The 137,571-nt window shown below is 49.5% G+C and overlaps 3 protein-coding genes across 8 annotated transcripts; 1 reads left to right on the top strand and 2 right to left on the bottom strand.

Moving 5' to 3' along the window:
- The first annotated feature begins 24,721 nt into the window (after positions 1–24,721).
- Positions 24,722–37,956, top strand: LOC130030404 (syntenin-2-like). Its single transcript, XM_056121673.1, has 11 exons — positions 24,722–24,819; positions 27,047–27,118; positions 28,369–28,438; positions 30,600–30,694; positions 31,427–31,447; positions 33,299–33,307; positions 34,992–35,126; positions 35,687–35,862; positions 35,956–36,127; positions 37,375–37,466; positions 37,806–37,956. The coding sequence occupies exons 2-11, from the start codon at positions 27,065–27,067 to the stop codon at positions 37,858–37,860; spliced, it is 879 nt and encodes a 292-aa protein (XP_055977648.1). The 5' UTR covers positions 24,722–24,819; positions 27,047–27,064; the 3' UTR covers positions 37,861–37,956.
- Positions 37,957–42,351: 4,395 nt separating this feature from the next.
- On the bottom strand, positions 42,352–90,163 carry LOC130030403 (syntaphilin-like). 6 transcript variants are annotated; one of them, XM_056121669.1, is made up of 7 exons: positions 90,039–90,163; positions 89,704–89,814; positions 54,361–54,388; positions 52,994–53,090; positions 52,398–52,604; positions 48,244–48,393; positions 42,352–43,553 (listed from the first exon to the last, which is right to left on the bottom strand). In XM_056121669.1, the coding sequence occupies exons 4-7, from the start codon at positions 53,041–53,043 to the stop codon at positions 42,374–42,376; spliced, it is 1,587 nt and encodes a 528-aa protein (XP_055977644.1). In that variant the 5' UTR covers positions 53,044–53,090; positions 54,361–54,388; positions 89,704–89,814; positions 90,039–90,163; the 3' UTR covers positions 42,352–42,373. The 6 variants fall into 6 exon arrangements, with proteins under 6 accessions (XP_055977644.1, XP_055977647.1, XP_055977643.1 ...); XM_056121672.1 differs by having other exon boundaries at positions 52,398–52,505; XM_056121668.1 differs by lacking the exon at positions 54,361–54,388.
- Positions 90,164–96,256: 6,093 nt separating this feature from the next.
- On the bottom strand, positions 96,257–123,485 carry LOC130030312 (double-strand-break repair protein rad21-like protein 1). Its single transcript, XM_056121557.1, has 12 exons — positions 123,342–123,485; positions 122,454–122,583; positions 121,693–121,786; positions 119,105–119,211; positions 114,462–114,632; positions 112,353–112,448; positions 110,619–110,726; positions 109,159–109,385; positions 108,840–108,939; positions 107,253–107,377; positions 100,482–100,559; positions 96,257–96,445 (listed from the first exon to the last, which is right to left on the bottom strand). The coding sequence occupies exons 1-12, from the start codon at positions 123,483–123,485 to the stop codon at positions 96,257–96,259; spliced, it is 1,569 nt and encodes a 522-aa protein (XP_055977532.1).
- Positions 123,486–137,571: the final 14,086 nt, after the last annotated feature.

Raw genomic sequence — 137,571 nt, 5'->3', positions numbered from 1 at the left:
GTAGAGCCACGGAGAGAGCTCTGAAGACCCTACACGAGGCCTTTCATAGGGTCGCTGGCACTTCTCGGCCCTCTGAGCACCACCAGGTGTGTCTCTGGTTGGCCCTTAGCATCACCAGGTCCAGCTACCGAAACTGTCAGGCCTGCACCCCCTAGTGTGGCCATAAGATGTTTAATGGTTTTCTAAATACATCCTTTAATTAATGTAGTAATGTTTCAGGTTTGTATCGCTACCCGAAGTTCTTTTGTCTTGTGTTTTAGGCCACACCTGGCTGTGCTCGGTGCTGACAACTGGCAGGGCTCAGGGACCTTCTAGGGTACCAGGGAGTGAACCTGGGTTGGCCACATGCAGGGCAGACATGCTGTCCACTGTCCTGTCCCTCTGGCCCCCTTTACCCAGAGGTGTCATTAACATTGCCACACCAAGGAGATGGGCAGCTCAGAGGGCTGGAACATGCTGCACGGGCATCGTTGCTGCCTCGTTCCCATCCCTGGCGCTGCATGGCCCCTCAGCACTGCTGGCTGCAGCCCTCATGGGAGCACACGGCGGGAGGCTTGGGACCCAGCACGCCACAGCCTGAGCAGCACCACCCCATCCCCAGGCTCGGAACTGAGCCTCTGGTGCGGGGACCCCAGAAAGGTCTTGTTTTTTGTTTCCTTTTGCTCACACCCAGCTGTGCTCAGGGCTTACTCCTGGCTCTGCACTCAGGAATCAGGAACCATATGGCAATTCCTGGCAGGGTTTAGGGGACATATGGGGTGTTGGGGATAGAACCCAAGTCTGTCACATGCAAGGCAAGTGCTCTGCCCACTCTACTTTCCCTCCAGCCCCCAAATAAAAGATTTTGATGGTGAACCACCAACATGTCCGCCTCCAGGACACTCATTTCTTTTAGACGACATTTCAGGATAAAGGGCAGCATCACTGTACGTATCATTGAAGTGCAGTATTTTACTCCGATGCCCGTGATGCAGAGTAGTGGCATCATCTTGAAGAGCCTCTTGGCCTTTTCCTGTCAGCCCCATCCCGCCTTCAGGTAGAGGTTTTAATTTAGATTATTACTTTTTACCATAGTGTTGCTTGTTCTAAAAGTTGGTTAAGTAAATTTCTACACCAGGTCTTCTTGCCAGCTCTAGATAGGGCCTTCTCTTCCTGGGGAATTTGTTCTCATTGAACCTAAAGGTTCTGAGAGTAGTGTAGATTTGGGCCAGAACCAGGACCTCTCTCACTCCCCGAAAGTGTCCACGTCCTGTTCCCTGGGCTCTGAATGGCATCCTTTATGCAGCAGAGTGGGATGTCATACATTGTAAATACATGTCCTGGTGGCATGCCCACTCCCTAATCCTGTGGGCAGAGCTGGAGGCCTTACCCGAGACTGAAGAAACTGCTGCTAACTTTGAGGATGGGGCAGGAACTTTGAGCTAGGGAACAGGTGGGAGAGACCTTGACATGAATTCTAGGACCTCCAGAAGGAACCAGCCCTGCGCGCAATTAGTGTTTGTCCATGGAGAGACTGATTTTGGTCTGTCAGCTTTCCTAACTGGAACCTGATCAGACAGTTGGCCAATCATCACATACCAAAACCGAGCCCCACGCATGTCCCAGAGCAGGAAAATGGGCTAGTTCCAAAAGAAATGGAAAACTTCCAGAAGCCCCCACAAACACCCACTTTCCCTCCTATTTGGCGGCCAGAACTGAATCTGGGATATTCACGTGCTCCCACCACCCGCCACCTTCCACCCGGGATTGGGTAAGGCCCCAGACTGCCCTGAAATCCAGAGCCTTGCAGTGAAATGAGGGTTCTTTTAGGAAGGAACTGCTTTCTATTTTTTTTTTGGAGGGGGTCACACCTGGCGATGCACAGGGGTTACTCCTGGCTCTACACCCAGGAGTTACTCCTGGCGGTGCTCAGGGGACCATATATGATGCTGGGAATCGAACCCGGGTCAGCCGCGTGCAAGGCAAACGCCCTACCTGCTGTGCTATCTCTCCAGCCCCAAGGAACTGCTTTCTATGGCTGTGCATATTTCTGTTTATTTTTGAGGAGCATGATGGTTATATTCACCGCCCTAGGTCCTGGACAATTCATTTGTAATTCTGCTTCTGGCCTTCTGTTAAGGTTTAGACCCCAAATTGACCCCCATTTGAGATTTCTCCATTTGTTGAAAGGATTTGGGGTGGGGACCGCGTATTCAAGGGGTGGTCAGAGCAACTAGATGAGCTTCAATATTCTTCCACTTCTCCAGCTTTAATTCTTTGCGGGGAGGGAGACCCGAGCTCTGCTCAGGGCTTTTTCCTGGATCTGTGTTTGAAGATTAGGGAACCATGTGGGATTCGGGGGCGGGGTTGGACGCCAGGGGGCCACATCAAGGCAAGCACCTCACCTCCCGATTTGCCTCTCCAGCACCCACAGTTCTAATTATTGGGAATTGAATGACTGACAAGTGGGGACTTTAGGGCTCAGACTGAGGTCTGTGAACTTCAACTTCCTCTTGGGTAAACCCCTGACCCTAAGCAGGAGGGAAAGGGGAGACCAGAGATGGGTCCACGTCCACAGGTGAGTAAGGCCCCCGCCAGCTGCAGGCCAGTTTGAGTGAGCCACCTGGGTGTTCTGCCCTACTGAGCCCACCGGTGCCCCGAGGCACAGAAACATCTCACAGGTGAGAGGGGCTGGAGAGAGAGAGAGAATAGTGGGTAGGGCACCTGCCTTGCATATCGCCAACCCAGGTTCAGTTTCTTGTGTGCTGTACAGTCCCCCAGGCCCTGTCAGGGAGTAATCCCTGAGCACAGAGACAGGAGTAAGCTCTGAGCAACACCAGGTGTGGTCTCCAGAAAGAATCCAAAGCTAACTGTTAAGGATTTTACATTGTGGCACTTTCGGACAGTTTAATACCCCCACCTACCCCACCACACATGCACACACACTCCACAGACAAGTGGTCTGGGTTCCAGGGTGAGAGAAGATACTCCGATCGTCTCTAACATCCCAACAATGGAAGTTGCATAGTACCACTGCTGCTCCAGCCGTCCCGTGTGTCACTGGTCAGGACCAGTCACAAAGCCAGCCCCAACACGAAAGGTCCAAGAAATCGACTCCTGCTCCCCGGCTGGGAAGAATGGCGTTGGGGAGCCTGGTGACCACAGGGAGGGGACCCTGACCAGAACACTGCTTCACCTTGTCTATAAAGCCTTTCCTCTGTCCTTGCTGGGCAGTGTGGCTCAGGAGTTTTATTCTAGACCAGTAGTTATTGTCCCTAAGGACAAGGACATTGCTGCATTGTCTTATTAGAGTTTTGTAATTGTTGTTGTTTACTTTATCAACCAAAATGATTTATTTTCTGAAACCACATTGTAGCACAGTCTGGTATAAGGTTCAAATTAGGATCATTAATAGTAGGGCATTTGCCTTGCACACGACTGGCCCGGCTGAGCTGGGTTCGATTCCTCCGCCCCTGTCAGAGAGCCCGGCAAGCTACCGAGAGTATCTCACCCGCACGGCAAAGCCTGGCAAGCTACCCATGACATATTTAGTATGCAAACACAGTAACAAGTCTCAAAATGGAGGCGTTACTGGGCCCGCTGGAGCAAATCGATGAACAATGGGAGGACAGAGCTACAGTGCAACAGTAAAGAGTGGGAACGGTCAGTGCGTTGGTTTTTAATAAGTTAAACTTTTAAAACAAGTAGTGGCTTGTATATGTGTGTGCCTACCTGTTCGTTTTCCTATTTAATACAATGTAGAAAGAAGAAAATGAGAAAAACCAACTCTGCAAATTATCATAGCTTTACTTTTCAAGAAAATCATTGCATTATTTAAAAATCATCTTTAGATATGCCCTCATATAACAGTTGAGAGCATTTTTCTACACAGAAACAGCAAATGCTCAGTGATACTATATGACTTTTCCTGTCTCTTTCATCTCATGCTATGTCTGTCATTTTATTTTATTTTTAATTTTATTTCTTAAATTTAATTTTTATAAAATTGTTCACATAGGATTTTTTTTTTACTGATTCACCGTGAGGTGCAGTAACAACTTTCATATGTGAGCTTCAATTATAGAGTCATCAAACACCCATCCCTTCACAGTGCACGTTTTCTACCACCAAAGTTCCCAGTATCCCTATCCCCAATTCCACACCTCCCCCTGCCTATGTGACAGACAGTTTGCACAATTCTCTCTTTAGTTACCTTCTATATTTCGAGACCAGCCCACCACCACTCATACCTATTGAAAAGGCAATGCTAGACAATGTTTTTTGTATTGCTTGTTATGGATACAATATAATGTGTGGCCACAAGAGCGGCTGCATGCTCTAGGAATTCTAAAATTTTAATAATTAAGGTCTGAAGAGATTGCAGCAGCAAGTTGCTCGGGTCCGAGAGCTTAAGTAGACTTTGGCAGGATGTGGCATCATCTCAAGAGACCCATGGGGGGGGGTTGGCGGGGGGGGGGGGAGAAGAGCACACTCCTCCCCTGTCCTGTGAGGCCTGGCGTTTGCCACCAACACTCGTACCTAGAGCTTGTCCCTGACTTATAGAAAATGGAGGCTGCTGGGGCTCCTAGAAGGCAGGGGGAGGGGCGGCACCTACCCCGTCTGGAGCAGCCCAGTGAAAACGGCCTGTTGCAAAGTCCAGGGCCATCCCTGCAGCAAGTTGCTCAGGTCTGAGATTCATTTGTGTGCCCCACAAAAAAAGTTTCATTGTTTTAAGAAGAATGTTTTCTTTATGTGGAATCACTTTTATTGTCTAAAATTTTTTATTCTCCTGGGGGACCACATCTGGAGGTGCTCAGGGCTTACTCAATTCTGTATTCAGGGATCACTCCTGGCAGGGTTCAGGGGACGTATGGGGTGCTAGGGACTGAACCAAGTTGGCTGCGTGCAAGGCAAACGCCCTACCCACTGTACTATCTCTTTGGCCCCTCTCTGAAATTTTACAGGATCTATTTATGTCTGGCCTGATGAGTCTATAATGTGACCGGGTCTAATATGAGCGTTTATCTTCCCTCCTACCTCATGCTGGATATAAGCCTAGCGCCAGCGCATTTTTATTCAGAAATAATTCCTGAATGCAGAATGTACTTCTGTTTGGAAGGTGGTTTTGTTTGTTTGTTTGGTGGGTTGAGTTGGTTTTTTTTTTTTTTTTAACCTTTTACTTCCGATAGCTGTCTTTTCCACAGATACATTTTTCTCACAAAACAGAAGAGTGGTGTTATTTTACATTTCTACCACTCCTCTTAATGCCTGGCTCAATAGGAGACAGCTGAATTCTCACATCAACTCCAGCATTCCATCTGTTGCGATATGTTGTTTTGGTTGAAGTACATGAAGAAATTCTGTCTAAGCACATTTTTTAAAAAGAACTTGTGCCTGAACAGATAGGAAAGGAAGCAGTCTAACTAGGGACCTGGTCCCATTATTTATCTTAGAACTTGACTGCATTGGGAACTCTTCAGTTCTCTTTTCTGTTTGGTTTTGCTTCTCAGGGGTTATTCCTTGCCTGGTGCTGAGAGACTTTGCGGTGCTAAGAACTGAATGCAGGGGCTGGAGTGATACAGCAGAAATGGCATTTGCCTTGCTGACCCAGGTTTGATCATCAGCATCACATATGGTCCCCTAAGCACTGCTAGAAATAATTCCTGAATGCAGAACCAGGAGCATTGCTGGATGATACCCGGCGAGGGGTCGGCGGGGGGGGGGGGGGGGGGGGAGACTTGAATCCAGCACATACAAAGCACATGCTCAGTCCTTCAAACCATCTCATCAGCCCTGGATTGCATATATTTCAATCTTGCTTGATCGAAGATAATTCGCTTTGTTTTCCTATATGAAACCCTGGATCACTTCATTAGCAGCTCTGGCTATAGAATTTTGTGAAGAGACCCGTGATAGAAATCATGTAGGGACTTTGTAAAGAGAAGTAGCCAAGAGAAAAACCGGCTCTTAGCTGGTCTGAGAATAGCCATCACAACGTCAATCTGCCGTTCAGAGTAACAAACTTCCACTAGGGAAAAGAGTGCCTGGAATGGATGGAGACAGACTTCAGAGACCCGAGGATGTGGATGGGAATGTTGAGTGAGATTCCTAACTCATCACCAAACACCAGATACTCCAGGGCCAGAGAGATAATCTACTGGGGAGGGTACTTGCCTTGCACATGACCCACTCAAGTTTGACCCCCGGGCACTGCCAGGTGTGATCCCTGCGCACAGGGCCAGGAATAAGCCCTGAGCACCAACAAACATCAACTGTCTCATCAGCCCTGGATTACATCAGACACTCCACATAAAGGGGTGCTGAACAGTAGCCAGCCACTCACAAAATAAACAAGAGGTCTCTGCTATTGCTAACATGTAAGGCATAGCAAGATGCAGTCAAGATGACAGACATCTAAAATCAACTTTTTTTTTTTATGTGCTTTGGGCATGTGAGTAGGAATTATAAGATGGTACAGGTCAATTTGGGTTTTTAAAAAATCCTTGGGGGCTGGAGTGATAGCGCAGCGGGTAGGGCGTTTGCCTTGCATGGGTTCAATTCCCAGCATCCCATATGGTCCCCAGATCACTGCCAGGAGTAATTCCTGAGTGTAGAACCAGAAGTAAACTCTAAACATTGTTGGGTGTGACCCAAAAAGCAAAAAAATATATATATATATATCTCCATTCCTTGAAATCTTGAAATGAGTTTTTAGGGGTCAAGCTTTTCCCTCCTTGAATCTACAGGCAGAAGCTTTGAAAACAAACACAGCAGTGCAGGAGGCAGAAGTAACCGGGCCACTGGCTTTGAGGGTTTCTGAGGCAAGAGTAGAGGAAGGCAACGATCCCAATGAAAGCATTGAGGGGCAGGAGATGGCACTGGCCTTGCATAAAGCTGATTGCAGTTTGATTCCCAGCAACGCATAAGGTCCCCTGACAACTGTCGGGTGATCCCCGAGGACTGCTGTGTGTGGCCCCCAGAACAAAAAAGAGCCAGAGTGATAGTACAGTGGGTAGGGCATTTGCCATGCACGCGGCCGACCTAGGTTCGATCTCTGACATCCCATATGGTCCCCCGAGCACCGCCAAGAGTAATTCCTGAGTTCAGAGCCAGGAGGAACCCCTGAACATTGTTGGGTGTGACCCAAAAAGCAAAAAAAGAAAGAAAAGAAAAGTTTCCCAAATGAAAGCAGAGGACAGAGTGTGGCAGAACTCAGCAACAAGCGGGCAGGAACTGCTAATACACCCCCTGGAATGAACCTCCCAGATGCTCTGGGTCACAGTGGCAGACTTCATCCTGACAGGGTACATTCTTGGTCACTTTCTCTATCTGAAACTCAAACAGATGAGTCTAGGACCCAGAGCCACAGTACGGTGGGCAGGGCACCTGCCTTGCACGTGGCTGACCCAGGTTCGTTCCCAGTATCCCATATGTTTCCCCGATCACTGCCAGGACTGATTCCTGAGCACAGAGCCAAGAGTAAGCTCTGAGCATCACTGGGTGTGGCTCACAACCAAACAAGCACTGGTGACCAGCAAGCCCACAGCATGGGGTCAATTGATGATGGAACCACGGTTGTGCCTAAGTTCCTAACAGGGATCTCACCTAGCCCCTGCCACACGCATCACTGCCCTGCTCACAGCATGGAAGCAGGGGTATGGCCGGCGGGCCACAGGGGACCCCACTCAGGAAGGCCTTTCTAGCACAGAAACGGGGCACCACGTGCTCAGGCTCCCCCTCCCCACCACGGTGGCACCTCACTTTGAGTGTCCTCTTGCTTTTCACCCAGAAGAGCTGAGCAGTGCTCGCCTTGCATGCAGCTGACCTCGGTACAGTCCCCCGTACCCCATAGGGTCCCCCGAGCACCACCAGGAGGGATCCCTGAGTGCAGAAGCAGGAGTGAGCCATGAGCACCGCCGAGTGTGACCCCCAAACAAAGATCCAAGTGGATCCCCAGTTTTGTCAGCTCTGCCTCCAAGTCTCCATCCTGGTGCATCTGCAGGGGTGTCACCGCCCTCCCCCCACACACTCACCGTCCAAGGGGCCCCTGCAGGAGGGTGCCCCAGTTGGAATGAGCTACCAGCTGGGGTGCGTCTGCCCACATCAGGATCCCCACGGCTGCAGTGGTCTGAGCCAGGACATGGCTGAGCTGCACCAGGGCCACCTTGTCCTCCCCCAGCCCCAGAGGAACCGGAAGTCCAGCCGTACGCCCACGCCTCACACCGACCCCAGCACAGCCCTAGCTCACCCCACACTCCACTGAGCCCTGGACTGAAGCATTCTAAGATGGGCTGGCGCTGTCCCTTCCTTTGCAAACAGGAGCTGGATGTCCAGCTGTGATTCTCATTGGCTTGCTGTTATTTTTGCACCTTTTATCCCTCAAAGGATGTGGATCCAGCCTGGGTTTTAAATAGAAGCATTTATTTCCAGTTAAGATTTTGTCTTTTGGGGCCAGAGCGATAGTTCAGTGGGGAGGGCGTTTGCCTTGTACCCAGCCGACCCCGTTTCGATTCCCAGCATCCCATATAGTCCCCTGAGTTCCGCCAGGGGTAATATCTGAGAGCAGAGTCAGGCGTGACCCTTGTGCATTGCCAGGTGTGACCCCAAAAGCAAAAAATATATATATATATATATATATTGTTTTTCAGGGTTGGATCGATAGTACAGTGGGAAGGGAGTTCGCCTTGCATTCAGTGGACCTGGGTTTGACCCTGACATCCCATACGGTCCCCTGAGCACCACCAGGAGTAATTCCTGAGTGCAGAGCCAGGAGTAACACCTGACCATCACTGGGTGTGACCCAGAAAGTATCACTCAGACCCCTCATGGCAGTTTTATTATTTTTTACTGAATCACCATGAGATATACAGTTACAAAGCTGTTGATGCTTGGGTTTCAGTCATACAATGTTCTATCACCCATCCCTCCACCAGTGTACGTTTCCCACCACCAAAGTCCCTGGTATCCCTCCTGCCACCCCCTTCCCCCTGGCAGTTTTCAAGGACACACCTGATTTGCTTCTTTCATGAAAAATTTGTTAGAGGGACCAGAGCAATAGTACAGCGGAGGAGGGTGTTTGCCTTGCACACAGCTGACCCGGGTTCAATCCCTGACATCCCATATGGTCCCCCAAGCACCGCCAGGAGTAATTTCTGAGTGCAGAGCCAAGATTAACCTCTGAGGGGCTGGAGCAATAGCACAGCGGGTAGGGCATTTGCCTTGCACCTGGCCAACCTGGGTTCAGTTTCCAGCATCCCATATGGTCCCCTGAGCACCGCCAGGGGTAATTCCTGAGTGCAGAGCCAGGAGTAAACCCTGTGCATTGCCGGGTGTGACCCCAAAAGCAAAAAAAAAAAAGATTAACCTCTGAGCATTGCTGGATGTGACCCAAAAAAGAAAAAATGTTTTAGATACAATATTTTTATATTTCTGCAATTGATGTCATAATTCACATGAATCCACTCAAAGTAAAGAAGAGATTGTTTTGATTACAAGCAGTGGTTATGGCTGGAGAGATAAGATAGCACCTCCACGCCTGCTTTACATGGAGACCCACATGGTCCCCTGAGCAGAGAGCAGGGGGTAAATTCCAATATCTCATGGGGGGAGGGAGGGAGGGAGGAGGGAAGGAGGGAAGGGAGGGAAGTAGGGAGGGAAGGGAGGGAGGGAGGGAGGAAGGAAGGAAGAGAAGGAAGGAAGGAAGGAAGGAAGGAAGGAAGGAAGGAAGGAGGAAAGGGAGGGAGGGAGGAAAGAGGGAAGGTGGGCAGAAGGGAAGGAAGGAAGGAGGGAGAAAAGGTAGAAAGAAGACCCACTTCAAGCTGCTTACATGAAAGAGCTTTTCCTGGCCTCTCTGATACATTTCCTGAAGGAATTGTATTTAGAGATAGCCCCCTGCCTCCTTTGGGTTTTGTTTTGTTTTCTTTTCTTTTCAATGCACATATTCTGGGGCTCAGGCATGGGAGGCATTCACTTTGTCACTGAGCCACAGTCCTGGCCACGAGGTTTTATTCAGAGACTCTTCTGTTTGGGTGGAGGAGCCCAGCATCCACCAGCTTTCCCCTAAGGCCACCTTTGTTATTACCAGTTTAAGGACTTTAATGGACGGTGGGGGGGGGGGGGAGGGGCACAAAGCCAGGTCCCTCAGCTGCTGGAATATGGAAAGGAATATGAGGTACGGGGAGGGCAGGGCTTTAGTATAGCAATTTATATAGCAGTTTGGCAACAGGGAAGCAAAGAGGCTACAGCTGTCCTCGAAAGAATTGAAAAGGAAAAGGAGGAGAAAGAATTGTATGTGATTGGTGTGTGTGTGTTGTGTGTGTGTGTGTATGAGAGAGAGAGAGAGAGAGAGAGAGAGAGAGAGAGAGAGAGAGAGAGAGAGAGATGGTTAAGCTACGATGATTAAGCTCGGAGAACCTGGATGGTCCAGGTTCACTTACTTTCACCCGTTACTTCCCATGCCTCAGTTGCTGCATCTTTGAGTTGGGGCTAGTGATGAAGGCACATTCCGAGAGACACACGTGGGGCCCCGAGAACTGGAACTCAGGACCGACCATGGACCTACAGGATTGCCCTGCATCTCATGCTTTGCCTCCTCCCTTTTAGCTCCCTGTCTCGTGACACACCAGATCTTCTCGTTCCTGTTGCTGCTTTGCGGGCGTGGGGAGGCTTAGAAGCCCCCATCATTGGCAGGCGGCTCCCCCTCAAGCAGGTTGAAATAGTGACCCCCCCAAAGACAGCTCAGGGACACAGCGGTGTGTCCCATTCTTCGAGGCACCCCTCCCCCCAGTGCGCAGCCCCTCTTTCTAACCCTGCTCTACAGCCCGCTGGGGACGCAGCCCCTCTCTCACCATTGGTTTTCCCCCTGACCCCGAGCAGTCGTGCTCACTCTCCAGAGAGGACATGGCTCTCGGAGTGAAGGCTGATCCCCTCTCTCACGCGGAGACGTCACAGCCCCCAAGGACACAGCTGCTCCCCCTGCCCAGACACCAGTGATCCAGGCCGCCTGGCAGATATCCCCCAGAGGCAGAGGTCAGAGGTCACTTCCCCCCTCTCCGCCTCTGCCTGACCCTGTGTGATTAGGAGGAGGGGGTGACTAGCCCGGACCCACACAGTGTGAGCAGTGAGCTTCGTCCCCTTCAGTGGGGGTAATTGCCAGCAGGACCCTCTCCGTCAGCCCTGGCCACTGCCAGTCTTCGAGAGGGTGGCCGAGGCGGAGGGAGGTGAGTGGACAGCTCAGCCCCCAGTGCTGGGTGGATGGGGGCCCGGGAGAGCACGGCCTCAAGCAGGTCTCTCACACGAAAGACCAGGGGGGAGCTGAGACCAGGCGGCTCTCTGCCTCTGGCCCCCGGGGCCTGGCACTGGCCCTGGAGTCACCACGTGCTGGCCCTGCTCTTCTTACCTGCCTCCCCTCCCTCTTCCTGGGGACCAAGGCTGCAGGGGCTTCAGGCTGCTTGCATGCCTGTTTGCTGGGGGCTGCACTTTTCCATGCTGGTGCTCACACATGTGGCTGCAGGGCACTGGAGTGTGCATGTGTGTGCGCACACACATATACCACACACACTTCACACATATACACTACACACACGACACACATATATTCCACACATATATACCACAAATACACACACCACATACATACACACCACTGCACTGCACTGTCCTCCCGTTGTTCATCGATTTGCTCAAGTGAGCCCAGTAACATCTCCATTGTTAGACTCGTTGTTACTGTGTTTGGCATGTCGAATACGTCACGGGTAGCTTGCCGGTCTTTGCCATGCAGGCGAAATACTCTTGGTAGCTTGCCAGGCTCTCAAGAGGGACAGAGGAATTGAACCCAGCTCGGCCGGGCCGGCCGCTTGCAAGGCAAACGCCCTACTACTGTGCTATCGCTCTATCCCATACACAACACACACATAAACATACACATCACATATACATACATACACATACACACACCACACATACGCATACACATACACACCACACATGCACACACACACATAACACATATCCACATACACATACTGCACACACACATATATACCACACACATAGACACATAGACACACATTCATACCTGCACATACACACACTGTACACACATATACATATACCACACATATACACATATACACATGTACACACATCATACACACATATACTATACACATACACACAACACACACATACATGCACACACCACACAGACATGCACAGACACTCAGACACACACTACACACACATGCACACACATACACATATGCACAGACACACACATTTTGCTCTGCCCCTGGGACCCACAGCAGGGCTTCTTGACTGCTGCTGCCAAGCCCCCTTTGCTGGTCTAGGTCAGCCCCAGCTTACCAGTCATTTGCCCCCAAGGCGCATGGCCCCGGTCCTGGTCCCTAGCCCCAGTGCAGACCTTTGGAGAAAACCCATCTGTCAGGTTTCCAGAGAGAGCCCCAAAGCCCTCCTGAGCGTGTCTGCGTCCACTGTCTCCCCCCTTCCGAGACAGGCTCATAGTCCAGGTGTCGGGGTGTATGTGGGGGGGAGGGGGGCCTGAGGGATGATTCCGCTGTGAAACCACCTGGCTGGGTTCTCTGACCCCCCACCCTGGAGGCTGTAAGCACCCCCGACCCCAATGGGCTCTAGTGAGTTTCCTTGTTGGCCACAGAACCTACGGCCAGCAGCTTTGGGCTGTGACCACAAATCCTCGGATCCTGCTGCGACCACAAATCCTCGAGGCTGCTGTTTCTTCTCGGGCGCTCCTCTGAGCTGACCGCCCCCACCCTCACTCTCCCGGTGTTTAGGTGCTGTTCCCGTACCTCTTAGGGAACTGGGAACCACGGCCAGCCAGCGCTGACTAGACTGGAACCATTAGAATAGCCCCATGTTGCATTATTGCCTTACTCAAGTGGGGAAAACAAAAGCCACCTCTCTTCCAACAGGGCTGCAGACGGAACCCCAGACACTCCTGACTTCCCTTTACAAAAAAGTCCCGGGAGTGCCCCGGGGCCTCCCTTGATGCAAGAGCTTCCATTGCAAGGGGTTCAGACCCAGGTCAAAGACGTCATACGTGTTCTTTAGGTCCCCGGAATGCCTCTGAACCTTGGTTTCTTTCCCTGTCACTCCGCCCCACAGGCATTTTCTTTATTTCTTTTGGTTTGGGGGCCACACCTGGAGGTAGGCAGGGGGTGTTCCTGACTCTGCTCAGGAGGGACCCCTGGTGGTGAGCTGGGGCCTGGCCACCTGTGGTGCACCCTTACCGGAGAGCTCCCACCCGCCCCTGCCACTCCCTGTCCCAAGGGCGGGCATTTTTCTCTGTGTTAGAGTTAAAAGGAAGTCTGGGGTGGGAATCTCTTTGCTCTGTGCCTCGCAGCGTAGACGTGAAGAGGACCCTGGCTCTTGTACCAGGTGCGTCAGAGTCCTATGGAGAGCTAAGTCAAGCACAGGGGAGAGGTCACGTGTGGCAAGGCAGGGTGGGCTGCGGGCATCTGCAGTTAACAAGTAGCCCCTGTCCAGCTCCATCACTAACCCCCGCCCCCCAGTCCCCTTCCCCCACCCCCCACAGCATGAGCCTGTGACCACTGTACTGGACACAGTTAACTCTGAGGGGCTCAGGACCATGGACGGAGTCTCCAGCCATTAGCTTCTCTTTCTGGAAGGTTTACTAATTCTTCCTGGACTTCACTGGGAAAGGGAGCAGGGGGTTTCTGCATATTCTTTCTTCAGTCACATCCAGGAGAAACAGATTTGCTTTCCTCATTCAAATAATGCAATATATATATATATAAAAAAAGGCCCTCCCGTTGATCGTCGATTTGCTCGAGCGGGCCCAGTAACGTCTCCATTGGAGACTTTGTTGTTACTGTGTCTGGCATATCGAATACTCTCGGTAGCTTGCCAGGTTCTCCGAGAGGGGCGGAGGAATCGAACTCAGGTCAGCCATGTTGGCCGCTTGTAAGGCGAACGCCCTACCCGCCGCTGTGTTATCGCTCCAGCCCATATATATATTTACCTTATATATATATATATATATATATTTCTTTTTGGGTCACACCTGGTGATGCTCAGGGTCTACTCCTGGCTCTGCACTCAGGAATTACTCCTGGCGGTCCTCGAGTACCATATAGGATGCTGGGAATTGAACCTGGGTCAGCTGCGTGAAAGGCAAATGCCTTACCCGCTGTACTGTTGCTCCGGCTCCAGCTCTTTTAAGGCAGATCCTTCTCCCTGCTCCAGGCGTGTTATGTGAGCACTGGATCTGTGCTGACAAACACAGAGTGAATCCATTTTCCCCATCTTCCAGGTGAGGAAACTGAGGTCCAGGGAGACAAAGTAGCTTACCCAGGGTTCCACGTTTGAGCTGATACTGAGCCCAGGTAGGTTGGATTGCAGACTCCATCCTCGAAACTGGTCCACGTTCAGATCACTTTGAGGGAGGTTGGTGTAGGAGTTTTCACTTCCAGGTCAGGGGTTGAGGCTCAGGGTATAATGAAGTGGAGGGGGTGAGAGTGAAGTGTGCGGTCAGGCCTGCCTCATTATGGGGCCGGACCCCATATCGGGCTGAGAAGAGACTATGACAGTTTGAGGCAGGGGTGATAACCAGCATGCAGCAACTCAGCACTCAGGGCTCTCTCTCCCTCCCACTGTGACCCACGGGAGTTCCCAGCAACCCAGTCCCTTTCTTTGTCCGGAGAGTGCACTTCTATTTTCATTTGTGTTTCTGCAGTTTGCAGCCCGACTTCGAGAAGTCAGAGTCTTGATTTGTTGAGCACGGGCGCTTGGCAGGATGGACTCATGAATTAACTCAGCTCCGGGATCGGTTTGTCCCCGGGCCAAGCCGGCGATACGAGGGGCGAGGAGATTGTCACACAATCTCCCACCACAGACGCGGGACCTGGCACGTTGTCCTCAGAGGGACTTGGCAGCTTGCAAAGCATTGCAGGTCCCACGCCCCCACCCACCACATGTGACGGAGCCAGCAAGTGTCCCTGTCACTGACTCAGAGTCTAGGGGCGTGTGTGAGGGGGCACTGGCTTGCTCATTCATTCAGAATGCACTTAGTAACCCTGTCGTCTGCCAAGTTCGGGGCCGGGCCCTGAGAATCACTTCCTTCTCCTCACCCATCCCCCAGGCTTCCTTCCTAATGATTTACCCATTCTCGATGCCAGATTTCACTGGGCGGGGCAAGCCCAGTTGTCAGCAGCTGCCTGTGACGTTGAGATTTGGAGCATCTGGGCTGGGCCGGAAGGGGTCTCCAGGGCGCCCTCAGGGGTCTGAGCACCAGCTGCAGGGCAACACCCACATCTGGGCTTAGACAAAAGGCTGCATGAAGTTGTAAACAGACAGAAATAGGGGACTGAAGAGACGACAAAGCGGGTCAGGGGGCACTTGCCTTGCATGTGGCCCATCTGGGTTTGACCCCTGGCACTGCACACAGTCCCCCTCGGAAGGAGTGATCCGTGAACTCAGAGCCAGGAATAAGCTCCGAGTCCTATGGCACAACCCTCCCACTCACCCCCAAGTAATAACCACCCTGCAGAAATGTGTCTTTGTTGGGGTCCAACGCATCCTTGCAAATCGCCGTTGAGAACCTCTTTTATTTATTTATTTTTTTTGCTTTTTTGGGTCACACCCAGCAATGCTCAGGGGTCACTCCTGGCTCTGCACTCAGGAATCACTCCTGGCGGTGCTTGGGGGAGCATATGGGATACTAGGGATCGAACCCAGGTCGGCCACATGCAAGACAAACGCCCTACCATCTGTGCTATCACTCCGGCCCATGTGAACCTCTTTATGAAGCGCTTCTCTCTGGTCAGAGCCATCTCAGGGACTGGGGAACTCCAGATGCCAGGGAGGGGGAAGTCACAGGGATGGAGAGTCAGCCAGGGCCTCTAAGATGGCGCAGGTGGGGTGAGGCTGCCCACTGGACCCTGAGCAGCAGCCTGGCCAAGCACAAGCGGCGGGGTGGAGGGACCTGGCCAGGCCTGGGCAGGGGTGTCGGAAGGGGAGCAAGTATCTGGAAAGGGACCAAGGGGCTGGTGTGGCCCGGAGCCACTCTGTTGTCCTGGCCCTGAGGCAGGGGGGAGCTCTAAAGCCTGAGTCAGGGTGCGCCCCTGAGACATCTCTGGGGGTGCAGAAACAAGAGGGGAGATGGGATGTCTACAGTCTCATTGCCTGGAGAGCGATTACCGGCCTCCAGCAGGGGGTGGTCCCAGATCTGTCCCGACCCTTGGGACTTCCCTTTCTCTTCTCTCGAGCCAGGTCTGTCACTGGTGTCCCTTGTATGTGAGGGGCCTCTGGGTTCAACCAAGGTCTCTTTTCTTGGAGCAGAGCGGGGGGAGGGGGTGGGTAGGAGGTGGGGTGGAGTTTGGGGCCACACCCAGTGGTGCTCTGGGATCAGCCTGGAGGTGAGGGTGGGGGAATCATATGATGCCAGGGATGTGACCAGGCCCGGCTGGACTGTCGCTCCAACCTACTCACAAGTTCTTTGGCCTTGAAGGCTGGGCTTCAGGCAGGTCACCCCATAGGGCTCAACCCCTGCTTTGGGCCCACAGGGCTCACCCTGGGGTGTTTGTGTCGCAGAGGACATGGCTGGGAGCCATTTTTTGCTCAATGCTGGGGGACAGTCTTCACTGCTCACCCCTGCCTCACAGGAAAGGTCAGCGCAGCCAAGGGGTACTCAGTAGGAAGTGCTCTTCTGACCTTCTCTTGTCCAGCTTTGTTCCCGGTGTAGGGTGCTTGGTTGTGGAACCCCTTAGAGACCTGCAGGTGCTCTGTCACTGGAGTCTGGCCCCTAGACCAGCCTTTCCCACAGTGGGCAATGCAACCCCACTCTGGGCGCCATTAGAAAAACCCAGGGCGTCAGCAGTAGCCTTGGCCATGTAGGAGCGGGCAGATTGCGGAATGATTTTTTTTCCCTTTTGGGTCTCACCCATCGATGCTCAGGGATTATTCCTGGCTCATGCACTCAGGAATTACCCCTGGCGGTGCTCGGGGGACCATATGGGATGCTGGGAATCGAACCCGGGTCGGCCGCGTGCAAGGCAAAATGCCCTACTTGCTGTGCTATCGCTCCAGCTCCATGATTTTTTAAAATTATTATTATTTTATTTTTAGTGTTTGAGCCAAGCTGGTGGTGCTCAGGACTGACTCTGGTGTGCTGTGCTCACTCCCTCCCGGTTACGATCGGTGTCCTAACAGTGCTCAGGAGACCACAGGTGGCGCCTGGGATCAAACTAGGTTTGGTATCATGCAAAGCAAGTGCCCTGAACGGTTTTCTTTCTAGAAAGGGGGTGGGCCTGTGTCCTGGGCAAATGCAGCTCTGCCTGGGCTCTGCCTGGCGCAGAAGCTGTGTGGGCAACCCTGAGACTCACCCCACCCTAGGGTGTCACTGCTCGGGGATCTCCCACTCACGGGTTTCGGGTCTCTTCCTAGTCACCAAACCAGGAACCAAAACTAACAGGAAGTAGACTAACTTCCTTCTCTATCCCTATTTAATTCTTAAGAATAAATAAAGGAAGGGGCTGGAGAGATAGCACAGTGGGTAGGGCGTTTGCCTTGCACGCGGCCAACCCGGGTTCGATTCCCAGCATCCCGTATGGTCCCCTGAGCACCGCCAGGAGTAACCCCTGTGCATCGCCAGGTGTGACCCAAAAAGAAAAAGAGAATAAATGAAAAGTAATACATCAGTTTTCTCAAAATGAAGACACGAATATGCTGTGAGGGCCAGAGAGATAGCACAGTGGGTAGGGCGCTTGCCTCGCACACAGTCAACCCGGATTTGATCCTCGGAATCCCATATGGTCCCCTCGCACCACCAGGAGTAATACCTGATTGCAGAGCCAGGAATGACCCCTGAACACTGCCAGGTGTGACCTAAAAACAAAACTAAGTGCTATGAAAGAGCCCCTTCCACTCCAGCACAGCCTCCTGGCTGCCCTTCCCAGAGACAACCAATCCAGTCGTCCCTGAAAAAACAAATAGAATTTGCTTCCACTTCCAAACATCATATTCAAAGAAGTGACTAGCTTCAAAACCTCACCACCTTGGTGCAGATGTGAAAGTAAAACCCAAACCTGCCCTCACTCCCACTACCCAGGTTTTCAGTGTTTTTTTTTTTGACTATATTTTTGGTTTCTGGTTCACTCTCCAGCAATGCTCAAGGAACCGTGCTTTCCCAGGGAGCGAACCCGGGCCCCCTTCATGCCAAGCATGCGCTCCAGCCCTCTGAGCCATCTTCCCTGGCCCTATTTATTTATTTTTTGCTTTTTGGGTCACACCGGCGATGCTCAGGGGTCACTCATGGCTCTGCACTCAGGAATTACTCCTGGCGGTGCTCGGGGGTCCATATGGGATGCTGGGAATTGAAACCGGGTTGGCCGTGTGCAAGGCAAACGCCTTACCCGCTGTGCTATCACTCCAGCCCCAAAGTTTGTTTGTTTGTTTGTTTGAACTATTGATTGATACTCTCAGTAGCTTGCCGGGCTCTCCGAGAGGGACAGAGGAATCGAACCCAGGTCAGCCGCATGCAAGGCAAATGCCCTACCCGCTGTGCTATCATCGCTCCAGCCTTGGCCCGATTTTTTTAAGATGCCCAGCCGGGCTGTGTTTGGTGCAAATTCCTGTCTCAATGATTGTTAACAAAAACCAAGCTCAGAATCCCAAGAGGAGTTTTCCAGTATCTCCCCTGGCCTGGGAACCTTCCCCTCCCCCCTGGCTCTTCCTTCAGTGAGCTTCATGAGGGCTTGTGAGCAGCCGCAGTCCTGACTGAGCCAGGCCCAAGTGCTCGGCTCAGAATTTCAAAATTTCTGCATTTTCCTGAGATGACGATGACAGGCTGTGGCACTTTGTGCCCGCCTTGTTTCTTGTCATCCTGGTTTTTGGGGCAGTGCTCAGGGCTTACTTCTGTCTCTGTGCTTCTGGATCACTCCTGGAGGGGGGCGGCAGGGGATTGGGGGACCATAGAGGGTGCCTGGGATCAAATCCGAGTCGGCTGCATGCAAGGCAAACACCCTACCTGCTGCTGTACCATCTCTCTTGGCTCCCTTCTTGTTTATTTTCCATAACACATTCCTGGAAGAGGAGAGGTGGGGTCCCGAGGCATGACCATCTTTTTTTTTTTAATTTTATTAGTGAAGCACCATGAGGTACAGTTGTAGATTTACAAATCTTTGTGCTTGGGTTTCGGTCATACAATGATCAAATACCCATCCCTCCACCAGTGCCCATTTTCCACCACCATGGATAATATCCCCACCCCCACCCCCATGGCCATCTTTTAAGACTCCGAGCACCCACCAGACTGCCCGTGAGGTCAGGAGGAGCGGGCATCCAACCTGTCTGGTTTCCTCAAGGTCCTGCTTGGCTTCCCATGCACACTCCTGGTCCCGCTTCCACACTCCATCACAGCCGCGGCTCTGTGTGGGCCAGTCACCTGCTAAACAGGTCTCGGGGCCGAGGCTGGGCCAGCCCCATGAGTCAGCTGAGCGAGCGGCGCGCCCCATTCCAGGCTCAGGTGCTGGCCAGCATGAACACAGGGCCGCGACATGACAAAGGTCGAAATCTCCCGGGAGGAGCAGACACTGCAGCGGGAGGACGAGGAGCAGTCGCAGCACCTGGCCAGCAGGTAAGAGCTGGGGGCCTTCGGGGCTGGTGGCAGGGCGGGGAAGCTAACACTGGTCCCTCCTGCCAAGCCTGGACACTTCTGGGGATTCTCCGGTGGTTCCTTTCCCAGGTCTTTGCCCCAGGAAGCAAGGCGCAAACTGGGCTTTCCTCTTCTGTCCCCAGCCCTTAGCCACTGGTCATCTTCATCTGGACATCAGGAAGGTCGCAGGCTCCTGACAGCCCGGGATAGTGCTGGAGGAAAGGGGACCCACACGCTGCTCTGTACTGCGTGGGGGGGAGGAGGAGGAGGAGGAAGTGGAGGAGGAGAAGGAAGAAGAGGAGGAGGAGAAGGAGGAGGAGGAGGAGGAGGAGGAGGAGGAGGAGGAGAGGAGGAGGAGGAGGAGAAGGAGGAGGGAGAGTGTAGAGGGGTTAAGGCACTTGCCTTGCATGCAGCCAAACCCAGTTGGAGCCGTGGAACTCTGGAGGGTTCCCCGAGCACTCCCAGGAGTGATTCCTGAACAGTCAGGAGTAAGCCCTTGAGCACTACTGGGTATGGGCGCCTTCCCCCCCCCAAAAAAAAAAAAATAAGACCTTGACCCCTCATTTAGAGCTCTGGAACATCCACACAGAGGGTATAACTGAGATGGACATCAGGGCCAGGGCGCGCCCCACCCAGCAGTGTCATAAAATGGGGCAGGTGGTAAGGAAAGGCCGCTGCACACTGGCCGCACCTCACGGTCTACACAGCAGCTGCTTCTAAACCAGCATTTTTTTTTTTTATTATTAGTGAAACACCATGAGGTACAGTTGTAGATTTACAATTTTTTGTCCTTGGGTTTCGATTATACAATGATCAAATACTCATCCCTCCACCAGTGCCCATTTTCTACCACCATGGATAATATTCCTCCCACCCCCATCCCTCCCATCCCACCCTGCCGCTGTGGCAGGGCAATTCCTTGTGTTCTCTCTCTCCTTTTGGGTGTTGTGGTCTGCAAAAGAGGCTTTGAGTGGCAAACATGTTCAGTCCATAGTCTACTTTCGACATGCATCTCCCCTCCTGGGTTTTTTTTCTTTTGGGGTCACACCTGGCGATGCACAGGGGTTACTCCTGGCTCATGCACTTAGGAATCACTCCTGGCGGTGCTCGGGGGACCATATGGGATGCTGGGAATCAAACCCATGATGGCCGTGTGCAAGGCAAAGACCCTACCCGTTGTGCTATTGCTCTAGCCCCATAAGCCAGCGGCTTTTCCTGCCAGGCCACAGGCAGACAGAGGCTGAGCATCACTTGCCCCCCAAGTCCATCTCTTCTCCCCTGGGTACAATCCGCAGCACTTCCAGTGCTCTCTGCTTCGGCACCATCTCCCCACAGCGGCTAAGCCAGCACCCCCGGTGGGAAGTGCTGGCACATGAAACCCCGTCCATGTCACTGTGCTGGTTCTGCCGTCTCCAGTGGCTTCAAACTCATGGCAGGGCAGGTCCCTGTGCCCTGGGTACGCCAGACCCTGTTCCTGCTGCTCCAGCCTCCTCTCCTGAAATTCCCCCGAGCCACCGACTTCAGTCTCAAAGGACACAGCTGACACGCATCTCAGGGACACAGTCACTTCAGGGACACAGTCTCTCTGGACACATTTGATGCGCACATCAGGGACACAGTCACCTCAGGAACATGTCTCACTGGGCATAGCTGACACGCACCTCAGGGACACAGCCTCACTGGACACAGCTGACACCTTCCTCAACGTTAGGTCTTACCCTTCTGACAGGTCACAGGTCACCCCCGCCTTTCTCTTCCCTCCATCCCGCAACACCTCCCACCCTCACACAAGCAGGCACATTCATTGAAAGCACCACCACTCAGGACAACCTTCCCTGTGTTCACCACCTAATGATGAGAACAATCCTGGGGCTGAACACTCAGTCAATACAATGAACGAATAAAGAATTACTAAGGATGGTAACTGAGGGACTATGTCAAAGGCTTTCTGGACATATCTCTTTCTTTCTTTTGCCTTTTTGGACCACATCCAGTGGTGCTCAGGGCTTACGGCTGGCTCTGTGCTCAGGGATCACTCCTGGTTTAGCTCAAGGAACCATATGGCGTGCCAGGGATCGAACCCATGTCAACAGTCTGCAAGGCAAACACCTTACCGGCTGTACTATCTTTCTGCACTTCCCCTCCCCTGCACATGTCTTATCTTTGAAGATCTTTTCATCACTGTAACTGTGACGCGGGCATCATTACTCATCATGTGAAGCAAACAATCACGAGCCAAAGGGATTTCCCAGGCTTGCACTCAGTCAGAGCAGCCTGAAGCCAGCCCCGCCGCCTTCCCTGAGCACGTGTGCGGCTCTACTGGAGCCAACAGAACAGCCTCTGAGAGGAAGGGGGTCCAGCCGGTGGCCTAGCAACGGCCCCGTCGTTTCTGACTTCCTGACTCCCCATCTCTGGGCTAATTTGGCCTCCCAGGAGCTGTTCCTCTGACGCTACCCACGCTCACCTCCCGCCCACTGTCTTCTGAAGGCTAGATGAGTTGTCCACAGGAATGAGTGGGAGCCCCAGAGCTTCAGCTCTTTGGAACAAAGCATGTTCCTCAGGCGTGTTCTCATTTCAAGTCCAAAGATGGGGGCTGTGGACAGACCCCACCCTCCCCTTCCAGCACGGCTGAGCTCAAAAGACTGAATGCTGGCTTGTCGTGGGCATGATTTTTCATGTCAAAAAGTAGAGCAGTTCAGGATGGAAATTCTGGAAAGAGCAGTGGGAGAGGAAAATTCCTCCCGGGGAGAGGGCTCTTTTCCTTTCAAAAGCTCTGATTAATTTCAGGAAGCCATTAGCACACCCACCTGAGCAAACCTTCCACTGCCAGACTGCCAGGGGGTGCCTCTCAGCCAGGCAATGAGTTCTCTCTCCCTTTCCAAGCCTACAGAACTTTTTCTTCACTCTGTTTCTGCCCTTCCATTCCTGTAAAGAATCTGGATGTTCAGGCTGGAATGATAGTCCAGTGGGGAGGGCACTTGCCTTGCATGTAACTGATCCGAGTTTGGTCCCTGGCATCCCATATGGTTTTCGAAGCACTGCCAAGAATAATTCCTAAGAGCATTGGCTGATGATTCCTGAGCATTGCTGGGTGTGGCTCCCAAAACAAAAATAGAAGAAACTGAATGCCTGTTATGTGCCAGGCATTGAGCTTAGCATGGAGGATTCAGAAATCCATGACACCCCGCTCAGAGAGGGAGGCAGCAAACAGATAGAGCACTGGAACTCCAACCAGGGACTGCACAGCTGCTCACATAGGGGATTGATGATACTGGAATGGGTGTCGAGGTGAATGAGATTCTGAGATCTAAGGAAGGGGAGATCTACCTAACTGTGCTTGTGTGTGGGCTGGGGAGGATTTGGAGAGTTTAGGATTGAAGAGGAATTTGACAGCTGAAGGAGTAAATGGCATTCACGAGAGGGAATAGCTCCAGACTGTGAACTCTCAGGGGGAGTTTTTAAAGAACACTAAGTAGTCTGGAATGAATGAAATGCAGGATGAATGGGGGGGAAGAATCAGGAGGTGAGATTGGAGATAAGAACAAGAGTCAGGTGGTGAAGATTTGAACCCATGGTCTAAGAGCTTGGTATGGTCTAAGCTTCAAGGGGGAGAGGCAGTGCTGCAGCTAAGTCCCAGATTTCTGTCTCAGACCATAAGGAGTTGTAGGGATGTAGATCTCATGGGGCCCCTGGTGGGTGACCAAAACTGGGGGTGGGTAGGAAATGAATTTAAATGATTGGCAGTAACTAGCGAGGATCTACAGGTGGACTCCCCTCCCCTCCAGCCAGGAGGGAGGTCGTCCTGTTGCCCTAGCTTTTTGTCCTGAATCCACAGACCCTTCTGCCTGATCCAAAACATGCAGGGATTTGGGTACGGAATGACAGGCTGGCAGGTCAAAGTCTTGCACGTGACCAACCTGGGCTTGATCCCTGGCACCATATGGCGTCCCCTTGGTTCCGCCAGGAGTGATCTTTGAACATCACCACCGGGTGTGTCCCCCACACGAAAAAGGTCAAATGGTTCGAACTTGCGATAGGAAGTCGTGACCTGCTTGGCCCCCACAAATCCCCGCTCTGGGGCTCCAGCCAGGTTGCGGTGAGAGCTGGGTGGGGCGGCGCCTTCCCCACTAGCGGGACCCAAGGCCCTTCCGACCTCAGCAGTCATGGGCAGGTGGCCATGGGCCCTCCCAGCTCCCGAGGTCCAGGATCTTACTAACTAATCTCACTAACAGAATCTCCCTCTTTCCGAGGCCGTTTAAGCATCCTTGGGGGCTCGAGGGCGTGGGGGAGGCCACGTGTGTGGCTCGCCCCTTCGCAGCCGAGTTTGCTCCCCCTGTTCATCTCCAGCGCAGGAAAACAGGCAATGCGAAGCCTGACCCCGAGTTCCCATCCCTTAGCTCTGAAGCCTTAACAGGATTTTATTTTCTTTCTTGGGAGGGGATGGGAGGATTCTGGCGCCGGTTAGAGGTGCCTGGAGAAAGCGGGAGGCCGGTGCGGCTCCAGGCAGCCCCGGCCGGTCCGTCACGACCCACGCCGCATGGGGGCCGCCATCTTTCCCCCCCGCGGAGCATCCTGGGAACGGCCCGGAGCCCCGCGCATGCGCTCTGGGCGCCACTGCGCGCTCTGCACGCCACAGCGCACCCTAGCGGACCCGCGGGGACCCTGCGCGGGCACCAACGCCCAGAGAGACCCACGGACACGTGGCTTCCAGCAGGGTTCGGTGGGCGGGAGTGGGCGCCGTGGAAAAGCTCCGCGACAGAGGGGAATGACAGATTGGGGAACTGAGGTTTGGGATGAAGAACAGGCCCTGGGACCCACGCGACTTGCCCCCACGCCCCGGTGCAGGGAATTTCAGCTCACCAGCAAGTGGACAGCTAGGTGTCCAGAGGAGGGTTCCCCAGCAGCGGTTCCTGGGGAGAGCGGCTGTCCGTGTTATAAAGCAGTGAAAGGGTTTTTAATCAAAGAAGGTGCATCTGGCCTTGTAAAAGCACAGACTGGATTGTTCCCCAGTCGCGCCCTTCGTTGTGCCGAACTTAAAAGAGCACATTTGGGTCTAGTGCAAGACGAGATGGAGCAGCACTTTGCCAACACGTTGCACTGGGCACCCTGAGTCAAAGGCTGCTCGGGGACCCAGGTGTGGATTCTCGGAGGACGCATCCCCGTGCACACACACCGGGTGTTCCGTGACGCAGGTGCTGAGAAGGACGGACAGCGATTTTTCCAAACGCTGAACAAAACAAAGTGTGACTTCCCCTTCCCAACCCGAGAGGCGGGTGGAGGGCTGGGCCACACCCGGCTCTGCTCTGGGGCTGTTCCTGGCTCAGGGCTTACTCCTGTGCTCAGGAGTGACCCCTGGCGGTGCTCCTGGGATTTTAACTAGGGATTGGTCAAGGCACCCTGTACTCAAGTCCGAGATGCATTTCCGAATATTACACTGTATATTAGAATGGGAAATAATCCACCGGATTTTTATTTTTAAAAAACAGGATAAAAGGCCAGAGTGATAGTACGGCTGGTAGGGCCCTTGCCTTCCACGCAGCAGACCTGGGGTCCATCCCTGGAACCCCGTATTAGTGCCCTGAGCTCTGCCAGGTGTGATGCCTGAGTGCAGAACCAGGAGTGCCCTGACCACTGCCCAGTGTGGCCCCAAATAATAACAACAACAACAACAATAATAATAATAATAGCAATAATAAAAATAGGAAATAAACACAGACAGGGCAGTACATCAGAAAGCACGCAGGTCAGCAGTCAGCTTTTTTTTTTTTTTTTTTTTGCTTTTTGGGTCATACCCAGCGATGCTCAGGGGTCATTCCTGGCTCTGCACTCAGGACTCACTCCTGGCGGTGCTTGGGGGACCATATGGGATACCGGGGATTGAACCCAGGTCGGTCGCGTGCAAGGCAAATACCCACTGTGCTATCGCTCCGGCCCCCAGCTTACTTTTTATTTATTTTATTTTTTTGGCTTTGGGGTCACACCTGGTGATGTTCAGGGGTGAATCCTGGCTCTGTGCTCAGGAATCACTTCTGGTGAGCTTGGGGGATCATATGGGGTGCAGAGGATCAAACCTGGGGTGGTCGCACGCAAGGCAAATGCCCTACCTGCTGTGCTATCACTCTGGCTCTGGGAGGTCTGTATGCTAGGATGAGCTGAGGTCTAGGTCTGAGCTCTCTGTTTCCTAACTCCCCGCAGAGTTCTTCATCTGTTTCATGCCATCCAGACATGTCCATGCGCTTGGTTCCTTGAAAACGCTGATGTTTCAGTCAGGTCATTTTGCCAGCATCCACGTGCCCGAGGGCAGCCATACTCTCTCAGCATTACATCAACAATGCACTTTGGTGGTGGGGAGGCATATTTTGGCAAACAGGACACCGTCCCTGACCTTGTGAAGTGGGATCCAGTGTGAGAAAGCACATTTTATGTTTTTTTCACTTAAAAAAATTTTTTTGGCTTTCTGGGTCACACCTAGCGATGCTCAGGGGTTACTCCTGGCTCATGCACTCAGGAATTACTCCTGGGGGTGCTCAGGGAACCATATGGGATGCTGGGGATTGAATCCGGGTCATCCACGTGCAAGGCAAAAGCCCTCCTGCTGTGCTGTTGCTCCAAACCCCACCCTTAATTTTATTAGTGATGTTTTATTTAAACCATTAATTTTTGGTTTTGCAATTTGGCTGCATCTGGCCATGCTCAGGGGTTGCTCCTGGCTCTACATTCAGAGATTACTCCTAGTGGTGCTCCGGGGACCACACGGGATGCCTGGGATCAAACCCAGGGGGGCCTTGTGCCAGGCAAGCACCCCACCCCACTGAATTATGGCTCGGGTCCCTCATTCAAATGTTTAAAGAAAACTTGATTTGAATGAAAACATCAATCATGTACACTGAGCAATGACTGGCAGCAGAAGCAGTAAAAGTCACCAACACCCATGGTCAAAGGTGGGGCAACTCCCAGAGCCTGTGAAAAACAACCGCACAACCGAAAACGTGGCATTCCATTTGAAAGCCCACAGTCCAGAGGAGGAAGCTGTGTGGAGCGGAGTGGCCAGCGAGCCCTACACAGGCCAGAGACCCTGACCCGCCAGTAGGCTGTGAATGAAGGAGACAGAGTGTCTGCTGGCAGGCGGCCGGCTCCTTATCCTGAATTGCGAAGAGGCCTGGGAATTCCTGCCCACAGTCAACAAGTGGTGTGGGTGGGACCCAGAGAAGGTGTAATCAGGCCAGGGCCAGCCACAGAGAAAAGGTGGACAAGGCCGATGCAGACCTGCAGTGTGGAACCCAGAGGAAGGATGGGGCGGGGGGCTCTAACACCTTTCTGTGATCTTTCTCCTGAGGTTCAGAGTGGCACACGGGGACAGGAGGTGGCCCCTCTGCTTCCTCTTGGCACTCACCTCTCCTTACCCCCTGTGCCCCTTAGGCATCCTGAGGAGCAGCCATGGCTGTGTTGTACCCATCTCTGGAGGATCTGAAGGTGGACCAGGCCATCCAGGTAAGCCTCCAGGCCGGGGTAACTAAGGGAGCCCAGTCTTGAAAGGAGCTGGGGGTGGAGTGCCGCCCTGGGCCATCAGCTTCCCCCCATCATAACCTATCCCCCTGCCCTTGAACAAGGTATCCAGACGCTAAGCCATGGGATGGAGAAAGCCAGGCTCACTCTGCCCAGGGGACTGAGAGTCCCCACGGGGTAGGGCGGTTTGCAGAGTGAACCCTTGGTCCTGGTGCTCAGCCTGCTTAGTCCCCTAAAATCCCTTTCTCCTTCCACCCACCAGTGGCCTCAGTGGGTTCTGAGAATTTAGGACTTTATCCACCTGAGAACTTAGTTGTGAGGTTACCAGTCCATGTGCTGCCTCTCTCGATTATGAAATCGACTCTGACATTCGGTGGGTTATGGCCTATGTACAAACTGCCCCTCAGGAGTATAAACATCATGGGGCTGGAGTGATGGTACAGTGGGGAGAGCATTTGCCTTGTACGCGGCCAACCCAGATTCAATCCCACCACACCTCATATGGTCTCCTGAGCACCTCCAGGAGTATTTCCTGAGTGTAGAGCCAGGAGAAACTCCTGTGCAACGTTAGGTGCTGGATGTGTCACAAAAAAAAAAAAAAGAAAAAGTGTGGACATTAAATTGGAGAGACAGTAGAGGGGCCTTGCATGAGGTTTGACTCCCCGCAAGTGCTCAGGAGGGTTACTCCTGAGCAGAGTCAGCATTAGTCCCTGAGCACAGCTGGGTATGGCCCAAGATCCCCTGCCTTCCCTACAAAGGAATATGGACATCTGCAGAGGCCATATATATATTTTTTATTTTATTGGGGTCACACCCGGAGATGCACAGGGGTTACTCCTGGCTCTGCACTCAGGAATTACCCCTGATGGTGCTCAAGGGACCATATGGGATGCTGGGAATTGAACCCGGGTTGACCTCATGCAAGGCAAACGCCCTACCTGCTGTGCTATCACTCCAGCCCCCCCCATATTTGTTTATTTTTAATTAATTAAATTTAATTATTATTGAGGTAAAGGCCATAGTTTACAACAGTGTGAACGTTTTTGCTTGAGGTGTACAAAGTTATTCCACCACCAAAACACCCAACCCCCTCCACCAGGGTCTCTACTAGAGGTCACGTGTAAATATGACCTCGAAGTCTCATGGACAGCTCCCATTCAGTCCCACTCCCCACCTCCGGGACCCCCAGGCTCCAAGGGTCCCACAGTCCTGACCTTCATGCCCATCTTTCCTAGGCCCAGGCCAGAGCCAAGCCCCCGACTCCTGCCCTGCTGATCCAGGGAACAGCTACTTTCCAGGCTCCAGGTGAGTAGGGGGTGGGGTGCTCTGACCTTGGCCCTGAGGGGCCACCCTGGAGGGCTCTGGGACTCCGGGGCCACGAGGAGGCAACTCCCATCCCACTTCCATCCAAAGCCTGGCTGATTTGGTGGGGTCCTCTCTCCCCCCAGGTCCAAGCTGTCCCCCCTCCCTCTCTGCCTAATCCCCATGCCTGTCTGGTACCAGCACAGAGGGTCCCTCTCTGATGTCAGTGGTGGGCGCTGGTCCACATCCGTATGCCAACCCCTTTCGGGAGACCCCAGCTCCTGTGACCCCAGGATCAGAATGTCACGCCCACCTGCCAGGCTCCCTGCCAGGCTGAGAGTGGAGGACAGCTGAGGAGTGCCAGGGAGCTCCTGTCACAGAAAGAAGGGGCCAGAACCCCACGGATCTGTCTGCTCAATGGGCTGAGGCCACAGGTGTGTCTCACGCTGCAGAGCTCGTGGTCTGGCTGAAGGTGGTGGCTGGTGATGTCTCTCCTGGCCTCCCCCCCCTCGCACCCTCACACGCCCGGAAGTGGGGTGCAGGGAGACAGTGTGCATTCCGTGTCTTTCCCGTAAGGACGCAGGTTCTATAAGCCCAGAGCCCCACCCCGAGGGTCTCATGTAACCTAAATGACCTTCTCAGAGGCCCCACCTCCAAGTTTATGGGGTTGAGGGTTTCGCTAACTTGGTTGTTTTTAGTGGGGGCCATACCCAGCGATACCCAGGGGTCACTCCTGGCTCTGTACTCAGGAATCAGTCCTGGTGGTGCTCAGGGGACCCGATGGGATTCTGGGAATCAAACCTGGGTTGGCCGCATGTAAGGTGAGCGTCCTTCCCGCTGTACTATCACCCTGTACTATCACTCCAGCCTTCACCAATTTTGGGAAAATCTGAACATTTATTCCATGACCCCCCTCTCTCTGCCAGTCAGCCTTGTTGGGACTTAGATGGTCTCTTGAGAGGATCCCAGTTGTAGGGCATGAATTGGGGATCGAGGGTTCAGACCCTGAGGACACAGCCTGTTTCCTACCCGTCTCAGGGCTGCCTCGTGGCTGCCGACGTGTACGTGTGTGTGTGTGTGTGGGGGGGGGGTGTTCATACACATTCCACTCCACCCTTAGGGACCCACTGAGCTGAGTGACCACCAACCACCCTGACTTGACCCCCCCATCTTTGAGGTCCCCCAAGATGGCCTTAGAGTGGTTGGGGAAATCTTGACACAGGCCCTAGGGGAGCAAACCACCCTCTATCCTTGCCACTGTGTTTTCGTTTCGCAGTCCTGGGGTGAAACCTGCGGAGAGCACACATGCTCGGGGCCGCAGTGCCAGTGTCAGTCACCCGTAGTCTCACCTGAACCCCAGAGTGTGTGTGTGTGGGGAGGGGACTCGGTATCCCCAGAAAGCTGTGGAGAAAGGCAACCCCCTTACCTGGGACTCAGACTTTTTTCTTTCTCCTGGGGTGTCCCAGGCCCTGCTCAGGCCAGGGTCCCCAACACAGAGAAATGGTTGTGGACACCGAGAAACGGTTCTGCCCGATGCAGACGGGGCGGAAACCCATGAGTTCCCTCACTGGTACTTCGCTCACCAGTGTGGGCCTGGCGGCTCGTGCTTGGGCCTGGCGGAGCTGGGGGCTTGCAGGGTGCAGTGTGGGGGGCCAGAGGCTCTAGAGATCAGGGCATGCCACTTTGTGACTTGTCTCTGTGGCCATCCCTCTCCTCTCCTCACTCAGCAGTGCTGGGGGTGCGGGGGCTGACAGGCTCAGACACCCCGGACGTCTCTGTGGCCCCCACCTTCTTTTTTTTCTTTTTGGGTCACACCTGGCGATGCTCAGGGGTTACTCGAGGCTCTGCACTCAGGAATTACTCATGGCGGTGCTCTGGGGACCATGTGGGATGCTGGGAATCGAATCCCAGTTGGTCACGTGCAAGGCAAATGCCCTACCCACTGTGCTATTGCTCCAGCCCTGCCCCCCACCTTCTAAGGCGAGGGCCCACCTCACCATCGAGGGCCACTGGGGGAGAAGCGTAGCTTACTCGGGGGCATGCTGTGTTCCTGGCAATAAATGGACGTAGTCCCGGTTCCTCACAAAAATGAGCCAACGCCTGAGCACCGGAGGATGTGGCCGAGCCCGTGAGTAACAGCCTCCTCTTTCTTCGCTCCCATCAGTTCTCTACCCAAACCTGGCAGAACTGGAAAATTATATGGGTCTTTCCCTCACCAGCCAAGAAGTCCAGCAGAACCTGCTTCAGACTCCAGATGGTGCCAGTGTACGTATTGGTCTCCTGGCTGACAGCTCACGGATTGTTCTGGTTTTCCTCCGTCTTGGTCTGTCGGTTTCAATAGACCTGAATCATTTCTTTCCTGGGCATCTCCATGGCTGTTTTTTTTATTGATGCTTTTCATTTTGGTGCATATTTCCCTCCCTCCCTCCCTCCCTCCTTCCCTCCTTCCATCCCTCCTTCCATCCTTCCATCCTTCCCTCCCTCCCTCTGTCCCTCCCTCTTCCTTCCTTCCTGGGTCCAGCCTGGGTCTCTCAGATACACAGCATGTTCCGCAGTCCTCCGAGCCATCTTCCTGCCTTTGACACTTTTCTTCTGGAAATTCCATTAAACATGGGGTGGGGTTCACGGTTTTTCCCTAGACTTTGAGACTTTGAGGTTGAAGTGTCACTGCCTGCCCTTTGACCTTTAGCTGCCTGGCAATGGAGGGTGTGAGACCCAGCTTGAGCCTGAAGGTTCTCACAAGGGCTGGCTGTTTGTCACCCATCTCAGGTCCCCACATGACCCAGCAATGCTTTCTGCCCTCCTTACTTTGGGGAGCGAAATAAACCTCTCACCAAATACTCACACGTGGACCATGTGCCCCCCCCCCCCCCCCCGGGCCCCTTCTAGTGAGCCCCTCTGTGTGCATCTGTCAGCATCCTGGTCTCCAGCCTCTCTCCCTGAGCAGAGGTTGCAAAGGGTCGCTGTCGATCTTGCCAAAACAGCAAAGAGGATTCTGTGAGCGTGTCGAGGGTGGAGGCTGGAGAGGAGTGGGTGATGTTCTGGGCTGTTTCTCCAGAACGATCCCCTTGATAGTCAGGTTGTGAGGCCCAAACATGAAGTAAAGAAGGTGCTGCTGTAATCCAGTGTCAACACTGTTTATAAGTTGGTTTATAGATTGGTTAAATCTATCGATAGAATCCGTCTTTGCTCCAAAAAGTAAGGGCATCAGTGCATTCAGCCTATGGGGTTACAGAAGGTAGGGCATTTGCCTTGAACGTGGCTGACCCAGGTTTGATCCCCGGCATCCCATATGGTCCCCCAGAGCAACACCAGTAGTGATCCTTAAGCACAGAGCCAGGAGTAAGTCCCAAGCACCACTGGGTGTGTCTCCAGAACAAACAAACAAACAAAACCAAATAAATCAACAAAAGCCCCAACAAAAACATACGATTGAGTCCTTTGGACTCTCTCTCTGGTGCTGGCTTGGTTTTTAAAGTCAGGTTCGAGAGCTGTTTATTTGCGAGCTCTTTGTGGGCGGTGTTTTTGCCAATATCTCTTCCCAGTGTTAAGGAAAGTTGTACACTTCGGTGAGGCCCATTGGTTAGTGTTTCTCTTTTCTGGCGCATACTTTGGTATAAGGCTTTCATCAAGCCCTAGGTCCTGAAGAATTTCCCGTAATTTTCTCCTAAAACAGTTGTCATTTCAAGTTTACATTGAACTTTATAATCTTGTGTGAATAAATTTTTGTAAAAGGTATGAGGTTTAGGTTATAATTTAGGTTTAGGTTTAGATTAGTCCTGCCTGTGGATGTTCAACCATTTGTTGAAGAGATTCTTTAGTCTCCACCGGGTTGTTCTTGCTCTTCTATTTTTTTTTTTTAACCACACCATGATGCTCAGGGCTTACTCCTGTCTCTGCACTCAGGGATCACTCCTAGAGGGGCTCAGGGAGACCATAGAGAGTGCTGGGGATCAAACTTGGGTTGGCTGCATTCAACTCCAAGTGCTCTACCCACTGTGCTATACTCCAGCCCCTGTGCTTGCCTGCCTTCCTTTCTTTCTTTCTTTCTTTCTTTCTTTCTTTCTTTCTTTCTTTCCTTCCTTCCTTCCTTCCTTCTTTCTTTCTTTCTTTCTTTCTTTCTCTCTCTTTCTTTCTTTCTTTCTTTCTTTCTTTCTTTCTCTCTTTCTTTCTATATTTCTTTCTCTTTCTTTCTTTCTTTCTTTCTTTCTTTCTTTCTTTCTTTCCCTCCCTCCCTCCCTCCCTCCCTCTCTCTCTCTTCTTTCTTTCTTTCTTTCTTTCTTTCTTTCTTTCTTTCTTTCTTTCTTTCTTTCTTTCCTTATTGAATCACCATGAAATAGTTACAAGCTTTCATGTGTGAGTTACAATCACACAATGGTCAAACACCCATCCCTCCACCAGTGCACATTCCCCACCACCAATCTTCCCAGTATACTTCCACCTTTCCCACCCTCCCCCTGCCTCCATGGCAGACAATTTTGTCCATACTCTATACTTTTGGGCATTATGGTTTGCAGTACAGATACTGAGAGGCTATCATGTTTGGTCTTTAATCTACTTTCAACACACATCTCCCGTCCCAACCAATCCCTCCAACCATCATTTTCTTATTGATCCCTTTTCTATTCCAGCTGCCTTCTCTCCCAGCTCATAAGGCAGGCTTCCAACTATGGAGCAATCTTCCTGGCCCTTGTGTCTACTGTCCTTGGGAGTCAGTCCCATGTTATGTTATTTTATACTTCACAAATGAGTAGTCCTTCTATATCTCTGTCTATCTATGTCCCTCTCTTTCTGACTCATTTCACTTAGCACGATACTCTCCATGACTATCCACTTATAAGTGCTTGCTTTTCTTATAGAGAGCAGGGGCCTGTTTGTGTGAGGCTGTTTCAGCATTTTCCGTTCTGATGTGGGTCTGCCATCCATCCAGAGGGCTGCCAATACCACATTGTCTTGATTCTGTCCTTTATCATGAATCTCAGAATGTTGTAGAATGATTGCTCTCACTTGCCTCTTTGTTGTCAGAATTGCTTTATTTATTCTAGCTCTTTTTTTTCTTCACATAAAGTTTAGATTAACCTTGCTTGTATCTATAAATCATCTTGTAGAGATTTTAATAAAAAATTGACATGTTAGTATATCAATTTGGGGACAATTGACACATTGACTTTGCTTTTTCTCTTCTTTTCTTTTTGATTTGGTTTTGGGGCCACACCAGGTCATGCTCAGGGCTTACTGCTGGCTCTGTGCTCAGGGATCCCTCCTGATAGGCTCATGAGACCATCTTAAGTGTTGGGGATAGAACCCAGGCCAGCAGCATGTGAAGCGAGCACTTTGCCATCTGGGCCATGTCTCGAGTCTCCACTCTACTTTTTAAATTGAAGAGTATAAATGACCTCTTCAATAATTTAGATCTTTAAATGATCTTTTACCAGTGCCTTGTCATTTTTACACGTATATACATATAAAACATCCTACATTTGTTGAAGAGATTCTTTTGTCTCTGCTGAGTTGTTCTTGCTCTTTTATTATGATTATTATTTTGCTACATTAATTTATTTCAATAGAATCAACAACTTAATTTTGGGGGGTCTTAAATAATTTTGTTGGTTTATTTTTTTGTCTTGTTTTGGTTTTGGAAGAAAATAGTTTGTAGTTTCCTTGGAATTTTCTAGTATACTGTCATATCATTTGTAAGTAGAAAAAATTCCTGCTCCTTTTTCTACCTGCATGACTTTCATTTCCTTTTTTGTTTTTATTTTAATTTATTTTTGGGCCACCCCCAGGGATGTTTAGGGGTTCCTCCTGGCTCTGCACTCAGAAATTACTCCTGGCAGTGCTCAGGGGACCATATGGGATGCCGGGGATAGTACCCTACCTGTTGTATTGTCGCTCTGGTCCCTATTTCCTTTTCTTATAGTTAGTGCTTCCCATGCGTGTTTAACAGGAGTGATTCATATGGACCTCCTTGCTTTCTTCCTGCTTATTCATTTTTATTCTTTTCTTTTCTTTTCTTTTCTTTTTTCTTTTTGGGTCACACCTGGCAATGCTCAAGGGTTACTCCTGGCTTTGCACTCAGGAATCACTCCTGGCAGTGCTCAGGAGACCATATGGGATGCTGGGAATTGAACCCGGGTCGGCCGTGTGCAAGGCAAACACCCTACCCGCTGTGCTATTGCTCCAGCCCCACATTTTTCTTTTTTTCTTCATTTATTTTTCAGACAAAAAAATCAAACTTTCTCCCCATGGCTCACTGTGAGCTAAGATTTTTTTCTCCTGATTTTTAAGTGGATACCAAAGGGGTCTGTCTCCTTCACACATCGCTTTGCCTGGGGAAATGAGGGTACCTCCCCTCAGCCCCCTTCATTTTCCTCCAGGTTCTCTTTCAGGCACTTTGGCTCTGTCGCCCCCTAGTGGCCGCAGGGAGCCACCTCTCCTCTCACTGGGTGGAGAAGTGTGTGGTCTTGGGCTGGGTCACTCCAGGGGACCACTCCGTCCTCCTTTCCCACCTCAGGGCTTAGCTGAACCTCTTGATTCTCTGCAGATGGCGGCCCAGGGCCTGATGGTAGCGCCGGTGTCAGGGAATAGTTTGGGCGTGCGGCGAGCAGAGATCAAGCCGGGGGTGCGCGAGATCCACCTGTGCAAGGATGAGAGGGGCAAGACGGGGCTGCGACTGCAGCCCATCGACCAGGTAGGGCTTGGGGGTGAGGGTGGGGGGAGGGGGGCCCCTCGGAGACCTGGCAGGTCCTGGCTAGCACCGCCCGCACCCCTGGACTGCCCAGGAGCCCTGACCCCTAGCCCAAACCCGTATCACCCAACACTATGCGAAGGTCCGTCCCAACCCTCAAGCCCGGCTCCTGACCTCAGGTGCTAGCGCTGTCCTCCGGGCCCAGCTGGGACCTGCCCCTGACCCTCTTGGGCTCGTGTGACTCCAAGTCTCCCCGTTGCTTGTTGTCCCCGAGGTCACAGGGCTTCCAGGCATTGGATGTAGAGAGCGGAAGTTGGGGTATGGGTTGACCCACTGCCCGCCCCGATGCAGCCAGCGTTTAGGGGTACAGCCAAGGTCGAGGTCTTGATTCACTGGCTTCCCAGCCCCTGGGCCCGGAGTGTTTGCTCCCGGGGAAAGCTGGGCAACTCGGAGCCAGGCAGAGCTGCTGTTTTTCTGTAGGGACTGGGGGCAGCGGGAGGCCAGCCACGGTGTGGACACGGGGTGCAGGCAGGGCGTTGACTGCCATGTCCGGCTTCCCACAGGGCCTCTTCGTGCAGCTGGTCCAGGCCAACTCACCCGCGGCCCTGGTGGGGCTGCGCTTTGGGGACCAGATCCTGCAGATCGATGGGCGTGACTGTGCTGGGTGGAGCAAGGACAAAGCCCACCGGGCCATAAAGAAGGCATCCGCTGAGAAGATCGTCATGGTCGTCCGCGACAGGTGAGCAACCGGCCCCTGTGGCAGTGGCGGGTGGGGGGGGAGTGGGTCCCCAGTCATATCCCAGGCCCACTCACACAGTCCCCGTTCTGCCAGGCCCTTCCAGCGGACGGTCACCACGCACAGGGACAGCACCGGCCACCTGGGCTTCGTCATCAAGAAGGGGAAGGTGTGCTCGGTGGTGAAGGGCAGCTCGGCCGCCCGCAACGGGCTCCTCACCAACCACTACCTCTGCGAGGTGAACGGGCAGAACGTCATCGGGATGAAGGTAGCATCTGCAGCCTCCCTGCACACAGAATCAGGGTCTGGGGGGGGCGGGGCCCAGGGTAGAGAAATGTTCGTGTGTGTGGCCACCGCCCCTTCCCAGCCTCCTTTTGCCCCCCCCCCCCCCCTCGTGCGCCTGTGCAGCGAGGGCTGGGGACAGAGCAAAGGGATGCAGAGCTGGAGTGGGCAGGTGTGAAGTGCTCGGGAGATGCCCGGGAGATTCATGGGGGCTTTAGCGAGGCAGGTTCTGGCCCCAGAGGCCAGGAGGAGCAGCTGGAGGACCGGTTCTAGAGGATGCTCAGGACAGCCTTGGGTGGGGAGGGGGGTGTAGCTGCTGTTGGAGGTGGTTCCCTCTCCTCTGGGTACCACATTTTTTTGGGGGGGAGGGCTGGAGCTTAGGGTTACTCCTGGCTCTGTGCTCAGAGATCTTTCCTGATGCTGCTCAGGGCACCACCTGAGGTGCCGGGATTGAGCCTGGCTTGGCGCATGCAAGGCCAGTGCCCTACCTGCTGTACTGTCGCTCCAGCCCTCAGCTCCTTCCTGCTGCACCCCCGTCCCCTTGCTGGGTGCCAGGCACAAAGCTCTAGAGAGGCCCCACAATCCTTAGCCCTCGGGGGACAGCCATGCCTCTGAGCAGCTGCTCTCCGGGGCAGGAGTGAGGTCAGGGCACACTATGCTGCAGCCTTCATGGACATGACCATGGGGGGAGGGGGGCTCCTTCCCAGGAGGCCACCGGTTCCTTTTTCTGGTGGCGGCTGTTGGCACTTCCTGCCAAGCAGTGTCCGAGGACCGTGCTTGTCCCAATGCTGTGAGCCTGGAGCTTGATCATCCCTCCCAGGGCCCGTCTAGCGCCTCAGATGGTTGAGGCATTGTCTAGCACCACTTCTCCTGTTTCAGCCCAGGTCCGAGCAAGAGCCGTGGACCAGGCCGGGGTTCTCTGGGTCTCTAGGTCTCAAGGGCCAGGGGCCCTCTGCCATGGCCATCACGCCTGGTTCACACCCACTCTTCCAAGCCTTGGTTCCCCGTTTCCCTGCGGGCTGTCGGGTCAGCAGGATGGAAACTGAGGCCTTCTGCTCAGGCTGGCCGGGGGAGGATGCTGCACCCTCAGCCTGCGGCTCTTCCCTTGGTGCTTTGCAGCCAGAGCTGGGTGTGGGCATGGTGCCACGGCGGGGTGACCTCGCCCTGGAGCTGGGGTCAGGGCTCAGGGTCATCCCAGCCTTCACGGTGACACCTCACTTGTCTCCTCTGCAGGACAAAGAGATTACAGAGGTTTTGGCTGCCACGGGGCAGGTCGTGACCCTGACCATCATCCCCACTGTCATCTATGAGCACATGGTCAAAAGGTGAGCGTCCCTCCCTGGTGCGTCCCTCAGTACCCGCCCCCTTCGGGCCCCTTCATGCTCGCCCTCTGTGCCCCTCCATGTGTGCCCCTCCATGCCCTTCTCTTCACACCCCTTCACACCTTTCCATGTCCCCCCCGAGCCCCTCCATTCCCCCTTTCCCTCCACACTTCACACCACTCCCTTCCCTCTTTCATACCCTCCTATCCTCCTCCTCCACCTCCTCTTCTTCCTCCTCTTCCTCCTCCTCTCCCTCCCTCCCTCACTCCCCTTCCCCTTCCTCAGCAGTGGGGAGCCCGGGCAGCCCTGCGCTCAGTATTCAGTTTCCTCTTGTTCTCCCAGGCTGTCGCCGACCCTGCTGCAGCACACCATGGACCGCTCTGTCCCTGACGTCTGAGCCCCCCGAAGGACAGCGTGCTGGGAGCCGGGGCTCGACCTGCTGGACTCAACAGGCCGCGGGGTCCTGGCCGGAGTCGGGTCAGGCTGCGGCCATGCTCTGAGCCACAGCCATAGCCACACTTGAACCATAACCACACTCCAGCCACAGCCACGCTGCAGCTGCAGCCGCAGTCACACTGTGGGCGCAGCCCCTCCCTGGCAAGAGTTTGCCTCAGCCAGAAAAACAGCTCCATTTCCAAAGAACAGAAATAGAGTCTCGTGAAACGTTTTCCCTTTCTCCTTTCCTCTTTCTTCGCATGCGCTTCCAACCCTTCACTTCTTTCGAATAAGGAGAAGCGACTTGAAGGGCACAGAAGCCCTTTCTCAGAGCAGTGGAAGGTTCTGGGTCCTCGCTCCCAGGACCAGGGCTGGGGTGGCCCTGCCCTTCACTGAGTGAATCTGGAGGCCAGTGGGGCGCAGGGCGGGCAGCAGGACAGCAGGGGCCGAGCAGCCCTGGTAGCTTTGGGCTGGGGTTGGCAGAAGTTTTGGCGCCTGCCCTGCCCCTCATCTCACTCCGGCTTGCTCCTGTGCCTGTGGTGAATGGAATGGGGGTACGCTCACAGGGCTGGTGGGCTGGCCTGGGGGTGCCAGCGGTGGTGTGTGTCGTCTCGCAGCCCCTCTGCTCTGGGCAAATTTTCAGGCTTCCCGACCTTGGAAAAATCTCGGAGGGTCCCTTTGCCCAGAGTGAACCTTTGGACACTGTCCAGAGTGTGTGGACACATGAGTACATGTTTGTATGCATATGCGTATGTTTACTTATGTGATTGCATGTGTGTATATGTGAGTAAATGTGCATATGAGTGTGAGTATATGAATGTGTTTCTATCTGCATTTGAGTGCATGTGTATGTGTGTGTGTCTGTATGTTTATATGTGTGAATGTAAGTCAGTGCATGTGTGTATGTTTGAGTACATGTATGTGTGTGTGAGTGTATTTGTATATTTGTGTGTGTTGCATGAGTTTGAGTGTATATGAATGTGTTTGTGTGTGAGTGTGTGTGAATGTATGAATATGTATGTGTGTGATCATGGTATCTCCCCTGCCAGGCCCCTCCCGGAGAGCCCGGCAAGCTACCGAGAGTATCTTGCCCGCACGGCAGAGCCTGGCAAGCTCCCCGTGGCGTATTCCATATGCCAAACACAGTAACAACAAGTCTCAAAATGGAGACTTTACTGGGCCCGCTCGAGCAAATCAATGAACAAAGAGAGGACAGTGTGACAGTGACAGTGTATGTGTGAGAGTATATGTCTATTTGTGAGAATATATTTGTGTGCGTGCATGTTCATAATATACACGTGTGTGTGAATGTGTAGATGAATGTGTGCTTGTGTGAGTGTATGTATATTTATGTGAGTTGCTGTTATGAGTGAGTTCCTGTGTGAATGTTTGTGTGAATGTATGCATATTTGTGTATGTGTGTATGTGTGTCTGTTGTATGAATGTGTGTTTGTATGTATATTTGTGTGAGTTCATGTGTATGAGTCCATATGTGTCTGTGTGTGTGTGTTCGTGCGTGTGTGAGCCGCCCTTTCCTGCCCTCAGAAAGAAGACACAACCAGAGCAGGTGTTTCCATGCTTTAATTCAGAGCCGAGCGCCGTGGGTACAACTCTGGCTGAACAAAAGGACGAAGGAGACAGAAGTGAAGACCCCCCCACCTCCCCTCGCCTGTATCCCCTGAATTCTCTGTCAAGGGGATGGTCTAAGATGAGTGCACTGTGACCCGTTTGTGGGGTCCCACAGGTCAGAGAGGGGGGTGTGAGTTCTGGGGGCTTTTGCTTGAGAACCCTGACAAGGCCCCCCTTCAAGGCGCTGTCACATGGACCCTGCCCAGTGCCAGCGGCCACTGGGAAGGGCAGTGGGTGAAAAGCTGTCTTCCCCCTGGGGAGATATTTGGAATAAACCCGGCGGGAGCCTGGTGTGCCCCTCTCCACCTCACTCCTGCCGCAGCCTGGCGCTAGGCATGTAGGCTGACTGAGGCCGGGCCGCGGAGAACAAGCTCCCCTGGCTGCCGGCCCCGGGGAAGCGGAGGTCCAGAAGACGGTTCCTGGGAATGGGGTTCCTTTGGAGCCCATCAGCTCGGGGCCCGAGGCTGGGGGCGAGGGGGCAGGCCCCAAGGCTTCTGTTCCTGAAGCTGAGGGCAGGACGTGAGGTCCCGGCTGGCAGGAGGAGGTCCGAGGCAGGAGGGCGAGGGACGCTTTGGAGGCTGAGCAGTAGCAGGGACCTTGGGCCTGGCCTGGCCTCCAGCCCCCGAGTGTGGGCCCTGCAGTGGCAGGGCTGAAGCCTGAGCCAGCAGGCGCTGTGCCCCCACCCGGCCAGGCTGCACCTTTTGCATAGATGCGGAAAGGAGAACACGCACAGACACGCACAGACTCACGCAGACGCAGACACACACAGGAGCCCTGGGTCACGGGCGGAAGGGGCTGGGAGCCGTCTCCACTGGCAAGAGAAAAAAACCTGCTGGGGGCCCCCTACCCCGGGCACTCTGGGCAAGGGGGGCTGGGGCCAGCATAGAGCCCCGCCTCAGACCCTCGCCTCGACCCCCCGACCCCGCTCCAGGCCCCTGGACCTGCAGCAGTGACTGCTCCGTCCACAGTAAGAACACCAACCACGGCCACCAAAGCACAGGCCACAGCAGGAAGGCCACAGAGTAAGACGCCGGCAGGACTGTGGGGGGGGGGGGGGGAGTAGGAGCAGGGCGATGGTCACACAGCTCGATGATGATGACGACGACGACATTCCCGAGGTGAAAGACAGAGATTCCACGTTGCCAAAGAGAGCCGCACGTTTATTTCCTCGGCAAAGCTTAGTTTCTGAGTCGACACCACGCAGCGGCGGGAGAGCAAGCCCAGGACGCCGGGCCAGGCCAGGGCTGGGTTTTTGGAATGGGCTGGGCACAGAGCCCCCCTTCACAGCACAACCAGGTCCCGGGGGTCCCCCCCAGCTAGGCGGGTTTGGCCGGTCCTGGGGTGGAAGGGGGGATGTTTTGCGAAGGATGGCTGGCTGGTGTGCAGTCAGGACCAAGGCGGGGGCGGCTTTGGAGGCATGAAGCTCGAGGTGGAGGGGGCGTGTGCTCCGTGGCCGGGCTGGCCGCTGGCTCTCTGGGGACATGCGGGTGCCCCCCACCCAGTTGAGCTGCGGGCATGGGAGGGGTGGCGCAGCGGGGTGGTGCGGGGTGGGGGGGGTATCGTGAGCAAGCAACCTCGGCAGAGAAACACAGTCGCCTGAGGCCTGAGGAGGGAGACGCTCAAGATGGGCCGAACCTCTGGACAGCAGCCGGGAACCGGGACAGTGGGGGATGGCTTGGGGCTCCCAGGGTCAAGGCGACGCGTCCGTGTCGGCAGCTTGGAGGGGGGAGCTCCCGCCGACCACGCGCCCCAGGTCTCCCACGCGGCTTCACCCGGAAGGAGCAGTTCGGCTCCAATCCCCACTTCACAGGAGTGCCCCGTCTCCTGCCCCCGCAGACAGACAGGCCTGAAGTCGAGGAGCTTTCATCCTGGCCGGCAGGCAGCCTCCCGACGGGGGCACCCTGGGATGTGGGAGCAACAAGCCCCCGTAGGGAACTGAGTGCAAAGTGGATGTCTGACCTGAGGCCCCACCCCCTGGCCCCCAGCCCAAGAAATGTGGGGTGTGCTCTGGGGGGGGGGAGCTGGGAGGGGTCTGGCGTTTCTAGCAAGCAGAGCACTGCTGAGTCCAGCTGTGGGGACCCCCCGCCTCCCTCCTCCCAGTCGGGCTCAGCTCCCCAGAGGAGGAAGCGATGTGCCCAGGAGGCCAGCAACGGCCCTGGGGGTGGAGGTGGGGGGGACAGACGAGAGACAAACACGAAATCCTCCAAGCCTCCGCCTCATCCTGCCCTTTCCTCCAGCCTGTGGCCCAACTGCACCTCGGGACCCCGAAGTGGGGAGCCCCAGCCGGCCCAAACCCTGCTGAAAAAAAAATGAAAAGCTTGGGGTCGGGGAGGACTTGTGCCTGCCTCCATCTGAGGGGTAATACTGGCCCCGAGACCTGGGCTGGACAGGGGGCGGCTTGGGCGAGAAGGTGGGGTGTGAGGGTGGGGACCGGGGCTCCTCCGGGCCAACCTCCTGGGCTTAGGGGACCCACGAGCTCCGCTGGGGGCAGGGCGGGCAGGGCTGGGGTCTGGCCACCCTCTTGGGGCCACGTGTCCCACCAGGGTGCCTTCCCCGCCTCCGCGCTGGTCCCTTCTCTCTGGGGGCTGCCTGCCTGACCCCTATGTCCTGCCCCACCACGTGGTTACCGCCTGGAAAAAAAAATTAAAAGAAAAAAAAAGAACAGCTCCCAGAGCCCCAGACTCAAATAAAAACCCGCCTCTGCCCCCCAGGGAAGGCGGGAGAGAAAGAAACGCCCCTACAATCAGTGGTCGGGCCTGGAGCTGCCGCGGGGCGGGGCGGGGCGGGGTGGCGTGGGTGGGGGGATAGGGGGGTAGCAGGGTAGAGGGGTAGAGGGGTGGGGCCCCTCAGAGCTGGGAGCCGCCCGGGGGCCCCAGCGAGCGGCAGCTGATCCTGCGGATGGAGTGCAAGGCCACGGTGCAGCAGCCCCGCAGAAGGGAGCTGATGTTGTAGATGGGCTGGTCCTGGCGGCGCTGCGAGCGGCACAGCCAGGCCACGGTGGGCACGGCGGGCACCACCACCGCCAGCAGATCCACGATGTAGTGGCGGCTCCAGTAGCTCCTGGGCTCCTTCTCGGCCGCGCCCGCCTCCGCCGCCGCCGCCGCCGCCTCCTCGTCGTCGGGGCACGCCACGCTCACGGACGGGCCGGGGTTGGGCGCGGCGCCGGGCCGGAGCGCCGTGGGCCCCTGGGTGATGATGGGCTGCATGGGGTCCTCACCCACGGTCACCACCACGGTGGAGTTGGCGTCCCTGGGCCCCGGGCCGCGCGGCTCCGCCTTGGGGCACCGGTCCCCGGCCTCGGCGGCGGCGGGGTCCGCACCGCACGCCTGCGCCTTGGCCACCTTCTCCAGGAGGGCGTCCAGGTCGGGCTGGCAGGGCATGAAGTCCGTCTGGCTGGCGCGCTCCTGCATGCAGCTGACCTGCACCCCGGCCTCCATGGCGCACAGGAGCTTCTCGTAGGCGCTGCTGGCGGGGAAGCGGGGGCCCAGGCTGAAGGAGCCGTGCAGCGAGGCCTCGTCCGGCCCGCAGTCCACGCCCGAGGACACCAGGCTGCTGGCCTCCAGGCCGTCCGTGCGGCTCAGCGTGTCCTCGGTGGTGCCGAAGCCGCTGTCGGGGCCGTCCTCGCCGGGGACCCCCGGGCGGTCGCCGCACACGGCCGGGTCGCTCAGCTTGGTGTAGGTGGAGCTGCGGGTGAGCGAGCGGGCCGGGGAGCCCCCCGCGGACTCCCCGGCCCCGCTGCTGCCGCCGCCGTCCTCCTTGGCCGCCCCGTCCTGGGCCACCTCCATGCTGTGCAGCAGCGTCTCCAGCTTCTTGTTCTGGATGTTGATGTCCACGAAGTACTTCTGCAGCCCCTTGTCCTTGTCCAGCAGGTTGTTCTTGACGGTGTCGATGACCTGCTTGAGCTGCCGGATCTCCTTGCGCGCCTCCTTCAGGGCCAGCTGGGCCTCCACGCGGTGGCACTCCTCCTCCACCCAGTCCTCCTGCATGCGCGACAGCTGCGCCTTCAGGTCGCCGATCTCCGTGTCCCTGCAAGCACACGGACGCCCGCGCGGCTCACACCCACAGCCCGACCCTCCTGCCTTCTCTGTAGTGAAGGGGACGAGAGGGGCCCGGGCGCAGGGGGAGTGAGGACGTCTCAGCCAGGTGGAGAGAAAGGCCAGCCACAGGGAGGCCAGGGCCACCCCCTTTCCCAGCCAGGACCCAACACGCAGGAGACCACTGGCATCTAAGCCCACTTCCTAGCGTGTGAGAACTCTCTATGTACAGATGCCGCTGGCACCAAAACCCTGATGCCTCTGTTTAAGGCTTGGGAGGAGAGTTCAGGCGTTGGTGAAGGTGCTGAGCTGGCTTGGCTGATCTGGGTTCGATCCCCAGCATCAAATATTGTTTCTTGGTTCCTTCCAGGAGTGAGTCCTGAGCAAAGCCAGCACTAAGTCTTGAGTACCGCTGGGTGACCTCCCACACACAAAAAAAAGTTTTAGTATTTTTTGAGGGGAAGGCCACATCAGGTGGTACTCAGGGCTTACTCCTGGCTCTGTGCTCAGGGATCACTCCTGGCAGGGCTTGGAGGCCCATCAGGGGTGCCAGGGATCCAACCCAGGTTGGCTGTGTGCAAGGAACTGTGCTAATAGAAGTTCCTTGGTTTTAGATATACTGTCAAACACTGTCCTCCCGTTGTTCATTGATTTGCTCGAGCAGGCCCAGTAACATCTCCATTTTGAGACTTATTGTTACTGTGTTTGGCATATTGAATACGTCATGGGTAGTTTGCCAGGCTTTGCTGTGCAGGCGAGATACTCTTGGTAGCTTGCCGGGTTCTCCGAGAGGGGCAGAGGAATCGAATCCAGCTCGGCCAGGCTGGCTGCTCGCTATATATATCTGCTATATATATATATATATATATATATATATTCGAACCCTGCTCGGCTGGCCTGGCTGTGTGCAAGGCAAATGCCCTACCACTGTAGGGCTATCCAGTATATAAATATATATGTATATATATGTATATGTATATATATATGTGTATGTATATATATATATATATATTCTTTTGGGTCACACCCAGCGATGCACAGGGGTTACTCCTGGCTCTGCATTCAGGAATTTCTCCTATTGGTGCCCAGGGGACCATATGGGATGCTGGGAATTGAACCCAGGGTCGGCTGCGTGAAAGGAAATGCCCTACCTTCTGTGCTATGGATCCAGCCCCTCTTGGTCATTTTTGAGAAGCTCCTCAGTGGTGCTGGGAGTTGTATCAGGGCCCTGGCATGTGTGTGAACCCTTTGAGCTCCTCCCCCCTGGCCCAGGATGAGTGATTTTAAGAGAAGGAACTGCACCATCTACTTAGAGCGAAGGCCTTTGTGTCACCCAGGTCTCTGGTGGTGGGACAGGCTGGCTCTCCAAGGAAGCACAATGGGAGAAGGGACACCCCGGGAAGTGGGGGCCACAGACACGCAAGCACCGAATGGGAGCAGCTCCTGGCCGACGGCAGGTTCTCAGGCTGCCAGCAGTGTGACAGTATGACACAGAAAGCACTGACCCTGCTCCCGTAGGACAGACCGGTAGGAGACCAGGAGTGGAGGAGAAGGCAGCTCTGACAGGGCGTCCTGCCCAGACCGCAGCCAAGCGGACAGATGGTGCCTGGGGCTGCCCGGGAAGGGAAGCGGAAGGTGGGCCGTCTGCTTCCGCAGGTGCAAAGGGCTGAGTGGATCTGGGGCATCCCAGAGGAGGGGATGGAAGGTGGAAGAAGAAGTCCCAGGGCTGGAGCAATAGCACAGCAGGCAGGGCGTTTGCCTTGCACGCGGCCGACCCAGGTTTGATTCCTGGCATTCCATATGTTCCCCCGAGCACTGCCAGGAGTAATTCCTGAGTGCAGAGTCAAAAGTAACCCCTGTGCATGGCCGGGTGTGACCCAAAAAGAAAAAAAAAGAAAAAAGAAATCCCAGTTCTACAGACCAAGAGGTTCAGCCACCTGCAGTCTCCTGTATTCAACACCCAACTGGGATGGGCTGCTGGCAGAGCTCTGGTGAAGGGGACGTGGTGGGACATTCTGTAGGTGTCCTGCCTGGTGAGTCCACACGGACACACCCACAGAGACAGACGAGCAACAGTGGCCAGGGACAGAAGAGGTGGGGGCCAGGGGGGCTGTGATTGCTACTGGGCATGGAATTTCTTTTTCGAGTGATGAAAATAGGATTAGATAATCACATGAATATGCTTAGAAGCATATTGTACTCTTTTATCTGTTTATTTTTTGGCTTTTTGGGACACATCCCGCGATGCTAGGACACACCTAGCAATGCTCAGGAGTTATTCCTGGCTCTGCACTCAGGAATCACTCCTGCCAGTGCTTGGGATGACGGAGATCAAACCTGGGTGGGCGGCATGCAAGGCAAATGCCCTACACACTGTCCTATCACTCTGGCCCCGGAATTGTACCTTTAAACAGGCGAACTGTGTAGCATGAGAATTCCTCTCAAAAAACTGGTCCTGTGTGGGGCCAGAGTATAGTACAGCAGGTATGTGTTTGCCTTGTGCGTGACCAATCTGCATTTCATCCCTGGTACCCTTTATGGTCCCCCAGGCCTGTCAGGAGTGATTCCTGACCACAAGCCCTAAACGCTGCTGCATATGGCCCGCAAACAAACAACAACAACAAAACAAACCAACAAACAAAAAACCCCACACCTGTTAGTGTTTTGGGTTTTGTTTTGGATGTACGTGTGTGTGTGTGTGTGTGTGTGTGTGTGTTTGGGGGGGGCTAGGTGGCAGTTAGTGGGCCTGTGGAAGGTTTTCAGGGAACTGAATACATCCCTAGTCCTGTCACAGAATTTTCTGGATCTACTTTATTTTATTTATTTTTATTGAACCACAATTGGTTGTTCTCAGGGGTTACTCCCTGCTTTGAACTCAGGGTGGCGATCAGCATTTCATACCCTGCAGTAGGTAGATCAAACCTGCCCTCACCACCCCTGCACGCAGAATAAGAGCTCGGCCATGGAGAGATCCTCCAGCATGCCCCTATTATAGTTATGTTTGTTGATTGTTTTATTTTTGGGGTCACTTCTGACAGTGCTCAGGGCTGACTCCTGACTCTGTGCTCTGGGATCACCCTGGAAGTTCTCAGGAGAACATGTGGGTTGCTGGGGAGACATGCAAGGCAAGTGTCCTACCTGCTGTCCTTTCTCCAATCCTGTTACTGGTTTAAAAAATAAAAATGAGGGGCTGGAGAGATAGTACAGAGGAGGGAGCACTTGCCTTACACAGGCTCAATATCCGGCATCCCATATGGCACCCTGAGCACTGCTAGGAGTGATTCCTGAGTGCAGAGCCAGGAGTGACCCTGAACACTGCCAGGTATGGCCCCAAACCCAAAACTAAAACAAAACCCCCTTATAGAAACTTTGGTACATCTACACAGTGGAATACTATGCAACTGTCAGAAAAGATGAAATCATGAAATTTGCATATAAGTGGATGGACATGGAGAGTAACATGCTAAGTGAAATGAGTCAGAAAGAGAGGGACAGACATAGAATGACTGCACTCATTTGTGGAATAAAAAGTAACATAATAGGAGACTAACACCTAAGGATAGTAGAGATAAGAGTCAAGAGGATGGCTCCATGGCTTGGAAGCTGATGTCATATGCTGGGCGAAAAGGCAGCTGGAATGGAGAAGGGACCACGAAGTAAATGATGGTTGGAGGGCTCACTTGGGATGGTACATGGGTGCTGAAAACAGACTATGGACCAAACATTATGGCTGCTTAGTACCTGTACTGCAAACCATAACACCCTGAAGGAGAGAGAGAGTAAGAGAGAATGTGCCTGCCACAGAGGCAGGGTGGGGGTGGGAAGGGGTGGGAGTGGAGGGAGGGATAGATACTGGGAACATTGGTGGTGGAGAATGGGCACAGGTGGAGGGATGGGTACTCGAACATTGTTTGATTAAAACGTAATCATGCAACTTCATAAGTCTGTAACTGAATCTCACAGTGATTCATTAAAAATAATCTTTTTAAAAAAAGAATGGAAAAAAACCCCACTAATACCCCCAAATGAATGAAAAAGTAGCTGGGGGGGGAGGGGGTCTTCCCAGCTGCCGAGGGCATTCCCCCCTCCAGTGCCCCCAGCCCGGCACACAGCCAGCTGAGCATATGAATGGACACAGTCCATGACAGTTTCCTCAGAAGACAGAGCAGCCAGACCAGATAGGGTGAAACCAGGAGGGTGAGCGGTGACCCGCATGGCCCAGGATTGGGCTTAGCTGGGCCCCTGGGAACGGGGGCCAGGCAGGAGCCTGGAGAAAAGGGTCCCTGATTCCAGGTCGTCTATTAGTGCTGGTGGATGAAAGCTTCAAGGCCCCCCCACCAGTGACCTGGGGTGACCCTCTGGGAGTAAGCAAAGAAAGAAAGAAAGACCAAAGGGGTGTCGCCCCCTAGTGGGACAGGGGAGCGGGGACGAGTGCCCCTGGATCTCTAACGCCTTCCTTGAAAGGGCCCAGGGGGACAAGAGAGGACGCATGGGTGGACCGACAGCTCCCATCAGCCACCGTGTGCAGGGACCCAGGGGCTGGGTGCTTTGGGAAAAAAGGGGTCTGACTGGGCTTCCCTGGGCAGGAGAGAGCAGCTCTGGGTTTGGATGTGACCCAAGACACCCCTTCCACCCACAGTGGGTGGCTGGGAGTTCCCGGCCCGGCCCTGGCCACCACTCACCGGTCCTGGAGCCGGTCCTGTGTGTCCTTGAGCCGGGCCCGCAGGTGTCGGATGCAGACTTCCTTCTGCTGCAGCGGCGTGAGGTACTGCTCAGGTGCTGGCGGCTTGATGCCATGGTTGTCGCTGCAGAGCATGTACTTCATGGAGCGCCTGCAAGGGGGCAGGGGCCGGTGGGAGGGAGCCAACGGGGGCTGGGCCAGCCTTGCAGGCTCTGGGCCTCCCGGAGGACACGGGCTGAACTAAGCAGCCCTTCTCGTGGCCACCAGACAGCTCTGGGCTGAGCTGCTTCCGCCACAGTGCCATGTGTGGCCCTGTACACTCCAGTGCTTCGGAGTTTATTTCGCAGCAGGACCCTGAAGTTAGGGGTGTGGGACACGCTATAGGGTCTGCACACAGGCTCTTGACCAATGCCGGGAATCCAGGCCCAGAGCTGCTCCCGGAGCGGAGGAATGCGGGCTCCCTGCAGTGGGCTCCCTTCCCCCACCCCAAAGTCCCCCTGTCTGTGGGCTGCGCCCTGTGGTCCCCACTCTGACTGTGCCCACAGCCCCATACCCCACCCTTATGGGCACGCAAGTAGGCGGGGGCTGGAGCACTTGTAGGACATGTCCACGGTCAGTGTGGACCCCCATCCTCTGTACCTCCCTGTGCCCTCTGGATGAGGACGCCAGCCCATGCCCATGTCTGCACGTGCACGCGCACACACATACACACACACACACGCACACACTTACACACATGTGCATATACACGTGCGAACACACGTGCACACCCGCGTGCACACCCGCACGCACACACGTGCCCACACATGTGTGCATACACACATAGGTACACACACATACACATACACATGCATGTGTGCACTCTCGGGCACACATGAGATAAGGTCCTCCCAGGCACCCAAACAAAAACGAGGGTTGAAGAGAAAGTATGGGGTGAAGGCATTTGCAGCCAATCCCAGTTCATCACTGAAACCACATGTGACTCGTCCCTGGAGCAGCGCCCCCAGGAGTGACCCCCTGGGCACAGAGCCAGGAGTAAGCCCTGAGCATTGCTGGATGTGCCCCCTAAACCCAAAAACACCAACCAACCAGAAAAACAGCAACACTAAAAAAAATAGTAATGTTTTTCCTCCTCACTTCCAAGTGAAGAAATCAGGATAAAACTAGCAACAGCAGAAGATCAGAGAGGCAGTAACTGTTTCAGCTTTTCTCCAGTGCCCGGAACAGCATTGCCCACACATGCTAGTAAATGCCTGGTTCTGTGTGTGTGCATGCGTGTGTTTATAGCTGTGATCTAAAACTGAGAAGGAAAACAGACAACTCAAGTCTCCTGCCTCTCCGTGGCCTGAGTCACTGTCTGCAGTGAGGCCTTCAGGGGCCCCAGAGCTGGGGGCCTGAGGTGGTGGATGTGGTGCTAGAAGCCCCCTCCAGGGCTCAGTGGACAGTCTGAAGGTCGGGACCATCCCGTCTCAAACACTGTGAGCAAAAGGTGTGAAAGTAACCAACCCGCACTGGCTCTCCTGTAGGCCCCTGGCTCTGGGTGGGGCCAAGCCAGGGCAACCGGGTGAGGGAACTGCACATGCGTGCTACCTGTCATGTGTGTCCCAGCAGGCCAAGGGTTGCGGGTGTAGACAACAATGCTTGCCGGTGTAGACAGCAACACCTTGCAGAGTTGGGTTGTTAGGGAAATAAGACTCAGAGTGGGGAAGTGACTGAACCCAAAGCCCATGCACTCTTGCCCCTCAGCTTGGATTTCGACCCTGGGGGATGACGATGGGGTGCTACCTCCCAGCCCTGACTTCATGATCTTGGGGTCCCCCATCACCTCTTTCCCTGTTGCCTGTGATGCCTCCTGCTTTTCTCCTCTAGCTGCCTTCCTGTAACACATGCCATTATTCCCATCCACCACTGCACCCCGGGCCACTTTCAAGGCAATCTTTTGGCTCATGGTTCCGGTCACTGCCCTGGGCTCCATGCCGCTGGGCTGGTGCCTGTGGTCATCTCATACATGGGAGCCAAGGCTCGGAGGGATGTGCCTGGCTCCAGGTCGCATGGTCAGTGAAGGTGAGAGTTACGCCAGTGATAAGGGAGTCCCACAGAAATGGACAGTCACACAGTGATGGACAGTCACACAGAGATGGACATTCCTAAGAGATGGACAGTCACAGTGATGGACAGTAACAAAGAGATGGATAGCCACACAGAGATGGGCAGTCTTACAGAGATGAAGAGTCACACAGAGATGGAAGTCACACAGTGATGGACAGTTTCACAGAACGGACAGTCACACAGAGATGGATGATCACACAGTGATGGACAGTCACACAGTGATGGACAAGTCTCAAAGTGTTGAACATTTCCACAGAGATGAACAGTCAGAGTTAGACAGTCACACAGATGGACAGTCACAGACTGATGGACAGTCCCACAGAGATGAACAGTCACACAGAGACAATCACAGAATGAAGGACATTCACAGAGACAGATGGTCACACAGATATAAATAGTCCCACAGAGATGGATGGTCCAACAGAGAAGAAGAGTCACACAGAGATGGATGGTCACACAGACAGTCACAAGTGATGGACAAGTCTCACAGTGTTGAACAGTTCTCCAGAGATAGACAGTCAGAGTTAGACAGTCACACAGTGATGGACAGTCACAGAGTGAAGAACAGCCACAGAGACAGATGGTCACACAGAGATGGATGGTTCCACAAAGACAAACAGTCCCACAGAGACGGATGGTCCAACAGAGAAGGACAGTCACACAGAAATGAATGGTCACACAGAGACAGTCACACAGTGATGGATAGTCACACAGCGGTGGACAGTCACACAGTGATGGACAAGTCTCACAGTGTTGAACAGTTCCACAGAGATGGACAGTCAAACTTAGACAGTCACACAGAGATGGACAGTCAGAGTGAAGGACAGTCACAGAGACAGACGGTCACACAGAGACAGACAGTCACACAGAGATGGATGGTCACACAGAGACAGTCACACAGTGATGGACAGTCACACAGTGATGGATAGTCATACAGTGATGGACAGTCACAAAGAGATGGAGAGTCACACAGTGATGGATAGTCTCACAGAGATGGATAGTCACACAGTGATGGATAGTCTCACAGAGATGGACAGTCACACAGTGATGGACAAGTCTCACAGTGTTGAACAGTTCCACAGAGATGGACAGTCAAAGTTAGACAGTCACACAGAGATGGACAGTCAGAGTGAAGGACAGTCACAGAGACAGACGGTCGCACAGAGACAGACAGTCACACAGAGATGGATGGTCACACAGAGACAGTCACACAGTGATGGACAGTCACACAGTGATGGATAGTCATACAGTGATGGATAGTCATACAGAGATGGACAGTCACACAGTGATGGATAGTCTCACAGAGATGGACAGTCACACAGAGATGGACAGTCACACAGTGATGGACAAGTCTCACAGTGTTGAACAGTTCCACAGAGATGGACAGTCAAATTTAGACAGTCACACAGAGATGGACAGTCAGAGTGAAGGACAGTCACAGAGACAGACAGTTTCACAGAGACACACAATCACACAGAGATGGATGGTCACACAGAGACAGTCACACAGTGATGGACAGTCAAAAAGAGATGGACAGTCACACAGTGAAGGACAGTCACAGAGACAGACGGTCACACAGAGACACACAGTCACACAGAGATGGATGGTCACACAGAGACAGTCACACAGTGAAGGACAGTCACAGAGACAGACGGTCACACAGAGACAGTCAGTCACACAGTGATGGACAGCCACACAGAGACAGTCACACTGTGATGGACAGTCAGGGAGACAGATGGTCCCACAGAGACAGACAGTCACACAGTGATGGACAGTCACAAAGAGATGGACAGTCACACAGTGAAGGACAGTCACAGAGACAGATGGTCACACAGAGACAGTCAGTCACACAGTGATGGACAGCCACACAGATACAGTCACACTGTGATGGACAGTCATGGAGACAGATGGTCCCACAGAGACAGTCACACAGTGATGGACGGTCACACAGTGACGGGAGAGTCCCAGCGGTGCAGCGAGTGCCCCTTGTGGGTGAGCGTCCCCAGTGGGGGCGGGGTCCCTGCCCCGGGCTTCGGCAGCCATTACCTGGGCGTGGGGCTGCCGTCGCTGCCCTTGCAGGAGCCCGAGTTGCTGCTGCTGCTGAGCGTGGAGGCCCCGCAGGCGTCCCGCACGCTCACAGGTGGGGACGTGCGCCTGGAGGCGGGAAGAAGAGGCAGGTGGTCGCTCTGGCTGGTGGACAGCTGCGGGCACTGGGCAAACACCGCCAGGCCACTACGGCCCCAAGGGCCCCCACTTGGGGTCACCGCCGGGGAGAGAAGCAGAGGGGGAGGGGGGTGCACAGACAGGGGTGACAGAACAGACAGTGCGATCAAGATGGAAACCAGAAGACAGCTCACAGGGGCACCTGCTCCCAGGGGGCCTCATTACTTGGGTGCCCACAGCCCAGAGGGAGGGGTCCTGCACAGACTGAGACAGGAGTGGAAGGGGGGACACGCAGGGTGAAACTCGGGGGTTCCAGGAAGCCTGGGACCCTCCACTCACGCCGGGTGCAGCTAGAGCGTTGGTGACCCCAGATCTGAGGGTCTTGGTCTCACAGAACCATCACAGAACCGGGCTTGGCACGGCCAGGAGGGGGCCGCTGCTCACCCCCCGAGAGACGGGGCCGGGAGAAGGACACTCACCTGCGGGGCGCGGCGGGCGTCCGTCTGCTGCTCGGGAGGGACATGGCCATGAGGCTGCGGGTCCGGGTGAGGGGCGGGATGGACGGAGTCCCAGGGGCTGAGGAGAGAGGGTGGGTTGGGGGGGCCGCGGGCAGGGCCGGCCCTGGCCACGTCATCCTCTCGCCGGTGCCCGGCATGGCTTCTCCTTGGCAGGACCCCCGGGCCCAGCGCCTTCTCCGGAAAACTGAGCAGGGTCCCGACGCCCGGCTGAGAGTGGCCGGGTCAGAGTCCCGGGGTGTCCTCACGCACACCCGGCCCTGTGGCGCCGCCGGGGGCTGGGGGCTGAGGGTCCAGCTCGCTCACTGTGGTGCCCACAGCGCCCTCGGACCCTGACACTCGAACTCCCACCCGCGCGGCAGGGGCTGCAGGCTGGAGGAGTCCTGCAGCAGAACCAGGAACCCCAGATTGGGCTGGGCTAAGTCTCGACGTCACCTTCCCGGGGTGCCCGCTGGTGCGTGGTTTCAGGGGGGCTTCCCGTCTACAGGGGAGACAAGACAGAGCGACACAGCAGCACACGTGTAGAGAGACACACAGGAACGCTCGCACATGACCCGGCGCCATGTTCCTGCCATGCCACGAGGCGCTGCGAAGCGCTCAGCGGGTGTGCTTGGCAGTGGGTCCCGCCCAGGCCATGCAGCTGCCCCGGCACCCCTTCCCCCTGCACCCCCATGCAGCAGACAGGCACGCCGAGCACCCCACAAATGCACGTGCTCATTCTGCATGCACCAGGCCAGGGCTCAGGCGGAGGAGCAGCAACACGTGTGTGTGTGTGTGTGTGTGTGTGTGTGTGTGTGTGTGTGTGTGTGTGTGTGTAGGCAGCTGGTGGGGGGGGCAGAGGAAGTGAGATTCTCTGCAGGCACTGTCAGGCCAGGGCTCAGGCAGAGGAGCAGCCATGTGTGTGTGCGCGCGCGCGCGCTGTAGGTGAGGGAGGGGCAGGATTCTCCCCTAGGCCCAGAGAAGTGAGGCTTTCTGTAGGCACTGTCCAGCTGGGGTCCTCCTATCTAGGGGACGGGCAGTCACACTGTCAGGGTCCTGCCTGGAGTCCCTAGGAACTACAGGGTTTCTTTAAGGGGGTGGGGGTCTCATGCAGGGCTGGGGGCTGTCCGGGGAAGCAGCCTGCCCTGGGCATCAGCTCAGAGCTCCCGGGGTACCAGGTGGAGGGGCTGGTGTGTTTCAGGGATCCTCATGCCCCTTTCCGTGCTCAGAACATACACGCAGGACAGTGACTGGGTTATGAGACTCAGCAGAAGCCCAGAGTGTCCCCATGCTGGGAAGGGAGTGTCCCCGAGCCCCGCTCCATGCCAGCCGGGTGCCAAGCACGTACGTACATTACGCCATGGACGCCTCCCAACAACCCTATGAGGAAGTGCTGAGATTAGTCCCTGGACTGTGAGGGGCCCAAGCTCCTGCCCCCCCATAGCAGCCACACCACCCGCCAACGGGCTGGATCTCATCCCTGGAGTCCCCCAGCCGTGTCAGGGCTGCCCGGGAGCCCAGTGTCCCCGGCCAGCTGCCCGCTGCCTCCTCAGCAGACAAAGGTGCTGCTCAGGTGGCCTGTTTCCTGGCGGTGACACAGAACCCGGCTGGTCCCCTGGAGGGCCCAGACACTGCCAGCATTGTCTGCCCGGGGGTGTCGGGTGCTGGGCGCAGGAGTCACCGACACCACATTGGTCATCCGAGCTGCCTGCCCTGGGGTAGTGACATGTCCACCCAGCAGGCGCTGGAGTGCGGGCAGGACCGCTGGAACTCGAGGGTAAACCCTTGGGGTGGGGAGGCACCCGGGGGCAAGGACAAGGGGACAAGTCTCTCTGTCAGGGAGGCCACCAAGGGCTCATGGCTCCTGGGCACAGAAGGGCCTTGGCCAGGAGCAGCTATGGGAGGGCAATGGGGGTGGGGGTCGAGACTGTCCTTTCTCTACCAAGGGGATACAAGCACCTGTCATTGGCTGTCGTTCTCCTGGACAGCCAGGGGACGCTGAGCATTTCTTTCTTTTTCTTTCTTTCTTTCTTTCTTTCTTTCTTTCTTTCTTTTTCTTTCTTTCTTTCTTTTTTTGCTTTTTGGGTCACACCCGGTGATGCACAGGGCTTACTCCTGGCTCATGCACTCAGGAATTACTCCTAGTGGTGCTCAGGGGACCACATGGGATGCTGGGAATCGAATCTAGGTCCGCCACTGTGCTAGGCAAACGCCCTACCTGCTGTGCTATCACTCCAGCCCCCAATGCTGAGCATTTCATGTGGGTCTTGGACCATCATTTCCAAAGTCAGCTCTTCCAGGCTGACTGTGGAAAGGATGGAGGTCAGCTGAAGGTCGTCTGATGGTCAGACAGCTTTGAGCCTCCCAGGCCCTCCCAACACCCCCCACCTCTGGGGAGGAGGCAGAGAAGACTCTGCCTTCGTTTGTTTTATTTTGGGGTCACACCCGGCAATGCTCCGGGGTTACTTTTGGGCCCTGCACTCGGGAATTACTCCTGGCGGTGCCCAGGGGACCATTTGAGGTCCTGGGATGGAACTTGGGTCAGCCACATGCGAGGCCAGCACCCTCCCCGGCGTGCTCTTGCTCCGGCTGCCCTCAGCAGGGGCCTCGGAGCCCGGCCGGGCGCGGGTTGCGGGTTGCTAAGAGCGAGGCGAGTCCAGGTGGAGTTGGAGGCTGGGTCCTGGGAGGCAGCCACGGCGGCTCTGCCTCGGGGCCGTCTGCCACGGGGCACAAGGAGGCCTTTGTGACTCCGCCACAGTGACTACCTTGCTTGGCAACCCCGCGCCTCCTCCTCCAGCCCCCTCTTCCTTCCTCTCTGGCTGCGGCTGCGGGGTGGCGAGGGGGTTGGCATTCCTACTCGGGGACGAAGCCAAGCGTCTCCCGGGAGGCTGGGCCCAGCCATTCATCCGGGATGGAGGTGGAAGCAGCACTTCCCCTGCTGGGACGGGACCTTTCAGGCATGGGGGGTCCCTCCAGGGAGGACGGAAGCCGCCCAGGCCCCCAGGGAACCCCCTCGCAGGATCCCCATCAGCGGCCTCCATGGGTGCCCGGGCTCTGCAGCTCCACCCCCGCCCAGGCCCCGGGGAGGAGGATGGTTGCCATGGTGCCTGCTACCGTTGGCTGCTGGGCCCCGCAGTCCCGTGGGCCTGTCTCCAGGAGGCCAGAGGCGGCCACTTGGAATGGGAGGTGGAGAGGAAGCATAGCACTGTGAGGAGATGGGGAGAGACTCCTGCCACCGCAGCCCAAAGCCGGCCTCACCCCACAGGGGGGCACCCGCCACGAGATCTATCCCTCACACTCAGCACCTCCCGAGCACTGAGAGAGGAGCCCAGGAGTGTGGCACCCGTGGGTGTCAGGCGAACATGATAACCACTACACTACGGAAACTGGCACCCGTGGGTGAAGGGCTGAGACCGAGTGTCCTTGGTGGTGGGATATGTGTCCCTTACAGGCCCTGGGGTGGAACTCAGGACATGCAGCACGTGCTGAGCCCAGTGCCCTCCCATGCTGAACTCTGAAAACTGGGCACCATCAAAGCGAGCTATTTGGGGTTTTTGTTCTGTTTGGGGGCCACACCCAGAAGGGTTCACTCCTGGCTCTGTGCCTCAGTACTGGGGCTTTCTGGCCAGTACTGGGGCTTTCTGGATGATCTCTCTGGCCCCATGGGTAGTGCTTCAGACGCGATCATGGCCACACAATGAGGTTTCAAGAACAGAAACACATTCAGAGTGCAAAGTGGTCTCAGAAGGCTGGGGGCAGCATCTTTAAATGAACTTTAAGGGGCCCAAGAGGTTTACACTGTCTGAGGCACGTGCTTTGGGTGTGACCCGGAGAACCGCTGGGTGTAGACCCTAGGGCCACACAGCATCTCCTTGACCCCAGTGGCCAAGAACTATTGGGAGGGGCTGCAGGCCTCCAGTGCACACTTAGCACTGGGTTTTGAAGGATGAGTAGGAGGTCACTAGGCACGAGCTCACTTGAGGGAAGGGGAAGCCTGGACAGAGGCTGTGAGTCACTGACTCCCATGTCCCGGAAAACCAGGGGTCCTGGTGAAGCAGAGGCCCAGTGTGGAGGCGGGAGCGGGGCTGGACCCCACAGCCACACACACAGGCCACAAGGTGCCAGAGAAAGGCCTGAGAAGGGGCAGCGACACACTTGGCTCTGGGCATGTGCATGCCCGGGAGTCCGGCTGGGGAGGGACAGGAGACAAGAAGGGCTCCGAGGGGCCCAGCTGAGAAGCAGGAAGTCAGGGTGACAGCAGGAGTGCCAGAAATTTCCCCAACACTCCTCCGAGACCCCCAATGAAGTGAAAGTCAGAGTCGAACTCCATCCTCTCATCGCCCCCATGCAACCTCATGCAACTGCTCTGGGCGGCCTGTGGACCCCCGAGGCTACTCCCTCCCCAGCATGGCCCCTGTGGCTGTGGCCCGCTGCACTCAGATCAACAGAACTCAGGGAAACCCAGTCCTGGGGAATCGCCTGAAATCAAAAGCAGACAACGCACAGCAGGAAGGCAGCGGCCGGGAGAGAGGCAGGCTCCACTCGGGCTGAGGGGCAGGTCTCGGAGATGCTTCTGGAGCAACGTCCTCAAAGGCTACTAAGACTGTGGGAGAGATCATTAGGCTTCCAGCCCTATCCATGACTAGAAACCCGAGTTTCCTGTTCTATTCCTGTAAAATGAGAAAGCCACATTCTGTGTGTTTGCTTTTGTTTGGGGATCACACCAGGCAGTGCTCAGAGCTTTCTCCTGACTCTGTGCTCAGGGATCACTCCTGGCAGTGCTCAGGGGACTCTATGGTGCTCCGGGTGTTGAACCTAGGTCGGCCACCTGCAAGTCTAGCGCCCTCCCCGCTGTCCTATGGTTCTTGCCCCAGGAAGCTACATTCTTTTTTTTTCTTTATTGGGTCACACCCGGTGATGCACAGGGGTTACTCCTGGCTCTCCACTCAGGAGTTACTCCTGGCGGTGCTCAGGGGACCATATGGGATGCTGGGAATTCAACCTGGGTCAGCCGTGTGCAAAGCAAATGCCCTACCCACTGTGCTATCACTCCAGCCCCAAGCTGCACTCTTCAGACACTGACATTTCCACCCACAGGGCAGATGCCAGGTCTGAGGGTCAATCTAATACTGTGGCTCTGTGAATGATATTTTTTTTTTAACCAAGAGTTTGTCATCGATATAAGAAAAAAGTGATCCTGAAATGCAAGGGAACAGAACAGCGTGTGTCTGGTGACTCAGCCTCCGACAGCTGTGGAAATGCAGAGCCTTGGTCCCCCCCCCCCCCCCCGCCCCTCCACCAAGCAGCACCAGGAGGGGCTCTGTCCGCCAGGGCGACACTAGAAGGCAAGCGTTTGCCCTCACACGTGAGACCAGCCGACAGCCCAGGACGGTCCCTCGGGACTAGTGCCTGGGGCCACACTGCCTTGGAAAAAGGGGAAGAGACAGGATGGAACCCACTTCCGGTGTCCTGCCCCAGCCGCCCTCAGAGCTGGAGCCAGATGGGATGCTCCCCACCGCCCCCCGCCACTGTCACTGCCTCACTCTCTCACCCCCTCACTGTCACCCCCCACTGTTACCCCTGTCTGTCACCCCCTCACTGTCATTCCCTACTGTCACCCCCCACTCTGTCACCCCTCCCCCTGTCACCGCCTCCTCGTCTGAGCTTACCTAGCAGGTGTATGGTCAGTGGCAAGCGGGGCAGAGCCTGGGCTGGGAACTGCATGCCTGACTCCAATGGTCAGGTCTTAGCAATGTCCATATTCCCCTTTACTGAGTTCAAAAGACCAGTCAAGAAAGGAAGAATAGGGGCTACAGCGATAGCCCAGCAGGTAGGGCATTAGTCTTGCATGCGGCCAACCCGGGTTTGATTCCCAGCATCCCATATGGTTCCCCGAGCACCACCAGGAGTGATTCCTGCGTGAAGAGCCAAGAGGAACCACTGTGCATCGCTGGATGTGACCCAAAAAGCAAAAAATAGAAAAAAAAAAAGAAAAAAGAAAATAAGAATAAGGGAGAAGATTTTTTTTTTGAGGGAGAGTTATTGGGTTGGGGGCTACAAGTGATCCCTGGCGAGCTCAAGGATCACTCCTGGCAGGGCTTAGGGCTACCTTATTTGTAGCTGGGGATCAAGCTCAGATTGGTCAATACGCCAGGTAAGTGCTTTAACTCCTGTACTGTCTCTCCAGCCCCAAGTAGGAGCTTGTCGAGGAAAAAAGTCACAGTAGGGGAGAGATAGAAACTGACCCACCAGGGTGGTGTGTGTGTGTGTGTGTGTGTGTGTGTGTGTGTGTGTGTGTGTGTATGATGGCGGGCCGGTGAGACACCTAGAGATGCCCAGGGGTTACTCCTGGCTCTGCACTCAAGAATTAGTACTCTGGATACAGCTTGGGGAACCATATAGGATGCCAGGGATCGAACCTGGGTTGGCAGCCTGCAAGGCACGCACCCTATCTGCTGTACTATTTTTATGGCTCCAGCCCTGACCAGAGTTTAAAGCTAGCTCACAATGACACTGATTTTATAACGCATAGATGTGGAACATGCTGACTTTAACACAGAGACACGGAGGCCTGGGCCCTGAGCACAGATGGGGCATCCCAGGCTCAAAAGGCTGAGTCGGTGCTGAACCCAGGGCTGCGGGTGCCAAACACAAAGGCGTCCTGGGTGGGGGAGGGGGTGGGCAGAGCCGTTCTCTAGGGGGAAGATCTTCCAACGAAAGCCGCCAGGAGCCTGACTGCACGGGCTCTGCAGCAGGCAGGGTTGGAACCTGTCCATGGGGGAATCTGCAAGGAAGGTTCCTGAAATAGCCGGGCAGGTCTGCAGCCTGGGCTTGCTCATGGGGAACTTGAAGGGCCCGTGGACTGCAAGGACCGAAGGGTGAAGGGCCAGTGTGTGTGTGTGTGTGTGTGTGCGGGGACATCCCGCCTGCTAGGACAGACGGCTCTCTCTAGGGGTTGAGCTCCCCACCCACGTTCAGCCCGGAGAGCCGCTGTCTTCCTGGGACTCCACACAAGCGCCCGTCATCCTCCCTCCTCCGCCCCCCCAGCAGCTCCTGATGACTGAGTCCAACTGTCGCATTTCCCAAGCAGAAATCTGCGGGCTCGCCCAGGGCCCCTGCGTGAGTCGGAGGAGCAGGAGGCTGACGGTGGGTAGCCGCTTGCTTCCCGCCCGCCACAGCTTCTGTGGTCTCATGCGTCTTCTGGGGGCTCCTCGAAGCTCAGCCTGGGGACACGCGCTTAGCTCACGCCCGGGAGCCCTGTCCTTCTCCCTCTCTCTTCCCAGGCCCACCCATCCTCAGCGGCCGGCTTCCCTGTCATCCAGCCCTGTCCAGCTGACTTCAGACCACGGTCCCTGTCAAGCTGTGCTTTGCCACCTCCCCAGAGACCCAGAGCCTCTGACAGGAGAGGGTGGGGAGTCAGTGGGCCGGACCCCCAGAGCCGTCCTTTTCTGGAGAACACGCCCCACCCCTTAGCTGAGCTCTTGAGAAAGCGTTGAAAGGGATGTTCAGCAAACATATAGGTTTTATTTTTAAACTGCTTTGTCTCAGAATGAGTTTCCCCCACTGCTGAGAGGCTGACTTAACTGAGCAGACAGGAATCATGGCTTTGGGCTCAGATGTGTCTGATTTTCTGTTTTTGTTTGTTTGTTTGTTTTTGTTTTGTTTTGGCACACCTGGCTCAGGGATCACTCCTGGAGGGACCTGGGGGAAATCATGTGGGGTGTCTAGGATCGAACCTGGGATGCCCGTGTGCGAGGTAAGTGCCTTTTCTGCCGGACTATGGCTCTGGCCCTGAATGTCTCATTTTTCATTCTAAACTCCACCACCTAATTTACTTCACTCCTTTGAGACTCAGTCTCCTCATTTGTAAAATGGGACACTGTAACATGGTTACAACTGTTGGGCCCAGGGTGGAAAGGGGGAGGGATGGCGGGGGTTTGGGGGGGTTGGGGAGGGTGGAGGGGGGTGTGGGGTCATGATTAGCAACCCTGAGTGCTAAATGCCCCCTAATAGAGAGGATCCTGCACTGGGAAGGTGTTCTATAAACAGAAGTCATCACGGACCTTAGCAAAATATACACGTTAGTCTGATTCTTCCAGTGTCACTGTTACTGTCACTGCCCTCCCGCTGTTCATCGATTTGCTCGAGCGGGCCCAGTAACATCTCCATTGTGACACTTGTTACTGTGTTTGGCATATCGAATACATCACGGGTAGCTTGTCAGGCTTTGCCGTGCAGGTGAGATACTCTCAGTAATTTGCCCGGCTCCCCGAGAGGGGCGGAGGAATCGAACCTGGTTTGGCCGCGTGCAAGGCAAACGCCCTACCCGCTGTGTTATCGCTACAGCCCGATTCTTACTGTGATTACTATTATATTGCATTTTCTTCCAGTCCCCAGTTTTTATCTAAAAGAACTAAATAGTTTGAACTGCAAGGACCTTGACTACAGAATCACTTATACCTACTTAGGTCTGAGCGCAAACGCCCGCCCGCCCCCACTTCCATCAATGAAGCCTCCCGTCACCTCCCAGACAGGAGTTAATGGGAGAGATCAGGGCCGCTTCCCTCCCCATCAGCATCTTCAAACCAACATGTTCTCAGCAGGAGCTCTGGATCTGAGTGTTCCTGCTCCCTGCTCCCACACACCATGGTCCTTCCTGGTTGCAGTAGCCTTCTCAGCCCCAAGACCTCTAATAGCGACCAAACAGAAACTTCTTACTGTTTTTTACTTTTTCTGGGTCACATCGGCGATGCTCAGGAATTACTCCTGGCAGTGCTCAGGGGACCATATGGAATGCTGGGGATCAAACCTGCATTGGCTGCATACAAGGCCAATGCCCTACCCTCTGTACTGTTGCTCCAGCCCTGAGACAGAACCTTCTAGAATGTGAACCATTACGAGGCAGCTACTGTGAACATCTCCAATGGGCAAATTTGAAACAGACGCTGACGCGCTTGCTCTGCTTGATGTAAACCTCCCAACCTCCCTTCCCGGCCCCCTTCCTGACGCCGCCACCCCTCCAGCCTTAACTGTCACATTCCACACTCGTGAGCATGTGCCAATCTCGCACCTTATCTGCCCCCTCGAGTTTCTGCCCCACGGCCACATTGTCGTGAACCTTCCATTTATTTATTTATTTATTTTTGGCTTTTTGGGTGACACCTGGTGATGCACAGGGGTTACTCCTGGCTCTGCATTCAGGAATTATCCCCTGGTGGTGCTCAGGGGACCACATGGGATACTGGGAATTGAACCTGGGTCGGTTGCATGCAAGGCAAATGCCCTACCCGCTGTGCTATTGCTCCAGTCCCACCTTCCCTTTTATTTAAATACCCCCCCACCCACCCACAACTCCCCACTATCCTCCTGAGCTTTATTTTCTCCACTATCCGTAGTAGCATCAAAGGTACTGAGGCAGGCATTCATTTTGCTTCTTGTCTGGAGAAAAGCACCAGGAAAGTAAAGATAATGGTTCTGTTCATCTTTGACTCAGTTCCAGATGTCTGGCTAGCACGGGCCACTCTGGACACTATCTGGCCAATGACAGTGTGATTCCAGAACAGCCAGGGCTGGCATGAGCATCAAGCTAGGCCAGCAAGGCATCAATCACAGCTCTGTGCCTCTGTTTTTGTGTTTGGGTCACTCCTAGTGGTGCTCAGGGCTTTCTCGGTCTTGCTCTGGGCCTGGGGACCAGATGAGATGCTGGGGACTGGACGTGGGTTGGCCACGCAGAAGGAACGTGCCCTTCTGCATCTTTCTCTCTGACTATTATCCTTTTTTTAAAATTTTATTTATTTTATTTTTTTAAAATTTATTTATTTATTGAATCACTGTGGGAAAGGTTACGAAGCTTTCAGGTTTAGGTCTCAGTCATGCAAATATCAAACACATTTCCCTTTACCAATACTTATTTTTTACCATGAAGAACCCCAATAAGACCCCACCCCCCACCCCTCCCAGTCCCTGTGAGGCAGATGAATTCTAGTTAACACTCTATCTGCTTTGATTAGATTCATTGTTTCATTAAAAGATTCACCACTATTATTTAGAGTTTACCCCCCCCCCCCACCATCAGACATGCTGAAAAAGCATTGTGAAGTGATTTGCTTTCTACAGCTGGGTTCAAGAATTAAATGTTGGTTTTGGATTTCTGCTATTTTACTTATTGACGCTGGAAGTATTTCTACTGAAAGTCAGATAGTTAAGAAATTGGTTTCTGTGCTCTGGAGTCGTGGCCGTGCTGGAGAGCCGCTCGTGGGGGGCAACTGGTGGCCTCGGTAGGGCGTGAAGGGCGGACGGAAACGCCCTGCTTCCCATGAGGTTTTAGTCGCCCCCACATCCCCGGCTCATACCTGCTGTCCACAAGGCTCCCATGCGGCCGCCATCTTTCTTTCCAGGGAGGAAAGGGCGAATGGGGCAACACCCTTTCCCCTCCGGACAGACATGATGGCCTGGATTAACGCATAGTCCTTTCACTTTTCTGCTCCAAGCTGCTGGGTTCTGCATTAAGTCCTTGTGCTTCTGGGGCCGTGGCTGTGCTGGAGAGCCGCTCGCGGGGGGCAAATGGTGACCTCGGTAGGGCGTGAAGGACGGACCGGAACGCCCCCCTTCCCATGAGGTTTTTGACTATCATTCTTATGATACACTGTGTCCTGCGTAGCTAGATGAGAATCTCTCCTACTAGGTGTGAGCCAGGAGGGTTCTATTCATCTCTGAAGTCTCACTGTCCAATGGGAACTGGAAAGGAAAACTCTTCATGGCTTTCTTCATGGGTGGGATACTGGGGCAATGTGACCAGGGGGCAATGGTGGTGGGACTGGTGTTGGGACGGTCAGTGCCCGAAACCACTTATTGTGAGCAACTTTGTCAATGACAGTGTTTAAATAAAGTCAGAAAAAATTTAAAAATTGTAAAAAATGAGTTCAACAAAAAAATCAAGAGATTTATTTCCCACTGTGGAGAAACCTGTGTTCTCCCTTGAACACGTGTCTTTCTGTGTCTCTGCTTGCTCATGCTTTCAAGTTCCTGTTGTCTCAGAAATATGTATTTCTGGGGCTGGAGCAGGTAGGGCATTTGTCTTGCACACAGCCGACCTGGGTTCAATCCCTGACATTCCATATGGTCCCCTGAGCACTGCCAGGAGTAATTCCTGAGTGCAGAGTCAGGAGTAACCCCGCATGTATTTCTTTCCTTTACCCTGTTCGTATCTTTCCAAGTTTTGTTCAATAAAGACTATCTTGCTTCACTAAAAAGCAAATAAATAAATAAATAAAAATAAAAAAAAATCCAACCCCAAACCAGAGACCCCACCCCACAGTTCTTGGGTGCCCAGGCAACTCCTTGCAGAACTCACCCTGTTCTGGTCACTGGCACTTGGGCTGGTGGGACTCGGGGACCCTCAGAGTCTGACCTAGCATCTGGCCTAGCTGTGCTTGGGGACTATCAGGCGACACCCAGAGATACTCTGAGGGCCACTAGCATGACAGCCAGGGGTTCTGGGGGCTCCGTGGTGCTGGGGTCCAATTACAGGCCTGACACACACTCAGCCTCATCGCTACCAACCATCGATCAGTCGCCCCAGCCTCTTGAGAGAAAAAGGGTGACAGCGCTGGCATCGACCAACACCTCACCCTGCACAGACCCGGGGGCACCCATTGAGGCTCTCAATTCTCCCTCCCATCCCCCATAGGTTGGAGGTGTCCTACTCAGGCTCTGGAAGCCAGTGAACTGGCTCGAGGAAAAGTGGCAAGTCAGGGGCCATGCCAAGAGAGGAGCTCCCAACATTCTGGCGTGCAGAATGCCCAGAGCGTGGCCAGTGAACCCGACACCTGCTGAAAGGCTCAGAGAGTGGTTGAGAAATAGAGAAAGCAAAGACAGTGCCATGACAGGCTCATAAAGAAGCCAGAAGAAGCTAGGACTAGGTTTCGGTTCCAGAATTCCTGGAACTGAATACAGATTCCTGGAATTGAGTCATGATTTTCGTAGGTAGGAAAGCCCCTCTATGTAACCCTTATATAACCCTTAGGTAACTCTGACTTATAACTAATCAGCTAAGTGTACTTAGCAGTGAAAAGCCCCTCAGAATTTGGCCAAAAGGGTGGTCTGTAGAAAGTCCCTTGTTATATAATGCTATGGAACAAAAGCCCCTCACTTTTGAGACTCGGGGCCGCTCCTTCTGAGAAGGCTGCCACTGTGTCAGTGAGCTGGACGAGGGCCCTAGCTTGAGCTAGCCAATAAAGACCCTTTGCTTATTGCACCACAATTTGTCTTCGTGTGATTTCTCTGGGGAGATCTCGGCCCAGTTTAACATTTTGGGGGCTTGCCTGGGATCATTCGTTCTGGAGGACTCACCCAAACACAGGGCACTTGAGGTGCACCAATTTCTGTTTTAATGTGGTAAAGAGCAGACGACCAACAGCCACCCCTAGGGCTCTTGGGGTCGGCTTTGGAAGGTCACTGCTTGCTGAAGCTTACTCAAAACCCCCAAATCAATTCTCCAAATCTCTGGAGCTTCTGGGGACCCGTGCAGGGTGGGACAATCAAGGGGCTGCCTGATGTGCACCCTCAAGGTCAGCTTCTCCCCAACGGGCCCCATCAGGGCCTCACAGTGCCCTGTCTTGGTTTCTGTGCTTTCTTGTAGGTGATTTTCTTTAAAAAAAAGAGTTTTGGGGTTGGGAAAGTTGGGGTCAGGCCTGGAGGTGCTCAGTGGCTACTCTGGGACTTTTAGGGATCACTCCTGGCTGTACTTGGTGGACCATATGCAGTGCTGGGAGTGGACCAGAGTTGGCCACATGTAAGGCAAATGCCTTAACCCCTGTACTGTCTCCAGCCCTTTCTGTTGGTAACTTTGAGGATTAGGAGGGTCCTATGAGGGGTGCTAAAGTGGTAACCCGGGGTTGCCCCATGCAGGAGGCTGTGATGTGCCAGAGAGGAGAGAGGAAGTGCTTCCATCAGATATGAATGATGGTGCTGCTGGCCTGAGGTCAACGCAAACAAATCAATAATATCCACCCACAAAGGTCTTTAACCAGAAACACATGCAAAGCAAGGATTTGTATTGACGGGCTGAAATGCTGTGTAGACAGAGGCTCCTGGGAACCGAGCCTCGATGTTCCCGAGTAAGGAGCATCCCCTTCCACAGCACAAATATGGACACGAGCGGTCTGGCTGTGTGTGTACAACATGGGTGTGCGTGGGCCACAGGGCTGCGTGTGGCTCCAGCACCAATAGCTGCCATCAGCATCAGCGCAGGTCCCGGGGTCTACTGGCCTTCTCCCAGGACTAAGTGTCAGAGTGCAGCTGGCCACAGACTCCTGGGTTCAAATCCCAGCACAAAGGGAGCTGGGAGCCCTCAGGACCAATTTCCTTGTAAGTGCGGTTAATCATTGTCAGGGTGACCGGATGAAGCTCTGCAGCCAAGTTGCCACGCATCAAGCCTGGCACACCCATAGCTGGGCAGTGGGCCGAGCCTTTTAAGGCTGATGTATTTACCTAGGGAGTGTAAGGAACCCCAGAGAGTCAAACCAGGATCTCCTCCTCCTCCTCCTCCTGCTCCTGCTCCTTCTCCTCTTCCTCCTCCTCCTCCTCCTCCTCCTCCAGCTCCTCCTCCTCTCTCTCTTCCTCTTCCTTCTCCTCCTGTACCTCCTTCTCCTCCTGCTCCTGCTTCTCCTCCTACTTCTCTTCCTCCTTCTCCTGTGGCTCTTTCTCCTGCTCCTTCTGCTGCTGCTGCTCCTCCTCCTCCTCCTCCTCCTCTTTCTCCTCCTCCTCCTTCTCCTCGTCCTCTTCCTCCTCCTGCTCCTCCGCATCCTCCTCCTCTCTCCCCTTCCTCCTCCTCCTCCTTTTCCTCCTCCTGCATCTCATCTTTCCTGGGGCTGTCTCCAGCAGCTTTCGGGGAACAAGAGGTCCTGGCACCAGAAGGTCAGAGCCAGAAGCTGCCCAGAAGCAAGTAACTGCAGAGATCCCAAACTACAGTCTGGAGCATGCCTGCCAGCCAGGGTTCTTTGACTTGCCTGTGTTTACATTTTAATTTCAGACAATGGGTTTCATAACAAAAATAATTATTGTAGGCTGGAGAGACAGTGTATGTGGCTGGGGTCAATCCTGACACCCCATATGGTCCCCCGAGCCACACCAGGAGTAATCCCTGAGCATAGCTCGGGGGTGGCTCCCAAACAAACAAAACCAAATAACTAATAAAAGGCAGTCTAAAGAATATGGTGGAATTGACAATTTAAGTAAAATATTAATTTGGGCCCATGATGGGTCTCATTCTCCTAACCCTGAAAGAGCCTTGAATATGGCACGTTTTAAAAAATCTCAGGGCTAGGACGAAGGAGACGTTACTGGGGCCTGCTCGAGGCAATTGACAAACAACAGGATAGCAGTGATCGTGATTAATTTGGGCTGGGGACCTAACTCTGCAGTAGAGCACTTGCCTTGCGTATGTGAAGCCATGAGTTCAATCCCTGCACAAAACACACACACACAGACAGACACAGACACACAGACAGACACACAAGAACACACACAGACACACATACACACAAACACAGACACAAACAGACACAACACAGACACATAAACACACAGACACACATAGATACACACAGACACAGACGCAAACACACACACAGACACACACAAATACATCCAGACACATCTATCACTATCACTATCACTATCCTCCCATTGCTCATCGATTTGCTCCAGTGGGCCCAGTAACACTGTGAAACTTGTTACTGTGTTTGGCATATCGAATACGTCATGGGTAGCTTGCCAGGCTTTGCCATGTGGGCGAGATACTTATGGTAGCTTGCTGGGCTCTCCGAGAGGGGCGGAGGAATGAACTTGGGTCGGCCACACAGATACACAAATATACATAAACACACACATAGACACACATAGGCACACAGGCACACGCAAACATAGACACATACACAGACACACATAGACATACATACAGACACACAGACACACCGACACAAACACACAGAGACACACATAAGACATACACACAGACACACATATGCACACACTGAAAGGGGACTGGGCAATAGTTACAACACAGGCTTAGAATGTTCCCAACCTTGGCACCACATGGCTTCCCAAGCATCACCAGGCATCACCAGGCATCCCCAGGCACTGCCCCTGAGGCCCTCAGGCATTGCTGAGTGAGACCATATGGCCACTGGACAGGCTGGGCAGGAGGTCCCTGATGGTCCCCAGCACCTCAGGGTCCAAGCAGTACCCCATCCTTGGGCCTCTCATCGAACCCCTGAGCTCTGCTTGGGAGGCCCCTAATCTCGTTAACCATCACCCAGGTTTCTGTTTCCTGCTTGTCTTCCTTCAGTGCACGGAAAGACGTGACAGCACTGTCTGCTTCCTGCCCAGCGCCTGGCGAGGCTGAGTGCGGCTCCCACCACCTGCCCTCGCTCTCTCCTTGCTCTGCTCTGCTCACGCTGCAGGCTGGGACCTCTGTCCCATCTCACAGACCGAGGAATTGAGGCTGGGCTCAGGAGCAAGGCCCATCTGTGCTCCCTGGGAAAGCCTTGGGGGAGCTGGGACCTGGCCGCGAGGCAGACAGCTCTGAGTCCAGGGTGCTGGGATACCGAGGGGGAGCACGGTGGGAGCAGGGACCCGGGTACATGAGTCCGGGCTGCCGGCCCAGACAGGTAGAGCTGGGGTCCCCGGCGTGGGCTGCACGCAAAGCTCCTCTCCCCTCCACTGGCAGCCAGAAGCAACTGCAGAGGCTGGGACCCAGCTCTCGGGTGTTGCCTGGTCCACCTTTCCCAGAGCCAGGGAGACCTTCCTAGGCTGGGCCCAGGGGTAGCGCAGGCAACAGGGGCTGTCCCAGGCTGGATTCAGCCAGCAAACCTCGCACCCTGGAGAGGCGTGGCCGCAAGCTTCAGCTTCCTCAGCAGCAAACTGGCCCTTCTGTCCCTGCAGAGACGGAACCAGATACTGTGGGGACAGCACTTGGATCCACCGGCCGATGGGCTCGCTTCTTTCCCTTCTTTTAGAAACAAGAGTCTGATTGATCCCCAGAAGATGGACATGGACCAGACCAAGCTCCCTTAACTCCGGCTGACTTTTCAAAGTTAAATACAGGAAATTCGTGAAAGCAGACATTTTATTATAGCTATAAAAGTAACACACACCTTTAAAAAAAAAAAACAACCACCCAATTTGGAAAAACCAAAGATCATTGTGATTGTTGCTCCTAGATTTTTTTCTAAGTATAAACAATTCTTTTTTTTTAATGGGGGAGGTTGTTATTTTTGTACTTATTTATTATTTATTTATTGGGGTGGGGACTGCTAGTGCTCAGGGCTCACTCCTGGCTCTGCACTCAGAAATCACTCCTGGCAGGATTTGGGGGACCCTATGCGGTGCTGGGGATCAAATCTAGGTCAGCTAAGTGCAACTCCTTAAAATTTTATTATTATTATTATTATTATTATTATTTTTGTTTGTTTGCTTGTTTTTTGGGGCTATGTCCAGCAATGCTCAGGGGTTAGTCCTGGCTCTGCACTCAGGAATTACTTCTGATGGTGCTCAGGGGACCATATGGGATGCCTGGGATCAAATCAAGATTGGCCATGTGCAAGGCAAATACTTATTCTGCTGTACTATCTCAGCCCACAAGGTAACTCCTTACCTGTTTTACTATTTCTCCAGCCTCAAGGTTGCTATTTTTGATGTAATTATAACCATGGTATGTGTAGTTGTAGGTATATACAAACACAAGTATCATATATTCTGTCACTGTCACTGTCCTCCCATTGTTCATCGATTTGCTCGAGCGGGCCCAGTAACATCTCCATTGGAGACTTTGTTGTTACTGTGTTTGGCATATCAAATACATCACGGCTAGCTTGCCAGGTTCTGCCGTGTGGGCGAGATACTCTCTGTAGCTTGCTGGGCTCTCCAAGAGGGGCGGAGGAATCGAACTCGGGTCGGCCATGTTGGCTGCGTGCAAGGCAAACGCCCTACCGCTGTGCTATCACTCCATATCTTCTATCTTTTTGAAATTTAACATGGTTTCAGAGTTACCCAAGTTATAGCACTTTCTTTTAAAAATGTATTCAGGGTAGAGGGGTTGCATGATATTTTATTTCATGAGTCCCCTATGGCTAATCTAACTTCCCATCTCCAAGGGACAAGTCAGACTCTCTCCAAAATCATGCTAGGAAAGACATCTGTGCATAACTGTACTTTGATTTACTGCTGCAGCAGAGAGGTCCAGAGGGGGATGGACCCAATCAATAGCTTCCCTGCCACATGTTTTCCTAGAGGCTGGGCTGACCTCCGCAGCTGACATCACACATGCCCGTCACCTGGTTTTCCCACTGGACAAGACCGCTGGCAGTGAGCCTGGCCTCCTCAAAAGCTAGGTGTTCAAGCCTGAACACAGGACTTAGTGTCTCTTTGGCCCTGCGATTAGTAGCTTATGTGGTGAGGAAGGAAACAAAGGTGGGAGAAGCCTAGCCCCACCCCACTATTGAACGAGCCTTTAAAGCCCCACCTCCTGCCCATGGCCACTCTGACCAGGTCAATATTGATCAAGCATCTGTGTTTTGCTGGGCCTGTCTCTGGAGTCCCAGGCACTGACGGGCAAGCTGAGCACAGGAAAGGGAGTCTCCAGAAAGCTAGAGGCAGCTTTGAGCAAGGGTTCTGAAAAGCAAGTGCAGTCCTGCCTATGGAAGAACATTCCAGATTCAGCACAGGGGTCAACCCAACAGAGGTGAACAGAGCCAGAGCTCGCCATGTTGGGGACAGCTGGTCCATCCCAGTGAGGAAGGTTTTCAGTCTACAGGAAATGAGTTCTGGGCAGCGGAACAAGGCCAGGTCCAGATTTGCTCTGTTTTCGTTTTGTTCATTTGTTTACTTGACAGTGCTCAGGGCTTACTTCCTAACTCTGTGCTCAGGGATCACTCCTAGAGGGCTTGAGGGACCATATGGGGTGCCAGGGATCGAATCTGGGTTGATCACATAAGGTAAGTGCCCTACCTGCTATACTATACCATTCTAGCCCCCAAGATCCAGATTTGAGAGGAAAATCACATTCTTTATTTTTTGGTTTTTGTTTTCAGGACACACCCAGCAATACTCTTGGCTGTGTGCTTAGGAATTTCTCCTGCCAAGTACTCAGGGGACCATATGGGGTGCTGGGGATCAAACCCAGGTCAACTACATGCAAGGCAAGCAGCCTACACACTGTACTATGGCTCAGCCACAAACCACATATGGGATGCAGTTTAAGAGGTAGAACACATGACTCCCAAGTTCCATCCCTGGCCCTGCAGGGTACCCTGAGCACGGCTGGAGGTGACCCCTATCTGATAAAAATCTTACAATGAATGTGACTGAGGATAACCCTGGACCAGCTGTGCAGAGAATGGACTGGAAATACATGACGTTGAAAGAGCTAAGATGGGAGAACAGACAGACAGACATATATATGGATAGACAGACAGTCAGACAGACAGACATGCATGCAGAGATGACTTCAAGAGAAACTGAGGAGGATGAATTAGGAGCCTGAGGTGGAAGGAGAGTGGGACAGAGAACTCTGACAACTGGCCAAGCCCCTGGGTAGACTGTGGGTGATGGACCCCAATCTCTGCCCACCAGAGACCCAGACCCAGCTGCCCCCTTTCATCAGAGAACCCCATTTGTTCAGCCGTGGCCAGAGACCCAGCTGACGGCCTGCAGGAGCCTCCGTGGCCTGGCAATGTCAGCTCGTGTGTTGTGAGCAGCAATGCAGGGACTGGAGGGGTCCATTTGCTCGCTCAACTCACGAGGCCCCTGAGACACGTGGGCAGTGGCCTCCAGTGCTCCCGGCCCTCCCAGCAGGCGGGAACAGGACTGCAGGCAGGATGAAGGCCCGGGAACTCCTAACAAGAGTTGACAGCCTGCCAGATGGCTGGAAGTCCCAAGAACCCACTATCTGCCCAGGGGCGAGGAGAAGGGGTCCGAGAACCCCTGTCACCTGTCCCTGGGTGCAGCAGAGAGGACACTGAGTACCCCACCCCTGCCTCTGCCCTGACCCCTCTGGAATTTTTTTTCCTTTTTTTGGGGTCACACCCAGCGATGCTCAGGGGTCACTCCTGGCTCTGCACTCAGGAATTACTCCTGGCAGTGCTCGGGGGACACTATGGGATACCGGGAATCAAACCCGGGTCAGCTGTGTGCAAGGCAAACGCCCTACCTGCTGTGCTATTGCTCCAGCCCCTCTCTGGAATTCTTGATTTCACTGTCTCCCCATCTACCAAAGGCTGACGGCAGCCCTGCTGCCCAGAACCAGGCTCCTCTGCCTCCTGAGTTAGCCTCATCCCATTCCCACCTGCCGCGGCTCCCGCCGCCGGCATCTCCTCCTCCAAGCTCTGTCCAAGAGCCGGGATGATGTGCAGCTTCCTGGGACCCAGGCTCAGGGACTCCCATCTGGCTCTGCTGCACTAGTTCAGACAACTCCTACACCAAGAGGCCCCTGGCCGTCAACACACATCTCTACTGGGAGCACTGGCTCGTAGCTCTGGGGTCTCTGGGCCTTTGCACACACACATTTCTCTGAGGTGGTGTAGGCACCATGGGGGAGCTAAGAAAGGCCCTGAGGAAAGTGGTCACAGCACCCTCAACCAGGCCCCATGCCACACAGCACCCAGCAGGAAAGGTTGTCTAGCACTGCCCCCAGCCCACCCTGTGTGACGGCCTCCTTAATGAACACAGGCTCCCCACCCCCCCGGCCCCCAGAGGCCTTCTCAGGCTGCAGACACCCCAGCACACTGCTCGCCCGAGAACTTTGCCACCACTCGCACCCATGAAAGGCACCGCTGGACTGCTGCAGAAAGTCCCCAACTCAGCCCGCATCGCAGCAGCAAAGGCATCTGGGCTGCCCCTCAGTGGGGCTCGCTCTGTCTCAAGACCAAGGTCCGTGGAGGTTCTGACATGATCCTGCAGGCTTCCGTTTGGACAGTCTAAGGCTGTGGAGACCCGTGAGCTTCAAGGACTGTTAGATGATGTCCCGCGTTTCTAGACGGCGATCGGCAGAAGCAAGTTCAGAAGTAGGTGCCTCAGGAGGCCTGTGGGCCTACCTGTCTGCCTGTCTGTCTGTCTGTCTCTCTCATCTACACATATGCACACACATGTGCACTCTGAGTCTGACACCCCAAGAGGCTCGCAGGGGCAGGACACTGGCAGAAAATGTTCACAAAATAAGGCTTATGGGGCGGCTGGGAAAATTGGAGACAGTGGTGGAGGGAAGGTGTATTGGTGGTGGGATTGGTGTTGGAATATTGAATCATCGTGAACAATAAACTACAGTGTTTATATAAAGTGCAATGGGGGGGAATTTTACATATATAGGCTTTACCTATTCAGTGTAAATTCCAAAATATATTAATATAGAATCACTTTAAAAGTTTTTACAATGACAAGTGAGATATAATTATTACCATAATGAAATCCAAGTATAAAATTTAATGTAATATACTTTAGAGTTCAGAGTTAAAAACTTATATATATAAATGATAATAGGCATTTTATTATATTGTATTAACTGGTCTTAATGTTCCTATTTACATAGGTCAAAACCATATAGTAATCACAAATTGGCTCTTATTTATTTATTTATTTATTTATTTTGCTTTTTAGGTCACACCCAGCGATGCTCAGGGGTTACTCTTGACTTTGCACTCAGGAATCACTCCTGGCGGTGCTCGGAGAATCATATGGGATGCTGGGAATTGAACCTGGGTCGGCCGCATGCAAGGCAAACGCCCTGCCTGCTGTGCTATTGCTCCAGCCCCTCTTATTTATTTTCTGATCATTCTATTTGCTATTAAAAAAAGAGTTCCATTGGAATATGTAGTATAAAGTAAATCTGTTATGTGCCTAAGGGGGCAGGTTGGGATTGGGAGCAAAACTGGGGATATTGGTGGAGGGAAGGTCACACTGGTGGTGTTGGAGCACTAAATGCTTGAAACAACTAGTATAATGAACAGCGTTGTAAATCATGTGTTTTTTTAAAAAATTGATTAAGAAAATGAAACTGTTCTCAAAATAGAAATTGGACAAAGAATCCAGCCTCTATCCAGAACTTGCATAACTTCATCAGACAACAACCAAATGGTCCAATACTTAAAAAAGGACAAAATATCTGAACAGACACTTCCCTAAGGAAGATCATGGGTGCCAAAGACGCTGAAGGAAGGACACTCAGCATCATGAGTCAGGAGGAAAATGCAAATCAAAGCTCTAAGGAGATCCCACTCCAAACCTATAGAAGGGCAAGTAGGAAAAGGCCGGCTGGACCAAAGGTTGGTGAGGATGAGACAGGAGTAGACCCTTTGCCCACGGCTCCTGGGAGTGCAATGGGATGGCCAGCCACTCTGGGAACAGGGGCAGGTTCTGAAAATTGAGTGTTTACGAAAGGACCCGAGCATTATACTTTACCCCCTAGTATTCACCCTGGAGTGAAGGGAAGTACAAGCTGTATAAAGATTTCTGCACACACAAGTCTTCATAGCGGCTCTTACTCTAAAGTAAAGCCCCAAATGTCCATCAACAGACGAATGCATCAATGACTTATGATTTATCTTTCCATATCATGAACTTTACCTCACAAAAAGAAAACAGAAACACGATTGATAGATAAAAGGCTGGAGAGACAGTACAATCAGTAAGCCACTTGCACATGGTGAACCCGGGTTCAATCCCCGTACCGTCTATAGTCCTCTGAGCATTGCTAGGAGTGATCCCTGAGCACAGAGTCAGGAGGAAGCCCTGAGCACTGGTGGATGAGGCTCCCACCCCAACAAATGATGATCCCTATAACAACATGAATCTCAAAATAATTGAGCTGAAGGAAAGACGTCAGACACCGTCCCCCAGCCCCAAAGGATAGACTATATTGGTTCCATTTATTTAAAAAGTCTGGAAAAATGGAAAGTAAAGTAGCATGACAGAGCATTGTCACTCTGGTGGTTGCCTAGGAATGAGGGGGCTGGGGAGGAAGGAATCACCAAAGGGCAGGAGGAAGCTTGGCGGGCTGGGGGAGGTGTTCATTATCTTATTCATCGTCACAGTTTCACAAGTTACAAACGATGCCCACTTGAACAAACTGTGCATTGTACATGGTTGTGCAGCTTGCTGGGCAGGAATAAAGCTGGATGAAGAAGGGGACAGGGCAGGGGAAACAGGAGAAGGGGCGGCAGTAAACAAACAGGGGGGCTCTTCCTTAGGGAGACACACACAGATGTACAGACTGACACATCTCATGTACATGTCAAACATGAAGCTGCCATGTAGTGTCTCAGCCGTTTTCAGTGTTTGTGAAACAGTTGTCCCCTCCCCATCTCCCTTCCTGCCTGTGGCCCTCCCTGTCAATCGGCCTGCCCCCCAGTCTCAGGCCCTGCCTACCCCATCCCTCACCTGTGGCTCCCTCAACATTTCCTGGGACGCCTGACAGAGAAATGTGACTCTGGAGCGGTCTCAGCAGTCTCAGGGCCCAGGGCTCCATCTACGAGGGATACAGAGGCACCGTGTGACCAGTGCACCCTTTGTCCCTAGCACCTCTGTGTGCTGGCTCGCGCTGGGCCCTGGGGAAATCACACACAGCTCTGGCCCCCGGAGGCCCATTCCATCAGCCATGATTCAGGCTTCTTCAAATTCAACCTCAACACTCGCCACGTGGCCCAAACACCTCGCCGGCTGCCCCTCACAGGCTCCGTGAGAGCTCTGACTTCTGCCCTGGAAGTGCTCAGGGGTAACTCCTGGCTCTGCACTCAGGAAGCCCTGTGGGATGCCCGGGGATCGAACCCAGGCCAACTGTGTGCAAGGCAAACGCCTTCCCTGCTGTGTTATCGCTCCAGCCCCCCCCCCCCCCCCGCAGAGTTCTCTTTTATCTGTGCTACACAGACATCGAAGTCAACCCCCAACTGATTTCTAATAACTGACTCATGAGAGCTGAGTCAAGCCTTCACAGAACACAGAAATTGAAGGCAGGAAGGAATCAGAAGGTTACAGAGTCCGACTTTCATTTGACGGAAGTTCTATTTCTCTGAACGGTTCCTGTTCTGCGGTCACCCAGCCCGGGATGAAGAGAGCTCGCTGGTAATTGAATGGACATTGCTTTCTTTCCCTTCGCTATCATTCGGTTCTTTCTAACTGCAGATGGAAGGGTGCTGGCATTGATTAAGCACCTACTGGGTGGTGATAATATGAGATTTACTCGGGGTGGGGGCAGGCAGGGGGCTCACAAGCAGTGCTCAGAGGATCCTGGGGTCTTCCTGTTCTTATTTGTCCCAACTGTGGGCCGATAGATCAGTGTTTGAACCTGGTGATGCCACACTTGGCCCCAGCAGTGCGGGGGCGGCTACAGCCATCCCGGTGGTATTTGGGGACCAGGAAGTGCTGAGGATCAAACTCAGGGCCTCGCGCCTCTGGGGTATGCATCCCTGCCCGCAGAGTTCTCTCCCCACTTGCCCACTTATGGGATTACTGTCACTATCACTGTCCTCCCATTGTTCATCAATTTGCTCGAGCGGGCCCAGTAACGTCTCCATAGAAGACTTTGTTGTTACTGTGTTTGGCATATCGAATTCATCATGGGTAGCTTGCCAGGCTCTGCCGTGCGGGCAAGATACTCTCGGTAGCTTGTTGGGCTCTCCGAGAGGGGCAGAGGAATCGAACTCGGGTCGGCCATGTTGGCTGCGTGCAAGGCAAACGCCCTACCACTGTGCTATGAATTCTCACACCAGTTTTGCTCTGGTGAGACCAGGATTAGGATTAGGATGTTCATTTTTATCATCAAGGAGATGAAGGGTCAGGGGAATGCAGAAACTTGCTCATCAGTTACAGTCACAGAATAGGGTGGGGGTGGGGGTGGGGGTGGGGATAGGATGGCAGCTCACGTGCGTCCCACTGTCCTCAGAGAGCAGACGGGGAACTGACACGGTCGAGGCTAGACTCCTGGTCTCCTTCACACGGAGGCCCACCCATAGGGATGCCTCACCGCATTTATCTCCTGTTGTTTATCTCCTCACCAGCTTCCAGGCTGAGAGCCCCCCTCGCTGGGCGAGGAGCCCCCACCACCCTGGGGTGAGGGTAGACACAGGCTCTCGGGAAGGAAGCCCCAAGTTTTCGGGAAGGAGTTGACTCACGAGCTGCTCAACTCTGTCCGGGCCCCGAGCAGAGACATGAGGCTGATCTGCAGGGCTGGGGCTGGTGGGTGGAGGATTTGGGGCTGCTCAGAGCTTTATTTATTTATTTTTCCTTTTTGGGGGGGTCACACCCATCAATGCTCAGGGGTTACTCGGGCTCTGCACTCAGGAATCACTCCTGGTGGTGCTTAGGGGACCATATGGGACGCCGGGGATTGAACTCGGGTTGGACGCATGCAAGGCAAACGCCTTACCTGCTGTACTATCGCTCCAGCCTATGCTTAGAGCCTTGTGTGGTGACAGAGGGAAGGCGCTGGGGGCCCTGGAAGAGGGTCCCCGGGGGCCCGTGACAGATGGCAGTTCTGTCGGGCCTGGAGACAGGGAAGTCGTGGCAGGGAGATGCAGGAAAGGGGCAGAGGAGACTGCGGTGGAAAGGACAGTCCTGGAGGAGCTGCTGCCTGGGCGTGGGGCGCCGAGGGACATCTATGAACCAGCCCCGCACCCGAGAGCCCCCCTGGGGGCCGGTGCGGGTGGTGGTGGAAGGAAACGCTGTGTAGGCCAGTGAACCAGTGAGAGAGGGGACCAGGAGCAATAGGAGACTGGGGGCTGGGGGAGCATGAGCCCCAGGGGGAGCTGGGGAATGAGCCGCACATGACAGCTGAGGAGAGCCCCCATGCCTCAGTCTCCTCCCCATCACCCGTCACCACGGGCAGGGCTAGGCTGCAGGCCCATGCGCCCCTGTGCCAGCGTGCCAGGGGGCCACTGTCACCCACCCAGAAGAGAGTCGGGACTCGGAGGGGCAGAGGAGCCGCTGAGGGTGCTGGAGAGGAGGAATCCTTCTGGGGAGCCTTCCTGCCCATCCTTCCTTGGTGGACACCAGCACGGACCAGGGGGGGGTCAGAGGTCACATGAGGGGTCAGAGGTCACATAAGGGGCTGGGCTAGCAAGTGGCAGAACCTGAGGAGAGACAGGGCGACTCTGGATCCAGTGCTCACTGCCAGAGAGAGGCCTGGGGCCGCTTCCGTGAGGGAGCTGCCCCCCTTACCCCCTGCCTGTAACCCATCCCCTTCCCTCTGCTCTGAGTACCAGCCCTGAGAAGGAGGCTCTCTCCAAAGCCACCGACTGCCCAGGGCCTGGGACTCCCTGTAAAGGTGATGTCCAGCATCTCAGAGAACTGAGATGACCTCCGCTGAGGGCACCAGCCTCAGAGCCCAGCCAGATGGCTGGGTCCACTGCCTCAGGACTTGCTCTTGTTCCTCTGCCAACCCTTTCCATGCTGCTTTAATTCTTCCTCCTCCTCCAGGAAGCCTTCCCAGGTAGACCCAGCCATGAATATCACCATCTGCGACTAGTTCTCTCCTAGAATTTCACACCCATCCCCAAATCCATCCCACTACAAGAGTTCGATGTAGAACACTCAAGGCAGAGATGAGGAGGAACTTTCCAAATGCACTGCTGTGGTGCTCTATGATTTTCTACTCTAGAATGTTCTATCCTGGGCTGAATCAAAATTTACAAGTGCTGATCGGAGGATCTGTGCTCAGAGCTTGTGGAGTGTGGGAGGTCTCCTGTGTGCCTTAAAGCATCTGCAGACAAAGAGCTTTAGCTGTGAAGGTTGCTAATCTGGCAGGATTATTACCTGGGCCCACCACTCCATGGTTCTACAGCTGGCCTATTCCCTCCTGGCCCAGCTTCCTAGGGTATGACATTCACTAGACAGCACTGAACCTCGCCTGTTGGAAGTGGCAGTTTTCTTTTCTATCTTTCTTTGTCCTTCCTTCCTTCCTTCCTTCTTTCCTTCCTTCCTTCCTTCCTTCCTTCCTTCCTTCCCTCCCTCCCTCCCTCCCTCCTTCTCTTCCTTCCTTCCCTTCCTTCCCTCCCTCCCTCCCTCCCTCCCTCCCTCCCTTCCTCCCTTCCTTCTTCCTTTTTCTTTCTTCCTTCTTCCTTTCTTTATTTCCCAGGGAGGTCATACCCAGCAATGCTCAGGGCTTACTCATGGCTCTGCACACAGGAATTAATTACTCCTGATTGCACTTCGAGGACCATAAGGGGTGCTGGGGATTGAACCCAGGTCAGCTGCATGCAAGGCAAGCGCCCTACTCATTGAATGATCTCTGCAACCCTTTCTTTTCTTTTTGCCTTGCTTTGGGGCCACACCCAGCTGTACGCAGGGCTGACTCCTAGCAGGGCTCTGGGAACCTTTTGTGGTGCTGAGGATCAAACTTGGACTGGCTGTGTGCAAGACAAGCACCTCGCAAGCTATCCTATCCCTGCAGCCCGTTTCCTTGCGCTATTCATAAATCATTCATTAATCACCGATTTAGATGCCTTGTGGCTTAGAAGAAGGAGTGCAGCTTCACATCACACACACCAGCAATGAGACAATGACACAGCTCCAGAGCCACTGTGGAGCTTCGGGCAAACCACTTCCCCTCTCTGGGCTCCACGTCCTACTCAGACAACGAGGCTCACATATGCTCAGTGGGCCTGGGCTGGGATGCTGCTGCCTCTTTTCTCTGTCCCCATCTGTGCTTTAGCCTTTCTCCTGGATAGGCCCGGTTTTACTGAGCTCAACAATGTTTTTCCGAACATCACCAGAACGGCCAGAATGCCAGTGCTTGAGATGACAAATCATTGCCTCCAGCCTCCAGAACAGGTCCCCCAGTGGCTCGTACCTCACAAGGGAGCACAGACCGTCCAGTGGCAGCTGCCGGGAGTAGCTCAGCGTGCCTTGCCCTCCACTTGGCTCTGACTTCTTTAATTTTTTGTTTTTATGGGCTGGAGCAATAGCACAGCAGGTAGGGCATTTGCCTTGCACGTGGCCGACCCAGGTTCCATTCCTCTGTCCCTCTCAAAGAGTCCGGCAAGCTACTGAGAGTATCCCGCCCACATGGCAGAGCCTGGCAAGCTCGCCATGGCGTATTTGATATGCCAGAAACAGTAACAACAAGTCTCACAATGGAGACGTTACTGGTGCCCACTGGAGCAAAGCGATGAACAACCGGAGGACAGTGCTACAGTGCTACAGTGCTATCAGGCTAACAAGTTCCCAGAAGGTAGGAACCCTGCCGTGGGGTCCTGACCTGAGAGCTGGCTGACCGTACATGGGTGGGAATGCACGGATGGAAATTCGTTCCTGCATTCCCCCACGGGGCCCAGGATGAAGCCTGACCACTAGTAGGTGCTTGATGAATATTTGATTAACCGGACCACAGACACGTAAAACTGTTCTCAGCGGCTGCTGTCTGAACCCCAGCGGGGTTTCTCCTGGCGAAGGAGAGGGCCCTTCTGGGAGGAAACTTCAGCCTTTCTTCACCGTCACAGCCCACTGCTCTTTCTGCAGAGACCGTGCAGCCGAACTGCTTGTGGGAGGCCGGCTTGCCATGCAGGCCGATTCCCAGGCCCCCCTGCAGGTGGCTGGGTCTCAGGGAGGCCGGCGGAGCTGGAGAGAAGGGGCCCCGGCCCTCCCGCAGGGGAACTGCCAGAAGCTTCTCACGCCTGGCTCTCAAGGGCGGCTCCTGTGCCAGCCTCCCAGGCCATCAGCCAAGCTCCCTCTACGGAGGCTGCCGACCAGGCTTCCCGAGCCGCCGTGGCAGGGACGCCGGGTGAACGCCAGCCTCAGAGGCACAGAGCAGATTGGCGGCCTCGCTCCCTGCAGACAGCAGAAGGGCCGAGAGGGACCGAGGCACCATCGGAGTCTTGGAAGCTGAGGATCCAGGAGCTGAAAGCCACCTGAGGCAGGCCGAGCTCCCTTCCTACGGACAAGGTGCACCTTGCCCAGGCCTGGCCTTCCAGCCCTGTGCCCTTCTCTACCCTCACCCTCAGCAGACGGCTGCTGAACGCAATGTGTGGGGCACCTAGAGTGGCATTGTCAGGGGACGTAGACTGATGACCCGTCACAGACACGTTCTAATATATGCATTAATGATGGTCACCGGGGATGGGAGCAATAGTACAGCAGGTAGGGTGTTTGCCTGGCATGTGGTAGACTCGGGTTCGATCCCAGGGATCCCATATGGTCCCCTGAGCACCACCAGGGGTGATTCCTGGGTGCAGGGCCAGGAGTAATCCCCGAGCATGGCTAAGTGAGGCCCGAAAACAAAACAAACAAAATAAATAAAAATAGCACACCCCCTCGCCCCCCAAAACCCTGGGGCTGGAGATGACGGCTAAGGTTCAGGCCTAGAGTATGCCTGACTTGGGCTTCATCACCAGCGACACAAGGTCCCTGGAGTATCTCCGGGTGCTGCTCTGGAGACCTCTCGAGCATTGCTGGGGTGGCCTGAGTGTTTTCTGGCTCCCCAGGGCCCAAGCAGGGTGCAGGCCCAAGTACCGGAATTGACCCGCTGGCCCAGGTGGCCAAGAGCCCCCTGAGCACTGCTTGGGAGCTGCCCCCCACCCCACTGGCCATGTCTGAAGCAGTCAGAGCTGTTACAAAGAGACTCCCAGATAGCTGTCACAGAAATCAGAGGCTCTGACAATGCTAGAACATTCTTTTTTTTCTTTTCCTTTTTTTTGGGGGGGTCACACCCGGCGATGCACAGGCGTTACTCCTGGCTCTGCACTCAAGAATTACTCCTGGCGGTGCTCAGGGGGCCAGATGGGATGCTGGGAATCGAACCCTGGTCGGCCGCGTGCAAGGGAAACACCCTACCTGCTGTACTATCGCTCCAGCCCCTCTAGAACATTCTTGTGTGGTGGGAATGGCAGGAGCAGGCTGGAACTGCTGCTTTTAAGCAAACACTTTGCAACTTGCTGTCACCCCCAAATACCCATTACTTAAAAAAAAAATCTCTGTAGACAGCCCAGACTGAGGTTCCCTGCTTTTCACACTGTTCAATTATGGCATCCAGAGTTCTGAATAACCTAATGAGGTAAACAGTGTCATTGCTGTTTTCCAGATTAAGGAACCAGCTGCTCCCAGAGAAACTCAGCTAGGATGTGAACCCAAGAATCCTGATGCCAGGGCCAGAGGACACCAGTCTATGATGGAAAGGGCGAAATAAAGATGCTTAACGCAGTAACACTGTAGCACTGTCCTCTAGTTGTTCATTGATTTGCCGGAGTGGGCACCAGTAACATCTCCATTGTGAGACTTGTTGTTACTTTTTTTTTTTTTTGCTTTTTGGGTCACACCCGGCGATGCACAGGGGTTACTCCTGGCTCATGCACTCAGGAATTGCTCCTGGCGGTGCTCGGGGGACCATATGGGATGCTGGGAATCGAACCTGTGTTGGCCATGTTGGCTGCGTGCAAGGCAAACGCCCTACCCTCTGTGCTATTGCTCCAGCCCCAAGTTGTTACTGTTTTTGGCAGATCAAATATGCCACGGGGAGCTTGTCAGGCTCTGCTGTGAGGGTGGGATACTCTCGGTAGCTTGCCAGGCGCTCCCAGAGGGATGGAGGAATCAAACCCGGGTCAGCTGCATGCAAGGTAAATGCCCTACCCTCTGTGCTATCACTCCAGCCCTGACGCAGTAGGTTTTGTAAAAAAGTAAAATGTATTCTATTAGAAGGAGTGCCTTTAAAAAAATCTGTTTGCATAGAACCCCCCCTCCTTTTTTTTTATCACACCCAGCAATGCACAGGGGTTACTCCTGGCTCATGCACTCAGGAATAACTCCTGGCTGTGCTGGGGGGACCATATGGGATGCTGGGAATCGAACCCGGGTCGGCTGAGTGCAAGGCAAATGTGCTATCGCTCCGGGCCCCGTATAGAAGCATGTTATTTGGGGGTTAGTATTAAAATGCTCTTCCTCTCACTCTGAACAGAAATGGTAAGTGGAACTCTCTACTTGAGAGTCATTTACATGATCTCATCTAGCCAAATAAAATGTTGATGAACCCAGCATACATTTCCAAAGGTAGTGATGGTTGGGAACTGAAGCCCGCAAATCCCTGCTGTGCGGGCCAGCCTGCCTGTCTTCGAAAGTCAGCATACTTCTAATATCTCTCATGGCTCAGGAAAACAAAGCAAAAACCAAAACCATCTCCACCAAACAAATAACAAAAATCCCAACATCTCCGATTTGCCTCCTTCCTTCAAAGCAGCGGTTTCCGAGCTGAGTCTTCCCCATGCCCTCACCCTCCCTCCAGCCCACGAAGCATTTGTTCCAGCCTCTCGTGAACAAACCATCCACTTGTCTGAACCCCATCCACTAGTTTGTTTTCTTTTTGTTTGGGGGCCACATCCGGCGATGCTCAGGGCTTACTCCTGCCTCTGCACTCAGGAATCACTCCTGGTGGACTTGGGGGACCATATGGGATGCTGGGTGTGGAACCCAGGTCAGCTGTGTGCAAGGCAAGTGCAATACCCACTGTACTATCTCTCTCTTCAGTGCCACCCCCTAACCCCATCAACTCTTTTTATTTATTTTTTGATTAGTGAAACACCATGAGGTACAGTTGTAGATTTACAGATTTTTGTGCTTGGGTTTCCGTTATACAATGATTGAGTACTCATCCCTCCACCAGAGCCCATTCTCTACCACCAATGATCCCAGTAACCTTCCCACTCCCCCCCCCCCCCCCCCATCCCACCACACCCCTGTGGCAGGGCATTCCCTTTTGTTCTTTCTCTCCTTTTGGGTGCTGTGGAGTGCAAAAGAGGCATTGAGTGGCAATCATGTTTGGTCTATAGTCTACTTTCAGCATGCTTCTCCCATCCTGGGAGGATCCTCCCGACACCCTTTATTTGGTGCTCCCTTCTCTATCTGAGCTGCCTTCTCCGCCAGCATGTGCAGCTGGCCTCCAAGCCATGGAGTGAACCTCCTGGTACTTATCTTGGTTATTCTTGGGTGTTAGTCTCCCAATTTGTTACTTTATATTCCCCAGATGAATGCAATCCCCACCAACTCTTATCCCCCCCCTAAAGTGGAGACAACACTGAGGAAAGAGTTGCTGAATCAGTAGCTAATCAGAACTTTACTAGCTCAATTCAGAGCCCTACTCAGGCTGATTTTCCAAGCAAGGGCCTGGGCCCAGGCCGCCCGGGGAGCTGGCAGCCGGAGGGGAGCTCCCCAGTGTCCTGGCTTCCTGGGGCTGGTTCTTTCCACTGCGCCAGGCTGCTTCCAGACACTCCCTTCGGGCTGGCTCAGTACCTCAATTCAGAGGCCAGTGCTGAGCATGTGACAAACACTTCATAAATATCTGTCCATTCAGAGGTGCGAAGCAGCCTGGGGGACACGCGCCTCCTCCCCCCCTCCCGTCCCCAGGTCCCTCAGCTCTCGCACTTAGCGCCCCAACAAACCCTCCCTCAGTGTGAGCAAGCGGCACAGTAAATGAAGAAAAGGCCCCTCAGGCCTCTGGTGACCTGGATCTAGAATGACCCCATGCGGCTAAGCAAAATAATCCATATAGGCCAGAGTTGTGATCCCAGCTTTGCTGAGTAATCTTGGGTAAATGCCGCCACCTCTCCCGAGGCTGGGTGTTCCAGATGGGCGGGCTGCTGAGAATAATAGGAGGAAGGATTCCCTAGGTCGATGGAGGGGTGTATTTGACAAGCTTTCTGAAAAGAATTTCAGAGATGCCGCTAAGGAGAGGCAAGTTTCAGGTGCACCTGGGACAAATGGAGACTTCTGGTGAAACTGCCATCAAGTGAGCTCAAGTGATCCCTTGGACCCTTGGTCATTTTTTGGGACTGTGTGCTTCAAAGTCAAAAAGTCTTTAGAATTCTTTAGAATGGTTCTAAGTGAGGGAGAATTCTTTTTTTTGGGGGGGGGGAGGGGGTGTCACACCTGGCAATGCACAGGGGTTACTCCTGCCTCTGCACTCAGGAATTACTCCTGGCAGTAATTGGGAGACCATATGGGATATCGGGGATCGAACCCGGGTCTGCCGTGTGCAAGGCAAACACCCTACCAGCTATACTATTGCTCCGGCCCCGAGGGAGAATTCTTATACACAAACACAAGTCAGAAAATAAGGTGCACAAAGAGTGGCCTTCCTACCCGCCCCTCCCCCTCAGGATTTCTTTCTATGCCTCATTAAGTCCCCCAGTTGCTGCACCTAGCCCTCAAGTTCCCCTGCATGTTAAGATATGCCTCCTGCAGGCAGAGGGCGGCTCTCTCAAACCAGAGATCCCCTTTCACTCTTTCCTGTATCCCAAACCCTTAGCCCAGGGCCTGACCAACACACAAGACACCAAATAAGAGAAACATTTAGTGAGACGAGCAATAGTCTCTGATCCTCGGGGATGCGGTGGTATTTGGAACTCCAAGAGCTAGCAGATGCATCCGCTCTGTATCTGGGATGGGAACGGATTTACCCAAAGTAACACTTGCAGGGAGAGCTCAGACTAAAAGCAGCCCACTGACTCCCCAAACGATGCCACCCAGTAAACCTTCTCAGGTTCTCCAACAGATTCGCCATGTGCTTCTGGGCTTGAGCCTGACCCAGGCTTTCTTACATGTAAAATGAATAACATGGTAGTGCCTTGGGAACAGAGAACTAGTACAAGGGCTAAGGTGCTTGTCTTGTATCCCGCCACGTCTGGCTCGAATTCCTGGCGCTCCCTGTGGCTCCCCAAGCTCCACTCAGGTCAGTCCTGCGCACAGCGCCAGGTGCGGTCCAACCCCCAATCGCCTAAGTAATGGCAATGGCCCGAGGAGTAAATATTCAAACCTCTATAAAGCAGGGTGTTCCCCTATTTGTGAAAGCACGCAGGAAGAATGTTGATCTTTCTGGCGCATCCGTCCTTCTAGCTCAGGGACAGAACCCTCCCTCAGCAAGCAGAGCCCCCAGCGACAGGAAGACTTTTCAGGGCTGCTGTCCACAGTTTTCAGTCCTGCCAGTCCCCTGCAGTGCAGTCTTAGGGGGGAAACATCTTGTCCTGAGTCCTCCGCGGTGGTTCTTCCTCCAATCCCCTCTGCGTGCACGAGAACCGCCCCCGCCCCTCATAGTCCTGCGAGCAGGATGTTGGGACTCAGCACAGCCCAGGGCAAGAACACTCCATCCCACCAGAGGACAGACACACAGTCCTGCCACTCCAGCAGGGCAGCCTCAGGCAAGGCCATCTCTAAGTCTCAGTCTCCTCTTTAAAATAGGCATCATATGCCCAGGGCTGAGCTACGTCACGGGCTGGTGCTTCATAAACGAAACGAAGGAAAATAATAATGACCTCATTTTCGCTTAACAAAATCCATGTGACCAGAGGTCCAAATCGAGGAGAGACAGGACAAGGCTAAATGCCTCCTCGCTTGTGGCTGACCCTGGGTTTGATCCCTGGCACCACACAGGGTCTCCTGAGCACCCGCTGAGCACTGCTGGATGTGGCCCCCAAGTCAAGGAGCAAAGGAAGAAAGCCAAAAGGTTAGAACCACAAGAGGCCGCAGGGATCGTGCACTTCAGGCCTGGGCTTCAGAGCAGAGAGCCCAGAGGCGGGAGGCGGCGGCAGGATGGACCTAGGTCACACCGTGAGTTGCTGGTACGAGGAGACCTGACATGGCTATTTTGCAGGGAGGCCTGTCCAGTAGAGCTTAGCCTGCCCTGATGTTTTAGGGTCACTGAAGCTATACCTGGTGGTGCTGGATAGCGGGACACAGCGCGTCCCCTGCAAGGCCTGCACTCCCCCTCTCCAGCCCCCGGGCCTGGGCCTCTTGATTTTTCTACTGCTCCTCTATTTTGGCCCATTGGGTTTTTCCTTCTTTTTTTTTCTTTTTGGGTCACACCCAGCGATCCACAGGGGTCACTCCTGGCTCTGCACTCAGGAATCACCCCTGGCAGTGCTCAGGGGACCATACAGGATGCCGGGAATCAAACCCGGGTTGGCCGTGTGCAAGGCAAACGCCCTACCCTCTGTGCTCCACCCCGGGTTTTTCCTTCTTCCCCGGCCCCCCAACACAGCAAGTGCCTGGACTCCCTCCCTCCCCAGGCCCCCCTCCTTTCCATTCATCTCTCACCCACCAGCACCAGCTGTGTGCGCATGCCACCACCACTCCCATCTCATCTTGCCCCTTCACACATGACCAGGGGAGGGGGGGGACGGCTGGGGGCCACAGGCCATATCCCCTCACCATAGTACTAGTAACTGTGATAACGATGGTCACCAACGGGGCCGGAGAGAGATAGCACAGAGGGTAGGGCGCTTGTGGCTGACCCAGGTTCGATCCCCAACATCCCATATAGTCCCCCGAGCCCTCCAGGAGTGATTCCTGAGTGCAGGGTCAGGAATAACCCCTGAACATTGTCGGGTGTGGCCCCCCAAAAAAACCCAAAAAACAAATAAAGGTAACCAACAACACATACAGGGCCCTGTGGTGATTTTCCTGACACCGCTGGTGCATTTCCAGCTTCCTCCCTCATCTATCTGAGTTAGAGACAACATTTCCTCAAACTTCTTTGTTTTAAGGGACGGTGGGCGGGCGGGGGGGGGGGGGGTGTCACACCCATACATGCTCAGGGCTTATTCCTGGCTCCGTGTTCAGGGATCACTCCTGGCTGGGGTGCTGGACACTAACCTCAGGTGAGCTGTCCGCTGTGCTATGCCTCTGGCCCTCCTCCTCAGACTGATTTGATGCAACACTGACTAAGCCCAGCCACGGGCTAGTGGTGAGAGGCGCAGAGAGGAAACACTCAGGGCTCTGCTGGGAGGAGCGTCTCGTGCGTGGAACAGGGGCCCAGGGCGGTTATGGCCACAATCTCTTTTGGCCCAGCTGTACAGCAGCGAAGCGTCCTGCCCTTCCCCGTGGGGAGTCTCCATCACACTGTCTGAGGCCAACTCTGGCCATGGAATAAACTGGAGCAAGAAAGGGTGGACGAGGGGGCTAGAGTGATAGAACAGCGGGTAGGGCGGCCCACCCGGGTTCGATTCCCAGTATCCCATATGGTCCCCCAAGCACCGCCAGGAGAAATTCCTGAGTGCAGAGCCAGAAGTAACCTGTGCATTGCTGGGTTTGACGCCCCTTCTCCCCCCCCCCAAAAAAAAAGAAAAAGCAAAGAAAGGGTGGACAAGAGGCTGCAAATGACAGCAGGAGAGAAGGTAAATAGACAATACGGACATGAAAAGTGGTCTGTCTGGTTTCAAGGAGACTTCAGGGAGAGGAGGGGCGTGCAGGGGGTCTGTGTGAGATCAGAACCCTCGGGGCCCCATAGCGTCCTACCACACCCCCCACCCTGCCTTAGGGACTCTGCCTCTGCTGCCAGGATTTTCCAAAGCCCAGCTGGGTTACCCATGCCCCCGCGGGCCTGTCAGCTGCCAGAGAGATGTTTCAGCCTTTGCAGTGGGAACATCTGCACTGCCTGGATGCTTCCTAGGCCTTTAGCCGGGCGGCCCAACACACTCTTAAGGGACCAGCCAGAGGCACGAGAGGGAGAGAGGGAGGAAGGAGGGTCCCAGCGTCCCTGGCTCCCCCCACCCCCAAGCCCCCAACAACACGCTTTGTGCACAGACACGGCTTCTCTGTCCATCTCACCGAATCCTCACCAGAGCCCCCGGAGACCCCCACGGATCCCAGACTGAGGAATGAGGGAACTGAAACGTGGGAAGCCACTGCACAGAGGTGACCCTAGTGATGGGGGACTGGGATGCCACGGTAGGACAGACTGGTGCCACCAGAGTCACTGCACCCACAAGGTCACTGTTTCGAGAACTTCCGGGTCCAAACCCCTTCTTTCCCAGCCCCAAAGCTTAAGTTCTGAGCTTCTTTAGGAGGTGCGGGTGGGTGAGGGTTCCACCCCACCAGGAAGAGCCAGTCACGAACGAAAAGTGAACTGACCAAGAAGCAATTCAACACCTGCATTTGACAGACGAACGGACACCCACACGGGAAAGAACTAAGATGGATACATGTGGTCTACGGGGACGCAAAGGCCCTGGGGACCACACTCGGGGCCCTTCCCTCCACTCCACCCCAGCAGATGGGCAGAAGGGCAGAGGGTGGCAGAGCCCTCAGCGTAAGGGCTGATGACGGGTTGGCAGATTGTTCCAAAGAGCCGGGCTCCCTCCCGGCTGAAGGGCGAGGGAAAAAATCCCCTGGTCCCTGTGAGGGAGACTGAGGCCAGGCCTCCCTCCACCCGGGCTCCTGGACCTCGTTTCCAGTTCTCCTGCGGGGCCTTGCTGCTTCTCCACCGGGGGACAAGGTGAGGAATCAAGCACTGGCACTTGACCTTGGGGTGGTTACGGGGTTCCCTCCTCCTGCCACCCCCAAGTACCCTTGCTCCTCCCCCCAAGAAGGGGCGGAACTGTTTGCTAAATACCCGACGACGCGGCAGACAGACGCGAGTGGGGGTGGTCCTTAAGACCCTCCCCGTCGCCCACCTTAGGCGTCTTCCCAGCTGCAATGGGCATCATCCGTCTAACGAGCGCATTTCCCGAGGGGTGGGGGCGGGGGGCGCAGGATACCGGGTGCAGGGAATGAAGGGAGGGTAAGATGAGTCACAGTTAACCCCTCCTCGGCCGGGGCCCACTGGAGGATTCTACCGCAGCGAGCAGTCTCCCGCCGCCCCCCTCCGCCCGCCCCCCTCTGCGGTGCGGCTCCGTGGGGGAGACTGGGGGGTTGGGGGAGCCCCCCGCCCGTCTGCTCCGCGGCCTCCTCACCTGCGTCCACGCGCCCGCCCTCCGCAGCCCCGCCGGCTCGCAGCGCTCCAGCCCCGCTTGGCGCAGCGCCTCTGCAGTCGCCGCTGCAGCTGCCCGGCCTGGATCAGCGACCTGCGGCGGCGGGGGAAGGAAAAAAATTAACTGGGGTTGGGAAAAAAAAATTGAGATTTTTTTTTTTTAGAGAAGACGCGCGGGGCCGCGCGGGCGGTCGCGCCCGGGGCCGCAGGGGGCGGCTGCGGGCGGGGCGCGGGGTCCCCGGCGCGTGCAGGGCGCGGCCCCTCCACCTCCCCGCGCGGGGCGCCGGGGCGCGGCGGGGCCCGGCTCGGGGGCATCACCTGCGGCCGCGTCCATGGCTCCGGCCGCCCTGCCGGGGCCGCCGAGCAGCGCTCCCGAGGCGCTGCTGCAGGCGGCTCGCGGGGTGCGCGCCCGGGCTGGGGCTGCCGGGAGGGCGGGGCGCAGGCTGACGGGGTGCCGGGGCGCAGCCAGTCGGCGGCTCGCGGGCAGCTGCGTAAGCGGCCCGGCCTCACTTTGCTTCTTAAAGAGATAGTTGGCACCCGGCTCCAGGGGGCGCTGGCGGGGGCCTCTCGTACCCACGCGCGGGGGGCCCCCGACTCACAGCGCGGCGGGCGCGCGCCAGGGCGTGGCGGGGAGCGCGTGGCTCCCACGACAGGCAGGGGCACCCTGGGCCCGTCTCTTGCCTTTTTCTTTTTGGGTCACACCCGGCGATGCTCAGGGCTTACTCCTGGCTCCACACTCAGGAATCACTCCTGGCGGTGCTCGGGGGACCATATGGGATGCCGAGGATGGAACCCGGGTGCAAGGCAACGCCCTCCCCGCTGTACTATCGTTCCGGTCCCCGTGTCTCTTACCTTTCTGGGCTCCAGCTTTCTCCTTTGTAACAAGGGGTGATGGTTTCAGCTTCACCTGGAATTTTTTTTTTTAATTTTAAATTTATTATTTATTTTGGTCTGGGGACCACACCCGGACACTGTGTGTATCAGAGCTTACTCCTGGTCTTGCGCTCAGGGCTCACTCCTGGTGGGCCCGGGTCAGTGGGGCGGGGCAAGTGCCTGGGACTGAACCTCTGACTGTGCTCTGGGCTGTCTCCTGGCTGTGTCCTCAGAGGTCATCCTTGGAGGTTCTCGTGGAACCATAAAAGGTGCCCTGGGACCAGTTGGAATGGCAGGGTGTGTGCGAGGTAAGAACCTTAGCCCTGTACTATCTCTCTGGCCATCTAGCAGGACTTTTTGGAGGTTGGGGCCCCACCAGGCTGTGCTCAGGGTTTACTCCTGCCTTTGTGCTCAGTAATCACTCCTGGTGGTGTTCAGTTCACCCTACACGATGCCTGGGAACAAACCGGGGGTAGGCAATGTGCAAGGCAAGTGCCTTAACAGTACCAGGACTTTTAATTTTATTAAAAATTTTAAAATTGAGATTCTGTGGTTTACAATACTGTTAATTATGGTTTCTCAGGCACATAATTCTACACCCATCACTGGTGTACCCATCTCTGTCCTCTCAATAACCCCAATGTTCCTCCCCCACCACCAAGGTTGTGTGAATCAGTTCTGCTATGCTACCTTTTAGCCCTTGGTTGCTACTTTGCTGTATATCTCTGAGTTCCACATATGAGAGATCTTTATGTATATATCCCTTTCTTCCTAACTTCGCACGAAATCCTCAGTTCCGTTTATCTTGCTAGAAATTGGACGATTTTGTTATTTTTTACAGCTGAATAGTATTCCATTGTTTATATATACCACTTCTTGATCCATTCATCTGTAGTTGGGCATTTGGATTGTTTCCTATCTTGGTTATTGTACTAAATGTGATGATGAACATAGATGGCATATTTTTTTTGAATTAATGTTTTTGTGTTTGGGGGGTACATGCCAAGAAGTGGTACAATGGCTTTATATGACAGTCCTATTCCTATTTTTTTTTCTTTTTGGGTCACACCCGGCGATGCACAGGAGTTACTCCTGGTTCATGCACTCAGGAATTACTCCTGGCGGTGCTCAGGGGACCATATGGGATGCTGGGAATCGAACCTAGGTTGACTGCGTGCAAGGCAAACGCCCTACCTGCTGTGCTATTGCTCCAGCCCCTCCTATTTTTTTTGAGAGAGTTCCATATTGCTTTCCATAGAGGCAGGACCAGATGATGCTCCCACCAACAGTGGATGAGGGTTTCTTTCTCACCACAGCCTTACTAGCACTCTTTCCAGACTTTTTGATATGTGCCATTCTAACGGGCATGAGATATATCTTATTGCTGTTTTCATTTGCATTTCCCTAATCATGAGTGACAGTGAGCACTATTTCAAATGCCTGTTGGACATCTGTATGTCCTCTTTGAAAGTGTCTATTCATCTCTTCACCCCATTTGTGAATGGGGTTGTTGGATTTGTTGTTGTTGAGTTTTGTGAGTGCTTTACAGATTTCAGATATCAGCTGTTTATCTGATGTCTGTGTGCAAATATTTTCTCCCATTCAGTAGGGTGTCTTTGTATTGGGGCCTGAGTTTCTTTTCTATGCAGAAGGTTTTTAATTTGATGTAGAACCATTTGTTTAATTTTGTTTTTGTTGTTTCTGCCACTGGTAATCTTGTTAAAGACTCCTCTGCAGTCAATATCTTGGAGAGTTCTGCTCTTTTCTTCAATGTATTTTATGATGTCTGGTCTAATCTTTAATCCAATTTGAGTTTACTTTTTTTTTTTGGCTTTTTGGGTCACACCCGGTGTTGCACAGGGGTTACTCCTGGTTCTGCACTCAAGAATTACTCCTGGCGGTGCTCAGGGGACCATTTGGGACACTGGGAATCGAACCCAGGTCAGCCGCATGCAAAGCAAACGTCCTACCCTCTGTGCTATCGTTCTAGCCGCCAATTTGAGTTTACTTTTATGAGTGGTGTCAGGTAAGGTTCTAATTTCATTTCCTTACACGTGACTACCCAGTTTTCCCAACACTATTGGTTGAAGAGATTTCCTTGCTTCACTTCATATATTTAGCCCCTTTGTCATAGATTACCTGCCCATAACTCTGGGGGCCTAAATCAGGAGTTACTAGGACTTTTAAGTGACCTGTATTTGGGCTCCTAAAAAAAAAAACGAGCAAGATGGCAAAGCATTGGAAGGATAATGATAATCTAAAATGTTCATCACTTTCCTCATATTTTTTCCATCTAGTCTCGAGGAAAAGAAGAGGAGGAAGTCCAAAAAATTAGATTCTCTGTCCAGCCCTTTCACTTCTAGCTGTACAATCCACAGAATATATACTGTAATTTTTCAGAGAAGCATTAGTAATATCCCCAACGTGAAACAATCTACATGACTATCAATTGATGAATGGATAAACAAATGTGGCATACTCATGTAATGGGATATTAATCTGGCATTTAAAAGGAAGAGAGCATAAATGTTGGCCACATCAATATACCTTGGAAACATTATACTAAGTGAAGAAAGTCAAGCATAAAAGGCCTCCAAACATTAGAGACTAAACGTAAATAAGTGGTTGGAAGGAGGAAAGGAATGGTAAGTGAATTAATGAGTACAAGCTTTCTTTTAAGGTGATGAAAATTTTCTAAAATTAGAGAAGGGTGATAGTTGTGTAATGCTGTGAAGATACTAAAAACCATGAATTGAACACTTAGATACAGTACATTTTATGAGGTATATCTCCAAGAGAGTTGTTAAAGCTATTAGAAAATTAAATCAATTATATTGAAGGAGCAGCATTTATCCTGGAAATGCAAGGTTGGTTAAATTTGTTTAACTGACCAGTTTAGTTCATCATATTAGCAGTCAAAAGAAGAAAAGCTTATTCCAATCAATTGATTCAGAAAAAGCATTTAACATAAATTAAATACTCATTCACAAATAATGAAATATAAATATCTATCTCAACATATGAGGACTAGAAAGGAATATTCTCAACTTGACAAACATTACCTATACAGATACATACCCATATAAAATATAGCTGATATCATGCTTGGTGGTGAAAGAGTGACTTGTCTTCTCTGCATAGAAATAGCTTGCAAAGAAGAAAACTGGCCCAAGTTGTATGTTACATGATTGCATGTGTTGAAAATCCCAAGCAAGTGACTACAATCAAACAAATTCCTAGAACAAACTTATGCATTTAGTAAGGTCATATGATCCAAAGTTAACAATAAAAGTCAATTATATTAATGAAAATGATAGTAGTATGGAAAATATTGAAGACAGTGCTAGGGAAAGACTAGTGAGGGAGGTGGCTATAACTCAAAAAGGGCAACATAAATTATATATGAGAGAACCGTACTGAAGTGTTACATGTGATAAAATTACATAGAAAAAAACATACAAATAAGTGCTTTTATAACTGGTGAACTGTTAAGAAAATGAATTAGATAAGATATTACTAGTGGGAGATATTGGTTAAAAGATATTCAGAATCTGACATTATTTATTCCAACTGCATATGAATATACAGGTATCAAAAATATCACTGGATGAAGTGAATGAAGTGCAAAAGTCATTCTGGAAAAATGAAGTGCAAAAGTCATTCTGGAAAAAATTGCTAATTTAAAACAATTGGGACCTCTCCAGCAGTGCTGGGGGCCCCAAGTAACTTTCAGTAATGCTTAGCCCCAGCAGTATGGCACTGACACGTCAGAGCTTAGCCAATGAAGCAGTGATGTTCCTACCCAGAGGTACCAGGGGTCACTGGGGCAGAAGGAATGGAGTGCTGGCATTAAACTAAGGGCCTCCCTAATGCAAAGCATATGCACCACCCAGCTATCTCACTAGCCCATAATTAAAAAAAATTAAGCATGCAGTTACCATGCACCCAGTAATTCCAATTCTAGATATTTAACTTAAACACACACATAACTGCTCACAAATTTATATAGCAACCCTATTTACAGTTGTTAAAAATAAAAGCAAATGTTTCTTAGGGGGTAAATGGATAAGTAAACTATGTGTATTCAGATGACAGGCTATTACTGTGCAATAAATAGGAACAGTGAATGGAACTCATGGGTATATACAATAACTTGGACAAATCTTAAAGACATTATACAAAGTGAAAGAAGACAACTTTAAAATATTATGGACTATATGATTTCATTAAGGACCACCCCCTCAAATGACAAGACTATATTCACAGTAGAAGGGTGGTTGCCAGGACTTAGACTGAAGGAGAGTGCAAGGGAGATGACTGAGCATAAAGCTATTGTTAGTGTTTTATTGTGGTGGTTTCAGGAATGCTTTAAATTCATATAACTGCGCACCAAAATGAAAAATTCAATTTTTCCTGTATGTTAATTTTAAGAATAAAATAACTTAAAAGGTAATTTTGACATTTTAATAGCATAGTTAATATATCAAAAAGAGCACTTTAATGTAGTTTGTAGCATAATTCCAGATATAACAGTATTTTAGAGTATTCTAGGCTTTATATTTCATAAAGTATATACAATGCAGTATATAATGGAGCTCACAGAGCATTATATGAAAATTTCCTAATTAAAACTTAAGTCTATTAAGAAAGAAAACAATAGTTGTGTGTTTGTTTTGGGTTTTGTTTTTGGGGCCACACCCACTGGTGTTCAGGGCTTACTTCTGGCTCTGTGCTCAGAGGTCATTCCTTAAGGGGCTCAGGGGACCATATGTGATGCTGGGGATGAAACTGAGGTCAGCTGCATGCAAAGCAAGTGTCTTAGTCAATATGCTATCTCTCAGGCTCCCCCCAAACAATAGTTTTAATATCAAAAATGCTCAGTAAAGACCAAGTAAAAGAACATTTATTATGCTAGTCCTTGTATTCGAAGACAACATGCAGAGTAAATATCTGCTAATTTTTAACATAAAAGCAAAATTTATTTTGCTTACACATATATTATGACTACACTAATTGAGTGGCAAAAAAGTTAAATAGCCTGTAAATAGACCCAAAGCCATTCGGGTCATTTAAAATAAAGATGAATTTTACAACTACTCAATTAAGATATTAGATTAAAAATCAGGGATTATGTCAAATGAAGGACGATATGTATTAGAATCAATTTACTGTTATTTGTGGGACAATAATAAAATTTGAATTCAATTTGATAAAATATAAGTGAGTGATCCAATATAAATTTGAAATACTGATGGAAAGATTGGTGGTGTATCTCTGAAACTGTATCAACAATGACTTCAACAGTTTATAAACTATAGTATCTCAATAAAAAATTAATTAATTTTTAAGGTCTTTAAATATTTCTTGAAGGCAAATGCTATTTAAAATATGTATGCTAAGCACATTTAGGTCAAGGAAATGGTAAATGCTATATAATCATGTCAGCTAATTTTTTTAAACTACTAAGCTGTCTATAGGTATTTCTGTGAGCATATATGTTTCCAGGTCTGTCTATGATTATTTTGAATTTACAGAGGAAGTAGAGTTGACCTATCTATGAAAAGAATCAGACCTTCCATTGCTTCTAGGCAGCTTCTTCGGTAGATTGAACAGTCTATACTGAGATTTCAGCGAGAGCAAAAATCTGCATTTTGTGAATTTCTTCACATTTCATGGAACATTGGTCCCACTGTAGCTATGATATCTTCGTAGGGAGCACTCTGGCTCAGTTCAATAGCCTTCTGTTTTTTAAGGGCAAGGAAGCTATAAAATTTGGCTGCTGCTTGTTTTCGGTCACCATTTTTACAGAGATGTAATAGACTAAAGTATTCATTTCCCATCTTGTTGGCTTCCTGGGGAAATAATTAGAAAAGAGAAAAGGAATGAATTATGATTATTAAAAGAAAACCCAGGCTGTGAATACATAATAAACAAAAATATTGATATTCTTGATAAGGTAAAGGTAAAGGTAAAGGTAAAGGCCCTCCTGTTGATCGTCGATTTGCTCGAGTGGGCCCAGTAACGTCTCCGTTGGAGACTTTGTTGTTACTGTGTCTGGCATATCGAATACTCTCGGTAGCTTGCCGGGCTCTCCGAGAGGGGCGGAGGAATCGAACTCGGGTCAGCCATGTTGGCCGCTTGTAAGGCGAACGCCCTACCCGCTGTGCTATTGCTCCAGCCCTTATATTTTTGATAAGTGATTATAAAATCCTTAATGAGGAAAAGTCAATGACTCATCCATCAGTACTCTAAAAACACTGTAGGTAACTGAGCATGGGCTTGGTTCATTGAGAAAATGCATACAAAAGGATGTAAAGTATTTTGCAAATTCCTAATATGTCACGTAAATGTTGGATCTTATGCCCTCCCAAATCATTACTTATGTAAGTGGCTGCTTTGGAAAGTGCAATTAGTTTAACCTGGAGGTGGGGAAGGGGGAAAACTTCAGGATTTGGGGAGGCTTCAAATATAATGAAGATGATCAGCTTCTTTCCTTAAAGGTACAGTAGGTGTGAGTAAATAAAATCAATCCTACTGGTAAATGTAGAAGTATACATGTACATCTCAGTGGCAGGGGATCATGAGTACAGCATTACTGACACAAATAGAAGACTTAATTCAATTTAATTTGGTTTTAACACCTGTCCCCATTTCTATGATCAGATTTAAAAGAAGCTAGATTCATCAGAGGGCACTTGTGAATGTGCTAGAAAAAAACTGAGGTATAATTAAGTATTTAATTATGGATTAAGATAACTTCTAGAATAAAGATTAATACGTTGACTTAGATTCCTAAAATAGAAGTATATGGTTTTAGTTAGAAATCTTATGATGAATATAGGCCAGTATCCCCATGAGTACTACATTCCTTGCATAGTTGTAAAGCATTTTTAGAAATACCATATATAGCCAATAACATTTAACAAATTAAGCTAAACTTTGTTGTCCTTTATTTCAACCAAAGTAGTGACCCAATGTCAGCAACCTTTAAGAGATAATATGCCCAGTCATTTATTCCTTCTGAAGAGACAAGATGTGTATTGACTGGTTTCTTTTACCTTGGGACTGTTTTTCAATTTCAAAAATCATTTAAAAAATATCTAGAAGGGCCAGAGAGATAGTACAGGGGGCAGGGCACTTGCCTTGCAGCTGACCCAGGTTCAATCCCCAGCATCACATATGGTCTATTGAGCATAAAATCGATAGGAGTGATCCCTAAGCACAGAACTATGAGTAAGCCCTGGGAACCACTGGGTGTGGCCAAAAATAATACAAAACAAAACAAAATTCAAAATAATGACAGATCAAATAACCAAGAAATAGAGTAATGCATTTAGGAAAGAAGAAAAGGAATTTCCTTGTCATTGTCATTTCCTTTCCCAAAACTGAAACTGAAACAAACATAGAAGGCAACTAGTTCGTATTAAAACAGAGCAATGGGCCACTCTCCACACGCTTGGATGAGCCTCACCCAAGAGGGAATGAACCTCACCAGAGATCCAACCAGCAGGAAAACTCATGTATGTGGGAAACCTTGACTAAGATCTCCAAGCCCGCTTGGATCAGGACTGGGCCTCCTCCCCCCAGGTCCCCAGTTTTCCAGTAGCTTGGCAATCACACCCACAAATTGCCCCTGGGGCCATGTATCAATGGCCAAGACCCAGAGACTATAAACTAAAGCTCCTGGAAGAGAATGACACAGGATTTCCTGGACATTACATCCTATCCATAACAAGCAATACAAAACAAATCGTCTAGCATTGCCTTTTCAGCAGGTTTGAGTGGTGATGAGACTGGTGTCGAAACATTGAATGTAACCAAAGTAGAGAGAGAGTATGGGGGATATTGTCTGCCATACAAGCAAGGGAAAGGTTGGAACAGTGGGGAAGGGTATACTGGGGATTTTGGTGGTGAAAAATGTGCCCTGGTGAAGGGATGGGTGTTTGATGATTGTATGACCGAAGCTCAAACATGAAAGCTTTGTATCTCATGGTGAATCAAAAAAAGGGGGGGAAATAATAATAAAATAAAATTAACATTCAGAATAAAAAAAAGTAATGTGGAATTTGTGCCCAATTCAATCAGCTTCATCACTGGCTGAACAAATAGCAGTACTCCTACATTATAAAAAAACAAAACAAAACAAAAACAGAGCAATGATGAAGTCTGGGAGGGATTGCTTCAGAAAAAAGAATGAAGAAAGGAAGAAGGAAGGCCGACAGGCAGGCAGGCAATGAATCAATTGATATGTTTGACCATACTAAAACATATTTTATTATATTGTCTGAGATTTTGGAGTAAGGATTGAGGATGGTTATATAGACACTAAATCAATGGGATGAGGAGGTAATAACTAACATTCCCAACCCTTCAGAAAGTTCCATACATTTGGCAAGAATGCACTTGCACTATAAAAGTTCACTGAATCTTTGTAGCAATGGTTACTGGCCCCTTAATACCCATTCTCTTCTTTCATAGCAATAACATAGTTAGCTGGGCCCAAGATTGCCAGATTAGGACCATATTTCCAAGGTAAATGTGTTAATGTGACTAAATGCTGGTCAATAAAACGTGAGAAACCATACACATAATTTCTGGGTCCTAAGAATATTGCAAATGCAACATAGGAAACCCGTGTCACTGTTAACTTTGTGCACATGCCTATGAGCTTTGTGTAGCTGAGCTTTGTGGGCAGTTGTGCTGTCATGTAAGATTGTACTTTTTCTTTTAAGAAAAATTAACATTAAAAAAATCTGGGTACTCCTGGCAGAGCTCACCCTATGTGGTCTGCGGTGCTTGGCTAGTGTCGATTAAAGGCCATCAGGGTTATCACAGAGGGTCACAAGACCTGGTAGACAAAGAGTGTCAGAGATTACCTATTAGACGTATGTTCTACCACCTGAGCTATCTCTCAGCTGCAAGAAAAATAAACTTATATTTTAAGGTCATTAATATTTTGGCTCTGTCATAGTCAAACAAACATCTATATTATAAATACTGAGAACTATGCTAAAAATATACAGGAAAGGAACTCTGGTATATCTACACAGTGGAATACTATGAGGCTGTTAGAAGAGATGAAATCATGAAATTCGCGTATAAGTGGATGGACATGGAGAGTATCATGCTAAGTGAAATGAGTCAGAAAGAGGACAGACATAGAATGACAGCACTCATCTGTGGAATATAAAGTAGCACAATATGAGACTAACACCTAAAGACAGAAGAGATCAGGGCCAGAAGGATCACACCATGGTTTGGAAGCCGGCCCCACATGCTGGGGGAAAAGGCAGTTGGAATGGAGAAAAAACCATTAAGTAAATGATGATTGGAAGGATCGCCTAGGATAGGAGATGTGTGCTGAAAGTAGACCAAGAACCAAACATGATGACTTCTTAGTATTGCAAATTGTAATGCCCCAAATTAGAGAGAGAGTAAAAAGGATTGTACCTGCCACAGAGGCAGGGAGTAGGGTGGGGTGGGGGTAGTGGGTGGGACACTGGGAACAATGGTGGTAGAAAATGTGCACTGGTAGAGGGATGGGTGATTGAGCATTGTTTGACTGGAATGCAACCATACAAGTTTGTAAGTGTATCTCACAGTAATCCAATAAAACTTCTTTAAAAATTAATAAAAAATATACTGGAGATAGGGAGGGATGTTACAAAGCTAAGATTTCAGTTTATTTTGAAAAAAATTAGTTAAGGGCCAGTGAGATAGCTTAAGTTGCTGGAATACATGCTTTATATATGCTAGGCCTCACCTAGCATCTCACTTTATAAAATTTGGCTGTAATTAGAACAGTTTAAGTTTTAGCAATATCTAGAATACTAAAGTCAATATTTTATTTATTTTAAAATATAGGTAAAGTATAAAACCCTATCTTACCCGCAATTTATTTAGCATATAAAGTATTCTTCGATTCCATCTCTCTTCCATAATGTTTTGCTCATTTTCCAACAGCTCCTGTTTGAATGGTTAATAAAAGATTTAGGTCAATCTTGTTAAAAGTTTACTATTTCTTTCTTTTGTTTGTTTTTTGTTTTGTCACACTCAGTGATTATCAGAGGTTACTCCTGGCTCTGCAGTGAGGAATTACTCTTGGTGTTAGGGGGTCCATATGGGATTACAAGGATCAAATCCTGGTCAGCTATGCACAAGGCAAATGAACGCCCTATCTGCTACAAAATCGCTCTGGTCCCAAAAGTTTGCTATTTTCTAAGCATTGTGTTAACTGCTACAAGAAGCACAACTATATTTGCAGCATACTATAATGGTCCTGCAAATTAAGGAGTTGACAGTCAAATAAAAGAGAGAATAAGAATAATATACAAATACAGAGTATTGATTATGTCCATACTTTCTGGGTCATTTCTAAAAAATTGCTCAGAGTAAGAGATGCTGTGGGTAATATATCCCCCTAAATTTCAAAAAGTAAAGTCAGCTATTTTGCTAGCACCATCCAAGCTCTGGTAAATTTGAATTCAACTGACATGAGTAAACATAACACTATAGAAAAACTGGCCTGTGAACTTACCTGGTAATATAGAAGCTATTACAAAAACTGACATGTAGTAGTTTTATACCATTAAGTGAGAAACCTTTCAGATTGCCAGTGAGCCTTGTCCAAAACTTTGTTACTTAAAAAAAAAATCTCAATATTTAAAAATTTCAAAGTTGAGGGGCTGGAGCAATAGCACAGCAGATAGGGAGTTTGTCTTGCATGCAACCGACCTGAGTTCGATTCCCAGCATCCCATATGGTCTCATGAGCACCGCCAGGAGTAATTCCTGAGTGCAAGAGCCAGGAGTTACTCCTGTGCATCGTTGGGTGTGACCCAAAAAAGAAAAAAAAATTTAAGTTGAAATCTCTTCACAGGAACTCACTGTGAGTCTAAGCCTTTACCAAGTAACACCTTATTAGCTAAGAACAGAAGCTGGGCATAGGAAGGTGCTGATGAGTTTGATAAAAGAGCAGGTTTACAAAGAGTTGGGGAAGGGAAAGTGGCAGAAGTCTGACCCACTTTATAAATTTCCCTAGGCTCATTCTGACCATATAGCCTGTTAGCATCTTTGTCATCCTTAAGTCCACTCTCAAGACTTCATGCATATTTCTGGAATCCAGATACTTCTTTAAAAAGCTTATAGTTTTGGGGCTGGAGCGATAGTACATCAGGGAGTGCATTTTCCTTGCACGTGGCCGATCTGGGTTCAATCCTCGGCATCCCATATGGTACCCTGAGCCATGCCAGGAATAATTCCTGAGAGCAGATCCAGGAGTAACCCCTGTACATTGCCAGGTGTGACCCAAAAAGCCAAAAAAAAAAAAGAGCAGGTTTTAGTTTTACGAACTCCAAGTTGAATTCAGAAAGCTCCAGAATATTCTCTTCAGGTTTAAGTTCTCATGATTCTCTATTCTCACCAACTGTCCCAACTTCCTTGTCGTATACATGTTGTATCCTTCCTTATATTGTCTATCCTGGGATAAAGGAGCTCACCCAATTATTAATATATATTTTGTTGTTAAATATACAAATGATATTTTTCATACATGAAAAGTGATGGTCCACTGTGTTAGACTTATAAGACTGCAGTTTTACCTATATTTCATAGCTAAACCTCCACAGGAAAGACTGTGAAGAAATAGTGTATGTACTTTGCTGAATCCTCTCCACTTGATCTATCTACACATCATCCAGCTGAATCTATTGTATGTAAAGCCCTGTGAATTGTTAGAATAGCTGAACTTGTGCTATGTCATGGTTTACTTGACTATGTATGAAGATAATCTGTGTCTACAGCAAGGAAAAGAGAGGCAAAACCTATTTTTGGCTCAGCTCTTTGGATGTTTCGGGTAAAAAGTTCAGGTATTTTTTTCAGTTCCTGAAAATCCAGAGAATTGAATCTATTTCTACATATGAAAAGATAATCAAATGCAAAATTATTCAACCAGTCTGCTATTTGGTGTTGGTTTTGCATGCGTAAAACAGCTGAAAACCACTGAGCTACTGCCTTGTTTATAACCTCTAGTCTGTGGTCTAACATGCAGGACAGGTGCCAGTTATTTTATTTACTAAAATAAAATTTCAAAATTCACTAAACCCTTAAAAAATGCCATCATACTAGAGAACAAGAACTAAAGAAATAAGGCAGTGATATGTATTGTATCAGATAGTCAGATATTACTTCTGGTTTTGTCATGAACTTTAGCTTTTTTAGCAGATAATTTTATTTTTTCTGATCTCTGAAAGTTTTGTATAGATTTGGTCTTGAGGCATAAAAGTAGCTTGGAAAAAATGCTTATACTTTTGTAAATAAAATTTCAAATGTCATAGGTCATCCCCAGTATAACTCTGTTTCTTTGGAGATGATAGAATAATTTAAAATAGCAATTCTCAACATTTTAGGCAGATTTATTATTATATTTTTGGGGTTTTTTTGTTTGTTTGTTTTTGGCCAAACTCCATGATGCTTAGGGGTTATGCCTTCCTCTGCACTCAGGAGTCATTCCTGGTAGTGCTTGGAAGACCATCTGGGATGCTGGGGATCAAACCCAGGTTGACCACATGCAAGGTAAACAACCTACCTGCTGTTCTATCTCTCCAGCCCAACAATTCTTAATATTCTAAACCAGAGCTTATCTTTGATAAACATAAAAACCTTGCACCTTTCTGTAAATTATTGGAAGTTTCAACATAAAGGAGAAAAGGTACCAGAGCGATAGTACAGTGGATAGGGTGTTAGCTTTGCATGTGGCTGATCCAGGTTCCATCCCCAGTATCCCATATGGTTCCCCAAGCACTGCCAGGAGTAATTTCTGACCGCAGAACCAGAAGTAATCCCTCAGTGTCGCTGTGTGTGATCACAAAACAAAACAAAATAAAAACAAGAAAAAGCAAAGTAGTGGGGGAAAGGTTAAAGCAATTCTACATATGTTTTTTGTGAACTAAAATCAAACACATCTTTAAATCATAAATCTAGATCTTAAGAGCCAAAAACCTAATTTTTAGATAAGAGTTAAATATTTTATAACCATTTTTTAAAGAACATTCTTAACACTCTAATATATATCTACCAATTCAACTCGGCGATTTTCAGTTTCTTGTTGGGGTGTAGAATTTGATTCCACAGCAGGTGAACAAATAATTTCAACACTATCCTGATAAAATAAATTAGGCAAAAAAGGTAAGTCATCAAAGTAATTATAGTTATTACAGAAACAATCATATTTTGTTAAGTGTTATAATCATAAGAATACTAATTTCAAAGATTCAACCTCATTCTCAAAACATTATTCCTGAAGAATATTAGGTAGTTCTCCACTGACTTATACGTGCCTATCTCCCAAATGCCTCCTACAAATGAGAATTTGTAAACTAATTTCCTTGCTGCCCATCTTTCCCCCTCCTATTTCCTTCACCACTGCAGCCGCCCACTCAAAAGTTTTCTGCTACTATGCTGAGAACTTTCTTTTGATAAATTTTGTAAGGTATTGGCCCTCTATCTCTATTCTCATGCCAGTAGAGGTGGAAGAGGAAGATCTGTAAGCAGGGAGGATGAGAAAGAGGAAAGGGATATAAAGATTCCTACCTAGGGCCATGACAGGATGCAATCACCACTACTGAAGCTGCCATGGTGGGAAAGGGAGAAAAAACTCTCTTCTGGAAGGGGAATGAAAACATTAAGGGGTGTGTGTGTGGGGGGGGGGAGCATAAGAAAGAGGAAACCAGGAATTTCCTATTCCTATTATCTTCCTTTTTTTAATTACTATGGAACCCATTGGCCCCTTTTCCATCTTTAAACTCTTGCCAAACTTCACTTCCCAGCTGCCATCTGTGTTATTCACATGTGTTAAGTTAAAAAATAGTTAACGTTTTCCATTTTAGTTTTTTTTTTAAAAAATTTGCAGTGAATATAAGGCGTAGCATTATATTTTATTTGGGGTGATGATTTTGGTTCATATCTGCTGGTTCTCAGGGCCTATTCTTGGCCAGAGTTGCATTTTTATCTTTTTAAAAGAACTGGTTCATGGCTGGAAGCTTGTCACAAGTTGGAGGTGGGTAGGGGGAGTTAGAATGGAGAAGAGACCTCTATGACAATGATAGTTGGATTGGAAATGATCACTCTGAACAAGAACTGAGTGCTAAGAGTAGGTAAAGGCATATATATGATAACCTTTTAGTATCTGTATTGGAGAGAGAGAGAGAGAGAGAGAGAGAGAGAGAGAGAGAGAGAGAGAGAGAGAGAGAGAAGTACCAGCATAGAGGCAGGTTGTAAGGGGTTGGGGGAAAGGGGTTGATGGGAGGGAAATTGGGGACACTTGGTGTTGGGAAATGTGCACTGGTGAAGGGGTGGGTTTTGGAATATTGTATAACTGAAACCCAATCATGAACAACTTTGTAATTGTATCTCAAGGTGATTCAGTTAAAAAAAAATTGGGGCCACACCTGGCAATGCTCAGAACTTACTCCTGGCTCTGTACTCTAGAATCAGTCCTGATAGGTTTTGGGAGATCATATGTGCTGGGGATTGAACCTGGTCAGCTGCATGCAAGGCACACACCCTACCCATTGTACTATTTTTCTGGCCCTCATTTTATCCTTTAATATGATTACATAAAACTTAATGTGCAGTTAAGTTATGTAAAACTTTTGTTAAAAAGATGTGAAAGTGATTAATAAGAATCAACATTTTCTTGTTCCTTCAGTTGTGTTCTGATTTCCCACTTTATTTTACATCTGTTCACAGACTATAAGAAGGAAATTAAAATTTAAAGCATAAGTTTAGGATTAAGAAGTGAAAGATGAAAAATAAATGTATTCATCATTTTCCTTCACTTCAAGCACTTGGGTAAACCTATTTCTTAATATGTTAAAATAGTAAATTAAACAAACTTGCCTAATGATAATTTTCAAAGCTACACCATAAGATATGCCCATGCCCAAATAAGGAAGAGTGTAGTATTTGAGATCCAGTTATCTCAGTATCTGGTATATTATAAAATACTTAGTCAAACATATTTTGATTTAATGAATTATGAATTTGTCTTTTCTTCTAAGAGCATTTAGTTTCATTATGGATTAACTTTGAATTTCCTGGGTGACTATCAAAATATAGTGATGATGGAACAGAGAGAAAAACACAAGTATATATATATATATTTGTTTGTTTGTCTGATTTTGGTCTTGGACCACACCCAGCAATGCTCAGAGTTTACTTCTGACTTTGCACTCAGAAATAAATCCTGGTGGTTTTCAGGGGACCATATGGGATGCAGGGTATCAAAGCCAGGTCAGCTGTGTGCAAGGCATGTGCCCTCTGCTGTACTATCTCTCCAGTCCCACACAAGTACATTTTTTTTTGGTGTTGCTGCAATATTTACATTTGTAAAATTGACAAAGTGTCAACTGAAAAAATATTTAAGAGTTTTAAAATGTATTTTTGGTGTTTGGGCCACATCCAGCAATGCTCAGGGCTTTCTCCTGCTTTTGTGCACAGCGATCACCCCTGGCGATGCTTGAGAGACCATATGTGGTGCCAGGGATTAAACCTAGGTCAGCCTTATCCACACTACTATCTCTTGGGCCTTGAAAAAGTTTTTATTTTTAACTTTTAAGATAAAAATTAATTTTTATTTATTTTTTTAAGTTGTATCACAGTGAGATACACTGTTACAAAGTTGTTCATGATTGGGTATCAGTCATATAATGTTCCAACACCTGTCCCTTCACAGTGAACATTTCCCACCACCAATGTCCCCAGTTTCTCTCCCAACCTCCCGATCCCAGCCTCTACTGAAAAAGTCCTTTTTTTTCAACTATGTTTTCTAATGTTGGCTGCGTGCAAGGCAAACACCCTACCGCTGCGCTATCGCTCCAGGCCGACCAAGTTTCATTCCTCCTCTCCTCTCGGAGAGCCTGGCAAGCTACCGAGAGTATCTCGCCTGGGCGGCAAAGCCTGGCAAGCTACCCATGATGTATTCGATATGCCAAACACAGTAACAAGTCTCACAATGTTACTGGGCCCGCTCGAGCAAATCAATGAACAACGGGAGGACCGTGACCATGACCGTTTTCTAATAACTGAGTGATAGCACAGCGGTAGGGCGTTTGCCTTGCATGCGGCCAGCGTGGCTGACCCAGGTTTGATTCCTCCTCCCCTCTCGGGGAGCTCGGCAAGCTACCAAGAGTATCTCACCCACACGGCAAAGCCTGGAAAGCTATCCATGATGTATTCGATATGCCAAACACAGTAACAACAAAGTCTCACAATGGAACCGTTACTGGGCCCGGTTGAGCAAATCGATGAACAACAGGAGGACAGTGACAGTGAGAGTGACAGTGACAGTGATTGCGAATTACTAAAGAAATTCTAGAATAAAATAAAATGAATATAAACTATGAGTATAAGGAAATATATAGGGGCCAGAGAGAAAGTACAGTAACTAAGGGTTTGACCCTGTCACCACATACAACCTCCCAAGCATCACCCAGAGTGATTCTTGAGCACAGAATTAGGAGTAAATCTGAGCACAGCCTTGTTGTGACTGAAAAACAAAAAGACAAACAAGCAAAAAGATATATCCAAATCTCTAAGCTTCTTCACTACATCTATGTCAGAGAAGCAAAATATTGTAATGTATTTGCTCTGGTTAACTTACCTCAGAGTTATTATTTCTACTTGTATCCTCATAAGAACCACCAATAGATCCATCAATCGCTTCCTTCCAAGCTTCGTTTTGACTGGACTCTTGTTGGTAACGGGGCTCTTCTGTCATGGAGGTCTCTGATTTATTAAGGAAGATTCACCAAAATATCTTTCAGACTTAAAGTGGAATATGTTTGTTACAACAACTATACACGTCTGAAATAAAACACCAAGAATTTAAACAAACTGCACAGGACCCTTCCTGTAATTCCCTAAATGTCACATATTTTTTTCCCCTTTCCTTTCCTCTGCCTCTTCATCACATATATACTTCACCATAGATGGTGGAGATCATTTAATGTCTTCCACACTCACTCCAAAAAATTAATCTGCTCTCATAACAACATAGATTGCTCAAGTTTTTCTGGGTATATTTGTCTAGCACATGCTGATGCTTTCAGAAAGAGTGATCAGGAAGTAAAGTATACTTCCACAAAATTTGTTTTTACATTACTTTATAATGGTCATAATAATAATGAGCAATTATTAATAATTCATATTTACTTAGATAAATGGGCTGGAGCGATAGTGCAGCGGGTAAGGCGTTTGCCTTGCATGCAGTCAACATGGCCGACCCGAGTTCGATTCCTCCTCCCCTCTCAGAGAGCCCGGCAAGCTATCGAGAGTATCACGCCCGCAGGGCAAAGCCTGGCAAGCTACCCGTGACGTATTCGATATGCCAAACCCAGTAACAACAAAGTCTCACGATGGAGACGTTACTGGGCCTGCTCGAGAAAAATCAGTGTACAACAGGAGGACAGTGACAGTGACAGTGACTTAGATAAATGAAAATATCTGTCTTAAGTTAATTGCAGTGATTACTTAAAAGTTAATCTTACAAATAGGTGATTTTTAAATACTAATTATTTTGTTATTATTTTATTATTAGTTATGAGGCCACAGCTTGCAGTGCTCAGAAGTTTTTCCCAGTGGTACATAGGGAACCATGAAGTGCTGGGCTCAAGCCTGGGGCTCCTACATGAAAATCATGCACTCTATCCCATCAAGTATATTCCCAGCCTTCTGTTATTTTTGTCCTGTTTTGTTTTTATGGTCACACCCTGATGAACTCAGGGCTTATTCCTTGTTTTACAGACTGGAATTACTCCTAGCTGTGCTCAGGGACCATATGGGGTGCCAGATATTGAACCTGGTTGGCCATGTGCAAGGCAACTGCCCTACCTGCTATACTATTGCTCTGGTCCCCGTGATTTTAAAGTAAAACATTATACTAGATATAAAAAACATCTGTTAAAGGTTTATCAGAAGAACATATGAGGGTCGGAAGGGTTGGAGAGAGTGAGTTTAAGAATAGTCTACATAATACAGATAAAATAATTTGTCTACAGTTCGTTCAACAAAAATTAATCTGCAATTATAAAGAAAAATTAACAAAATTATTTCATAAGTTTAAATATCCATCTAGAGAGAACATTTAAATCTGTAAATTGGGAGTTAAATAACATCTAAATTTTATAGTGTAAATGAACTTTTTGTTTTTGTGCCTGACCTCAACACCAACAGCATTAGGATGTCTCACCTTTTGTGGTTTTATTTCCTGTTTCTTCCCTTACTGATTCCTTCTGTATCAAACTTCTTGTAAATTTAAAGTCACAGGACAGAAAAAATTTTGTAAACAACTGCAAAAATACACATTTTTATATAAGATAAGCAATTCAATAAAACAAACACATATGCTAAAACTTAAAACTACAATTTCTGTATACCTATCCAGTAAATGAATTCAAAAGTAAGGGTATTTTAAAAAGTTTAAATTCTATTGGATATATGGTTATAAATAAACTTTTATTTGTTCATAATCCAGTATCACACCCACATAAATAGAAAGAAGACATTACCATTTTCAGTTCAGCATGAGTCAAATCCTGCGCAGCAGTTGACAGAAGAGTCTCTACTCCTCCTTTCTTCTTCCACATCATCAGTCTTTCAGTGGGAGGTGCAAGTTCCAAAACCATGAGAGTGTCCGTAAAGGAATTAAGTTGTTTATGCATAGTTTTGCTACTGATCTCCTTCACTGGATCTATGAGCAACTTCCTCTTTTTACTTTTCTTTTTCTCAGCAATGTCTAAATAGAAAGAAATGAACACAAATATAGAGAAATCATTATCACTTGTCATCCCGTTGGTCTTTGATTTGCTCGGGCAAATCATTAATAGCATATTAAACTACAGAATTGCAATTAAAAAATTAAATGCCAACAACAAAGAAATAAACACAAATATGATTGGTCATATTGCTTTGTAAAATGGTATGCTAGGCAATGCATTGCTAAGAACATCGATACAATAAAACCTACAATAAAACAACCTACTGGGTTGTTCTGGGATAAAAATACCCATCACTCTATTGAAAATTATGCTTTCTAAGGTTTTTGCTCAGCTAGAGTGTATGAGTAGAAAATAGCTGGCATTTGTATAGTGTTATTTAATGTGCATGGGTGCGTAAGAGGAATTTTTTTTGGAGGCATTATGCTTACACACATCTGGCTGTGTTAAAGTCAGAAAGGATCACAGAGTCAGCAGAATTGCCAGGCACAAAAACCAGAATCACCCCTGGCCCATGTGTGATGCTGTGATTTGAACTTGTGACTATACACTTGCAAGGCAGCTGCTCTACGTTTCTGTACTGTTCCTTCAGCTGCTAGGAAGTACTCTAGTGGACAACTGAGGAAATATAGAGCAGAGAGTATACTGAGAGATGTATCATTTAATTTGGGAAGAGGAGTGGTTTGGGACATACCCAGTGATGCTCAGGGCTTGCTTCTGACTCTGTTTAGAGATCACTCCTGGCAGTACCTGAGTAATGGAGCGTATATGGTGTCATGGATTGAAATGGAGCTGTTTGCTTGCAAGGCAAGTGTTTTGACCTCTATACTATCTCTCAGGATCCAAGTCAGTCAATTTGGAAGTTCCTTAGAATATGTATATATATATATATATGTACATATATATACACACACACACACACATATATATAATAACTTTTTGAAGCATCACTTGGTATATGTCCAGTGTGTACTCCTCCCTTTACCTCCGCCCCTCTACCCTGCAGGTGGCTAGGTTTAAGGGTAATTAAAGTCATTTTGTCAGGTAGAAAGTGGAAGTCAAGCTTTTCCTTAGCAAAGATGCAAAGAGAAGGAAGGTTAGGTTTCCCAGAATGGGTGAAGATTTGAGACAAGACATAGTTAGAAAGAAATGTTAGTATTAGGTTGTCTACTCCCAAATTTTCATGGACCATTCAAATATATCATAGCTTCTAAAAGTATGTTCAAAATTAAAAGTAGGATAAAAACTCTTACCTGAAATATCAATTGGTTCAAGGGTAAATCCTTCCTCTTCATTTGATAGTGTGATGGCATTTATTTCTTCATTTTCAAGTAGACATATGATCTCTGGCTCTGTTTCTACTAATCAGTATTCACATAAAAATACTTGTTTTAAAAAGATTATAAAAAGATTATATTAAAAGCTAGAGAACTAGATAAAAGTCAAAGTAAAATATAAATTATTTCAAGGCTTACATTGCTACTAGAGACATACTTAAATTCTTAGAGTTATGCACTTAACATATAAATAAAGAGGCTCAGACAACCATAGTGTCTTTTCCACATGTGGTTTATAAGGCTCAGTTATCACTGTAAATAACTCATATAAATTTGACTCCATATGTGTGCTTAAACTTTTTACTTATTCTGTTAAATAATTTATTAGTTGACCCATTAAAGAACCATAGCTACATTTGCATTGCCTATTTATTTTCACATTCTAAATATCTACACTGTTAGAAAGCAAAGTAACATCAAAAAGACTGAAAAATAAAAACAGATGGGGCCAGAGAAATAGTACAGTAGATAGGGTGCTTGCATGTGATTGACCCAGAAACAACCCCTAGCATCCTATATGGTCCTCCAAGTCTGCCAGGAGTGATTCCTAAGCACAAAACAGTCAGGGGAAGCCCGGAGAATCATCTCTGGGTGTGGCTCTCAAACAAAACAAAACAAAATTATACTGGGATGAAGGGCAGTGTTTATACTGCTGGCTCTATATTTAAGGTTACTCTTGGTGCTTGGGGACCATGTGGTGCCAGAGATCTAACCCAGTGTTTTTGCATGCAAAGCATGTATTACAGACCAGTGGACTATCTTTCAGGCCCTCACGGTACTTTAAAATCTTTTCTTAGGGACTAGGATTTGGGGTCTTACCACCAGTGCTCAGGGTCTACTACTGGTTCTATGTTTAGAGGTTACTCGTGGAAATACTTAGGGGAACACATGTAGTGTCAGTTAATAGAATAAGGAACAGTCACATGAAGGAAAGCTCCTTAACCCATTTACTATCTTTACAGATATTTTTAATTCTTAAGAACAATAAGGCTGTCAGACCTCAAGTTATCTGAGGTACTTTCACAAAAGTTTTATGTAGAAAATATCTCATTTCAAATTTCACTCAAATTGTGTGTCAATGGTTAAATATCACATTACTATCAATAACCATACTAATTCAAAACATTTTTTTTACCATGCAATGTTATTTTAATTGTTTTCAAACATAAGAATTTTTTTTTGTTGTTTTTTTTTTTTTTGTGGGGAGGAAGTTTGGGCTAACTCAGAAGAACTTAGGCTATTCCTGGCTCTGTGTTCAGGAGTGGCCTCTGGTGGTACTCATGGGAATATATGTGGTATTAGGGAATCCAACTGGGGTCAGCTTTATGCAAGGAAAGCACTTTAATACCTGAACTAACTCAGCCCAAAACATTTTGGTAGAGTATTTTAAATGCTCATATTTCAAATAAACCTAATCCTGTTTATTTAACCCAATCCTGGTTATGCCCATCATTTGTATCTTTCTCCCATCTCCTTGTATATTGCACATCTTTCATTTCTGTAAGATCTAGAATCAGACTAAGAGAGTTTAAGACAATATTCTTTACTATTTCCACTATATTATGAGACTTCTTAAACCATAAAGTTTTGAGACTTAGTTTGAATCTTAGGGTCTCTTCACTTTTTACAGAAATAAAAATTTCAACATACCCACTGTTGTTTGTAAAGGCTTAGGAGGCAGGAAAATTTCTCTGTTCAAATCTGCATCTTCTAAAAAAAGATTCTCATCATCTTGCAAAAGATTATCTTGAAGGATACAATGAACAGTTATGTCACATTGAGCTGAATCTGTTATTTGCCCACTAAACATTGATTAATAGTCTATGCAAGGAATTGAGGGATACAGAAATGAAAGTCCTACTTAATAAATGTGTTTACATAGTCAAGTTTTATGCAGGATAATAAGAAATTTATATATTTCATTTCATTTTCTTTATTAAAATCTATTTTAGATGTTTATTCAGGAAATACTAAACTAACATAAGATAGTTGTCTTCTTAGAAAGACATTAAAGGGGTAAGATAGCATTAGCGGCTAGGGTGCACACATATTTCAGCACCACATAGGTCCTAGGATTCTGCTAGGAATGATCTCTGAGCACAGAGCCAGAAATAAGACCTCAAAACAAAACAAAAAATCCAAACAAATGAACAACAAAAAAGTCATTAGATTTAAAATCAAGAAATAAGAACATTCAAACTCCTTTGGTAGAGATCTGAGGTGGAGTCTCTACGTTTCCCCCCCAAAATTTTCAAATTTCAGAAAAATTGTAATTATCAAAAAAAGTTATGTTTTTGTTTTTGGGCCACATCCAGTGATCCTCAAGGGTTACTCCTGGATCTGTGCTCAGGAATTACTTCTGAACTGGGGAGGACCATATGGGATGCCAGAGATCAAACCCTGATAGGCTGTGTGCATAGCAAACACTCTACCTGCTGTAATATCGCTCTGACCCTATCAGAGAATTTTTTTCCCCTCATTTTTTGGGTCACACCTGGCAATGCTCAGGAGTTCCTCCTGACTCTGCACTCAGAAGTTACTCCTCCTGACAGTGCTTGGGGGACCATATGAGTGTCGGGGATGGAACCCAGATCAGCTGCGTGAAGGCAAAGGCCCTACCTGTTGCACTATCACTCAGGCCCCATCGAGAACTTTTTAAAACATTGGATATGTCAATGTCTTTAAAATATATACATTTGGGGTTGAAGTGTGAATCCTACAGTGGGTAGAATTCTTGTCTTGCATGTGTTTCACCTGGGCTTGATTCTCAGCATCCTATATGGATCTCAGCCACCTCCAGGAATAATTCCTGAGTGCAGAGCCAGGAGCTACTCCTGAGCATTGTTGGGTGTGACCCCAAAACAAAACAAAACCAGAAATATAAAAAATAAAATATACACATTTGTATTTTCAAGTTTCTGTATACCATTTCTATGATTACTTTATAATATCATTAATATAAAAATAAAGTAAACTCTGTTCCATCATTTCTGAAACAAACAAAAACACTGTCCTCCCGTTGTTCATTGATTTGCTCAAGCAGGCCCAGTAATGTCTCCATTTTGAGACTTGTTACTGTGTTTGGCATACTGAATATGTATGTCACGGGTAGCTTGCCAGGCTTTGCCATGCGGGTGAGATACTCTCGGTAGCTTGCCGGGCTCTCTGAGAGGGGTGGAGGAAAGAAAAATGGTTCTTTGTACATGATTTAGCATATTTTATAAGACATATACAAACTTTACTCCTTTCTCTCTAAAATTTAGGAATTCTAAGTACAAAAAGCAATATTTTATAACTTTTATGGAAGATATATTTAAATAGTTGGCCATTTACCTAAATCTAGTTATTTGAACCCTTGCATAAAATATGTAATGATTTAATGACACTGAAACATATGTTAAATGTTAATTTTATCTGGAGCACTGTCTGTAGCACTGTCCTCCTGATTTGCTTGAGTGGGCACCAGTAATGTCTCCATTGTGAGACTTCTTGTTACTGCTTCTGGCATATCGAATATGCCATGGGGAGCTTGCCAAGTTCTGCCAGGCAGGCAAGATACTCTTGGTAACTTGCTGGGCTCTCAGAGAGGGGGGGAGGAATCGAACCCGGGTCAGCCACGTGCAAAGCAAACGCTCTACCCACTGTGCTATTGCTCCAGCCCGTTAATTTTATCTAACAAGTTTAATTTATTTCAGTAATTTGATAACATAAATATCCATTTTTTAAAAATATCCAATTTTTATATGATTTGAAACATACCAATCATTTCTCCTGCAGCTCCTTCATCTCCAAATCCATCTCTACTGTCACAGAACAGAACATTTTCTCCAATGACACTTTCAGAACTCTGTTCAAGTAAAGGACCACTGGAATTCAGCAAGATGTTGTCATCAAAAAAACTATGTCTTCTGAGAATTTCAGATTCCTCCCCTGAATGAACATAACATCAAAAATAAGTGAGTTAGACAAACATAGAATTTTAGGCTTAAAAGAAATTATATTCTTTTTTGTGTATATTGAATAGTTTTGTTTAGGGAAATATGAAAAAGGAGAGACAAACTTAAGCAATCAAGAGAACACCAGCTTCTTTAGAACGGAGAGAGCTGGGAGCAGAACATCTACAGCTGAGATGTGGGCAAATCCCCAAGAGAAATGCTACTCATTTATCTTCTTACAGATATCTTAGATATAAAAAAATGAGTTAAATATTATTTGAACTAATCAACTAAAGTTATTCCATTAATGAGCGTAGACTGGATTTTTAGTTTAATGTTGTTTCTTGTGCAATATGGGGTGGGAAGTGAAAACATCAGGGTAGCATTTTCAGTTGTAGTATAGCTGAATTTATACATATGTTAATTGTTGGAAGTAAAATAATTTCTTCTACTTTAGGTAGACATACAAGAATTAAGAATTACACTTCTGGAACACTAAATAAAGGTGTTGGGAGGATCCTCCCAGGATGGGAGAAGCATGCGGAAAGTAGACTATAGACTAAACATAATTGTCACCCATTGCCTCTTTTGCAAACCAAAACACCCAATAAGAGAGAGAGAACAAAAGGGAATGCCCTGCCACAGAGGCAGGGTGGGATGGGGGAGGGGGGAATGGAAGGTGGGAGGGATACTGGGATCCATGGTGTTGGGAAATGGGCACCGGTGGAGAGATGGGTATTTGATCATTGTATAATTGAAACCCAAGCACAAAAATGTGTAAGTCTGCAACTGTACCTCATGATGTCTCACTATTAAAAACCTTTTTAATAAAATAAAAAAAACCCAGAATTACACTTCTTGAGGCTGGAGCGATAGCACAACGGGTAGGATGCTTGCCTTGCACGCTGCAGACCCAGGTTCTATTCCCAGCATCCCATATGGTCCCTCAAGCACCGCCAGGAGTAATTCCTGAGTGCATGAGCCAGGAGCAACCCCTGAGCATTGCTGGGTGTGACCCAAAAAGAAAAAAAAAAGAATTGCACTTTTTAAGTGTAATTTCATGTTATTTCCAGGACAATTGCCTGTATTTGCTTCTTTATAATGGAGATTTGAACTGTAAGGAGCATAGTTGCCTTATTAGCAACAAAAATGCTGGTAAGATATTAAAGAATGGGCCTACAATATTCATCCAACAAATTTTTATTGAATGACTGGGAATGATCAATGTGTTAGTAATTGGAGAGAAGAAAGTTGAAAAAGATAGTAAAACTGGTTAGCTAACATTAACTGTAATTATTTGCACTATATTATATTAATAGAAGATACTTTTGTTGCCCTTGTACAAACAAGGAAACACATCCACAGAAAGGTATCATTGCTTTCTGTCATAGTAACATGACAGGGCAAAGCAGAGAAAAAAACATGAATTTTTACTCATACTGAAAATTCCTCTTTAGGCTTACATCTAATAGAAAGTAAGAGCTGAGAAGGGGCATTTTATTATGCCCTTTATTATGATGGACTAAAGATTTGTTCAATAGAAAATTGTCAGAATCAAACTCAGGTCTATTAGTCTATGTTCTTCCCACATTTTTAAATTGAAGAAGATATAGAAATGAGAACAACTAAATTGAATTATCTCGTGAGACACTTGCTTGAGTAGAGAAAAGAGTAAAGCAAGGAGTTGATAGAATAAAGCAAGCAATAAATGTTTGAAAATAGGCAGAATATCTATCAGTAAGTCACAGGAATTTAAGGCACTTATTTAGGCAGAGAAAAATTACATTAAAAATAAAAGGAATTTGGAATTTAGTCCTATACTACTAAGTTCCTCCCTCATGGGTACTTCCTTTTGCTTTCTCTTCTACTTTCCAATAAACTTTTCTAATTTCTAAAAATAAAAAAATAAAAGGAATTTGAGGGCAATTAATTTTTTGGTACACATATAAAATGTGGGAAGATATTGGAAGAAGATGTGCAAGAGGTTTTATGGGACAAACAAGTCTTTAGGACTGAAGAACTGTATTGGAGACTAGGGAAATAGAATACCAAGAGACACTTCAGATTTTAAAACATCAGCATTAATCTAATATTTACAGAAAGCAAAATTGAAAGTGTTCCTAAAGTTGTAGGCCTGAATAAGAATCTTTTATATGGAAATGTGAGTAGAGAATATGATTATTATTATCTTTTACATTTCAAGGTTTGGTGTTACAGCCAGTAAAATATCACGCAACTAGAAGAATGATCTGTAGAATGGTGCTGGAAAATATACCAGTTACAGGTAAATGTTTAAAATGGCTTAAAGCACTATAATTTTATTGGGGGCTAGAGTAACAGTAAAGGGATACTTGCCTTGTATGTGGCAGACTCTGGCATCCCATATGGTTCCCTGAGTTCTGCCAGGAGTGTTTCCTGAGTGCAGAACCAGAAGTAAGCCCAGAGTATCACCAGGTGTGGCCCCAAACACCACACCCCCCAAAAAAAAAGAATTCATACATAAAAATAATTTTATTTATGTTGAATTAGTGACAAAATATTTAGTCTCATTTTAAGTTTTAAATTTGTCTAGTAAATAATTTGTATTGTGTTCTACAATGTGTTAATCCATGACATATTGGAAGTTAACAAAAAATTGCAAAATTGGCCATTTGCCACAGATCATTTGAAAAACAAAATCTGTAAATCCTAATAGTTATGAAAGGGAAAAAAAAGGTCAGAAGTGGAGTTTAGAGACATAGTTCAAGCATTACTTCGTATTTTTTTCACCATCTTCTTTCATTAAATCCAAGACCGTTTTAGGCTATCTTTCTATAGAAGCCCACTGCTCTGGGTACCATAGACATTTAAATATGAACACAACATAGATGCTTTTCTTATGGACTTTTCAAACTAATATAGAAAGTATATAATAATATCACTCTACAAGATGGAAAGGATGAGTGGTAGGACACCTGCCTTGCATGAGTCCTATGCCCAGCACTGCCCCTACGCTGAATGCAATCCCTAGAACATAGCCTTTTGTGATCTTCAGAGCCACAACAAAGTGTGTGATCTCCAGCATATACTACAACCAAGAGGGCAGTACAAAGCTAAACTATGCAAGTACCATGATGAAGTGTATAATGCCCAGTAAGAACCACAACCAAAAAGTGTGTGATCTCAGTGAACACTATATTTAAGGTGTATATATGCCTCCTATTATCACTATAAAAATGACAAAAACAATACAAAAGAAAAGAGTGTAAGGGGAAAATAATAAAATATGCTAAATGCCATTGGAAAAGACAACTGCTGTACAGCCAAAGCTATCTAATCTAAAATACACTCAACAATTTCTTTCATAATCAATGTGTATTTATTGTATAGCATAATCTTCTCACTAAACTTTTGACTAATTTTATTGTGTTATATTTTTATTTCCTCCACCCTTCTGTTTTTCTTTTCATTGTTGTTCATACTACTGTGATGACCAGGGGTTCTACATCTAAATGCTCACACACTTAGCTGCGGTGGTTATAGGGGATTGTACAGGTTGCAGTACTTATACCTCACTCAGCTATGGTGCTTACAGAAAGCTGCACCCCTTTCAGTTGAGATATACATTCATGCTTACTGGGGAATCACACTCTTTAGTTGTGCTCACAAACATTTGACTGTAGTACTACTATTCACTGGAAGTCACCATAGGAATCACACATGCGCTCACCAGCAGTTGTACTTCCAGGCTGTGGTTGTACTTCCAGGCTGTGGTTCTCACACATATTTCAGTTCAGGATCATAATTGCACCCCTATGTTGTGATACTTACATGAACCTTGCTGTGAATGGAGCTGGAAATCACTCGCAGAACTAGAGATCACAAATAACAGAGCTGGCAGGGTAGTTTCCTGCTTAGCATGTGTGGTTGCATGGGGGATTAAATTCACAACCATAAGCTTGAAAGAAAGGTACTCTAAGCCACTGAGATAATTCTCTTGGTTCCATAAATTATTTTCAAAAATTTTTATTTCACAATTTATATAATTTGTTGGAATAAATATCATCCTGAAAGTATCATATGCAGTACACATGTAATACCTTATATACATATTTAACTATATATCTACATACATAACCATACAGCAACTATTTATATGCAACAAATGTTTGAATGTATGTCTCTCTCCCAATCTGATGTTCCTTTAGGGAAGAAATGAATGTTTAAACTGCCCATGTTCATGACATCTGGCATAGAGTATGTATACTATAAATGGATGAATATAGGAAAAAAGTGCACTGTAAGATTAAGACTAGGAATGACACCTATGCTAGAAAAAGGAAATAACAAATTTATTATTTATCATAAAAAATTCTTTCTAAAGATACTTCCACTGTCATAGATGTACCTATTTCTATTAGCATTGGTACAACAGAATGCAAATATAATGATGATAATTTATAATTTTTATTTCTCAAATATTCTTACCAAAGCTTCCAGCTTGGAAAAGTAGATCATTACTATAATCTTCCCGAAGTGTGATATCTTCAGGTTTACTTTGGTTCAGAGTGAAGTGTTCTGAAACTTCTGTAGTACTAAGGAGAAATACAAGAGTGAGAAAAACATGCAAACAGAATACAGTGATTTTTATAATATACTAAAAAAATCACTTGTAAAAATGGGTATATTTTAAATAAGGATTTTAATTTTAATTATTTATAAACACTAGACATATAGACACATGTATAAATGATTTCCTTGTCAACCAAATCCAATAATCAATTCTCAGTCCTTATCTTACTTGTTCTAACAGCCCTTGAAATAGATGTTTACTTCCTTTCTTAAGGAATATGTTTTCTCTTGGCCTCTGGGACACTACACTCTTGGTTTTCCTCCTACTTTATTAGCTATACCTTTTTCATATCTTTTATTAGTTCTTCCTCAACTGTAGACAACAAGGCAATACTCAGTCCTCACATTACTTTCTACTTTCTATTTTAAACCTATACTTCCTTGTGGGGTATTTCAAACCTCTCTCCTGATTTTTAGACCCAGATATTCAACTACATACTAACTCAGATGTATATAATCTTCATACATATAATAACATACATTTATACCAATAATATATGCATACCAACTCAGATGTCTGATACCATAATAATAAAAATTATGTCCAAGGACCATAGATGTAGGTGCATGCTTAGCATGTATGAGACTCTGGGTTCATCCTTCTTCCCTCACCTTCCCAAAAGAAGAAATAAACGTGTCCAAAACTTGTATTGCCTTTATCCCTTTTGGCAAGATGGTGGGGGCAGAGGTTCTAGCCTCTGTTATAAAGGCAGAAGAGTTCAGTGCATGGGCCTAAGAGAGATGGGCACCATCAGGGCTACACCAATGGTGCTAGAGGAACATGTGTTGACAGAGATTGAACTTGGGGGTGCTTCGAGATGATCTCCCCAGCCCTGCCTTCATCCCTCTTAAGTCTCACAATTCCTAGGTATCTTAATCTTATTGATGGTAATTTCATTCTTATGCCAGAAATTAGTTCATTCTTCCCTTCAATCTCTTCAAGTCTTATCTAGCTCTTAGCTAATTTGACTGCTAGCACCTTGATAAAATAAAAATTGGAAAATGAGAATGGAGTGGAGTAGGAAGTGCACAAGCCTGCACTTCCTACTGCAATAATCTCAGAATAGTTCTCCATTTCCTCCCTAGCTTCAGAGTAAGCAGGTTGAAATCAAGTCAGATCCCATCACTCTTCTGTTGAAAACCCTACTATGCTTCCTATTTGAGAAAAATAAAAGTTCGTAGTATAGTCTACAACAGTATTTCTCAAGATTTTTTCAGACTATAACTCTCTTACAGCTTTATTTCCTTTCTGTGCATCTCCTCTCATCCCATTCATCCCCTAGTCTTGTGCCCGCATTTACGGGATTTTCACCTGTGGCCCCTTTGGAATATCCTGGGCACCTACTGGGGCCATATGTTGAGAACCACTGGCCTATAATACTCTATGACATCAGCAACCCATTTATCTCTCTAACCTCATCCCCAGTTTGAGCCTCTCTGTTATTTCTTAAAAATGTTTGATATGTTCTCTTGGGGTCTTTTCATCTGCTCTACCTGGAACAATCTTCTCTTCAATGCTTTATGATTTGTTCCTTTACCTCCTTTGGGTTTCTGTTCTGATATTTTAAGAAAAGTCTTTCTTGATAACTCTATCATTTACTTTATTTACTATTTTTTTTACAATACAAATCATGATGAGTATATTGTATATTCACTTGCTCATTTTCTATCTTTAACTGTAGCACTATATCGATTTGCTTGAGCAGGCCCAGTAACTTCTCCATTGTAACACTTGTTGTTACTATGTTTGGCATATTGAATACGTCATGGGTAGCTTGCCAGGCTTTGCCGTGAGGGCAAGATACTCTCGGTAGCTTGCCGGGCTCTCTGAGAGGGGCGGAAGAATCGAAACTGGGCCAACCGGGTTGGCCGAGTTCAAGGCAAACACCCTACCCGCTGTGCTATCACTCCAGCCCGATTTTTTAGCTATCTATCCCAACTAATTTACAAGATTCACAAGACCAGAGACTATGTTTTATTTCTTGCTATCTCTTTAGTGCCTAACTAGAATAGTGTCTGCCTTATGGAAGGCACTCATTAAATATTTATTAACTGAATGGCTGAAAACACTGTCAATATTGCAATCTACATTCAGCAAATAAAACAATTTTGGAGTTGTATTTAAAAATTCCAAACTAGGGGCTGGAGTGATAGCACAGTGAGTAGGGTGTTCGCCTTGCACAAAGTCGACCTGGGTTCAATTCCCAGCATCCCATATGGTCCCCCAAACACCACCAGGAATAATTCCTGAGTGCATGAACCAGGAGTAACCCCTGTGCATCACCAGGTGTGATCCAAAAAGCAAATAAATAAATAAAAATTCCAAACTAATTTTCTTTTGCTAATTGCATGTACATTTTTTGGTTAACTACATTCCATCTACATTCATGAAATTTGCAGATGAAAACAATAAAATACCAAGAAAATTTAAAATAATAATTTACTTCATATTTTGGTTATCAAAATCATGAAATTCTTCTGGCAATGTGATCGTATTGTAAGCTGCTTCAAAATTCTCTTTTGGAAGGTCAACTAGTCCTGAAAAAAATCAAAACCACATTCAATAAGCAATGATAATATATAAAATGGAAACTCTCAACTAAATGTCCGTTTCTTCCCACTGAGTCTCCTAACTGGTTTCTCAAATCCACTCTTGCCCCTCAAGTTCGTTCTCTACAAAGCAGTCTGGGTGATGTTTTTAAAATGCAACCAGACTAGATCGCTCCCATGTTAGAAACAATTCAGTGACTTCCCCAGTGCTTTGAAATAAAATCCAAATTTTGAATCAGGGCCTCTGCAGTACTACAAACCTATCAGTGGTATCATCTAAGGACACTTTCCCCTCCTTCACTATTCTCTAACCAAACTGGTCTTTTTGTTCCCTGAACAAGTCAAGCATTTTTTCACCTTTGTCTTGTAAAGTTCCCTTTGCCTGAACGCTATTGTTTCCAGGACTTTTTACAGGGCTGGTTACCCATCTTTAAGTATAAGCTCAAATTTTATCCCCTCCAGAAAGGTTTTCCTAGACTAGATATTGAATAAAAATTTCTTGTACTTTCTGTTACAAAACTCTTTTTCTCAATGGAAACTTTGATTCACTATAGTCATTTTGAAATTATAAAGAGCAACCAATTACAAGATCACAACCAAAATAAAAATACAGAAGGACCAAGACAAGTGAGACAAACAGATATAGCATGTATACCTGGACGAAATGTCATCTTCATTTTAAGAAATGCTTCATTGCAATCTGCCAGAAGGTACTTTGCCTTCCTATTATATATTCGAACAACTCCCAAAAGCAGATGTCCTGAAGTTCGAAGTGCAATTTTCACCTTTCAATAGTTTTGAAATATTAGAATATTAAAAATTAGAAATCCTGTTCTTTGAAAATTAAAAAAATCATACGAATTTCTTATCTTTAAAAGAATATATTTATATTCTGGTGGATATAGTAAAATTCTGGTAGGTAAGCAAAAAAAACAAAAAAAAACCCACCAAAACTATTCCTGGTTTTACCGGAAGAATATAAACACTGCAGTCAGGCTTGATTTCAAATCTTGGCTCTTCTGAACCTCAATTTATTAATGATGATTACAATTTATTATGTACTTTTTCTGGTGCCAGAAATTGTCCTTAGGGCTTTTCGTACATTATTTTGACAACAGCCTCAATTTACAGAAGAAAATACAAAGACCCAGGTAAATTATGCAGCTTGCCAAACAACATAATGACTAAGCAACGGAAGAGGAATTCAATGAAATCTGATCAGTTCAATAACTGATCCTTTTAACTATCACATTCAGTGAGGTTATTAAAAAAATCTACAAAGCTATTATGAATATTAAGTAAACTAATATAAAGTCTACTGCATTTCACTGTATAATTATTCCAGATTTTATGCCAAAACAACTATAACCATATAATTTATGGCTGATATATATTTATTTTCAGGCAGTAAATATGATAGGAATTAAAAGATACTATTTGAGAAGTAAAGTTTCTTTGAAAATGTTTTTTATAATAATCACACTTATTTTACTTTTCTTCTCCGAAAGTCAAGGCAAATAATAGTATAATCTTAATGACATACCTTAGGTGACAGAATTTTTTCAATGGTTATCTCTAGATTACACTCAAATACATGAGCTTTTGTGAGTTTCTTCTCCCAGTGAGCTGCAAGCCATATTTTGGCCAATGGTCCCCGCTTACTCATAAGCACTTGAGTGTAGAACATATTGCTTGTATTTCTTAGTTTTATTTAATGAACTAGAAAGAACATTAAAAACATTTTTAAACTGATGTAAAAAATCCTTCCCATGCTAAGTTTTAAGGAACCAGAACCATTTTTCATTAATTTTATTAAACCCAGATTATCTTCTAATTCAATCTATATTCAGTTTAAACTATTTTCATGTAAAGAAGAAACCCATTTAAAATACAAAAATATTTGTAGGTGACAGAACTCTCCTTAGATTGTGGAACACACTAGGTTTAAATGAACGTATTCTGATTACTGATTTCTTTTTATATTTTACTTTATTTATCCTACAAAGAATTTGTGTTATCTTCAAATTAGTAAATAGAGGAACACTGTAGCACTGTCCTCCCATTGTTCATTGAGTTGCTTGAGCGGGCACCAGTAACGTCTCCATTGTGAGACTTGTCACTGTTTTTGGCATATCGAATACCTCACGGGTAGCTTGCCAGACTTTGCCTCAGGCAGGATACTCTCAGTAGCTTGTCAGGCTCTCCAAGAGGGTCGGAGGAATTGAACCCAGGTTGGCCCTACCTGCTCTGCTAAATGTAGGAGAAAAAAGAACAATAGGATATGGAAAACTAAGAAAAGTGCACACACAGAAAACTTAAGACTTTGAGAAGTATTGACTCATTGCAGGGGTGGTGGTGAGGTTGGTCACTCCGGGAGATGCTCAGGGGCACTTGGGGGCACCATATGCGGAGCTGGGGTTGAACCCCATAGAAAATAAGCATTTTAACCACCCCATAGAAAATAAGCATTTTTTATGACCCCATAGAAAATAAGCATTTTAACCACTGTATGATCCCTCTGGCTCCTTCTCTTTAAATGTACCTTGGTTTATTCAACAACGCATTGATTTTTGAAGTTAAAATGTGACTCCGAAGGACCATAAAGTAAAATCAAATTTTCATATTTAGAAATGGAACTGGAGCGATAGCACAGCGAGTAGGGTGTTCGCCTTGCACGTGGCCGACCTGGGTTCGATTCCCCCATTCCTCTCGGAGAGCCTGGCAAGCTAACGAGAGTATCTCACCTGAATGGCAGAACCTGGAAAGCCCTCCCTCCCCACACGTATAAGAAGTCTCACAATAGAGAGTTACTGGTGCCCGTTTGAACAAATCAGTGAACAACAGGAGGACAGTGCTACAGTGCTAGAGAAATGTGAAAATATAGAAATGATAATAATAAATGTTTAAAAATAAATGATAGGTGCATATGCTGCCGAGCCCCTGCGCTGCTTGCACCCACGTGGCCGAGCACATGTGGTGTCTGAGCTCATGTGTCCTTGCATCTCTCCTCTTGAGATGTGTAGTTTCATGCTTTCATGTCTAATGTTGGAATATGTGTGTAGGGGGCTCCCCCCTTCCACCTTCCTCTCCCCCATTCGAGAAGCTCGTGCTCTCTCTTGAGCACGTTACTCTCCACTCTCCCAGTTCCTTTTCTTCCTTTCCTTTAAAAAACCTTCAAATAAAATCTGATTATTTAAAAAAAGAAAGGAAAGAAAGAAACAAAGAGAGAAAAAGAAAGAAGAAAGGAAGGAAGGAAGGAAGAAAAGAAAAGAAAGAAAGAAAGAAAGAAAGAAAGAAAGAAAGAAAGAAGAAAAGGTAGAAAAGGATAAAGGTTCCTTGCGCCCAAGCGCTTGCGGTCCCCAAAGTACCACCAGGGGTCACTCCTGAGCACAGAACCAGGAATAGCCACTGAGCACCTCTCTAAGTGGCTCACCTATGCCCCTGCAAACTAAAATAATTAAAATAGTCGGGGTGGGGGTGGGGGGGAAATGCCCTCATTCAAAACAAGGCAAAGAATATATGCACCTTTCTACAAATTGTAATTTCCAACAGCACCATAAGGTCCCACAATTAAGCAAAGGGAGGTACAACATTTTGACTTACAGAGAAGAATCAAATTGCTCGTATGTCAATAATCGTAACTAGCCACTACAAAATCGTTTTTAGAGTCTACCTGAAAAAAAAAACAAAACTTCGTTTGCTTGTTGGGCCACGCCCGAGCTCACTCTTGGCGACGCTCGGGCGCCCGGGCAGTGTTGGGACTAACCCCAGGTCAGCCGCGGGCGAGCGGGCGAGGCAGCTCAGGCCCAGCCCGCTGTCCTGTGAAATATTCTCATGAAAGCGGGGCTGAAGCGACAGTGAAGCTGGGTTCCATTCCCGGGGAGGGCGTTTGCCTTGCCGGCGGCTGAGCCGGGTTCGATCCCCGGCACCCCACGTGGTCTCCTGACACCGCTGGCTGTGGTGGTCCTCAGACCCCACCCCACAAAACGCTCTGATTAAAAAGAGAAGGTTGCGCAAACAAACAAACAAAAAAGCACCACAACAGCAGCAGCGAAGCCCACACAGAGGTGGCGTTTTAAGTACGTTTAAAATGGGGCTGTGTGTTGTCTTCGCTTCACGTTCGTCTCCGCTGCCCCCAGAGCCAAGCCACCCGGGCCCCCCACCCCAAGCCCGGTGACCCCGCAAGCCGATCCGCGGCTTCTCCTGCAAGCCGCTCCCGCGACTCCGACTTGGGGGGGCGACCTGCGCGCGACACCCCGAGTTTCCGGAGACGACACCCCTGCCTCCTCATTGCTCTCCACAGCGCCCGCTCAGGGCTGTTATTCCGGGGAGACCCTGCCGAGCCGGGACCCCGTGAAGCCCAGAGAACGCAAGACCCACGCCCCCTCCCCGCCCCCGTCAGGTGTGGGGGCGACGAGCGAGAAGTTCGGGACGCGCGCGGCGGGACGCCTGGGGCTGCTCCTCACAGGCGGCGCCTCAGTTCTGAACGGGCTGGACGCGCGGGCAGCGGAGACTGAGGCCAGCCCCGGGCCCGCGAGCGCGCGTGGAGGTGGACCCCGATCTCGCATCCAGCCCACAGGGAAGAACCGAGGGCGGCGGCGGCGGCGGCGGCGGCGTCGCTCCCTCAGCCTGAGAGGAACCGGGCGAGGACTGCGTGCCCGGCCGCCGGCCCGGTCCCTCAGCCCCGTCCCTCAGCATGCCTTCAGCCCCGGCGTCCCTACTTTCCGCGCGGGGCCTCGGGAAGGCGTGTCCCTGCGCTGGCAGGAGGAGGAGTCTCTGTCAGCAGCTCGGCGTCGCGCTCCCACAGCCACTGAGGCGGCAGCAAGTGCACCACAGGCGTGGGGCGAGGCGGGACTGGGCGGGGCGAAGGAGTGGGTGTGCCTTATATAGTGCGAGAAGGGGCGTGGCCTTATATGGGGCGGGGCGAGGGGCCCACGGTGACCTGAGATGGGGAGCGGAGGGGCGGGGAGTGGGCGTGGTCTGATCTGGGGCGGGGCTAGATAAAGGAGTGGGCGTGGCCTGAGCTGTGGTGGCGCGGGGAGAGGGGCGGGACGATGTTAGGGGCGTGGCCACAGCCTGACATGGGGCGGGGCGAGGGACTCGGGAAGGTGGGGCACTCCAGTTGCAACTCCAGAGTTCATGCTCTATCATACTTGCACTGTGGTCAGAGCTCCGGCTTTTGACCAACTGCTTGCTTGGATTTGACAGGTGGGGCCGGGCTCTAATTCTGTGTTTTTGTGTTTGATTTTTGGGTCACACCTGGCGTTGTGGATTCTCTGTGAAAGGGTTGTCTGGCCTCTCTACCTGGTATCTGAATGTCCCCAGGATGAAGTCTCATTTCTTCCACTTACTAGTTAATGGGTACCTGGGGTGGTTGTTTAGTCCCTTAAATCTAGTTTTCTCACTTGTAAAATGAAGCCGATGAAATGGTAGAAGTAGTTCCATCAGAGGAATAGTCACTGTCACTGTCCTCCTGTTGTTCATCGATTTGCTCGAGCAGGCCCAGTAACATTGTGAGACTTGTTACTGTGTTTGGCATATCGAATACTTCACGGGGAGCTTGCCAGGCTTTTCCGTGCGGGCATATACTCTCAGTAGCTTGCTGGGCTCTCCAAGAGGGGCAGAGGAATCGAACTCGGGTTGGCCGTGCCAGCTGCGAGCAAGGCAAACACCCTAACCCAGATACATTTCAAACCCAAACAATGAATAGACTCTTCGATTGTTTGATAATCTAATTAGCACTCTAGCACTGTCCTTCCGTTATTCATCAATTTGCTTGAGTGGGCCCAGTAACGTCTCCATTGTGAGACTTATTACTGTGTTTGGCATATCAAATATGTCACAGGTAGCTTGCCAGGCTTTGCTGTGCGGGCGAGATACTCGCAGTAGCTTGCCAGGCTCTCCGCTGAGAGGGGCGGAGGAATCGAACCTGGCTCAGCCAGGCTGGCTGTGCGCAAGGCAAATGCCCTACCACTGTGCTATTGCTCCAACCCAATCTAATTAGAATAAGTGAATTATATGAATACATAGAAAAATATTTAAATTTCCTACTAATTTGACTTGAAGTACTGATGCGAAATAAGATGATGTAGAACTCATAATATGTATGAGTTCATAATAAGTATGAGTTAGTATGATGTACTAAAACTAGCTAATGGGTTGTCAGTTCAGGCTATTTCAATTTAGTCACTGTGAAAGAAAACTTCTTTTTAAAATTAACAATACCTTAGGGCTGAAGTGATAGCACGGTGGTAGGGCGTTTGCTGACCTGAGTTCGATTCCTCTGTCCTTCTCAGAGAGCCTGGCAAGCTACTGAGAGCATCTCGCCCACACGGCAAAGCCTGGCAAGATACCTGTGACGTATTCGATATGCCAAACACAGTAACAACAAGTCTCACAACAGAAACGTTACTGGGCCCACTCGAGTAAATCAATTAACAACGGGAAGACAGTGCTACAGTACTACAAGAATACTTTAAAATGGGGCGGGAGTAATAATGCAGCAGGTAAGGCATATGCCTTGTATGTGGCCAAGAGGGCTTGATCCCTGGCACTTCATATGTTCCCCTGAGCCCCGCCAGGAATGAACCCTGAGTGCAGAGTCAGAAGTAAAGCCCTTAGCACCACCAGGTGTACCCCTCCCAACAAAGTATACCTGAAAAACGGTTAAGTTTCAGGCTTCTGGTTCAGTTCCTTCCTATTCCTCATTCTCTGTTCCCTGTAGCTACGCTCATGCCCTCCATTAAATGGCTTTGGAAAGTACCTGGCACAAAGTGTTTTATGTAAATTATTTGTATAAATGACTTTGAGAAGCTGGAACACTTGAATGTTAATTGCATGAAATATACATTTGTATTTGTTTGTAGTTACATTCCCACAGGGGATCAGTGTCTGGTAGTAAAGAGACACTAATAGGTTTCATTTAAATGCAATCCAGGCCTTTTGGATCGCAAACAACGTTTCTTTCCATTTCCTCCGGTCATTTTAAGCATCCCAGTCTTTCCCAAGGTCCTCTGCACAGTTCTGAGATGTCGTTTTTGGTTCATGTTAAATGGAAGATCAGAGGAGGAGAAGTGACCTGGCCCAGATCACTTAGTCAGTTCAAAACTGAAATTCAAATCCAGATCTCAAGAATCAGAAATCCTCGTCGTCCATGGTCCTCTCAAGATGTCCCCCAACAGCAAAGCAAGCGTTGAACGGCTCCTGCAGCCCAGAGCATGTGCCTAGCCAATCACTCTGTTTGACCACCAGATGGCGCCCGTGAACAGCCCAAGTTTGAACCCCATCAGCTGCTTTTTCTCTTTTGCTCCTGGAGCTATTGCTCTTTGGGTCTCCGTTTTCTCCTCTGGCAACTGGGAATATTAGCATGTACTACCCAGCCAGGTGATAGCTTATGGTGTCTCAATAAATGTTCCAAAAGTGTATGTCTTTCCAGTAAGAACCAAGGACATTTCCACCTATGTACAATTCTGTTAGCTCTGTACATTAGCCAGCAAGTTATTCACGGGAGAAACTCAGCGAAGTTTCCCTTCATTGATACCTACTGGTATCTTGAAAAATGCTCCGTAGACCCTAATCTCTGGTTTTTGGAGTGTTAGTTTATCAAAAGTAGTAGAAGACTTATTTTGGGGAAGAGGGTTGGGCCACACTTGGTGCTGTCCAGGGGCTTTTCCTGCCGTTTTACTCAGGAGGGGTTCTTGGCAGTGCTCAAGGAACCATATGTGGTATCAGGATTAGAACCAGGTTTGCGCCGCTGGCACAGTTCTACACAAGGCAAGTGCCTTCCCTCCCGTGTGCTCTCTCTGGTCCCAGAGGAGTTATTTATTTATTTATTTATTTTTGCAGATGTGATTAAGGGTCACAAGATGAGAGGTTATCCTGGGTTACCCAGGGTTGCCCCTAAATACAATCAGTCACAGCTATTTTCCTTTGGTGGGGAGGTCGTACCCAGCTGTGCTCAGGGATTGCTCCTGGCTCTGTACTCAGGAATCACTCCTGGCGGTGCTCAGGGGACCCTATAGGATGTGGAGGATCAAACCTGAGTCAGTCACATATAAGGCAAATGCACTACCCACTGTGCTATGGCTCCGGCCTCCAGTCATAGATACTTTCATTAGAGAAAACTGTTTTCACACAAAGGAGAAGGCAGTGTAAGGACAGAGACAGAAATGGGAGAGATGTGTACTATAGTCAGGTCTTTTTGTTTGTTTGGGGGGGTCACACTTGGCTGTGCTATGGGGTTATACCTGGCTCTGTGTTCCGTGATCACTCCTGATAGGCTCAGGGGACCATCTGGGATGCTGGGAATGGAACCCTGGGCAGCCAGGTGCAAGGCCCTACCTGATGTATTATCATTCTGGCCCTAGAGTCAGGTCCTGATAGAGCCCACAGTCTTCTAGCCTCTGGGAGCACCAGAAACTAGCAGAGGCCAGAGCAGCTCCTCTCACAGAGCTTCCAAAAGAGGTGCAGTGAAGCAGACTTGAGCCCCAGGAGCAGAACTGTGGTCCTGCTGAGCAGAGCTAGAATGTGCAGAGATAAGACAGAAATTCCACACAAGAATCAGAGTTCAAGATAATGCTAGTATTAGGGAAGATCCCCAGGGTACACTCCTGGGAGTACGGCCATGCCTTACCAACCACAATTCCTAAGAGTGCTGGCCTAGGTCTGACTTCCATTTGCACACAGATAACTGTGTCACTGTTTCTTTGAGTTCATTGAACATCTTCATTACTTCATATCTGAATTCTTTATCAGAGAGGTCCCTTAGGTGAGTAACAACTAATGAGGCAGCCAGAACCATATTGGGCCAAGCCCACTTCTGCAGAGGCCAGGCTCACTTCTGAAGAGGCCACGCCCCTATGGGTACCTGGTTGCGGGGGGGGGGGGGGGGGGGGGGGGGGGGGAGGGTACAACCTGAGGGATGGAGAAGGCCAGGCACAGTGTTGGAGAGAACAGGAAGAGGTTCCTCCATTTGCACACGGAATGCTGCTGCTTTGCCTCACATTTGACGGGAAATAGAGGAGTCAAGTGACCTGGACAGATTCCTGACTCAGCTTGTTGCCTCCTGCTCCCAAAGCACACCCTCCCACTTGCCATTGGTGACCCAGAGAACAACCACGTATCAAAACCAAGAACACTTTTCTGTGGGGGCTGGAGCGATAGCACAGTGAGTAGGATGTTTGCCTTGCAGATGGCTGACCCGGGTTAGATTCCCAGCATCCCACAAAGTCCCCTGAGCACCGCCAGGGGTAATTCCTGAGTGCAGAGCCCGGAGTAACCCCTGTGCATCGCTGGGTGTGACCCAAAAAGCAAAGAAAAAAAACAAAAAAAAAAAAACAAAAAACCACTTTTCTGTGGAGGGTAGATCTGATGGAGCTGATTTGAGGTACAAGGCCACTGCTGCCGTATGCTCGTTTCATTATTTTGGACAGCTCGACTTTATCAAACCTCAATTCTTTCACCCATGAAAAAGTAAACACTATTGTCTTGCAAACCTCAAGGTTTAGGGCACTAAAATCTAGGTGCGGAGTGATAGTACAGCAGGTAGGGCCTTGCATGCACCTAACCCAGATTTGATCTGCAACCCCACAAATGGTCCCTGGAACCCGTGACAAATGATTCCTGAGCACGGAGCCAGAAATAAGCCTTGAGTTTACTTAAAATCCATCTACCTATCTATATGGAATTTCAGATGGTGGTGGTAGATGGGAGAGATGATTGAGAATGAAAATTAAGCGCTTACATAAATGCTTATTGGCTGCAGACTCTCCTGTAAATCTTATACCTTTATTAACTCATTTGTTCCTTACAAACTCAGGAGACAGGGAACAAAATTACCCCCATTCTATAGAGAATGAAATCTCAGAGGCACAGAGAATTTCATGACTCACCCAAGGGCACATAATTAGAGGATCTGGGGTTTGAACATAGGCTTTCAGTCTGTACCTGCAACTATAACACCATCTTGACATTTTAAAAAGGAAGCTTTTATCATCGATTATAATTGCTAACATTTAGATGCTGAGGACATGTTGACTCAATTCATTTGCTCAAATTAGTCAGGAGATAATTTTCTATTTTCCCCCCACTTGATAGAGGATGAGACCGAGGCAAGTAAAGTCATGTTATTTACCTAAATTCACAGAGCTCATTAAAATCAGATCTGTGATTCAAACCTAGGCAGTCTGGTGTCAAAACTGTGAACTCTTTTGAGTCGTTTTTATTATTTTGGGGGTGGGGAGCACATATATTCCTGGCTCTGTGCTAGGAGCACCATATGCAGTTCTGTGGATCTAACCAGTGTTGGCTGTGTGCAAGGCAAGGATCTGAGCTGTATCTCTGGCATAAAAAGTTCATGTTATTTTATTACGTAACTATGTATTGGTAATGGTGGTGATTGTTACAGAGAAGAGATCGAGGAGTAGGTCACTGAGGAGGAGAAAGAGAAGAAAGCGGGCAAGGAGGAGGTAGAAGAGGATATGGAAAAAAGAAGAAAGGAGATATGGAAAGGAGGAAGAGCAGGAAGAGGGGGGAAGGAGGAAGTGAAGGTATAGAGGATGAGGAGGTGGATGGGGAAGATGGAGGGAAGGAGGGGAAAATAAATCTACTGGGTGTAATAAATCTATGATGTATTGAGATAGTGAAGCTTGAGCTGATTCCATCTCAACGACTTTGTCTTAGAGAAATAGCAGGAGAGTGAAATCTTTGGCAGTGGGAGCAAAAACTGAAAGCCGCAGAGAAGCCAGCAAGTAAAGCCCAGACATAGCCAAGAGAAACTGGAGCCAGAAGGTAGGATAGGCTCCTGCAGAAGAAACTCGAGCCAGATACTCAGACTTCATCTGCAGGAGCTTATGGCAACTTTATTCCCAGCGTCCCACTTGGCAGATCTGATGCAGTGGGCATTTCAGCTCTGGGCTGTGAACAGGAGGGACTTAGATCACTTTCTGGCTCAAGTCTAGAAAAGCCAGTATGCAACTCTTCCAATGTACCTTCCCTGCTATGAAATCTGGCAAGGTTCCAGATAGTGATGGGGTCACTGGGGTGTTGGCCATCCTATACATAGGACAAGAAGCATGAACCAGGTTGGAATATTGTTAAGGGAGTGAGATCTCCAGGCTGGTTTGTCAAAGCAACCTGCGCTGCTTCTTGGTAACACAGTAACATTGAAGTCACAAAGTAACTGGTGTATATTCAGACATACCTTTCCTTCCCGACTGAAGAGACTAGCACAGCAGGTAAAGCGTTTGCCTTGCACGCAGCTGACCCGGGTTTGATTCCTCTGCCCCTCTCAAAGAGCCTGGCAAGCTACCGAGAGTAAGCCTGGCAAGCTCCCCGTGACATATTTGATATGCCAAAAACAGTAACAATAAATCTCATAATTTGTTGTGAGACATTATTGGTGCCTGCTTGAGCAAATTGATGAACAACCCTTTCCCTCCACTAAGTTCTGCTCTTGTATTTTGATATTTGTTAGTTTGTTTTGTTTGGAGGGGGGCACACCTAGCAGTGCTCAGGGTTTACTCCTGGTTCTGCATTCAGGGATCACTCTGGCAGGGCTCAGGAGACCATGTGCAGTGCCAGGAATAAAACCTGGGTCAGCCATATGCAAAGCAAATGCCCTACCTGCTATGCTGTCTCTCCAGCCCCTGCTCTTGGATGTTGATGAGATCCTACCTTTGTCTCACTTAGCCTCCATCCTGACACTAACCTGCATTTGAGTTGGTATCTATTCCTCTCACTAAGTGCCCCACCGAAAGAAGACAGCCAGCCTTACGTGGTATGCTGGCTTGAAAACATACTGGAAAAGCATGTTTGAGGAACATATTTTGAAACAGACGGACCCTCCCAGCAGAAGGTGGCATTGAATTCTCCTCCCCTTGACTATGAACTTGCCTTCGTGCTTGGATTCTACAGCTTGAAATCCAGGACATGCCATACTGTGGCATTCCCAGCAGAGGTCATAAAAGCTATATAGTCTCCTCCTCTGGTCTCTCGTTGGCTCTTGAAACCCAGCCACAGGGTTTGAGAAAGCTCAGGCCAGATGTGTAAGTGTTCAACCTCAACCCAGGTCCTAGGCAATAGCCAGTGTCCCCTGCCAGACTTGGAAATATAGTTTTGAAATGAATCAAGCCATGGCTACCAATGACCGCATGAGAGACCTAAAGTAAGAACCATCCAGAAGTCTCCAGAACCGTGAAAAATACCTGTTGCAACACTGATATGGTTGCTATTATTTTAAGGTCTGGGATAGTTTGATACTTGCTGTTATTAAGCCAGAGCTTATGAATTTGGAAGGATTATCCCTGGGCAACACTGGAAGCTGGCACCCCGGAATAGAGAACCTCAGACCCTTCTCACAAGTCACAGTGAACACCCAGCACTGCCTGTCCTGCCTCCAGTCTTGAAGGTGTCACATCTTGAACTTCTTCAAGCTCTGTTTTAATTATTTCTGATTTCATTCATCTTTTTTTTTTAATTTTTGTTAGTGAGACACCATGAGGTACAGTTACTGTAAACTTACAAATTTTTGTGCTTGGGTTTCAATTACACAATGATCAAATACCCATCCCTCCACCAGTGCCCATTTCCCACCACCACGGATCCCAGTATCCCTCCCACCTCTCATACCCCCATCCCACCCTGCCTCTGTGGCAGGTCATTCTCTTTTGTTCTCTCTCTACTTTTGGGTGTTGTGGTTTGCAAAAGAAGCATTGAGTGGCAATCATGTTTGGTCTATAGTCTACTTTCAGCATGATTTCATCCATCTTTTCCCCATCCATGCCCCTGACTCTCTTCACCCTTGGCTGTTAGATTTGGGTGCAGAACCTTGTTTCCCATGCCCTTGTGAGAAAATTCTGGATTTTACTTTTTGAGACCACAATGCAAGAATTCAGTGCTCTCTCTCTCTCTGCTATCCACTGTCTGTCACAGATGGGTATGGTTCACTGCCTGGGCCTTTAAGGAACCCACACCAAGGAGATCATTTTCATGCCTCCCCCCCGGTGCCCCACATCTGGGCTCAGAGTTTGCTGTGACCAGAGATAGGGAATTGAACAGACAAGTTCAGTTGAGAATAATAAATAACCCAGCAGAGATTCAGGTCTAGAGACTTCAGGTCTGTCTTTCTCAACTGATAGGGGTGTTTCTGGCATAGGGTATTAATCTATGGGCCTAACTGCAGGAAGCTGGGAGAGACAGTGAATGGTTGACACTGGGCACGGGAGCCCAAGGCTGTTTCTACTCTGAATGGCAGACAGATAGCTCTCTTGACGATTGTTACTAACAAGCCTGCCTGTTATCCCCTGATGAACATCATTCTCCTTTCTGTCTCTCTGAATTTGGCTGCTTTAGGCACTTCATGTAAATAGGATCAGACAGCACTTGTCCCCTTGTGACTGGAGACACTTATCATAATGTCTCCAGAGTTGAGCTGATGTGTTAGAATATCATTCAACCTTGATATTCTACCTTGATATGCTAGAATATCATCCAACCTTGATATCATTCAACCTGATGTGCTAGTATGTTATTTAACCTTGATAAAGAGTTATTTTTATATCATGAAAATATATCAGAATATATCCTAGGTTAGTCTAACTTTAACCATTGGATATATAACAATCTTATCAGTCCACCATTGCCTTTCAATGCAGTAAATTTGCTTTATCTACTGCATGCAAGTCGATTTTTATTTTTATTCATTTATTTTAATTTTTCTTTATTTTTATTTTTGGAGTTGTTCACAATAATTTATTACATTCAACATTCCCAACACCAATCCCACCACCATTACACCTTCCCACCAACCATTATTTTGAATATCCCCATCACCATCCAAGCCTGCTCCAAAGGCAGATCCTAAATGACTTATTTTATATTGTTTGTTATGAATAATCCAATAAAAATGAACCAACAAGTTTCCAAAGAGGAAAGTGTGTGAAGAGTATTGTACCTCACTCTGGAGACATTAAGCCCTTGCATAAGAGATTACTCACATGTTGTTACAGGTTGGGTCTTGTGTGCTAATATTTTTTTGATTGAGATCCAGTTGCCTTCTACTTTACACCCCATCAAATGTGGTGTGCTACTCTTGGTATATCAGTGGCATTAGAGTATGAGATGTTGCTCCAGGAATTCTAAAATTTAAATAGGGTGATAGAACTGGAGTTAAATTTTTAACTGGATGATGACTTTGGGGTCTGGAGGGATCTCTGCAGCTTGTGGCTCTCTTCCTGCAAGTAAATTTTTAAATAAGGCCTATCAACATCAGACCATCTCAACATTTTAATTTTCACTTACAGCATTTTAAAGTTGCTCTTAGAGACAGACACAAATTTTCAATTATGACCCCATTGTTTCATATAACTGAGCTTCTATTCATTATATGCCTTATTACCTTGCATTACAGCATTAAGAGATCGCTGTTCTTAATCATTTATCTTTGAACTTCAGATCTGTAGTCCTCAAGTTCATTTTGGTGGCAAATGGGGAAAATCGTACTTAAATCAACACAGGCAAAAACAGATGGCTATGTGTGGTATTGGGGATAGAATTCACTGACTTAGTTGCTGAAAAGAAGGCAAGAGTAATTGGCAGAGCTAGGGTCCAACAAGAGGCAGCCCTCATCCTCTCTATTCATTTCCTGTGCATTCCTCTCTGTACTTTTCTCTGAGCATTAACCTCTTTCTTCCCCAATGCAGACAAGTCTTCACTTGCCAGGGAAAGTGGTCACAGATACACCCAGCTATGCAACTGAACATCCAAATAGCAATCCCAGAGAAGGGCTGTGATTGGCTTTTTAGGTCACATGGTCATGCATCAGACCAATCATATTGTTAGAGGGATCATGAATTCTATTATTTATTTTTTGATTTTTGGGTCACACTCAGCTATGCTCAGGGGTTACTCCTGGTTCTGCACTCAGGAATTACTCCTGGCAGTACTCGGGGACCATATGAGATGCTGGGAATTGAACCCAGGTCAGCTGTGTGCAAGGCAAAGGCCCACCTGCTGTGCTATTGCTCCAACGGGGGTGGGGTGGGGGGGGACCATGAATTCTAAATGGCCAGTTTGGGTCACATGCACAACTATTGCTTCCAGCTTTTTTTTTCCTTCCTAGATTGTGGGAATTGGACTCAGGGTCCCATGCTTGCAAGCAAGTATGTTACTGCTGAGCCTTATCACTGGCCCCAAACTGTTGTTTGCAGGTAAAGGGGAATAAGAAGGCCTCTGGGAAGATAGGAAACTAATCTCCAGTATTACGCAGCACGAAGGGAGTGTCTGGTTCCCCCCCCCCCCCCCCCCCCCCCGCACACACTCATAGCCACTATAGCAACATTAGATAAACATATCCACAAGGAACTCTGAAATCATTTTATAAAACATCGCACAAGGTAGGGTTGCCATTATATGCTAGAAACCAAATAACATATTTGTGTTTTCAAAGTGTACTTACATCCTATATCTAATTTGTCCCATACCAAAAACCCTGGTGTGTGACAAAAAAAGGAATAATGACCCGGAGAAGGTAAGTGATGGATTTAGGGATACACAACAAATAAGGAGAGAGGGAAATGTCAAAGCCAGATTCCCAGACTCCCATTTCAGTGCTCTCTGCCAATAACATCACAGCCAAAGTTGAGATCTGGGGCGGGGAGGGCCACCCTCAGGCTCCCCTGGCTGGTTAAGGGAGAGAGCTTCGTCTGCTGTCTGCCCCTGAGAGGAGCTGGGCCGACTCTCTGGAGGAGATGGACCGGCGAGCTTTGCCGGTCAGA

Source organism: Sorex fumeus, unplaced genomic scaffold (genome assembly GCF_029834395.1).
Source record: "Sorex fumeus unplaced genomic scaffold, SorFum_2.1 ptg000044l, whole genome shotgun sequence".
NCBI classification, from domain to species: Eukaryota; Metazoa; Chordata; class Mammalia; order Eulipotyphla; family Soricidae; genus Sorex; species Sorex fumeus.
The sequence above is the reverse complement of the archived record's forward strand: the minus strand, read 5'-3'. Positions and strand labels throughout refer to the sequence as shown.

Bases quoted from the DNA above. Each gene is read 5' to 3' on its own strand.
- LOC130030404 (XM_056121673.1), top strand. From the start codon at position 27,065: ATGGCTGTGTTGTACCCATCTCTGGAGGATCTGAAGGTGGACCAGGCC. The intron at 30,695-31,426 runs GCCAGTGTACGT...AACAGCAAAGAG, and splicing joins TGCTTCAGACTCCAGATGGT to GATTCTGTGAGCGTGTCGAG. The intron at 36,128-37,374 runs GTAGCATCTGCA...TCTCCTCTGCAG, and splicing joins AGAACGTCATCGGGATGAAG to GACAAAGAGATTACAGAGGT.
- LOC130030312 (XM_056121557.1), bottom strand. From the start codon at position 123,485: ATGTTCTACACTCAAGTGCTTATGAGTAAGCGGGGACCATTGGCCAAA. The intron at 122,584-123,341 runs GTATGTCATTAA...AACTATTGAAAG, and splicing joins AAAAAATTCTGTCACCTAAG to GTGAAAATTGCACTTCGAAC. The intron at 112,449-114,461 runs GTATGTTTCAAA...GTATCCTTCAAG, and splicing joins AGCTGCAGGAGAAATGATTG to ATAATCTTTTGCAAGATGAT.
- LOC130030403 (XM_056121666.1), bottom strand. From the start codon at position 89,457: ATGATGCCCATTGCAGCTGGGAAGACGCCTAAG. The intron at 52,605-52,993 runs GTGAGTGTCCTT...GGTGACCCCAAG, and splicing joins ACGCCCGCCGCGCCCCGCAG to TGGGGGCCCTTGGGGCCGTA. The intron at 48,394-52,397 runs GTAATGGCTGCC...GCCCCCTTGCAG, and splicing joins GACGGCAGCCCCACGCCCAG to GCGCTCCATGAAGTACATGC.